The sequence below is a fragment of the Aptenodytes patagonicus genome, chromosome 1 (genome assembly GCF_965638725.1).
Source record: "Aptenodytes patagonicus chromosome 1, bAptPat1.pri.cur, whole genome shotgun sequence".
Taxonomy (NCBI): Eukaryota; Metazoa; Chordata; class Aves; order Sphenisciformes; family Spheniscidae; genus Aptenodytes; species Aptenodytes patagonicus.
In genome coordinates, this window is record NC_134949.1 from 130,533,500 (window position 1) to 130,677,678 (window position 144,179).

Genomic DNA, 144,179 nt, shown 5'->3' on the forward strand with positions numbered 1-144,179 from the left:
GAAATCAGATCCAGCACCCACCCCCTCCTGCCGGCACCCTCAGAGGTCTGGGAATGTCGGTCACACTGCAGCACCCACCTGCCCATGTTGGGACAGGGCCATAGAGGGTGTGTGAGTTTCGTAAGGGCATCACTCACCAGGAATGTCCATGGCAAACCCTTCCTGAAACACAAGGGAAGTCGGTTCCTCGATGCTGGCCTCTTGCTTGAGGTCTGCTGCTTCTTTAATATTGGGAAAATCCATCTCACCTCTGTACTAACACCCTGTAAATGTAACTGCAATTCACAGGAAACCAGTGTGTGCCAGAACAGCTGTGCTGCACGCAGGAGACCTACTACAAGAATGATATTTATTCCCTGGTTCCAGTCACAGGCCAGGGAGCAGGTTTATGAAAGGTTAATACCCCCTTATATGGCTGCTGTCAGTTCTCACTTCTTCCAGCGGCTACGTTTTAGTCTTTCTTCCTCCACCCCCTCCTTTCCTTCCATCTAAGAAATGCAGCTCTAGAAACATGAGAGGGAAGGACTGAGGAAATGATGCCAGTGTCCCCAGCTGATCCAGGCAGTGAAAGTGTGGTAACACCAGCGGCACTAGAAGTGCTCGGGACTGCTCTCACCGAGCCGCGGCTCCTGGCTCATGGTTTGGCCAGGTTTTCTTCTCCATCTAGTCCCAGCAGTGTCCAAGTGGACATTCCAGCTCCAGTTTTCTCCTCTGATCCAGCAGCTTTGTGCTTCTTTAGTGACATAAATTGTTCTCCCCAAGTTTTGAGGGATGCCCACATGGAGCCCCTCCAGCCACCTACCTGCTCAGGTGGTATGGAGCCATCCTAGCAACTTCACACCCTGTTCCTCGGGACCACACTTGTGTATGCGTGGGGGTACATGGCGAGGGAATAAACACTTCTACGAACTTCCTCCCTTAACCCTTACTTTCCTCACCTGTCTCTCTTGGGTGACATTAATAGAATTTGACATTGTGGCATAACCCGTTAGTCATCCTGCCAGACTAGTAATTTGGTCAAATGACAAACTTTCAATCATTTGAACAAATGGCTGTTTCACTAGGGCATTTGATCAAATGATTAAAACTAAAAGGCATTTGGCCACATGACTGAAGATGTGATCATGGCTCTGGACAGGTGCTGGAACAGATTTTTATAAAACAATCAGACTGGAGTGTAATTCTTCATGCGCCGGAGCTTCAATATGAACAGGTCCTGCCTGCTGCTGACGTTACGAAGGAACCTGGGTTTCCCTGCCTTCTCTCCCCGAGCGACCTCTCTTGACCCCACTCAGGGTGCCTGAGTCTGACCCCGAAGGCACAGGAGCACCTCCCGACTCCTTTGGCCATGGGAGACGGGCTGGGGAAGGGGTGGTCAGTGGTGAGGAAGGGCGATGCAGGTGGGAGGGTGGAGAGGAAAGCAGCAGTGGGGCTGGCCACGGTACGGTGCCCCTGAGAGTGATCCACTGGCCACCCCACACAGCCTCTGTTCAAAACACCGGTTTGCTCCAGGAAAGGCCCCTGCCTTTACCAGTAGCCCTGTCTTCCCAGTTTGAGCACTAGGGAGGGTAGGGAAGGGATTTTCCTCCTGACTTGCCTTTGTTTTTAATGGGCATGAAGCTCTCTGTAAAGCCGTGCCTTTGGTGCCAGTGAAGCAGCAGCAGAGGAGCCTGGCAGGACTGCTGTTGCTGCTTATGTGGGACAGGTCAGCCCAGGACAAGTTTTGCCATGCTATAAGGAGTGAGGGCATGCAAACTTCCTGCCACCGTGCCTTCACCTTTGCCTTCACATACGACTGCATTAGGGGTGCCTGGAGGGGCGAGCATCACAGCAACCCAAAGCAAGGGCTGGGGTCCTGCCGCTCTGCATGGGGAGCAAGCGTGGAAGGAGCTGAAACGTGGTTCTCCCTCTCATGTGCAATGGAAAGGCTATGGGGAAATTCGTATTCAGAGGCTTGTCTGGGGTTTGATCTCTCCCCCAGAGATGCTCCTGGGCACCTTACCCATTCCCAGTCTGTCCCGTTTATTTACGACAGCAGGATAAACACTTTCCAGGCAGAGAGGTGACCACAATCTCTCTTCTGCGGAGCTGACAAGCTATGGCTGGAGAGAGAGACAATGTTTACGGTGAAGAGCTTCCTGCAGTTACAGAGAGGTCAACAGGATGCTTACCAAAAATAAGGTTCAGTTCATTGAATTAATGAAGTTCAAGCAGGAAGCATAGAATATACAAGTGAAGAGAGGAATAAAACTTCTGAGCAACAACTACTGTGATGCATTTAGACAGTATTCCCAAATCACGATACTTGATGTTTTTGCCAAAAGGTTAAAAAAAACCCCAAAACAAAACAAGAAAGCAGAAAAAAAAAGACCGTTTCCTGACCAGACTCGTTGCCCAACCACTGGCTCTTTTCAGGTTCTCCTGCACATTCACAAGAAATGCGACCTTTGTATGCTGTTGCTGGGGGTAGGCTTGGCTCCTCAGAGGGATGGGAAAATATGTGATTGCTGGATGAAAGCAAAAAGGAAGCGGCTCAGCCAGCAGCAACCCTGGAGGTGTTTCCAGTGCCTACGGTACTTGGAAGACCCAGCAAAGCCATGTCTTCCCTCCTACAGCTTCTGCAGGCTGTTTCCAGCCTTCCTTTTTAACATAAGAACAGAAAAAATGCCCTGCTGGGTCAGACGAGCAGTCCGTCATGCCCAGTGCTCTGTCTTAAGAGAAGCAATTTAAGGAGAGCACGTGAGTCCAGCCACTCTCTGCGACCCTGTTCCTGTCATCCATCCCCCGACACCCACACTTGTAGGTGTGTTAAGGATTGCTGAAGGGCACATCCCTGTCTGTTCTTTCCCTTTAATATCTGTTTATGGACCTGTCACCCATGACCATGTCTAATCCTTCCTGTAGCTGTTCGTAAGAAAAGGAGAGGAGAGACCTCATCCTCAAGATCCCTTATTTCATATTATGTCCAGTAAGCTTTATTTCAAAACAGCCATTCAAAACATGCAGGCAGGGGGGACAAGGTCCGTGAGTCCTCCAGGCTGAGGACCACCTTCACCCGGTGTCTGCACCGCACAACCTAACAGGATCCCCATCTTGATCAGGAGCTCTCAGGAACATGGGGACGCACCGACAACTACGTCCCTCTCCACCTCTGCGTGTAGTTGTGTCTGCCCCTTTTGGGAAAACCTTTTCTTTTTTTTTTTCCAGTCCTTCCTCTGCAGAATTACATGACAAGAGGCTTTTAACTAAATGCTTGGAAGTCTCTATTTGGCCAGGGGACTGTGAGATTTTCATTTGGGTAAATAAGTGAAACTTTCAGCCACTTGACTGACAGAGTGTTTGGGGAGAAGGAGAGTCTTATCTGCTGGAATGATTTGATGAATTTACCATCAGAATGACTAAGACGTAGATCCGCACATATGGGAACTCCTTTCTGCCTAATAAATAATGCTTGCTCACTTGCCCCACCAGGGCATAGGGAAGACTCATTAATTACTGACTCCGCATAGCCTGGAAGTCAGAAGATGCTACGCAAATACTAATTGTTCTTATCCTGTAAAGCAAAAGGCTGCGTTTGGGTTTGAAATTTTTATTTTGGTGAAGGCACAGCCAGTAGTTCCGCGGTAAGGCTATTCACACAGCTACTTCAGGCAAGTATAAATCATATGGACTGCGCACGGTACAGGAGAAATCTACTCTATGCAAAATTAATGTTGGGCTGGCCCAGCAGAAGCAGCGCACGTAGCAAAGGTGAAGTGCACAGTCTTAGGGGGAAGCTGTGTGTCTGCCCACCTGGTAAATTTATGTCTTTCACCTCTAGAACTTCAATTCATGCACAGTGTGAGGTTGTAAGTGAAATGAATTTATTGGTGTCAGTTCATTCCCTAATGGGTAACAGTTCATGTCACAAAATCAGCACAGCTAATTTGTCATGATTGGAAGTCTCTTCTAAAGAGAGGCTCCAGCATGCAGGGGTATGGAGGAATTAGTTGCTGGCCCTTGGGAGAGACGGCAGAGCTTGGTAGAGAAGCCCACGCTCCAGCAGAGGAAACAGAGGTAATAACTAACCCTCCCTCCCACCTCCTAGCTCCCTTGTGAACTGCGTCAGAGAAAGTTCCTGCGCTGCAAGTTCAATGCTAATGAAAAACAGGCCTCCCTCAGATTATACCTCATCTTAGGATGGGAATGAGATGCAACGGTTATGTTAGATCAACACTAAAGTCAGTGGGAAAACAACGCTAGCGGAGCAAAACAGAGGCAATGGACCATACTTGCAGCTGTGCCAAGAAAGAAACATCACCTAATGACCCCTAAGGGTTTACTGAAAGCGAGATCCCGCTGACATCTCCAGCGGGTCTTGACACCGTTCCAGGACGCTCTGTCTTCCAGCTTAGCCTTGGGAAGCTGGCCTTTCATTCCCCAATTCGGCCTTGCCGCAGGCTTGCTTGTGCCTCTTCTCAACCTGTGCAGAGCCGCGTCGTTGTGGCCACCTGTGCCCTGGAGCCAGGGTGGTCGGGGTGCTCCTCCATGGCACTGCCTGGCAGCAGCAGGGCAGGGCTTTGTGGCACTGGGACGTTGTCGGCCCACTGACTGTTAGATTCCCACCGGCGGTCAAGTGAGTGCCCTTTTGAGGCCAAGTCATTTTAGTGATAACTGAAAAAAAAAAAAAAGAAAAGATCTTTAGGTACCTTACCAACTGATTTTCTGAAAGGTTGGAGGTTACTGGGAAAGAAACAGCAAAATACATGTTCCACCTACCACCATCTTACATCTTTGACTCCAGTCCTTTCTTCCGCTTGACCTGAAGAAGAGAAGCATCACAGGAGGCCAAAAAGTCTCAAAGATGTCCAGTCTCCTCTTACAAAAGGTTATTGCTTAAGGGATGTCTAGAAACTGCTCTTCCTGTGCCTTGGGAAATTCTGAATTAAAAAACCAAGGAAACAACAAGGAAGCAAAATACCCAGCCAAGCAAACAAGCCTCAATCAAATTTGATTCCAAAAGAGAAGGAAAATGTATAAAGATAGGAATCTGTGTTGCTCCTGCACGGCTGAAGTAGAGACTCTCTGAGACTTCACAGAGTAGGCTGGCCACCCCCTTGCTTTCTCCAGCGCAATCCCAGGGCTCAGTCGCCCGCCCGAAAGCCCAGCAGCTGGGAAGCCCTGGGAAGTCCCGCTGCCAGGGAGCCAGGAGACGGGGGCATGGCAGCCTCTATCCCCTGCCTGCTATCTCCCCACCAGCATGCCAGGTGGGCTGCTGGGGAGGGAGGTAGGCAAGCTTTCAAAACTTGCTTGGCAGGAAGGATGCCATCCCACATCTGCCTGGTTTCTGGGAGGATGTAATCAAAATTGACATGTTTCCAGTGTGTTTCAATGCCAGTGTATTAGCTTTTGCTATGCCAGACAAGCATGCCAGAAAATTTCTGACCAGCTGTACTGTGAACACTGAGCGCCAGCAACTATCAGCTTTAGCCCAGTCCATCTTTCCAATGAGCAGCCAGAAAACCCTGGGGAGCAAACCCACCCGCCTCGATAGCAACGTCCCCATGGCATTCAGCACTGACTTCTTCAGACGTGGGCAGTGCAATGCTGCTGCACATGGGAAGCTGGTCACAGTGTCAGAAGGCTGGACTCCAGGCCAAGGTGTGCAGAGGAGGGATGTGGCCTGTCAGCCTTTACTTTATGCCTGCTGTTCTAGATAGGCCCCGGGCTTGACTGTTGACCTGGGTTCATTTCCAAGCCCTCCCCTATCAAACAGCACACATACTGTTCCAGTAATGAATCAAACTGGCTTGTTCTTGGCCTCAATCAATCAAGCCTGTGTACCACACAAACTTTCATCTAGGTTGGAAATAATAGGTAAAAATAGCCCCAAGCACAGCCTATGAAGAGTAACTCCCCATTGCAGCAGTTCTTCAGAAGGCAGAAATCTTTCGATGTGCACAGGTGTGTCACAGACGCTGGTCAACAATTAAAGATGGCAAGGAAAAAGATCTCAACTCAAATATTTTCCCTTAAAAGTGTGTGAAGAGAGACATAATACTATTGGCATACAAAATTCAGAATGCATTAAAAGCTCAAACTCTAGTGTCGCAGTTTAACCTCAGCCGGCAACTGAGTACCACACAGCCGCTTGCTCGCTTCCCCTGCCCCGGTGGGATGGGGGAGAGAATCGGAAGAGTAAAAGTGAGAAAACTCATGGGTTGAGAGAAGAACAGTTTAATAATTGAAATAAGATAAAATAAAATAGTAATAACAACAACAACAACAACAACAACAACAATAATAATAATAGAAGACTATAGAAAGCAAGTGATGGACAATACAATTGCTCACCACCCACCGACCCATGCCCAGCCAGTCCCCAAGCAGCGATCGCTGCCCCTCGGCCAACTCCCCCCAGCTTATATACTGAGCGTGACGTTACATGGTATGGAATATCCCTTGGGCCAGTTTGGGTCAGCTGTCCTGGCTGTGCCCCCTCCCAGCTTCTTGTGCACCTCTTCGCTGGCAGAGTATGGGAATCTGAAAAGTCCTTGACTTTGTATAAACACTGCTTAGCAACAACTAAAACATCGGTGTGTTATCACATTGTTCTCACACTAAATCCAAAACACAGCACTATGCCAGCTACTAGGAAGAAAATGAACTCTATCCCAGCTGAAACCAGGACAGTACCCACCCCTTATTCTACACTATCTACGTCATGCCCAGGTCCCCACACTTTCCAATACATTTTACTTAATCACCACCGCTTTTCTTGTCTTTTAATATATTCACACATTCCCTTAATTTATGGGCCATCCCTTTAAAATGTCTGTTGCATTCATTTAGTCCATGATTTTGACTTCCATTTGTCATAATAGTCTTTCAGGGCAGGAGAGATGGTATGCGGTGTTGGATTGTTGCATGTTGAAGTCAGTTCTGGTTCCATCATCACTGCACTTTGCTCGGTTTCATCAAAGTTCATTCTTCATTAATCTGGGTGATCCTCATTGTAATACCATTGATATGGCATGTAATATTATGTAGCAATTAACATCACATAATTCAGATCATTGGCTATTCTCACCCAAAATCAAATCCCCTCGAGATACACATCGGACTTCCCCACCCTCCCGCATCACCCACCAAGTGCACCCAGGTCCTCAAGCAAAAGCAATCCCACAGATGGGTTTGCCTTTGCCTGAGGCAGGAATAACCCAGACTGTCTTCCCCAACATATTTTTTATGTGCACTACAGGGACTTTATTCCCATCTACAGTACGTAAAATTTTTGATGGGGCAGGGCCAGCTCGATTGGCAGATCCCCTAGTGTTGACTAACCAGGTGGCCTTTGCTAAATGTGTCCCCCAATGTTTGAACGTCCCACCACCCGTTGCTCTCAGTGTAGTCTTTAACAGTCCATTGTATCATTCAATTTTCCCAGAGGCTGGTGCATGATCGGGGATGTGATACACCCACTCAATGCCGTGCTCTTTGGCCCAGGTGTCTATGAGGTTGTTTCGGAAATGAGTCTCGTTGTCTGACTCAACTCTTTCTGGGGTGCCATGTCGCCATAGGACTTGCTTTTCAAGGCCCAGGATAGTGTTCCGGGTGGTGGCATGGGGCACGGGATATGTTTCCAGCCATCCGGTGGTTGCCTCCACCATTGGAAGCACGTGGCGCTTGCCTTGGCGGGTTTGTGGGAGTGTGATATAATCGATCTGCCAGGCCTCCCCATATTTATATTTCAGCCATCGTCCTCCATACCAGAGGGGCTTTAGCCGCTTGGCTTGCTTGATCGCAGTACATGTTTCACATTCATGGATAACCTGTGCTATAGTGTCCGTGGTCAAGTCCACCCCTCGATCACGAGCCCATCTGTATGTTGCATCTCTTCCTTGATGGCCTGAGGTGTCATGGGCCCACCGAGCTAGAAATATTTCACCCTTATGTTGCCAGTCCAGATCCACCTGAGCCACTTCAATCTTAGCAGCCTGATCCACCTGCTGGTTGCTTTGATGTTCTTCAGTGGCCCAACTCTTGGGTACGTGAGCATCTACGTGACGGACTTTTACAACCAGGTTCTCCACCCGGGCAGCAATATCTTGCCACAGTGCGGCAGCCCAGATGGGTTTGCCTCTGCGCTGCCAGTTGCTCCGCTTCCATTGCTGCAACCACCCCCACAGGGCATTTGCCACCATCCATGAGTCAGTACAGAGATAGAGCACTGGCCACTTTTCTCGATCAGCAATGTCTAAAGCCAGCTGGATGGCCTTTACTTCCACAAATTGGCTCGATTCACCTTCTCCTTCAGCAGTTTCTACAACTTGTTGCATGGGACTCCATACAGCAGCTTTCCACCTCTGATGCTTTCCCACAATACGACAGGACCCATCAGTGAACAGAGCATATTGGTTCTCATTTTCTGGTAGTTTATTATACAGTGGGGCCTCCTCAGCATGCGTCACCTCCTCCCCTGCCGGTATTCCAAAATCTTTGCCTTCTGGCCAGTCCATGATCACTTCCAAGATTCCTGGGCGACTGGGGTTTCCTATTTGAGCCCGTTGTGTGAGCAGTGCGACCCACTTACTCCACGTAGCATCAGTTGCATGATGTGTACAGGGGACCCTCCCTCTGAACATCCAGCCCAGCACCAGCAGTCGGAGTGCCAGGAGGAGCTGTGCTTCAGTGCCGATCACTTCTGAAGCAGCTCGAACCCCTTCATATGCTGCCAATATCTCTTTTTCAGTTGGAGTATAGTGGGCCTCGGACCCTCTGCATCCCCGACTCCAAAACCCTAGGGGTCGACCTCGAGTCTCCCCTGGTGCTTTCTGCCAGAGGCTCCAGGTAGGGCCGTTCTCCCCCGCTGCGGTGTGGAGCACATTTTTTACATCTTGCCCTGTCCAGACTGGCCCAAGGACTACTGCATGAACTATCTCCTCTTGAATTTGTTCAAAGGCTTGTCGTTGCTCAGGGCCCCATTTGAAATCGTTCTTCTTCCAGGTCAGTTGATAGAGAGGGTTTACGATCAGACTTGATTTGGAATATGCATTCTCCAAAAATCCACAACACCTAAGAAAGCTTGTGTTTCCTTTTTGCTAGTTGGTGGAGATGTGGCTGCTATTTTGTTGATCACATCCATTGGGATCTGACGACGTCCATCTTACCATTTTATTCCTAAAAACTGGATCTCCTCCGCAGGTCCCTTGACTTTGTTTTACGGCAAAACCAGCTTTCAGAAGGATTTGGACTATTTTCTTCCCTTTTCAAAAACAACTTCTGCTGTGTTGCCCCACACAGTGATGTCATCAATGTATTGCAGATGTTCCAGAGCTTCACCCTGTTCCAGTGCAGTCTGGATCACTCCATGGCAAATGGTAGGGCTGTGTTTCCACCCCTGGGGCAGTCGGTTCCAGGTGTACTGGACGCCCCTCCAAGTGAAAGCAAACTGTGGCCTGCACTCTGCTGCCAAAGGGATTGAGAAAAATGCATTAGCAATGTCAGTGGTGCAATACCACTTGGCTGTATTTGACTCCAGTTCGTATTGAAGTTCTAGCGTGTCCAGCACAGCAGCACTCAGCAGTGGCGAGACTTCGTTCAGGCCACGATAGTCTGCTGTTAGTCTCCACTCTCCATTAGACTTTCGCACTGGCCATATGGGCTGTGAAAGGGTGATTGAGTCTTGCTGATCACTCCTTGGCTTTCCAGTCAATGAATCAGCTTATGGATGGGAATCAGGGAGTCTCGGTTGGTGCGATATTGCTGCCGGTGCACCGTTGTGGTAGTGATCGGCACCTGTTGTTCTTTGACCCTCAGCAACCCCACAACAGAAGGGTCCTTTGAGAGACCAGGCAAGGTGGGCAGCTGTTTAATTTCCTCCGTCTTCAAGGCAGCTATACCAAAAGCCCACCGTATCCTTTTGGGTCCTTAAAATACCCTCTCCTGAGGTAGTCTATGCCAAGGATGCACGGAGCCTCTGGGCCAGTCACAATGGGGTGCTTCTGCCACTCATTCCCAGTCAGGCTCACTTCAGCCTCCAATACAGTTAGCTGTTGGGATCCCCCTGACACTCCAGAAATAGAGATGGGTTCTGCCCCTTTATAGCTTGATGGCATTAGGGTACACTGTGCACTGGTGTCCACTAGAGCCTTATACCCCTGTGGGTCTGATGTGCCAGGCCATCAAATCCACACAGTCCAGTAAACCCGGTTGTTCCTTTCCTCCACCTGGCTGGAGGCAGGGCCCCTCTAGTCCTCGTCATAGTATCCGTTACTCACTTCTTGTAAATGTGAGTCAAAAGTCTCTTCATTAAGATCAGAAGTAAGATCAGCCCTTCTACTCTGTCTGGGGAACTGCCCGCTGGAAGCTGGAGCAGCAATTTTCCTGGAAGAACCCCCTTTTGTGATTGTTTTTCCTTGCAACTCATGTACCTGTGCCTCTAGGGCTGAGGTGGATTTTCCATCCCACTTCCTCATGTCCTCTCCGTGGTCATGCCGGTAAAACCATAGGGTGGCCCGTGGTGTGTACCCACTATGTCCTCCCTCTTGAGCAAAGGAACGCTGACTCCTAATAGCTGAGATACTGGTCCGTACAGGTGCAGAGTTGGGCATATCCTCTTTGAATTGCTTGATCTTCCGGGACAGTTTCTCCACAGCCAAGATGAGGGAGGAAGAGAGACTTTCTTCGTATTGCCGGAGTTGACCAGCCAATTCATCCATCATTTGTCCCTCTCTGTCCTTCCAGGTCATCACTGCCAATGAGTTGGCATATGACGATGGTGCGCTCCACGCAAACTTCCGCCACATGGGTCGTGTGCACTTGACTTCATCTGGATCTTTGGAGAGCTGCTCGTTGCTCAGGTCATCATAAAACACCTCCAGCATGGCTAATTCCCTCAGGTACCAGATACCTCTCTCCATGGTGGTCCACTTGCCTGGGTGACATATAACATCTTCCTTGAAGGGATACCTTTCCTTCACGCTTGACAGGAGTCGCCTCCAGAGGCTGAGGACTTGTGTCCCTTTTCCAATTGCTTTGTCAATGCCCCCTTCCCTAGAAAGGGATCCCAGCTGCTTGGCTTCTTTACCCTCTAATTCCAGGCTACTGGCCCCATTATCCCAGCATCGGAGCAGCCAGGTGACAATATGCTCGCCTGGATGACAGCTGAAATCTTTTCATGTATCTCGCAGCTCACTCAAGGATAGAGATCGGGTGGTTACTGCCTCGTTTATGAGTTCTGCCTCTTCTTCCTCCCCGGGCAGCAACTGGCTCTCCTCCTCCTGTTCTCGTGATTGCCCTACTCCAGGGTAGTCTGCCTCATCCACTTCTTCCTCCGGCTCCCTCTTAGAAGAAGCTTCTTCCTCCCTTACTAAACGAGCCGACTTCTGCTGCCAAGATTTCTTCTTGTGTACAGGGGCGACTGATACCGGCACGGGTTGGTTCTTTGGTTCAGCCGCAGGGCCTGTTGCCGGGGTTGGAGTGGCCGCAGGGCCTGTCATGGGGGTTGGAGTAGCCACAGTACCTGTTGCCAGGGTCGGAGTGGCCACAGGGCCTGTCGTTTTGTCGTCAGATCCAGAGACCTTCTCTTCCCCTTGAGGGTACTGAACAGTGTTGAACAGGGCTCGGTAGGCACGGGCCAGGCCCCAGCACGCTGCAGTGATCTGTGTCCCTCTGGAGCTGCCAGGGTGACAGCATCCTTTTTCCAAATACTTTACTAGTTTTTCAGGACTCTGCACTTGTTCAGGGGTGAAGTTCCAAAACACGGGGGTGCCCACTGGCCTAGGTACTTGCCCGTGCTATCCCACACACCCTCCCACCCATAACTATCCAGCCTTGGGGCAGATCTCTGGATGATATTCTTAAATTGCTTATTAACCTTAGACAAAACCGAAACAATATTCCCAAGAAATACCAATAGAAGTATCTTAACTACCCAAGGATGTTCAAGATACTGAGAAGTTATTGTAATGAAGGAGGAAACATCATAGAAGGTAGCAACGCTGCCATTCTGTCTTTCTTCCATAAAAAACCTCTCGGAGGAAGAACTATAATTGCTAATTGTCTCCACGAAGTGGTACCCGAAGTACAGTCATGGCTTCAGTTCAAAGCTCAAATACCAGATTAAGCTCAAGGCCAATGTTTTAACGACAAACCTCCCAGGCAAAACTTCACTAGTCACTGCAGGCCACAGCAAACTGCAAAACCCAACACTAATCTTCAACATGTACAGCAAAAAAAAGAGCATGATGCAGATCAGATAAACTAATATTGAGAACAGATGAATTGATACTATGACCCGCAACTGTTAACAGATATAAATTCCTTAATATGCTCTGGTTAATCTATTGTTATCTCAAACCCTTCGAGCCCCACATTGGGCACCAAAAAGGACTGTCGTGGTTTAACCTCAGCCGGCAACTGAGCACCACACAGCCGCTTGCTCACTGCCCCTGCCCCGGTGGGATGGGGGAGAGAATTGGAAGAGTAAAAGTGAGAAAACTCATGGTTTGAGATAAGAACAGTTGAATAACTGAAATAAAATAAAGTAAAATAGTAATAATAGTAATAATAGTAATAGTAGTAGTAGTAGTAGTAGTAGTAATAATAATAATAATAATAATAATAATAATAATAGAAGACTATAGAAAGCAAGTGATGGACGATGCAATTGCTCACCACCCACCCACCGATGCCCAGCCAGTCCCCAAGCAGCGATCGCTGCCGCTCAGCCAACTCCCCCCAGCTTATATACTGAACGCGATGTCACATGGTATGGAATATCCCTTGGGCCAGTTTGGGTCCGCTGTCTTGGCTATACTCCCTCCCAGCTTCTTGTGCACCTCTTCGCTGGCAGAGTATGGGAATCTGAAAAGTCCTTGACTTCGTATAAACACTGCTTAGCAACAACTAAAACATCGGTGTGTTATCAACATTATTCTCATGCTAAATCCAAAACACAGCACTATGCCAGCTACTAGGAAGAAAATGAACTCTATCCCAGCTGAAACCAGGACATCTGGGAATTTATACCCATTTACAGAAAAACAGGAATTCCTGTACTCTGCTTTTAAACCTGCTTGAGAAAACCAAGCTATCAGAGTTAACTGGGGCACCTCCAAGCCAATAGCTGGGAATGGGCTGCCCAGCCAACCTGTGTAACTATAAGTTTCTGCTAAGGTCTCATAAATATGTTGGGAAAAAGAGCCATGGAGTCAGAGCAGAGGTGTTCGCTGGCCGTGGAACGTGTCAGCGCGATGAGCCATCATGTAACCTGACAAAGACCGATCTACAAGATACAGCAGAAAATCCTTATTAGGCACCAGCTTGCTTATCAAGCAACTCGACAAGCTCTCCTGAATCACTATATGAAAACTTACCAAAAAATGTGTCTTTGTGAACGTCGCTTCTCTCCCAGCTGTGCTGAGCTGACTATTCAGGATTAAAAAAAAAAAAGCAAGCTGCACCGGACACATGCTTCAGACCCAACCAAACCCATGTTTATCAGCTCCTTCCAGATGTTTCTGCACCTGTATCACCTCACCATCACATTTGATGTGGCACCAAAGCAAATTAAGAGCTACATTGTTGTAGGCCTTGCCGATGCTCTGTGCTGTGTGTACTCCAGCTTGCTTCTCAGCCTATTTTTTACACGCTGGTGTCCTCAATTACTTTTCCAAATGAAAGGGAGTCATGCTACTTTAATTAAACATTTAATTGAAGGGAGAAAAAAAAAAAAAAGAGGGAGGGAGCTGATGTTTGCCAACGAGGAAAGGATAACAGTGAGAGATTGCTGCTTCTAAATGAAACCTCACAATGCTGCTTTCTGCAGCGAGAGGCACCCTGGGCTGGGGCTCATGTATCAAGGTACAGCTCAGCTCCTATTCAATTAATGTGTCTGTTTCGATGGGAAGGTTTTGTAAAGCATTGTTGGAAATGGTTTCTAATTTTCCCTTCAGTTTTTGGCTGGCTTAATTAAACTTAAACCCACCGAACCCTTGTGTCTCTCCAAAGGCAGACTGGATATTGACCTAAGGGATTTTTTAAAATCATTTCTATGTTTCTCTGGCCACCTTCATTGAATTAGCAAATCCAGATTTTCTTTTGGTTTTCTTTTAATTTTTTTTAAGGTTCATACAACACTGAGGTGTTTCTGCTCCCTCCTCCTCAAAAAGCTGGCAGAAATGCTTATCATCTTTCCCTTTCCATGGGAGCCTGAGAACTTAATCAGCTGCAACTCTCCAGGCTGGGGCTTCCCCAAATAAAGAAGTCGTGCAAGCCAGTGCCTCCAAAGCAGAACCGGGACATCTGGGTGCTCCTTGCCCCTTGCCCAGGGGTACGATAACCTGTGAGAACAAATTCGTTCGCATGTATAAAAGCTCATGGGAGGTGGTCCTCATGAACTTAGGGCACACGTTTGTTTTGTGAGGTCTGGTTTGCTCTCAGCTTGTGTCTCAAGAGCGAGCAAAGCCCTGTGGATTTGCTAGTTTCTATAATGGACGGAGTCACACGGTGGCCTTTTCCTCACTGGGGAATTAGTAAGGTTGCCTGGTCTAAAAAGCCTTGGGGGTCTTATTATATTTGGGACATATCTCTCTCTCTCAAATTCAGTAGAAATCCGCTAACGGGCTCAAAAGTTATGGAAAGGCAGAACGAACAAACACTCGATTGTAGAAACCTCCTCTCCTTTGGAAAGCGGGCTAAAAACGAGGTTGAAGCCTGGGTTATGTGTCCAGCTGAGTGAAGGTTCATGCCACCCCCATGTTGTTTACCTGTGGGCCTGATTGTATGAAACAGAGCACCCGTACTTCATCTGATGTTGTCACTGCAGGCAGTAAGTACCTTTGAAATTTAGGCTCTGCCTGCTTGTTAAAGGATGAGAACACTCACAAATGTCAAAATGCCAAAGAAGGCTTACACAAAGAGGACATCCTGCGGCATACGAGCATTGCCGTTGCACGCTCGTTCTCGTTGTCACTAATAAAGCAGAGGGTGAGGGTGGGTAAACTGGTAAACTGGGCCACTCTAACAGGAGTGACGTATGGTGGAAAGAATAACAAGCGTGACATCAGAAAACTGAGAGTAAGTCTTATGAGCAGGGTTGCCTACCTTGTTCTCTTCTCCAAATGCTCTGAAAAAGCAGTGGGATATAAAGTATTTCTTGGGGTACAGCTGACAAAAAATTCAAGAAGAAAACATTCTTATCTGCCCACAAAAGACTATGTAGGCTTGCTCCCATCTAGGGCACAAAACCAGTACCATTCAGACCTGAAACCTTGTTGTCACGCGCTCTGTAGTAGAAAAGCGGTGGAAGTGCATCAACCGGCTGGATTTCCTACCCCCAGCAGGCAGAATAGCTACTCAGCAGGGAGCTAAACATGGTTTCTGCTCAGCATCGTGACTGTGCTATGGATTAGATGCAGATTAACCCAGCGACCTGCCATCCACTCTCATCCATACCTAAGAATATAAACAAAGGGAAGCTGATGATTAGGGAGAAGAACAGGTGAAGTTCAGCTCAAAGTTCAATGTCATTGAAAAAACCATGAATATCAAAACCAGAGCGGGTCTGTTTTTTCTGTCCATAAGCCTATGCTGAGCCCTCAAGCCCTCATTCTGCTGAGGGTTCAGACGAGAGCAATAAAGGAGGGGTCCAGCCTAGGCCAAGGTTCCCGGCACGGGGACTCGTATGCTCTGTTCTTGGTTCTGTCACCAGCCAGCTCAGGGACAAGCCACATCACTTCTTCTTGCCATACTTCATTTCAGCCACTTCTGAAGTGGAGATACTAAAACATCACACGGGGATCTTCTCGGCGTTGTGGGTGTTTGCTCTGAGAGCTTGGGGATTTACAAATGCAAGGTGCAGCAGAGCTGCAAAGTGAATTAGGAACAAGCATCAGCCAAACTCTCCAGCAAAACCACTCCTGAGCTTTATGTAGGAAGAGAAAGAGAAGGATTGGAGACAGACTTGGTTTTATCCAGATAGGAATAAACTTCATTTCTAGGACTGTTTCTAATAAAATAAAGACAATTGTCTCTGGATTATAGCACCTTATTAATCACTGTAGCTGTGATACAGAATCATTCATGCTTTTATTCTGTACTCCTTTTTTAACTTAGGAAAAGCAAGTCTATTCAAGCAACCCTTAGAATGGAAACACATGATATTTGTTGTTGTGTTTTCAGGTAACTAAAATCATATTGGCTTACAAGTTGCACTTTACCCGCACCTGAGGAACACCAAAACCCAAAGCAGGTGGGGAAAGTGTGATGAAGAAAACTTTCCCTGCATGATGTAAGGCAAAGGGGCTGTCTAGCCCACTGCTTTCCATATGAATGTATTTTATCCGGGCACTGCTGTTATTATTAATTATTATTATTATTAATGTTCAGCTAAGCCCCTGTGCAGGCAGGAGCGTGGGAGCCTGGGTGCACCAGAGCTCTGTGTCACTGTGATGGTGTCTCTGTTTGGAAGGGCAGCAGCCAGGTTGTATACCCAAAGCAACCTATATGCTTATTTTACCTTTCTTTTAGGATAGTTGCAGAATATGGCACATTAAAATACATGTTGTGATGTGTTCTCTCACTTGCTTTAAGACACTGTTCAATTAGCAAGCAGTTCTGTGGACGTTGGCACTGAGAGGAGCAAAATGCATGGATTTGCGTTTCAGGCATGGCTGGCTTTGGGCCCTGAGAGATGAGGAGTGTTTCTCCCTTGGTTTAGAAAGGTGCTCTCTCTGGTGTGAGGTCTCCAACGTCTAATAGTGGCTGAGCTCATTCAGCAGCATGGCCTCCTGTCCAGTGACAGGTCTCTTCTCTTCCCAACTGCCTATTTTCACAGACCTCGTAGGAACTGAATTACCTAAGCAAACTCTACCGTGCTTTTGCATTTTGTTGGCTTTGGCCAGAGGGTTTCAAAAGTTATTACAGGATGAATCACACACATGGCATGCTCACATAAGCCTTTAAAAATCCTGCTCCTGCTATGTTGATTACCATGGATAGTCCCCTTACCTGAAAAATGAGTCATAATTGTGGAAAACAGTGCAGAATTTGAACCCAAGCCATTAATGCTAATGTAATATATGGTGAGAAAATACTATTAACATTTGGATGGATGAGTTACAATACTCTGATTACCACACATTTGCATTCCTTAGTTTCTGTGTGATTACAACCTCAGCTTTGAAGTTGTGTTACCACAAAGACCTTTTTTGCTGTTTCGATTTGTTTTCTTGGTGTGTGCATATTTAGAGCCAGAGTTAGTTTGCTAGTATTAATAATATTGATTGCACAATGATTCCTGCAGCGCCCAACCAAGAACTTGGAGAGGGAGGACAGATGATCCTAAGAGGGTGAATTCCCATCCATTTTTCAGGCTGAGCTCTGGAGATTTACGGAGGAGTCACCTCGCTGAATTGTGGCTGTTTAATGGCTTTTTAAAGGCCCAAGTCCAAGCTAGTTGTCCAGGCTTCCAGTGTGTTCAGCAGAGAGAGAGAAAAGCACCTCTAGAGGGCAATTCATTCCATGTATTGCGGCTGCCTCTGGCGCAGGGAGCTCAGGCGCCTGCCTCCCTTCAGGTGCCCGGAGCTGGCTGGAGCCAAGCCTCCCCAAGGTGACTGTCCTGGCTGCAAGCGCTCAGACTGCGCAGAGGATGCTGCATTGCCATCCAGTCAGTCAGCAAAACAGTTTCTGCTGACACACTTAGCAGTGTTTTCCTCCAGGTTTTTCCCTACGAAAAATTCTCTTGTGCCTTTTCTGGTCAGTGTAAGGATCAGGAGGATTCCCTTGGTCTCCCTTGGTGCTGCTGTGCTGCATGCTTTCTCCAAGACAGGGGCTGAGAAAGTCTTGTTCCCTGGCTATCTAAGTCTGAGCAGCAACAGTGTCAGAAGGCAGCAAGACAGACCTACCTCCCAAAATAACCGTAATGCTTCTGGTGCTCTTTGTGTGACAAAAATGTATGAGGAGATCCGATGGACAGTGATGAGGCCAGAGATTATGCCCAAATGTGAAAGGTCTGGCAACCTCTGTGCTATGGGTAGGACCATATTCTAGGATCTATCAGAAAACAGTAAGCTAAGTTACGAACCCTCTGAATAGCTTGAGCTACTCCCTAGCACACGACTTTGATGGAAAGTACCTATTTCCTACATCCTGCACGTGTCTTAGAAGTTTTCCCAATGTTCTTGCAATAACAGCCAGCCTGGAGGGTCAAGTTCTTCTCCCTCTTAAATTGAGAACAATTTCTCCAAGAGGTAGTTCACATCACCCTGGTGCAAGTGGAAAGAGTGCCTGACCAAGAACGCCTCAGGCTGTATCCCTGCCTGGAGGATGTGGGCAGGGTTAACTCTAATTGCCATACTGGGGCTGCAAGGTGGGGCGCTGCTCGCCCTTAGTTTCGGAGAGAAATATAAACATACACATGGTGCTCACAAAGCCCATAAATACAGAGTGGGTGTTTTAAATCTACTTTGTGCTGACACTGCAAAAGTCTTTGTAGTCCCCGTGGAGGGAGAACAGCTGCTGGGATCACCCAGTGTATCCTTCTCTGGACCTCGAGAAGCGTACTGGAAGATGTGTTGACAGACTCAAAACAAAGTCAGAGTATACTCTGGCTTTGCAGAGAAGGGAGCTTTCTATCGGTGCACAACAAAGTGCGTGGGCGTCAAACCTCACCCGGGGAAAGAGGAAGGCAATATCACGATGCCGGTCTGCCCCAGCCTTGGACCTGGCCAGGAGAAAATGCTGACTGCTGGTTAGTATATGGAAGTGTGTGTGTGAGGGGAGGAGGAAGGTGCTGATTTTGTAACCAGCATCTATATTGCAGTTTTAAATTAATGGCAAGTTGTCTTAATCTTGGGACAGGTGTTCTTTTTTATTCTTGTCCCTGTAGCAGAATAAATGAATGAAATAAAAAATGAATAAGAACTTGAGCCTTCACATAATGAATATTGTGGATACAACCTCCTATAAATTACATTCCAGACTCCCAACAGGTAATGTCTCTTATATATTACTGGGATACTTACATGTTTTTTCAAAGGCTCTCTTACAGCAAAACCCTGAAAAGTTAGCACAGCTCCTGCAGGTTAGAGAGAGTCTGATGGAGGAGGAAGAACAGTAGGGTCATTAGGGAACATCGTTAGAGGCTTAAGAGCTAATGATCCAAAGCACATTGACATTAACGTGACTCTTTTCTTTGGACTTCAGGCACCTGGGCAGATGAGTCCTTGCTTGTGATATTTAACACGTCTGTTTTTCATGCATGATTATCTATTTTGGAATGGGAAAGTTTTTTTCTCCTCTGTAAAGTAAAAAGCAAACAAACCCCCTGTGCTGGACAAATCAAGCCCTAGCACTGGAGACAAGTTTTCCTAGAATTGGTCCCATCATTAAATCTGCTGCTTTAATTTTTTTTCTGTGTTTATAAACGCAGTAACTAGTTCTATTGAAAGGGCTCAGGTTTTTAATGAAATTAAAAGTCAGAAATTAATAGTCACTAAAAACCTTCCTACCTGGCTGTTGCAGCTGTCACAAAATACTGTTCCCATTCACTACAGTTAATCCACAGGGACAAAACTAAGCCCTAGCTGTAGCAGATGCATCTGACGAGCTATTCTAGCAACCAGAGCACACCAAGCTGCCGTCCCTGGGCTTAGGCAGAAGAGGGGTAGTTTCAGGGATACAGCACTGGTGCAATTGCTCGGGCATCTGGCTGTCTCAGTAGGAGTACGCTCACTCCACTTAAGCGTCATGGTACCTGTGAAACTCATCTACTGTGTGGGTGGGAGGGCAGGGAGTTGGAAATGTCCGCCGAGACATTTTCTCCCGCAGTGAGCCCTTGCTCCTGCCCCGTGAAGCACACTGTTTCCTCCTTCCCCTGTTCCTCCTGGCAAGGACCGAGTGCCCTCTCCCTTTCCAAAAATCTGTCCCATGCTAGCAGCTAGCAGCAGTGGCCAGCACTGGCCATGGACACTGATGCTCCAGAGGTCTCTGTGCCAAAACTCACTGCCATACAATGAAACCTTGCCTTCCTGGCCAGGGGAAGGAAAAGCCAAGGCCAAGGGCATTAAACTATGCTTTTCCTTCTGCCGCAATAAAGCCACAAAAAACTATTGTCGAGGCCTGGCTGGAAAATCAAAATGTTCTCCTTGGGGGACACTGTTTCACCCCTCAGCGGGGAGAGGGTTCAGGCAACAGCCAGACTCTTGCTGAACGGCGCCATGCAGGCGTTTCTGTGAGGGGCTCTGTGCCTTGTGTAGCTGTATGTGAAGGTTTACCCTCTGCTCGAAGCAACAGTTCCTGCGCATGCATTTTGACCTGATAATGGCTGTGTAACAATCCGGGATCCCACTTATTTACATTGCTCCCTGACAGTTTAAAAATTCATTAATGGCTCAGCAATAAATTCTCAGCAGACTTCCCTGAAGAGATGAAAAACAGGGGACATCAGCTAATGAATTATCACAGAAACACTCTGAAAGGAGAACCTGTTCTCCTCTTCTACCCTGTTCCTGTGGCTGAATGGAAGGGGGCTTGGTTTTTACATTTCATTTTTTATTTCTGTTTTTCTGCAGAATGTGGGAGTAATGGAGATGACCTCCCCATCTGCCACATGCCGTCCATATGGCAGCCATACGCTCTCCTCCCCGCCATTTCGGTGACCTCTGAACTGGAAGGGCAGCCCTGTCTGAAACCCAGCATGAGCACCGAGTCACTTCCAATTCCCGTCCTGTTCTCCCTCCCTCCTGAGCAACTTATTTAACGGCGACAATTTACATACGGTGGTTTTACAGTGTGGACTAGGATGCCCCAGGGACTGATCTGAGACTCGCAAATCCATTTCAGAGTCTTTGCGCTGAGGAGACAGTGGGGCAGATTCAATATTCAGCTATGCTCATCTAAATCCAGAGGCGCTTCAGGGAAACAAAACCCTGCAGATTTACCTTGGTGCAGGAGAGCAAAATAAAGGCACCTGCCTGGACTCACAGCCACCGTACATCGGTGAAAAATACCCTGCATACAAAATTCACAGTACTTTTTAGCTAAAGATATATGGCAAGCATGCCACTATATATGCAAATATTGCAGAAAGCAGGAGGAAAGCAAACAATAAACAGATCTTTTACTGCTAAGTTACCTTTCCCTTCCTTCTCAAAAATGCGAGAGGTTTAGAAAGAACTGAAAGCTGAACTAAATTTTGTCCTTGTCATTTGTATGATGAAGTTACACCAGAAGTCTTTTTCCAAATAATTCTTTTCTATGGATTGCACGGATGAATGACCCCCACGCAAGCCATATTCAATTTTAAATTTGCTAGGGGTAAAGGGGAAACCCAGCTCAGAAACCACTGACTGCAAAACAAAGAATCTGACTGAAGGAAAAGAGTTTTATTAAAGTTATGGAACCCTTTTTAGTCTTAGTTACGTGGAGATGATAGTGAAAATGTGTACCGGGGAAGGGAAGACCTTTCCCAATAGACCTTTACCAGAAGTACTTTGCCAGGGAAGACCTTAAGCACCACGCCATTTGAGGCTGAAACAGCTGAGAGAGGGGAAGAATGAGGAACAGAATTCCTCAGCCTCTGTCACTTTCTAACAGACAATTAATTTTATTTAAACCCTGACAATTAATTTTATTTAAACTCTGATTTCTTTTTACCATATAGGAATATGAAACTGTGTCCTGAAATTAATAATAAATGAAAAAAAAATTGTTGAAATAATCATGACGAACGCATTCTTTTTCATGCATACAATTGGTTCAATTCCAGTCTCAAAATTAACATGAAAATGAGAGAAAATCCAGATGTAGATTGCTTTGTGTAAAAACCAGCTACTTCCCTTAGGACAGCCGTCCAGCTGCATGGTGCCACAGGCTAAAACAGCAGGAGGAGCCATCCATTTTCATGTCAGAGGCTTGTTTTCCATCAAGAGGACCGGAGCCCACAGAGGAAGTCAAGAGAGAGTATTCCTCCTCCACCTACACATTCCCATTAGTCCTTGTGTAAGCAAATGCTGGGCAAGTTGCCACCCCGTGTGAGGCACTGCCAGCCGTGCCACTTACCCGACTGCCAGCAAGCCTGCGGGCTGCTGGTGTCGCAGCTATTGCCTTCCACGCCATCGAGTAACGCTGTAGTGCATCATGGTGACCAGCAGTGTCTCAAAGGGGACACAGTGGTGTCCTGCCTGCCTCCCTCCTGTGGACACAGGTCCACACCCCATACAAATTAATCTCAAGTTATCCCTCTCCAGCCATACTCTCCTATACACCCCAGTGCTGCTGGGGCTGCTGTGGATCTTTCATAGACCATCCGTGCAAGGGAGGGTGTCCACATCTTGAAGGAGAAGCAGCTTGGGAAATTTTCTAAGGTACTAATCATGGAAAAAACCCACCAGCATTGGAAGTGAGCGGCTTCCGACTTCCAGTATGTATAGCAAAACCACCTCAAGGGACTAAATGGCCCAATAAAGACTCGGGAGCTGCCACTACTGATGGTAGTAGCTACACCACCTCTCCTGCTGCTGGCAGTACTGGGGCCAAAAAATGTCACTGACACCCTCTAGGCTAAGTTCAATAGTTTTGCTAGTAATCCTACATGCAGGTGAACAAAACCTGTGCTTCTGACTCTTCTCCCTCACTCATTTGAACGCTGGCCTTGCCACACAGTGTTCAAGAAGCAAATCTGGGCAAGGAGGAGACCCCAGCTGTGACGGAGCAGGCAGTGGGTGGGCTGTAGGGAAAGCACGTTCGGCAAGTGTGAGATTGATGGGTCACTTTCCTTGTTACCAAGCAGTTACTTACAGTCAGGTGTAGGACAGTGTGTTTTCCAAGGAGATTATTTAGTCTTTTATCAGTTAACAAGACACATGAATGTCTTCTTTTGGATGCACGGCAAGAACATTACGTATGTATATGTTCGTGTGTGTGTCTCTGTGTGTATATGTTTAAAAAAAAAAAAAAGTACTCAGAAGCTCACAGTAAAAAGATAAATGAATGGCACTGTTATCCATGAGACTCTGCCCTGGAGCAGGAAGGCCTGAGGCCGTTTCACATGCAGAAGATCACACTGGCTTTTCTCCAGCATCCCTTGTACTCAGACACCCACAATTCTGCCAACGGACTTCAAGATTCAAAGCTGCTCCACGCTCAGATTTGGACCTTTCTGCCAAGCTGCAACCTGGAATCATCCCGAAATTTCAAACCTTCCAGCAAACCCTTCTACAGCCCTAGGCCAAATATCAGACTTCAGTGGGACCAATTGAATTCTCTGAGCTCTCTGGGCTTCTTGGCAAAGTTTCATTCAGCTCATGTGACTCACCGTTCCTCCTGTTGGGATGATGGAAAAGATAAACCTACACTTGGATGTCAAGAGACCACAACCACCAAAACCACAAACAGAAATGATTAAACAGGAAAATATTTTTTTTTAAATATCTCCAGGTCAGATACAAAAAAATCATGAACAGCAAACGCTTTCAGCAGATGTTTTCCAACAAAATTGCATCTGGAGAGTTCTGCCCTGTTCATTTTGCAGACCCATCAGGTGCTGTACACATGTTGAACTAGTCATGCAATTTCAGCCCTCCATCTGAGATTAGCCCAGCCTAGCACTCACAAAAACACGATCCTAATCCCCCTAGAACGGGGCAGCATGGTGTACTCAGTGTGATGAGGCTTGTCCTGGTTTCGGCAGGGATAGAGTTAATTTCTTTTCTAGTAGCTGGTACAGTGTTTTGGATTTAGGATGAGAACAAAGTTGATAACGCACCAATGTTTTAGTTGTTGCTAGGTAATGCTTACACTAGCCAAGGACACTAGCTTCCCATGTTCTACCGACTGAGAAGGCTGGAGGTGCACGAGAAGCTGGGAGGGGGCACAGCCAAACTGGCCCAAGGGACATTCCATACCATGTGACGTCATGCTCAGTACATAAACTGGGGAAAGCTGGCTAGGGGGGCTGCTGCTCGGGGACTGGCTGGGCATTGGTCGGCGGGTGGTGAGCAATTGTACTGTGCATCACTTGCTTTGTATATTATTATTATTATTATCATATTATTATTATTATCATTTTATTTCAATTATTAAACTGTTTTTATCTCAACCCACAAGTTTTTCTAACTTGTGCTCTTCCAATTCTCTCCCCCATCCCACCGGGTGGGGGGGAGTGAGCGAGCGGCTGCGTGGTGCTTAGTTGCCGACTGAAATTAAACCACGACAAGGCTGCAGAGAAAGAGGAAGGCCAGCTGCTCTAGCAGTCCAAACTCAATTAGTTTACATTATTTCTTCCATTGCTGCTACGTGGTAGTCTGATTTAACAAACACAAAATCTCTGAGTCAGTGGAAAACCGAAATGAAAAGCCATTTTCCACAGGTCTGTCAGGTACTTAACAAAGCTATATAACCAGCCATTAGTTTGCTCTTAAACTAGCCATTAATTTCTTTTGTCTAAAAAGGGGTAGAGAGGGGGAGAGATGAATCATCCACGTATACCAAACAGTCTTCCTCCAAGTCTTTGAGCCAGTCAGAATTACATAGAAGCCAAGCTGCCATCAGAAAATTATTTCTACCGATGATTGGCCACAGCCAGTTGTGATTTCCTCCCCGTCTTGCAGAAGTTTTCAAATCATTCAGTTCAGGACTGCTCCTGGTGAGCAGGAGGTGTATGGCTTTGGAAACAAAACCGGTTTTTCCCCCTCTGAATATGCTTTTACTCTGTCTCCTGTGAGAGGACACACGCTACTTGTTACTCAAGAGCCTGGGAACACATTCAAAAAAACCTCAAAACCAGAAACCACCCCCTAGCCTTATAGCTCATTTATCTTGTAAGCTTTTCAGGTCAACACTTGAGGGACCTTGTACTGTGCCTAGCAAAAGGTATCCCGCCTGCCTTCTTTCAACTCTTTAAGAAATAAAATGTGTTTAGTAACAGTCTCGCTGAAGCCATCCAAACAAGAAACCCACCTTATCCATGAAGAAAGCACCAGAACAGGAGCCAGGAGACCTTCTCTCGGTCCCACTTTGCTGTCGATCCAGAAGGGACACAGCCCCACCGGTGGGAACCCCACAGATGGGCATGGTGCGTGGCTTCTCAGCCAGAGCACAACAGTAATGTGGCTCTTGGGCATTCACCACCAAAGCACCCTCTGAAAGCCGGCGGGCTTCTCCTCTCTCACTCCTGTCTTCAAGTAGTCATCTGAGAGAAGCAGGAAAAGAAAAAATGCCGAATGCTGTCCATCACCTTATTACAGTAAAATATTGCTGCCCAGCCTTCATAGCTAGAGGCTCATCCTTCTGCACAGACTCTAGCATGAATGACTTATGTCAATCACAACCCATGCATGTCATGCACACAAGCTACCGGGAAGCTCAGATCTTTGTGAGAAGGTTAGGGTTGACTTACAGTCTGCTCTTGGGAAGTTCTATCTAAATGTCTTGTAGAAATAGTAAGCGAGGATAAGCACATACAGCCTCTGTCTGGAAAAAACAACAACAACAACAAAAACTCTCCAAAGAAGTTGGTTGTCCTTTGCCTTGTCCTCTTTATGGAAATTTGGAAGGAATTTAAACCTCTCTCCTGTTCCCTGATCTTTGGTGTTTCAATATAGTGGGATCTGTATCCAAATGATTGCTGTGCCCGTCCAAACCATGACATACTGATATTTGGAAGACTGAAGTTACTCTGATTTTAGCTTGCTCAGCCTGGGTGTGACTGGAAGGCTCTGCTCAAAGCCAGAGCACTGCTGCTCTGTCGTGCAGTCAGTAATAACACCAACAATAAAAGACACAGAGAAGCGTACCCGGTCCGCTGCGCCGTTCCTCACATGCAGCGCAGGAGGTCTGCAGAGGTTACTCCCCCAGGATGTATCACAGGCAGGCAGCTGAGACTGAAGAGACTCCTGCTAAATTGCAGAGAATTCCTGGTGGTGCCTGAATAATTTTCTGGTCAGAGAGGTTGAGGAAGGGAAGGAGGGAAATATTTCTTTGCAGAACAAAAAGCAGACCTGTCCAGCATTACTAATGTTCCCTATTGGGCTAGGAAGCCCAACACTGACTAGGTGAAGTTGCTGGGGCCTTTGTGCATAGAGCCAATCTCTTGGGCTTCCCCCTCAGCCCCCTTCCTCTGGGAACAGGAAGATTAATTCTCTGGGTCAGCCTTGAACTTAAGAGAGTCATCATCAGGAATTTGTCTCACTGTGAATCATGAGTTTTCTGTCCTGAGTTATTTTCCCTCAGTTTTCCTGGGAATGGGACTGTCCTGTGCAGTTCTCCGAGACTTGACAGAGCCCATCACCAGCATTGCACAGCCTTTGCTGTGCAGTGCAGTCTTGAGAGGACAAGGAGGTTGAAGGCTGAGGTCTCTTAAGCTCCATTCCCTTTCCTCCAAGAGATTTCAAACTATCTTTGGGGGCTTTCTGCTAGCTACATCCCTTCTGTGGCAAAACTGGGAGGGGATGATCTGGCTTCGTGCACTTTTTAAAGAGCTTGAGAACTAAGAGCATTAGCTTCTCCACACTGGCTAAAAAAGGGCTTGCTAAACCCGTTGAAACCAATTGAGGAGCAGAGCAGAGTTAATCCTGGAAAATGCTCACAGTAGCTCAGTGACGCACGGCCATGCAAAGGCAGAACAGTGTTGCTAGTGATCTGCTCAAAAAGGACTAGGAGAAGTTGCAGTTAAATTTTGGGGTGGGGGTCAGCCCTCAGGGTTGCCTGAGTGGAAGCGAGGGCTGCTGCTATGAAGCTTCTCACGCCGCATCTTTAACATTTTGTTCTTCTTCACGTAAGATTTTCTCTATTGGGAATTTTTGACATTTTTCCATCTGCCGTCTGAATTCAGGCTCATGGAAGACAGGCACGAAGTACAGACACAAATGCTTTCTCCTTTGCAAGGGCTGTGAGTTCCAGTCTCTGCTTGGAAAAATATTTTATACTGTATTATCACTATTCGTTATTGTGCAGTGGTACAAATAGCACCTGTGTACCTGAAATGGGACTAAGGCCCCTCTGTCCCAGACACTGTACTTCCAAGGAATAAAAGGTAATCTCCATTTTCAACCTCATAGTTTAAGCATCAGAAAACATATTTAAACTTGCAATGGCATTCTGATTGGATTAAACATATTTGGGTGAAACATCTACCCTTCATTTAAGGTGTGAGAAGCCATAAGCTCTTTTATTAAATTAGCTTGCTGAAGCAATAGCACCCTCCAGCCAAAACATGGGTTCATGTCAAGGCCCAGATGAAAATGTGTGAAGCTTCTAAGGAATCTGAATTGCATGGAAGGATGAGGTTTGCTAGGCATAGTTTTAAGAGAGGGCTCTGTGTCTGTATGTACACAAATGCACAGGAGAAAGAAAAAAATGCAAATGCAGGAAAAAAAAGAAGGAAGCAGAAAGAAACCTCAGAGATGGACACTGGATTGCTGATGGCAGGACCCTGAGAAATATCTGAGAGAATGGATGTTTAGAGTCTGAAAAGGGCTTGGAAGTTTGGCAAAAAAGGGCTACTGACTGTTGTGTTACTCCCTTGGGAACAAGGTCTTGGGGCGGTCCCTCTAAATTAAAGGAACTGCATCCAGGAAGAAACTGTCGTTAATTCTTTTAACTGAATCATCCCAAAGCTTTGCTAGTGGCTTGAGTTAAAAAGAAATTACAAATCTTAGAATAGAAATCTACCACTTTTGCTCATTTTTAACATACTTCAGTTCCAACAGTGAGTTCTCATCAGGCAAACAAAAGTGTGTGCAATGGAAATTATCTTCTAAAAATTACACTGCACCAATAACAAACAGAAATCTTCCATGTGACATCATGTATCCTTATCAAAACTGTGCCATACAACTTGAATTTCAAATTCCAAATAACTTATCACATCTCTATTTGGTTTTGGTTTCTTTCAATTAGTTTCTGTAGCTTTGCTGTAGAAGGATGACAGCCAGTTAAAGCCCACAAGAATCAAGCAAACATTATCCTCCTTATACAAACATCACTGAAATCCTCTGATGCTGTTTGTTCGTTGACATGGTTTCCATAGGGGCCACTCCCTCAAGTCCTTGTTTAATTTTCAAATTTGCCCTGGAACCAAATTATTCAATTATGCTCTGGCCACATGAGATTCTGCAAAGGCAGCTTAAGCGTAGAATTTCCAGACTCCAATGTGGTAAGACACAAGGTGTCCTCTTTAGTGCGTCAGCTACCCATCCCAGCTCTCCATAGGTAATCAGAAGGAGGAGGATAACTCTACAGCTTAGCTAATGGAGCTCTTAAGGATCTCAGTTATCTTACTGGCAAACTAAGAGGTGTCAAGTATTGCTTCATATGTCACTTTGCCATAAATACGATACCCTAAGTAATCACAAGCTGGCATTAACTCCCCACCTCACTGACGGCTATAAAAAGCTGGAGCTCTGGCCAGTGTCTTGGAAGAGACCCGTCTTTTGCTGCTGTTTTCCCTCCATAGTTTGGAGACAAGAGCTGAAAAGGCAGGATAGTCCTGACTCCTTCCACCCGCAGCATCATGAATAGCACAGACTCTGTGTAACATAGGCCCAGGGAAAGTCATCTGGGTATGCATGACACTACCTTCTCAGCTGGCCAGGCAGTTTCTTTTGGCTCATTTCCAGGGAAAATCACACGTAGAAAAGGAAAAGGCAAAATCTAGCGCCGAAATGAGTGTCTGATCAATGGCTGTACTTCCTAGTCAGATGAGGTTTAAACACAATGGCCTCCACTCTTCTCTTCCTTTCCCTGCTGTAAATCAAAACCAACTTCCCTGAAACCATGGAGTGTATGCTGCAAAAAAACATTCTATGAGAGTGGGAAATCACATCTACTCTTTCCCCAAATTAATGGCCGTGTGCCTCCCTTCCCCCTCCATGCCAATGAGCTGATTTGATAGACATCTTCTAACCTGTGTCACTCCCCCTTTGTGTTCTTCACATAGTGAGATTTCTTCTACTTCTTCTCCGTGCTGTGCTGCTCTCTAATATGATAACAAGGGAAAGTGTGGAACTGGGTGAGAAAAAATCCTGAGGCTGTTTTCATTAACATGGAGAAAAGATTCAGAATAGCCTTGTTTCTTGGAAGGTTTGAAAGAAAAAAAAATATAGCAGAGAAACATCAGTAGCGCTTATTCTCTTGTTTTAAATCAGATCTGATCCATCCAGCAAGACCAGCTAAGCTGAGAACTTCAAGTGGCCATAGGGCTGTAGTCCATAGACTCTCTTTGCTGCTGTCCTTGTCACTGAGTTAAAGGGCTCGTTTTCCTGAGGGAGACACGGAGGAAGTTCCCCTAGGAGGCACAGAAGTTTTCCTCTTCTTCCCAAAGGAGGAAATATTCATGAGCAGCATTCGCAGGGCTGATACTGTGACACTAGCACACAACAGTTTTGTTTTTCCCACCTGTGTTGCATGATGCCTCTCATGACTTGAGAGCTCGGATGCAGCCCTGCGGGCTCCTAAGGAGCTCACCTGCCGCGGCTGGCTTGTACTTTAAGGTGTGGGCAGAGTTAGGCTGCAGCTGTCCCCTCCTGCCTGGGAAGACGTACCCCAGACCCCAGCCCTAGCCACGCTCTGCCCTCTTTGCTGAGGCTGCTGGCCTCTGTGGTGAGTGGTTTTTCATCAGCTGCGAGAGGCTTGGAACGGCACAGATTCTACTAGTGTAGGCAGTCAGAGGCTTTTGTTAATTACTCTTACATATTCCCTTGGAAAAGCTGCAGCATACCGGCAAGGTACCTATCGGATTCCCAGGCTAGCCAGAGGCTAGCCAGAGCACACAAGCCCAGGAACCTGACCAGCATGTTTAAAATGAGTAAATTCACTCCAGACTCTGCATACCAATTAGAAGCTGCTTACTAGTAAAGAATAACTTTACTAGAAATAGGACTGGTAGCAGCCCTCTCATTGGATGAATCAGCTGTCATCCAGGCACCATAATAAGCAAGCAGATCTTGGTAAGCACTCTTTGCAAATTGGCAATGAGTTCTTTTGCAAATATGACCCTGATTTAATCACCTAAGCAGGATGAGACTCCTTTGGGAAGCCTGGTTTATGAAAGAAGCCAGTAATCACTGATCACCACCAACTTGGACTGGTTTGAGCAATTTACCAAGAGTTAAGATATATGCACACCTGATCCATTCCGTGTCTGTCTGTCTCTCCTTATCACTATCATTTCACAAATAGCACAGAATATGCACCAGGACAAGATCTTAACCCACTTGTTAGAACATAACACTTCATCATTGTCAGGCAGATAACCAAAAGCCCAATGCTGAGGATATAGTGCACTTTTAAAAGGGCATAAACAATTTAACACAAATGAAAAATAAATCTGGCCTGTCTTAATAAAGACTTCATAAATACACTGATGAATTACAATGAGATATGTGGGGGGGGGGAGATATCATTCTAATACAGACTTTTTCATCAGTGCTGCTTTCCCACTTCAAACAAATAAGGGGGGGGGCAGAATATGCCAGGTTTCAAAAGAGAATGAGAATCAAAATTCTTAGCTGTAAGTCCACTCTTTCAAAATCAAGAAATCTCCTCTTTGATGCTAGTGTAAAGAACATTGTTGAGCATCCTTGGAGATGCATGTAAAAACATATCAAGGAGTAAAGGCTACTCACTGTCCCTCCAAATTTGTGCAGTTTAAAAACAGACATACATATTTACACATAGATAACCCTCTGTGTGTGTGCATGTGCATGTAGCTCCTGAGGTCTGAGAGTTAGTGCTTCCCACAGGGAAAAGCGGTACCATCTATCAGTCTATCAGTAGTTTCTTGCCCCTATATGAGTCTTTACAAGATAGGGAATCACTGCCCTACACAAACAAGATGCCGAGACACTAACTGCCGGGGCCATTTCTTTTTCCTCTCATGCCGCAAAGACAATGGAAGATCGTCCACTTTGGTACTTAGGCATCAACACAATCAAGCAACACAATCACTGCAGGGGGGGTATCTAGGCCTTTTGGAGAGTTAAAATGGGTCTGTATGAAAGAAACCAGGAGAGCGCTGTCCTAGGGAATGCCAGCTCCATTTCTCAAGGACCGAGCTCAGCTCAGTTGCATGCCACCAGTGCCTCATGCCCGTGCAGCGTTTTGTCACTCCATCCAGCAAAGCCATATAGTTTACAAGGAACAGTTTTGCTAAACTCTGCCCTTCAAATCCTAGTTCTTCCTTCGTACAAAACAGATGGCAATGATTTTACATTTTGATCTGCGTTTGCTCACACCACTGAGCCTTTTCTGCTAGAATCTCTGCAGTCAACCCTCCGTCGCAGCAGAAACAAAAACTCCCTTAACAGACGTGAAACCCTCAGGTTTTAATGATCACATAATCTACTCCTGTTCCAAACAGGTCTAGGTGGTGTTTTCAAACGGGAAAAAACATTTTTGTATGGCAAAGTTTTGCAGAGAGCTATTGTACGCAGAGGTAGGAACCTCCCAGTGCCAGAGGAAAAATTAGGTAGTTTACATGCAAGGTCTCCCTGGAGCAATGACAGTGCAGATAAAAAGTGAGAAAGGATAACATTAAAGTTTAAGTTTATTGCATAACACTAAGTATACATTTCCAGACTTTGACCGAGTTTGGTGTTAGGAGGAACAGGTCTTTCCTACAAAATTTACCAAATATTCAGTTTTCTTTCAATTTAACTTGCCAGCTAATCCAAAACTTGATCCAAATGCAATATTGCTATGCTTGCTAAAGAAGCTTATGTTAAGGGTTTTTTGTTTATGACCTCATGACCTATGCCTTGTCTTCCCACATATGTCTGTTGTTGCATCTTGACCTATGTGCAGCTGCAAACATTATGTGCCAAAGATATCATGTGTCCTTTTACAGTGGAGCTAAGTAAGGAAGAGCTCAAACCATGAAATAAAGTTTCTCTTTCATTGCAGCTCTCTTCAATTTGACATGACGAATTTTTGTCTCTTTAGTTTCCATTTGTTCCTCTTACCTGGTCACAGAAAACAAAAATACAGTATCACCACATTTGGTAAGAACATGTGAAAGGAGACTTTACCAGAATTAGCACGTTGGCCTTAGAAACACACAGTCCTCGTGTATCACTTTTTAATGGAGCAGACCCACTGGTGTAGTAGTTCTGGGGAAATAACCAATTTTTTAGCTATTGATGAGAAAGAGAGAGAAAGAGAGAAAGTGAGACAGAGAGAGAGTTCTTTTCCAGCGGGAAATACAAAACTACTTATTTTTCCCTTAAGACTATGCACAGACAATAACAACGTTTCATGAGGAGAATTTTCAAATAAATACATATTGTGAATCAAAAAACCCCCACCTCAAACCAACTCTGAAGACTGAATCTCACAGACAAATTTTGCCTTAGAGATTTCAGTCCAGAAACAAATCCAGGATTTAAAAAGGTCAGAAAACAGTGCTAATTCTGTCACTTCTGAACAAAATTTCTTTTGCTTGTACCAACATGATTGGGTTTGCTTGTTTAGGATGCCTCCTAGATAGCAAAGGATGTGCTTTAAGAAACTTCAATTTCTACCAGCTGTACAAGTTAGCCCACTTTAAGCCCTAGAATTAGCTACAGTCAGCAGGAGCCACCTGCATATCAAAGGAAATAATATGGTCCTTAGCAACTGAGAAAAGGAAAGAGGAACCTTTCAAATGAAAGGGAGAGAAGAGACCAACATCCCTCTCATCCCTCATTAATGAGCAAAATGAACAAGCTTCTTTTAGAAAGGATAGATTTTCATCAAATGAGTGAACTGAAAAAAAAACATCTAAGGAAGACTGGGAAGCTACATGGGCTATATTTCAAGCTGAGAAATATAAAGACAACTACCACCACCACCTAATTCAATTCTCCCTCATTTTTGAGAATACGGTGCAATGTACTTGTTTTTCAGAAATGAAAGAAATCAACAAATTTGTATGTGGTGGCATTGTTGATAGGTATCTGAGGCATTACTTGAGGAAGCACCAGGCAGGACCTAAAATGTCCTATAATGAATAATGTTAGAATCTAATTTTATCTTTACAAACTTACAGATGAAGTAGACAGGATAAACTTCTTTAAAGAAGCCCAGCGAGCAGATAGCCTGGACTTAACTCACACACTGCACCTCTCAGGGTGGCTACTTCAAATTAAATCATTAGCTAAGAAGGAATAATCCTGGTAGGTTCAGAAAACCAGTTTTAAATTTGGCCTGCTAGCAAAATTCTGAATGTACTTACTCTGGATTCCATTTCTCAACCCATATTAAAGCTCCATAACATAATCAATTATGGGCTTATTGCAAAGTACAATAGGATTCAATCTCCAGGAACGCCTCAGGGAATGTCTTAGAAGGACGATAAAACTAATAGTAATGGGTCTACAGCTTCTAAGGCTAATTTCCACAGTTACAAATTTTATAAATAAATAGAAGGAATGTCAACTCTCAGTCACTCAGCTTGAGGTCTCTCATGCTGATAACTCCTCTCTTCTTAGATACTCTTCCGTTTCTCAGATATATTCCTTTTTCTGTTCCGAACCCCCTGGGACTTGTTCAAAGCACTTCCATTCCTACCTTTCACATCACTAAATGGAGCAAAGAACTAAGGCAACCAGGAATATGGAGCAAGTACAGGAGGGGATAGAGCCCTCCCTAGTGTTGAAGCTGCATCTCAAGGAACAATCATATCGCCTGCAACTGTGATTTCATGAGATCTCAAACTAAGCAGCATGAGGCAGGCGCCAGATGGAGGAGAGGCTGCCTTGGAAAATTCAAGGGCTATGGGAAGTGACATTGGTTGTTTTGCAGTAGTTTCTCTTCAGCAGGCTAGACGACACAAGAAAAAACACTCCCAAACTCAGTGGCTGCCTGCTGGAGTTCATAAGATTATTTATTTCGTATCATGTGAAGGAAAAACATGAGGAGCATTCTGCCATTGTGGTTGCTGTTCCACCCTGAAGACTGCCGAGGTCCACTACCAAGTCTCACTAGACTCAGTTAAACTGTGTGGTATCCCACTAGCAGCTGAATTTCAGCAGTGTCCTGGTTTCGGCAGGGATAGAGTTAATTTCCTTCCTAGTAGCTGGTACAGTGCTGTGGTTTGGATTTAGGATGAGAACAAAGTTGATAACACACCCGTGTTTTAGTTGTTGCTAAGTAGTGCTTACACTGGCCAAGGACTTTTTAGTTTTCCATGCTCTACCGACTGAGAAGGCTGGAGGTGCACAAGAAGCCGGGAGGGGGCACAGCCAGGACAGCTGACCCAAACTGGCCCCAGGGACATTCCATACCATGTGACATCATGCTCAGTACATAAACTGGGGGAAAGCTGGCCGGGGGGGCTGCTGCTCGGGGACTGGCTGGGCATCAGTCGGCGGGTGGTGAGCAATTGCATTGTGCATCATTTGCTTTCTGTATTATTATTATTATCGTATTATTATTATTATCATATTATTATTATTATCATTTTATTTCAATTATTAAACTGTTTTTATCTCAACCCACGAGTTTTTCTCACTTGTGCTCTTCCAATTCTCTCCCCCATCCCACTGGGTGGGGGGGAGTGAGCGAGCGGCTGCGTGGTGCTGTTGCCAACTGAGGTTAAACCACGACAAGCACAGAAGGTGTTTGTCCAGCAGTCTGTGCAGCACGCTGTGTAGAAGGGCACGCAGAAGGACGCCAGAAACTCTGCTGGGGACAGTGTTCCTTGCTCAGCAACAGTGGTGCCATGCCACAGGGCACAGTCCCCAGCACCCACTGGAGCAGCTACCCCTGGCACATCAGAGGCGCCAACCAAGACCAAGTTCTTGAGGAGAATGCAGCTCTGCAGGCCTCGGGCTGCAGGGGTGCCTGGGGCCTCCTGCTGAAGGCGGGGGACAGGGGTGATGGTCTTGCTTGCAGAAGGTGTGCATTAGTGGAAGATCTATGCTGCCAAGTAAGAAGCTGCCGGAGAAGGTCCTGTGCAGCTTCGGAGATGACAAAAGGAGAGTGACGGGATCTTCTCTGAGACCCTGCAGGTAAAATAGCCCAAACCCGCAATTGTACCAAAGGAAGCACAGGCTGAATGTGTTCTCAGGGGGCTGGTAGAGTGAAGGCTGGAAGCTGGTGACTTCTAGCACCAGGAGGAAGACTTCTGCTCCACCCACAGACCTGCACCTTCAGAACAGGGTCAGTGCACTGGTAACAGACAAGAGGCTGGAAGTTGTGTACAATGAAGCACCTGAGATGGCTGAGCCCAAGCTACCCAGGAGCACCAGGAAGAAGCTATGGGTGATAGCACTGGGTGACTCCCTGCTGCAGGGAAGAGAGGTTCCCACCTGCCAAACTGATCCATCATCTAGGGAGGTTTGCTGTTTGCTTAGGCCCTGGATACAGGATGTTGTGGAGACAGTCAAGGCTTTTCAGACCCTCCGATTATTACACTTGCTGCTCTTCAGTGTGGGCGCCAGCGTACGGCCAAGGGAGACCTAGGACATATTAAGCTTGGTTTTCTCTTCAGTCCTGCCACTGAGGGGGAAGGGCTTGAGGAGCAATGGATGGATTCTGGGCATCAACATCTGCTTACACAGCTAATGTCAACAGCAGAGATTCAGCTTTTATGATCATGGGGGTCCTCTCTGAGGATCAGGGACTGGTAGGAAGAGTTGGGATCCACCTGATCAAATGGGACAAGGCATCTTTGTCAACAGGCTGGCCAACTTCGTGAAAAGAGCTTTATACTAGGACTGGCACAGGAGAGATGATGACCTGTAATCAAGTGAGAAAGTGGTGGAACAGGATGGCAAGCAAGGGTTGCAGGGTAATGTGAATGAGAGACCTTGTGATCAAAAAACAGGGCTGAAAGATGCCCATCTCAAGTATATGCACACAAATAAGGAAGTGCCTACAAGACAGCACGATGGGGGAAGCTCTCACACTTTTTCTGGGAAATCAGCACAATGGGATGCTTCTCTGAAATGCCTGCACACTAATGAACAAAGCATAGAAAAAAACCCAGGAGGTATTCTAAGTTTGTGTGCAGTTGTAGGGCTACAGTCTCAGTGGGATCACAGAGATGTGGTGGGATAGCTCACATGATTGGAGTGCTGCAGTGGATGGGTACAGGGGTTTTAGGAAGAACAGGCCAGGACAGTGAGGAGTGGTAGTTGCCCTTTATATAAGACAGCAATGGGAATGCATAGCGTGGAGCAGTGGGAATGTGGAGAAACAACCCCATGCACTGGTACAGGCTGGAGGTTGATCAGCAGAGAGCAGCTTTGCTTAAAAAAGACCTGCGGGTCCTGGAGGACAAGCTGAACACAATGTGCCCTTCTGGCAAAGGTGGCCAACAACGTCCTGGGCTGCATTAGGCAGAATGTCTCCAGTAGGTCGAGGGAGGTGATCCTTCCCTTTTACTCAGCCCTGTTGAGACACATCTGGAGTGCTGGGTCCAGTGCATGAGAGACACGGACATACTGGAGTAAGTCCAGCAAAGGGCCATGAACATGACTAAGGGACTGGAGCATCTCTCATACGAGAAAAGGCTGAGGCAGCCGGGACTGTTCAGCCTGGAGAAGAGAAGGCTCAGGAGGATCTTATTAATGTGTATAAGTATCTGATGGAAGGTGTAAAGAAGATGGAGTCAGGCTCTTCTCAGTGGTGCCTAGTGACAAGGCAAGGCAACAGACACAAACTGAAATAGAGGAAATTCCATTTAAACATAAGAAAAAAGCATTTTTACTGTAAGGGTGGTTGAACACTGCAACAGGTTGTCCAGAGTGTTTGTGGAGTCTCCATCCCTGGAGATATTCCAAACCTGACTGGACATGCTCTAGGTGACCCTTCTTTGACCAAGGAGGCTGGGACTAGACAATCTCTAGAGGTGCCTTCCTGCTTCAACTGTTCTGTGATTCTGCCTTTCCCCTCTCTCCACTCCTTCCTGCATCCCTTTCAAAGACATTGTCTCACAGTTTCCCATACCAGTGCACCTCTTCTCAGAGATGCCAACACAGAAAAAGGTGTATGGCACTGCTACTTGATGGTGTGGTTAAAATTCCAGCAACGTTTTGTCTGTTAACATTTCCAGTGTCCTTATTCTGGATGGGATTGCACTGGAAGCAATGAGACTAGAGACAGCAGAGGAAAATATACCACATTACTTCGGAATCCTCCATTAAAATGTAATCTGTTGTACGTTGCTATAATCTTTGACAAGAAATGTCGGCCTTAAAGGATGAGATTAAAAACCATGGGGAAATAACATGCAGTTAAAATGGCCAATAAAAGCATACCAATATCTACGCAGTCTTCAAGATCTAATATGATCTAATAAACAGAAGATCAACCTGGAATCCGAGACTGTCCAAATCCTCGCCTCTGCCGCTCCCTTGGTTGTCTAACCTCACACAAGTCACTTGACCTTTCTTTCCATAATATCATTTACACACACAGTCCTACTTGCTCCTACACCTAGCTGTGAAATGGGGTTTAAAACAACTAACTACCCACACTTCTTATTTGATGCCAGAATTAATTAGTTCCTTTGTGTACAAAGAATTCTAATGCTGCTATTGCCATCAGAGTATTCCTTCTAGACAGTAATTGCATTTTATAAGAATACTAATACTGTTTCTGTGCAGTTACACAATGGATGTCTCATCATCTACAAACAGCATTGTGCTTCGCGCTGGATGTTTACATAGGAGAAGAGGGAACCTTGTGGGAGACACTCCGGAACTCTCCCTCACCAAGAAGCCCTTGGTGAAAGCCATATTTGCTGCCAAATTCCTAAGGGAATTTCATCCAGGTTTATAGTCATTCACATATTTCTCTCCCTGACCAAGTTCAGCAAAACCTATGCCTCTGCACTTTGAGACATCCATACTTTAAAACAGTATGTACACCTTCCACCTGTTGGTACACAATAGTTGTGCACGGCAAAATAGAAAACTGCCTGTTCATTACTTACAGCCTGTTTAAGCCCGGTTTTCAAAAAGAAAGAAAGATCATTTTTTGTTTCTCTTTTTTTAGAGATGAAAATTGTCAGAGAGCATTCTAGCTGTTTCATATGTTTCATATTACAAATGTGGCATCATGTTACAAAGGATTGTGGGGTTGCAAGTCACAGTGAGCACCAAGGCTGATACATGAGTATTTCATGTGGGTTTTCAGTCTATTACCTACTGGATAGCTGTCCTGGTTTCAGCTGGGATAGAGTTAATTTTCTTCTTAGTAGCTGGTACAGTGCTGTGGTTTGGATTTGGGGTGAGAACAATGTTGATAACACACCGATGTTTTAGTTGTTGCTAAGCAGTGCTTACACTAGTCAAGGACTTTTCAGCTTCCCATGCCCTGCCAGCGAGAAGCTGGGAGGGGGCACAGCCAGGACAGCTGACCCAAACTGGCCCCAGGGACATTCCATACCATGTGACGTCATGCTCAGTACATAAACTGGGGGAAAGCTGGCCGGGGGGGGCCGCTGCTCGGGGACTGGCTGGGCATCGGTCGGCGGGTGGTGAGCAATTGCACTGTGCATCACTTGCTTTGTATATTCTATTATTATTATTATTATTATTATTATTATTATTATTATTATTATCATCATATTATTATTATCATTTTATTTCAATTATTAAACTGTCTTTATCTCTACCCACGAGTTTTCTCACTCATGCTCTTCCAATTCTCTCCCCCATCCCACCAGGGAGAGGGGAGTGAGCGAGCGGCTGCGTGGTGCTCAGTTGCCAGCTGAGGTTAAACCACAACAATAGCCTTTTTGGCTTTATTTTTAGCAGAATGCCACAGAACAGGAATTGCTCAGATAAAGAGTCATACCTGCTCCCCATTCAAGCAAACCCAGCTCCCTGCTAGTTCTGGTAGGCCAACAACTGCAGGAAAAGCACCCATTGGCTTTTTCCTCGGCGTAATCCCCCCTGAAATGCCAATGGGAAAATTGTGTGTGGAAGGATGCAGAATGAAGCAAGTTTTCTTCATATCATTAATGCTGTTCCCAGTTCTGGACTCTGTAGTTCCACCTACGCTGCAGAAAGACTGTGTCATTTTTCCAGGATCCCAGTGTTACCCAGGGTAATTAACTTTCAAAGGCTGCAACTGCCCTGCCAGGCTGGCAGGACTGTGAGGTGCAAGGACTGAATCACCAAATTGCCCAGGAATGCAGGCAGGATCGGTTATATATACACGTATGGGGCCACTACGAGAGCGAGATGCAACACAGGACAACATGGTGGTCTCTTGGGTCTTTAATATGTCTATCGTGTGGAGTGTTGTAGAACTGAACAATATAGACCTTTTAATTAGAGGTGGAGACAGATACCTCATGCATCCATACCAGAAATATCCAACCTGCTTGCTTTAAATAGCTTTTCATCCATGGCCGAGCTCTTTAAACTTTCTCCTTTTATTAAAACAGCTCAACTGAGACCATTTTAATGTGCCCCCATCTAGTTATTTTATTGGAAAATATTAAAAGTGTGGACGAGGTGAAATTAAATTCTTTGAAAGTGGAAATCAAGCAGTACTTTCAGTTTTAAAAGCAGCTTCCTCTCCTTGTGCTGATGCACTTAATATTATCCTCTTATTTAAGAGGTATTGTTTGAACTAAAATTGTGAATAACACCGTAATGGGCATGAACAAAGGAAATGATAAGTAAGAAAAATATAGCTCATTAGAGAGAGTGTGATTAAAAGGATAAATGGACTTCCAAAGGCTTGGGACATTTTTCTCTGGTTATTAACCAATCCTCTTAGCATTCCTTCCACAACGTGCCAAGGGTAGATGGGAATAAAGGCAGGAGAAGCCAAAGATAGCATGTCCTCCCCAGCTGCTGAGACCAGCAGGTCACCTCCGGGGAAAGACTGAGAGGGACGCACAGAACAGACCCCTTCCGTCTCGAGCACAGCAGTCGTGTCTCTTTTGTGGAAAAGACCAAGCTGTTACTTTATAGAACTGAACATGCCACTTTCCAGGCTGGCATGTCCTAGCTGAACGCCTAGCACGGATGGTCAAGCCTCGTGCGAGAGTCAAGAGGCAGCTGATGTCCCCACAACCATGTGGGCAGGTTAAAGTCCATAACCAGAAGGACAGCAGTGCCCACATGCCTTTTGCCAAGCCAGCTGGGCAGCCAGCCTTCAAAGTACTTCTAATTTCAGGTGAGAAAGGCTAAGAGAAAAGGGGGTTTTAGGACAGTAGTTGGCAAGAATCTAACTCCTCAAATGCATACACTGAAAGGTTTTTTCATCCGTGATTAAAATATCTCCTCCTGGTTCCCACTGGAGCACTGCTTGTGTTTTAGGTCCCATCTGACACTAAGGTTATTTACAGAGGACAGGAACAAGGCCTTGGATACCGTCATCATAGACGCAGGATTGTCACCGTGATGGTATCAACAGCGCTGGTCCCAGACCTGTGCCAGGCTGTGCACAAGCCCAGGATGGGAATCCAACCACACTCCTTCTCCCCAGTGAAGGCTGGCCCCAATTGGGCTGCCCCTTCTGTCACGAGCAAGCACTGGAAGAGTTGTCCGGACATTCAGACAGTTTTCCTACCCCAAACAGGCATTCTCCTGGCATGACTTTGAAGTAACTTGCATATCAACCAAAGTCTGCCACACCTGATGCAGAACACCCTTTTCTTTGTAACTAGAGGTGTGATACAGTGCTGGCAGTGGGATCCCAGCGCATTTTTGTGGTTCACATTATCCGAAGGCTGAGAAACATTCCTCCAGGCAAAAACACAGTTCAAGAGCTGGCAAAGAGCAACCCCTGGAGCTGCAGGAGGAGAGAGGGGGACTACAGGGTACAGAGTCAGTGAGGCAAAAGGGCATATTCTGGGGTAATCAGGATGTAAAGGCTGACTGTTAAAACGTGCCTATCCCATCTACCCTGGCAGAGCACCAGCGTAAGCTGCACCAGCTCAGCTGGGAGGGAGGTGAGGACTTCCTTACAGGCAGCATGACAAAGACATGACACCAAAGCTGGCCTTCGGTGAACCTGATGTAAGATGCAGCAAATCCATTTTATACAGGTCCCGCTGAAAGGACAGCTGTGTATGTCCATATCACAGCACTCTCACAAAAAAAAGCAAAGGAGAGCTATGGGAACAGAATTTCTCCCAAATTTTGGGTTGTTGCGCTTTTTATTTTTATGAACAAAGTGATAAAGACACAGTAATACAAATAAAAAATGTAAAATACGACTTTGATTTGACCTGAAGAGGATATGGGATATGGACAATAAATAAAACATTTCTGAAACTAACGAATAAATCTAGCTCTGGGAATTCTCAGGGAGGGGAAACAAGCATTCATAAAAATTCACTCCTCTCTGAGCTGCAGCCCTGAACCTCCCATGCACTAGATGGGAGACACTGATAAATCTAGGAGGCCATACGTGCCAACCAGCTCATATGTTTTCAGTGAGCAATGACAGGGAGCCAAATTGCTTTATTCCGATTAGTGAAGGTCCTCTGACTGCAAAATACACTGTGCGAAAAAAATATTGAGTTTTAGTTCGCTGACACATCAATTTAAGAGAATTATTGCTCTCACATAGAGGCCAAAGCATGTATCTCCCTTCATGTATGTGCAGTAAAAACTAATTGTCAACTTTTATGTAGGGGCAAAAGGGGAGGGAGAGATGGGAACGGTACCTCTCCAACCTGCGGCAGCATGTTCTGACTCTCATGTGTTATCTCACACTGCAAAGAGTGGCAAAGTACTGGCATTTTGTTTTATTCCTAAGGACAAAATAAGCTCTCCGTAAACAGCATAAGCATGACTCGCATTTTTTTAGCTGTCTTTTCTCTAAAGAAGTTTCTAGAAAGCTGTTTCGTCCAGCTTCTTATCCATAAAGTCTCCCAGATGGCAAAAGAGACCACTAATGAAATCCACGACTAGACCGTCTCCTGCTGCGGCTTAAATCTCGCTTGCTTTACTCACAGAAGTAATTTGGGGGGGCGGGGGGGAGGCGGGATGCCAAGGTGCTTGTGATATGTGGTCATTTCAGTGCCTCGTCCAGGCGGGTTTTAAGCCCTGTCATGTGCTGGAGCTGATTCAATTATGCTATTTCCTGATTTGCCATGATGCTCCCCTCACTCAGAGGAAGGGGGGCGGCGAGTCCTACGCACGCTAATACCACTCAGACAATAGGCATGCGAAATTGATGTTCATGCAATATCTTTAAGTCTCCAGAGGTTTGTATTTTAGCTATTGTACGAAACGCTTCGCTTTCATTGCCTCTCTCCTTCACCTTTGTTTCCCAGCTCACCGTCTCATCTTCCGCCTTGGCTGGGGCTCCTGACTGCTGCAGGTTTCTTCATTGCATATTCAGGAGATCTGCTGGTGCAAAGCAACTCATTTTCACCACCTGAAATTTGCACCGTGAAGGCAGAAATAATCAAATATTTTGAAAAAAACTGGTGAAGCGAAACACTGCACATTAATTATTGTGATAGTTATAGGATAATAACTAATTATTAATTATGCTTTCCAGCAATGCCTGCCTAGTATTTTATTGAAATCTTCAGCTCGGCACTGAAATTTGTATTAATTCTTCTAATGCAGCATTTTACAATCAAAATATATAGCATGCTCCCATTTCTGCTGGAATGTTTTTCTCTGCGATAAAATAGGAACTGGCCTTTCCTAGGACGAGAAAAGAAGAATTTGCACAGCTTGCTACTCTGGCACTACCTGCGCCAGAACCAGAAAAAGAAAGAGAGAACAAAAATGGGGGTTTCTAATCCCAGCTTCCTCCTATCCCCAGTCATTTTGCCACTTCTCCATTTTCTCACAACAGACTGCCTTTGATTTGCTTTCAAAATGAAGGCCTAGCTGACAGACAACTGTAAGAACAAAGGGGCCCAAACAGGAGAGGGGGCTTTGGGGAGGTGCTGGGCATGGGGGCGGAGAGGGGGTGGCTAGGACTCCGCAGGGGAGACAGGAGGGTTGAGGAGGCTGAGGGAAGGGCAGCGTTGTGCACACGCAACAGGCAAAGGAGAGATAATGGCAGAGAAGAGGGACGGAAATAAAGGGGAAAATGAAAAGCGAGGAAAGGTGGGGGCAGCGTGTGGAGACCCGGGGTGTCTCTTTGCCCAGCCAAAGGGAGGAAACGGAGAGAGGCAGGATGCCCTGCCTGTATGAAGCAACAGCCGGGCCAAGCGGAGCTCCTCCTGTGCCTGCCAAGGTCGATCCCTGATCCACCTTGGTTAGATGTCCCTGCCGAAGGGGAATAAGATCCAGAAGGAAAGTATGAAAATAACTTAAGAAAACATTTTGCGCCTTTCTGCTGTATTTGAAAAGTGCCCAGCTACGTGGGACACACACCCTCGCAGCACTCCGCTCATGGTTGGGAGCGCAGGGGAAGCACGAGGGTTCCTCCAGGCCACCCAGCGATTCTGCCCTTCTGCCCAGGGCTGCCGGGCCAGCGCTTCCTTCTCTGGGGCCCCTCTGAAGACACAGGTCTCAAACTGGGGGCAGGTCACCCAGGAGAGCAGGCACAGAGCTGAGGATGGGGAGAGGAGGGGAGAAGCGCTGGGGGAACACTACCAAGCCTTCACCTCTCCTCTTCTGGCTCTCCCAAGTCCGGCGGCTGTTGGCTTTGTGTTACTGGCAGACAGAGGAGAGCAGGACCACAGGCTGCAACCGGGGTGGAGGTGTACCCTCCCTGAGAGGGCTGGCTCGTCCTCCTCATCTGCTGAAATGAGCTGAGCGGGGACAGGAACGAAGCTATCGCAGGCATGTCTGCATTTCACTTCCCCTGGGGAAAGGCCAGCCCTGCTGGCTAGGACGGGGGTGAGAGGGAGCAGGCCCCCACACCCACTGCAGAGGAACCACGGAAATATGTCAGTGCGATGGGGAGCTGGGGAGGCAAATGGGAGGGGACGAGCAGGCAGTGCGGTAGAGACAGGGTGCGAAAACCTGCCGCTGGAGAGGTTTTGGTGGGCAGCTCTGGACAGGATCAGGGCTGACTTTGCTGGACTTTGGGACGCAGCAATACTTTTGCTGGGCACTAGACAGCATGGGTTGTTCTGTCTAGGGGAGACTGGAAGGAGCTGGAAGCAGGCAGGCAAGTGTTTGGGATAGACCAAAGCATATAAAAAATGCATGCATGGGAGGAGGCCAAAGTACTGCATGATTAAAAAAAAAAAAAAGAAAAAAAATCTAAATAGTTTTAGAGCCACTACCTGACGGAACTAAACGGCGTTCAAGCATTCAGACCTTAACAGCACTAACAGAAAGGGAAATTTCTTAATGACAGCATTTCCTACACAGTCCTTTATCCGTATCAGAGATGCGTAACAGGAGCTGGGCAATCTAATGGAGATTAGCTGCTCAAAAGAAATAAAAAAACACAACACTTCCTCACGGCACTGGCTGCTGCCTCAGCTCCCCATCCCCTGGCAGCTTCCCAAACACACAAGTTCATACCGCTAATGCTGAATTGGAAAAGCTGGAGGGCAGAGCTCCCGTGGAAACCACAGGGGGAGAGCATACATGAAGAAAAAGCTTTCTGCACGACAGGATTTAAACTGGAAGGTACTTCTACTGGGGAAATAGCCCCACATACCAAGACCGAGCCAGGAAAAAATGGCCTCGCTAGCGTGTTGTTGATTAATCCTACCATGATCCAAAGAAGCAGCAATTTGCTACTTAATTGTAGCCAGCCACAAAAAGGAAAGAAAAAGAAAAAAGGAAACAGTAAGAGAGCATTTCCTCACTACATCTAGCTCAGCTTTTTTTAAATTTTTTTTCATGGTGACTTATTCCTCATGCAGCGTGTAGGTATTTATTTAAATAATAGATAAATACCTACCTCCAGGTACAGAATGTGGCATGCTACAAAGTATGTAAACAAATTAAAGCTGGGCTTAGTGCCCAGATAAGAAAGCTCACCAAAACCAAACAAGCCAACCCCAAAAGCTCAGGTCTCAGCAAAAGAAAAGAGTCCCAAAATAATGTACGAGGTATGAGAGTAAAAAGCTGTAATGCACCTGGCTGGAAATGTCTGATTAGTAGTATTACATCAGCCTATGTGTCAGGGCTTCCTTATGATAAGCCCTGTACAACTATATAGTGAGAGGTGGTCCTTGCTGCCTACAAAAAAGAGGCAGTCATGAGAGAGGAATCTGAGATTTAAAGAAGATATGGGATTTGGCCCAAGTTGCATGCAGAGCTAGGATCAGTTACAGACTGCTTTCCTCCCAGTCCGACATTCAGAGATCACATCGCTGCTGAGATTCATGGCTCATCTCCTGAAATCCAGCATGGTATATTAAACGTAAGCCTAACCTTACTTCTCTGACCTCATACTGTGCCTTCAAAGTCAGGGAAAGGAAATTCAGGGTTGAAGTCTGAAGCTGTCAAGGACAGGGTTGGGAGGAGATGAGAAAAAACCCGTGGAAGAGACGTCTGGTTTGAGAAAAATCATCCAGGACAGAAAGCAAGGACAATCCTGTATCTGTCTGTTTGCCTTGGAAGGCCGTGACAAAGCAGCAGTCACTCAACAGCCTCAGGCCTGGATAATTAAAACCTTTATATAATTTCAGGTAGAAGAGTAAACAGTCTTTCCGTGGCATACAGAATTCACCCCCCTCCTTCCGACTTGCAGCTCAGGGTTGTATTTTTTTTTCTTTTTTAGAGCATCTTGAACAGATAATCAGAGCGTGCTGACATTCAGCAGTAATCAATTAGCACCTACTTTAGATTAAATTGAGAATATGTAAATTGGGCTCCTCATCAGGCACCACAGTCAACATTTCAGAGACACTCACCATGCTCTGAACATATCAAACAGATGAAATGCAGAAGTTGTTCCAAATCCTACTCCAAAATGGGAGGCTGGGTGGGCTATACCAACCATTTAAGACTACTTTTATCTGGGCTTTTTTAACCTTATTAGCTGGTGTTAAATTAGCCTCTACAATTCTTTTGCCAACCTGAGTCAAACCTGACCTTTTTTATGGAGTTACTTACATACATATAATATGATAAAACGCACCACTTACAAATTAACACAAGGAGCCTGACCCCTACCGGGTCCATTACAGCATTCCCCCTGATTGTCCTTTGGTCCTTCTTGCAGTGAAAACACAGCCATGACCAGGTGTCAAGAGCTCATGCTGGTCCTGGCAATGTTTGGAATAACTCCACTTTGTTTCATAAAAAGCCGAGGAGGGTAATCCTTGGTGTCATCCCACTCCCAGCGCCACGGCATCCACACCTACCGATTAGCTAAGTTTCTGCTGGACCCAGCCCAGAAGTCCCGCGTCGGTACACGGTCAATAGAAAAGGCTCGCAGGAACCGCTTCTTTCTTCAAACACTGAGGAAGGAGCTTGGCTAGAGCGGTAGAATTATTCTTATCGTTGGGATTTTTTTCCTGTCTTTACAGCAAACTTTCTGTTAGACCCTATCTTGGGTCAGTCTGCCTGACCTCTCACTATAAATTAAAAATGCTGGCTCTTCACCACCTCACTTTCACAGCATCCACCCCCAGCTGATCACATTTGGAGAAAGAAACAATAACTGGAGCCCACCTAAAGTGGATATTGTAGTTGGTGCTCATTAAAAAGAGCATCTAACCCATGTGAGGATGAAGGAAAGCGTGGATGTGTTAAAAATACATATATTTGAGTGTTTTTTTAATATCCTTTTTGCCTCTAGAGATCACCGTCTCATACAGAAGGGCTTTTCTTCTGGCCTCTGAATGCATGTGATTGCCACGACTATAGGGGTTTTGCATTTCATTCTGACTCAACAAAAGCCGTATGCTTCAGCCTCCTCTTCTCCCTCCCCCCCTATTATAGGTGAGATTGTTTCTCTAGAGACCAGTTTGTCATTTTTGCTCGAACGTATCCCATTTACATAACTCATAAGGCATTAGCAAAAATGTACCCCTCAAACCAAGCCCCCCCCACGTATATGTCCGTATAAAGCTGTCATATCGTGCCTACAATAGCGTAACAATGTACAGCAGATAGATTATACTTGTGCCACAGTTTGTTTTTGTGATTAACAGGCACGATGCAGCTCCAGTAGATATTAGCATGTCCGGGAAGCACTCACAATAAATTGCAGAGCTACTAATAATTTAGATATTTTTATGACTGTTCAGCGGTGGCTAATTTCGTCTAATAAAATCCCATTAAGTTGCTGCCTGGTCCTTTTCCTTCCTCCAAGTCCCCGAACGGGACTTATATGCTAATTGCAACCCGTATATGCTAATTAGACCTAATTTCCATTTCTTAAAGAGATAAGCACTGCCTTGTGCCAGCCAATCATTAAAACGTCCCACCTTTGCAGCAACCTTTCCGTCTGGCTCACGCAGAGGCGCGATAAAGCATCGCTTTCCGCTCCGCGCAGCCCCGGAGTGTCAGGGGGGTCCGGGGGGGGGGGCAGGGATGCGCCGCTCCGCCCGGCAGCGCGGCCGGCCGGCGCTCGGCCGGCGGGCGGGCAGGGCTGCCCGGGGCAGGCGGCGCGGCGCGGCGCGGCCCGGCCCGGCCTGGCCGTCCGGTGCTCCGCCGCGCCGTACCGCTCCGTCGGCCGCGGGGGAGGGGGGAAACGCCGCGCTCTCCTGCCCTTGCCGCCTTTTGGGTGGGCGCTGGGGCATTTACGAGGGTCCTGGTACGCGAGTGGAAAAGAAAGCGAGCGCGGGCTGACGGCGGGTTTCGATCCAGCGGCTCCTCTTCCCTCTCCTCCCCCGGAGGAGGAGGAGGAGGAGGAGCAGCCCCCCCTTCACCGCACGCCGCGGCTGCGGGCCGCCCCGGCTCCGGCAGCTCTCCATCACGCCCAGCCCACGCGGGCTCATTAGAGCTTCGGGGAAGCAATCAAGGGTTTATCATGCTTGAAGGGGCGGCGAGTCTCCTTGCGCTGCCTAATGCGATTTCGCGGCACTGCAATGTAGTCAGAATTAGATCCATATTAAAGATCGGTTAGCGGAGAGGGAGCGCAAGAGCAAAAGAGGCAAGCACCGCCCGGTTTTGAAAAGCACAAGGTGCCTTTCCAGCTGCTGGCTGCGGTATCGTACACTTTGCTCTAGGGAGGGCGACCTTCAAATCCCCGGGACGAGATTCGTCAAGGTTTTGAGGCTGAATACGTAGAGGTTTAGGCAAATTCTACGCCGCGTGTTAAGCCGGCAGCCCTGCTTCGCGGTCTCCGGAGCAGAGACTGAGCTCGTCGGCACCGGGGTGGAAGCCCACCAGGGAAGAAATCACTCCACGGCAGCTGGGAGGGCGGCTCCCAAGGTGCACGGGTGTAAATTCAGAGCAGTCCCACCAGCACGCCGCAACTCTACAGGGAGTTTAGGCGAGTGGTTTGTCAGCGCATACTTCTCCCTATAAAAGGCATTTCCTGAAATTACTTAGAAATGACGTTTCCCCTCTGCCCTCCCCAGAAAGCTAACTGTAACATTTTACTGTTTGAAAAAGACAATTGCAAAGTCAAAGGAGCTGGGAACATGAGCGATGCCATTGTTTGAAAAAGAAGCAGCCTTGAAACATCATTTGCAAATCTGTTCACTACTCTGAAACGCTAAATGCAGTACGAGCGGGTTTAGCGTCTGTCTGCTACCTCCCTCCCTTACTAGGACCCGGTGGAAGAAGAAGGACGCGGAGCGGCAGAGCGTTACTTCAGGACAGCCGAGCGCTGCGGAGGTGAAGGGGTCCCAAAACACGCAGAACCCTCCGCCCCCACCCCGGGCAGGGCTCTTCACGTCCTCGCTTTGTGCCGCGCTTGACAAATGAGGGTAGGCTGGCTCCTTATTTTCGCGGGTAAAATGAATCCCCGATGTTGTCTCCGGGAGCTCAGCGATGTTACGCCAGGGATGAATTTGCCCACGTATGCCTCACACTAACGCAATTCTCCCCATAACCAAAATCATTATCCGCCTGATTTCCCCTCCACCTTTCTTATCTCTCCCCTCTGTACGCGCGCACACACACACACACACACACTCTCTCTCTTTTCCACCGGCACGTCAGTCACAGCTATCTATGCAAGAGGACTGAACTTCATCCCTCGGCGCCTCCAGCGAGGTCACAAACGCCAGATGCAAATACATAGCGGGTTGCTGGAGTTCTCTCTCTGGGGCGATAGGACGGGAGGGCAGCATCCCCGCCGGCGGTGGTACCGGGGCAGCCAGCCGCCGAAGGTAACGTTTAATCACACGGGGGTGGGGGGGAGGCAGCGCGGAGGGCTGGCAGCCGTCCAGCGCGAGAGAGCCTGTGGCGCTATCAGCTGCTCGCGGCTGCCGCGGGGGAGCGGCGGCGGCGGCGGCGGCGGCGGCGGCAGCACGGAGGTGCTCGCGTGAGGCGGAAGGGGGAGGGAAGGGGCACGCGGGGCGAAAATCCATCAACCTGTAGAAATTACCGCAAAGGCTACTTTCTTTCAGTAAAATTAAAGGGGCTGGAGGGGGTTCCTGAGGAGCTGATGTTTTTATTGCTCGCGCATCTCTCTTTATACCTCTCCCTTCTGCTATTCCTGATTATTTAACTCTGCAGCTGCACTTTAACTTTAGAAAGAGCTCCGGGATACAGTCGGTTTGAAGGAGGCCACACAAAATAAAATTTTATATTTTATTGCATTGTATTGTTCAGCATTTTAAAGAGGTAAATTAATCACTAAACTGCTGTTCTGTGCTTTAAACTACCAGCTGTTCAGTGCTCTGAATTACAAGATTTATCCTTCAGGATTTTTTTAAATCATTTTTTTCCACCTTTCATATAAAGACTTTATAGGGAAATAAGAGCATGCTGGGGAGCGGAGGAGGGGATTAAGAGACAAAGAATCGCACCGTGCTTTGGTCTTCACCCCACATCAGATGACTTGGTGACAGCCCTTCCCCTGTGGGCTTTACGGCTTAATTACCTGGACTGTGGGCTTTCCCATTTCCACTCCTTCCAATCACCCTTAGACTTTATTAGTATTTAGACCGTCTTGCTTAGTCTGTTGAGTTTTCCCTTTACCCTGGCAGCTGTAGTGTTAAACACACACAAAAGGCCTTTGGTAAGCCCTCATCACTGTGATCTTTGCTTAAATCAAACAACACAAAGTCTGACCACAGCGGGGACCTTTTTTCATTACAGGTAGAAGTGAGGCAATAAAAAGAAATGCGGGGGTGGGCTGGGGGGGGTGTGTGTGTTTGCAAATGCCCTCCAAGGTGTCCACAAACCCCCTCCCTTTGAGAGAATGTGCAGGGCTGATGAGTGGGGGAAAGGGAGGATGGTGGAGTAGTGATTCTGTGCATTCAAATTCTCGTCTTTTCCTTTAGCTCTTCTGAGTCACTTCTCTGCACTTCTCATTGAAACATGGTTTTGAGCCCTGGGTTAAGTGTCACGAGCCATCGGACCCCTCCCCTTTCTGTACACCTGGCTGGTGGCAGCTCACCTGCAGCGCGTGCTCAAAGCATCCGCACCGTGCTCAGGAAGAGCCCAGCTCAGGGTTTCTGCGGGGAAACGATGCCAGCACGCTGAGCTCAATTCCTAACCCATCCAAATGGGGTGTCAAGGCCTGAGCTACTGCACACAGAGTGGGCTGGGCTCTCCGCTCTCCACACAGGATAGACAAACCCAGAATCCTCTTTGCAACTCCAACATCGCTTCTTCAGCCATTCTGCCTCCACCAGTTTCTCTCCCATTTGCTTCTGTGTTATACCGGAGAAGACGACTACTGCAGAGAGTGGGACATGAGAGGGAGGAGACCAGGTCTCTGCCTCTGCACTGCTGCTAACCCGTAGCAAATTACACTGCTGTGCTCCAGTTTGGCCTCTCCTTTATAAAACTGAGTTAGCATTGCCAGCCTATTCTTGTGAAGTGCAAGGTTTAGATGGAGGGTCCTCGTATGAGTTCTAAGACTGGGCTGAATGTTCTGCTATATAACAGGGAGAGCCACACACACGAACACAACCTGGATCCTATATGACAGGTGAGAATGGAAGTTGAATGCTTACAACATGCCTGGTAGCCAGAGCAAATACAGGAGATGGAGTTCTCTTGGTAGGGTCAAGAGACATCACACGGGCTTTCTGACCATGAGTTTGGCAGTAGGTCTAGGTTTATCACTAAGACATTGCCTTCAGGCACCAGTGAAAAGCCCCAACTCTCAGCCACTGCCTTTTGAATCTCCTCTTTCCTACAGCTACAGTCCTCCTCCTCCTTCAGCCAGAGAAAGGTGGTAACTGCTTGAGTCCAGAGCCTGAGTGACCATTGCTGCGAAGACTCAGAGCCTCCTGAGGGCAACACCACCTCCTCCCACCATTCCTCAAAGCATCTTGTGGCCAACAGCTAGGGATGTTCTCTGCTTTTGTAGTATCTACCCAAACATCCTTCCCCATACACATCCCCAGAAAACTTCATGTGCTGGTTTCCTCATGCCTGTGCAGAGCATCCTTCTAGTCATCTTCTCAACCTTTTCTGTAGTTAGATCCAAACCTGCCATTTTCCCCTTTCTGTTGCTCTGAAAGGGCTCACAGGCTTCACTCTTGAATGACACTTAACCATGCAGCTATGTCAGTGCTATTAATTTCATTAAAACATTCTAGTTGAGAATGGGATGCACAGCCTGTCACGAGCAGCATGCTGGGTCAGCAGACAGGCGCAGACACTGGACCCAACAAAATGACTACAGACCAAGCCAGAGGAATGCTTCAGCATTCAGCAAGGGAGTACATCTTTCTCTGAGATAACTGTTCTCCCTGCTCTCACCATTACACACCCAGCCATTTTCAGGAAAAAAAAAAAAGAGCATTTTAGTGCAATGCAGATCATTATTCACATCTACCTGAAACTAAGAGAGAGAAGAAAGGTCATTTTCAGTTCTTTCATGTGTTAGACGTTTATATTAAACACAATCTACTATGTTTAGTTAATGTAATTAAACATAATTTATTCAGGAGGATCTTTATTTGCTTTAGACTGGGTGACCATACAGCCCAGTTTGGCCTGGGAGAACCTGGACCATCCCAAAGAAAATCTTTGGCGTATTCATTTGTCTTGGATATTCATCAAGGCAAAAAAAGCTACCCCTTTTTCAAGAGCACTACAGATAGGGGCTGTGGACCCTTATCCCCAAGCTAGCTCATTTATTAAGAACTGAGCTAAAACGTGTGTTGAGAAGAAGGAGAAAGTACTGCAATGGCCCCTGATTCTCCAGTCCTCTGTTATGTGGGAATTTAGTGCAGCACCCGTGTCTACTACATCCTCTAAAATACCCTGAAACACCTAGCTACATCCCTTAAAATACCCCCAAACACCACGCCACTCACTATCACAAATACCACTAAGACCACAGCCCCGCCCTGGTAGACTCCAGATAAACACACAGTAAGAACCTGTCTTCTTCCCTCAAAATCTTACAATTCAAAGAGAAGTAGACAAAACTCTAACAAACAATAACAGGAGAAGGGGGGGGGGGGGGGGGAAGGAGGTGTTAGCATAGCAAATGATGAACCCAGTGTACTTCACTCTTACCCCACTGTCAGAAGGCTCTTAGGATTCCTACTGTCTCAAAGGGCGCGTATTTCTCTCTTAGACAAGAGAAACCACCCCTTCCCAAATGCTGGAAGAGCATTCGTTAGATGGTGTCTTGTGCGAATCAGGGTGATAAAAGCAGCTCTTGGTGAGAGGTATAGAAAGGGGTGTGAGGGTAGGCAGGAGGAGAGCCTTGGGCATGACTAGAAAGAGCAATTTCAGTGATTCATGAGGACAGTATGTCATGAACTGTGTACTATAATGCAAGTCAGTAGGTTACTTGGTCACTTCAAAACCATTGCAGAAAAGCTAGCTTTCATCATGGAATGCTCTGAATTTTAAGTAATCCCCCTGAAAATTACTTGAAGCCTCTCTAAAATGTTCAGATGCAGAAAGCTTGGTGAACTGAAGTGTGGAGATAATGCAGAGATAACTTATTAATCTTGAAAATGTCTATGCGATGAGCTTGTTATCACTACGCTTTTTAAACCTTTGATAACGTAAATCAAAATATATCAGTTCAAAAAGAGTTTGCCACACTGATAAAAAAATCTCATGACATTTCAGTTTCCAAATCTTTCCCCTTCTCTGTGTTACTAGCAAGTTTGGATCAGTTCCACAGCTGTTTGGAAACATTGGCTACAATTATTAACTTCAACCAAAGGAAGGAAGACAATCAAACTTTAAAGAAAATTTATATCAACTTCCCTAACATTTGGCAAAATCTCCCAAAGATATGAATCTAAACATCCTATGGTTCCTCCTGTAATGTACCTTGGAGAAGGCAGATTTAAAAGAGCAGTAAACAGTTTCATACACTACAACCACACGTGCAGTAGAAAGTTGATTGTGGTACTAAGTCTGGGCTCAACAAGGCATTATATGAAAGATCAAGGGCCCAATTCTCCATTGTTTCCTTCTTGTACAGTCAGTTACAATGCTGCAAATCTCACTACATCATCCTCTGCATTCTTTATAGCTACTCTGCCTAAGAATAAACCAGTCTTTCTTAAATTTCTGTGTGTGCGAGCATGGTGCATTGTGCGGCAGCAGAGCCTATCGTGTCCTGTGAAGGCTAACGTAGCAGGTTGGTGGGCTAAAAAAGTGCTATGCTGCACTGCAATCAGGACAGTTACCACTTCATGGAGCTCTTCAAAGCACCAGGCCTAGTGTAATCCCCAGATCACATAGTTTGACTTCCCTAACCATCACGGGCAGAATTTGGAGGCCACCAATAACCAAATTTCCCAAGGAACAAAGCAGTGGTTTTCCACATGACAGGCCAGCAGTGAAACAGTGAAGCCACCAGTGGACATCCAGACATATTGGAAAACTCAGTCTGGAGCATCTTCTGGCTGTTGCGTAGTTCATATGAAGAAATGATGCGTAGCCAAAGCCTGGCACCAGCTTCCCATTGGATATGTATATTTAGGAAAAAAGTGAGGAAGCAAAAAAAATGTAAAAAGTCTTCCAAAAGAACCTTACCCATGGTGGCGTTGATATAGAGATGTGAGAAGCTATGCAGAGAAGCAAGCAAATGAGCTTTGAGAGTGACTCAAAGCAAACCTGGAGAAGAATTCCTCAAGTGAGCTGTGCTAGTAAACAAGAAAAGGCTGGAGCTCACCAGCAGTGAGAACATTATTCAGAGACACTCAAAGCTTACTACTTTTTCTCTGCTTAACTCAAAGAAAGATCTGGAAATAAAGCACTGGATGTCCATGATATGGTCAAGTCCTCTGTTGCCTGGGGGTGGGCTGGGGGCGGAAGATTTCTGACTTAGGCGGTGGACCCGACTACCTCAACTTGGGATACGGAGAACATATTGCACACACACATGTAAGAGATTTACCATATCCATTCACAGACTGTTCTTCCCTACACAGATGGTGTTTATCACCTGAATTTGCTTCAGAATTTTTTCCTGGGGAATTACTGAATAATCAACTTATCTCTCACATAATCCCTTTCTTATTATCCAAGGCAAAACCCGCTGGATCTAATAGAAGACCTGCACACAAAGGGCAAATAACGTTCACCACAATTGAACAGAAGTAATTCTTTCCTTAAATCTCAGATGCTACACTCCACAATGGCATTTTTTAAATCTAATGCCACACCAAAATCTGATCAGATAAAGAGAAGTGGAATTGGCCCAATATTGAATTTTAGAGAATTAAGAAACCACAACTCCCCTGATCAACCGGATTTCACAAGAAAGAAACCCCACCGGCTTTGCCCATCCCAGATCCCCAAACGAAAACCTGAACATAATGCATATTCATGATAGAGGAAGGAATAATATGGTCTTATTGAACACATGCTGGGAACAGGTATAGAGGAAGAAAATAATAAAACAATATGAAATCTGGATTATATTTAGTTGAAGATTTACATGCAATTTAAAATCAGACTGGATAGCTCTGTGAATGAGATGTGCTAACACATGATAACATCATAATATGCTGCATGGGATATTTTTCTGAAGAGTTTTCTCAAGCCATGAGCGGTGAGGGAGTGAAGGGAAGCTCAGCACAGCTTATCCAGATCAACATCTCTCTTCAAGACTGACAGTGAGATTTTTAACAAAACCATTAGTCATTTGATTGAAGGCAATTTGACCAAAATTGATTCCCCCTGATCTAAAGGACTTAATTTCAAACACTGCAGGGTGATTTCATGTAACATGAAAGGGCTCCTTTTGTGCTGCATGAGATTCAGACCCCACAGATCTGTTCTTCTGCAGCTCCCATCTGTGCATGGAAAATCCTTGACAGTTAGTTGTCCAGGTATTTAATGTTTCAGAGAAATAATTTATTACAGGGCTCTGGCACCTTTTCTATAACCATGTAGCAACAATCACATGCTATTAATTACTCTGCTTTCAGGAAAACATAAGAAGGGGGCTGCAGAAAGAAAGAAAAATATATACGGTCATATTTTTATATATATATGATTTTAATTCTGATGGTACACTGCTTTCTTGTTTGGTTGGTAACTGGAGCATCCTTAAGACATTTGGGGGACTAGAATTCCCTCTGATTTGTACTGTTTTGACTGCATTACCCTGAACCGATGGTATGAAGAAAGAGTCAAGCTCTAGGTCCGGCATCCCAGGCTGTTGAAAGCACATCAGTACAGCTGTCCGTGCCACCTTGGACCAATGCATGACTTGCCACAGAGCAGGGACGTGGTGGGTGACCAACGACAATAACAGCACCAGTTGCCGCAGAAACTGCTGTAAGGGGAACCCGGTGTGTGTGGGGATCCTGGGACTCCCTGTCCCAGCTGCTACAATTTAGGACATGGCACAACTAAGCTTGCTCTCAGAAGCTGACAGCTACGTTAAGGTGTCCTTTTCTGCCCAGATTGGCTTTTAACTTGGTGGTTTGGGTACTGCTGGGGAAGGTGTGGATTTGAGCCACTTTGGCAAAACCTTGTGAGTGAAGGGTAGGCTGTTGAACGAGAAGGCACCTGCCCCTGCCACCTTCCCCTGCCAAGTCTTAAAAGAAAAGTAAGGTTTCCACTCCATTCTGTTTAGATCTTACATGCCAGATGTGTTGTGACAATACTTAGCAGCATAGGTCTCTCTGGGGAAATAAGCACTGAATGCATAGTTGCTGGGTTAAAGATGGGAGAGGTGTCACTCTGCTCAGCTTCCTCAGGACTGAGGTGTTTCTGGGCATGAGCAGATGCACAGCTTCAACCGGTTGAGGAATATTAAAGCAAAAAGTTTATGACATACAAGGTGAGGTGGACACCTTCAGGTATGCAGCTCTGCACTTAGGCACTTATATTTCAGTTACGTGCCACATTATGTGCATAGGTCCTTTTTGGGATCAGCCCTCCATACCTTCTTGGTTTCTTTCACATTCTGTTTTCACAGAGGACGAAGGGTTTGAAGAACATTTCTGATACAACCTGCATAAAGAACTAATTGCCTTTTGAGAATACTTTCATTCTTTCCTTCTGTCCTCATTAAAGATTTTAATTCATAAAGGCAAATCTTTCTTTCCCCCATCAACATGTTATCAACATGGAGAATTCATAGTCACAGGCTATTCTTGGGGTTAAAGAAATTGCAGGAATGTAAAAAACCCCCAACCTTGAACTTTTCGGTAAAAAATAGTTACCAGCATACAAAAGGTGTTCTTAAACCTTTCATTTTAGGATATAAGCCAACAATTAGCTGCTTATTACTAGGAAGAAATCTCTACTAACAGTTTATTTCCCAGCTATGAATTTTCTTTTTCTTTGCTTGATAGTGTCTTTTCTGGTCACTGATGTACACGTGACCCTAGACAAGGAGACCATAGACCAGGGCACTGATACGATTTGGTCATTTCCAGATGAGTACCAGGAACTGCCATATTTTTGCAGAGGCAATGAACAAAGAACAAATCTGCTGTTGTCTGTTAGAAGATGGTGCCTGGTCACAAAATAATCATTTCTGAGAGCCAAACACTCATTTCTGCTCAACTCTGAACCACTGCGAGCTGATCCTTCTGGCAGTCCTTTCAGTCACCAGCACTTAAGGAAGAAGGTCTGGTTCTGCACAGAAAATGTAATAGTCATATATGCCGAGGAGGAAGACACCACGAACAACAGGGATAGACACGGGAACAGATACAACATTTTGCTGGGGTGAACACAAGAGTTTAACCTGAACAGAAGGGCTGAGTATACGCATACCAGATTGCTGTTATGAACAGACTGCTGTACGTCTCATGTAAGCAGTAAGGCCTGAAAGTGCCCTGATGGAGCATGGACGTACAATATAGCAGAACAGCATAGACATCACCTCTGTCCCATCTCAGGAGCAGAAACGACTTTAAAAGGGAAGACACCTCTTGTCCCTCCTTTGTAGGAATATGTGTTTACTAGATCTATAGCTAAGCTGGATAAGTAGAAAGGAAAGGTGAGAAAAAGTACAACCGCACCACTGTCACAACAATAGTAGTGGTTTGTAAGTAAAGTTGCACATTTGGGGATTTCAGCAGTTTTCCAGGCAGCTATTGAAGTTCTGGGATGATATATTATAAACAGCAGTGTTCAAGGCTTCCTAAGTGAACACTCAATATTTTACGAGACTTGAAGTTCAGCTACAGCAGAGCACAAGTAGGAATTTCAGCTGCAAACATCTCCCCAGATTCTGCATCCTCTCTGTTTCCCTATAAATAATTTGCAAAGCAAAAGCGATAACCTTTGGTCACTGGTGGTGTTGCTGGGCCTCTAAGACCCCACCCTCACTACCAAGGGAAATTCTCTTTGTAAGCAATGGGAAAAATGGACAAGACACTTTGGCATTTCTAGAGGAGAATTAATTCAGGTTGTGCAAACCCAGTCAAAGGGAACCCTTTGCAAGCTTTGAGGCCCATGTAGCCTTCATTAGCAATTCAGAAACCCATGAAAGTGATGCGGACAGACAGACTAGGTAGGTAGTGTGAGCTTGTACAGCTCTGGAAAAAAATATCAGACTTTGATACAGAGAAATGCAAAGTATTTTACAGAATATGAAATCCCTTGTGAAGTTTGCTAGAACCAGTGGGCCTTCATTGAATGCAAAAGAGAAATTTGATGCGCAGTAGCAACTCATATCCAAAAAGATTAATTTAGTATTGCAGCTGTTTCCGAAAAGTGGCACAGAAGATGAGAAGAAGCTCAAACATTAACCTGAGAAAAGATCCTTCTTTTGTTATAAATTATGATTGGGAAGGATTTGGGAGCTAAGCGGCTCAGTTTGCCTGCAGGAACTTGTCATTTTAGGACCCAAGATCTTACTCTTGAGGGTATTGCGCCCACCTCAGGATGATTCACCTCTTTTTTTTCCCCACAGAAAGTGGTCCAATGCAACTCTGCAATCTAAATTATATAAAGCTGGTACCAGCTCAGATGGATTTTTCTGCTACTTACCAGAATACTCCAGTGGAGTGTATATTCAAGTTCAAAGGAGAAGGAAAGGGAAGAAGAAGAAGGATGTGGTGAGCAAGGTCTATAGAGATGCTTTGATCCCTTACAGAAAAGCCCTATAGACTATCACAGAAAATAAAAGCCAACAAACAGAATTCTAGCACCATTCCACAGTTTAGAAAAACCATATCCCTGCCCTTTAGAATCCAACTGAACAGGACAACCTGAAGAAAATCACATTAGCCTTGACAGAGCAAAAATTCTGCATCTGAGGTACTTCTACTAGTGTAATATTTCAGTGTCTCACACTTGTAATTATCTAAACTTCATGTCTGTGAGGCACAGCAATCCTCTTACACCCTTTTACAGATGAAAGAATTGAGAGCTAGTGCAGGGTTCTGGCTTAGGGGCAGGATGGGTCTACCTGGGTCAGCAGTAGCACACTACCTGTACTTGCTACAGCTGCTCTCAGGGTTGCAACTTCTCCACTGCAGGAAAGGTTTGTCTGTTCATGTAGCAGCCACCAAATATCTGCTGTTCACTATCCTGGACAACACAGGCCGTGTATCTGCAGCTGCTACACAAACAGCCGAGCTTTCTCTGAACCCCCGTTCAGAGAGGAGCGGAATCAACAAGGTGGGGGAGAATGGCTATGGATGCTCTCAGTGACTCACTGCAGGTCACAAAGAAGTCAGGGCAGGGAAGGAAACCGTGTCTGGATTTTACAAGGCTTCTTTCCTCACTGCCATGCCACCCTGTCTCTCTCAAGATCACATTTCTATTTCATTGAATAGTGTTCATCTTTTCTACCTGTACCAGCATCCTTCATAGCAACGGGTTCAACTGGGGTCTTGATCATCTTAGAATGTAGTACTTACCTTCTTAAAGAAGGATGGTGCAAAACTGCTTATATTGCTGGTGAAACCAAGAAAATGACAAACAGTAGAAGAATTAAATGATGATCTCTGTCCATATACTCCAGACATGAAAATAGTGGCCTTTCTAGTTTTGAGTTTCCTGTTCCTTTGATGAAAGTTTGCTGGACTTCTGTAAGAGATTAGACTAAGACCTTACTCGATACTCTTCAGATCAAGTTCCTATTGACAACTAGCCCTTACCCAAGAAGGGCAACCTCCAGTAGGAAAAGACCCAGTGCACCTTTAATCTCACAGCTCCAGATATGGACCACAGGAAAAAACCAAACCAAACCAAACCTTTGGTCTAAAGTCTTATGCTCCCTTACAATGTTTTCAATTCCCATTAGCTACAAGCTGGACCATGGCAAAGGAGGGTTGCTACACAAAATTCTGTTACACAGTACAATGTAGAGAAAGTCAAATTATACATAGTAGAGTAACACCTGGTACAAAACAATGCAGTACTACTGGTTAGGCTTATGACCTAAGAGGAGCAATGTCCCACTTCCCCCATTACTACCCCAATCAACCATTGCTAAAAAAAAAAAGGCTATCTCCTTTTGGTTCTGGTGCAGCCCCAGCTATAATTCTGATGCACAGGTACACGCTTGACCACGTGTCTTTCATGTAGCCAAAAATCTCCCTGCTAGCTAGCAAAAAAACAAACGCTGGCACATACATATGATGTAACTAAAAGATTCTTAATCAGGATGCCAGAGGCATATAAACATTGGCAGCACTGCCGCTTTTGCAATCCACAGTGGCAAAAGGATTGCAGCTAGTTTACAAAACACAGCAGCTGACGCACTCCTCTTGGTTGTCTGCCAGCATGCTGTCCTGGGACACAATCAAACTGCGGTACAGACCTGTCCCCTGACTGTCCTCAGGTCCCCTGCTCCAGGTAATCAGACTGTCAGTGGTGACAAGTGTGAGGCTGGGGTGGGATGTGAAGGAAGTCATGTGAACCCTGAATCATGAAGGATGATGACAAAGAGGTAGGAGACAGGACAAGTAAGAAAGATGTTTGTTGGGTACCATAGAAAAAGGTTTGTATTTTACGCTGTATTTAAACGTGATCTTAATTAAAACATGGAGGCCAAATCCTTCCCTTGGACATGTATCTGTGAGTAATTCCTAGTAGCTCAGAAAGGGAAGAGTTATCTTGACTCCAAGGTAATTAAAAAACCAACTTTTACAGCATCTGACTAATAGGATTGCAGCCTTCCAGTGAGCCTGAAGGAACTGTGAGCTTATCGGGAACGCCAGCTCTTATGTCATCATTAACTAATGACCAACTATTCATACCCACCTAGAGATGAAAGTAAAAATTTGCACATGTAATATCTGCTGCTTCTTATGTTTCCCTAACAGACTTAGAAAACAGAAACTTGTAGCAGGGCCCGACCCTGCATTCATAGTAAATTCCTGTGAATGCCAGTGTGATATGAGGGCATATAAAGAATACAAGCCTGGGAAACTGGTATGTGAGAATTTCACACTTCAAGTTCTAAAATAAAAAGGTGCATTAAAGTATTAGTGTGTTATAAGTGCAGATGGTCCTGAAGGCTTTTAGAAATACCAAAACACTCAGTCTTCAATCCCATGGTAATCACGTTGTTAGCTGATTGTATCTGTGGATGTGTTTAACCTCTTAATACAGAGCTTTCTATGTAATTTTTACCCTCTTCCTTCATGTTTGTGACACATGAAAACCTCTGAATAGATAACCAAATGTAATTCATTTTTTGAGAAAGTGTATGTTGTAAATATTGTGTAAATAGCCATGCAGACAAGTTGGCAAAAGCATGCAGCTAAAGACGTACATCACCTCCAGGACCGTGTAAAGGGCAGGTGTAAATCCCTATTGTTTGACTTCTGTGCAGGAAGCAGGCAAGGTTTATATAAGCATTTATAAATCTGGACACAAGCTTGAAAACTTCACAGAGCAATAATCAATAACTGAGAGAATCACAACCTAGAATTACACGAGTGCGTGTGAATTCTGCTATGGCATAAGCACCTCGTTTGCCTGTGCAGGTGTATAGAGCTATGCAGCCAAAATAAGGGTGCTGCTACTTTCCTTATCCTTGCAGCCAAGATTTTCTTTATAGCTAAGGCATGGCTAGAAATATAGGCTTCATGTAGCCGGAAAAGCAAGGTAAGGTTTGGTCAATTGTCTCTGACCTTTGAAGAAGTGTACTTAAGTTGTTCAGTGGCCCTTTGCTGTCAGATACTCTGGTTAAATTAGAAAATGTGGTTTAACTATGTGAGTTTTGTTACACGGGTAATGAATTAGACAGTCAGTTTGCAGTACATGTGCATTAAATGGGATTATTTGGAAAAGAACTGCTGATTTATTTAAGAGGGAATTTCTAAGATAATTTTCTCCTGTGGGGAGATTTTGCCCTGAACAGTTCGTCTTCCTCTCCCTTGCCAAACACTGCTGTCTAGCTACTTCCCCATTTGAACTCTCCTAAATTCACTGGATGGCATTTTTTTCCCCCAAGATCAACTGAGGAAAGAACCTCTCTCAGGCTTACTCATTTCTGAATCTGTCCTGCTCTTCATCACTGGTAAAAGTGCTAAATATGAAACCATGCTCACCTATTTATTCCCTGGCAAAACCAGTCTGCAGTATGTCTGCCTCTTGAGTTGTCAGCCCTTCAGGGTGGGGATGGTTTTTATTTGTGTCATCCAGCACTGAACTCCTTGGCAGGACACCAAGCAAGAGAATTAAACAACATTATCACCTCCAAAGGGGCAATCATTTGTTACATCTAAAGAGAGAACATTTATTTTCTATGTTGCTTTTGAGTATCGCTTCCATTTAAAGCATGTGGGGCCAGGGTCTTGGCTGGAATTCAGTCCAATAACATCCTGGTGATCTGCACCAGCTGTGAATCTATCTGCTGGTAGGGATTTGGGGGATCACTAGTCTCCCTTTTTCCCTTTAAACTTCAAGAAAGAAAATAAAGAAGAATCTCCTAGAGTGATACCCTGCACAGCATGCAGCCCAGGTACATGAGATCTGTCCCATCTCTGCTGGCTCCTTCTGCAGATCAGCCCCAGTACCTGCAGCACTCTCCAGGAATCAGGAGCACCAGTAAATCCAGGCCAGAGATGCCCAAGGCAGGGCTGCATGGAGTCAGCCGTGCCTGGGGAAGGTGGTGGCAGCTCCAGGCCAGGGAGGAGCGGTCATGAGAACTGGCCCAACCTGCTTCGAGTTAGGGGTTCCAGCTTCACCACTGGTTCCCAGCCAGTGAGAGTGAGAAAAGCAGAGGCTTTATTCACAGGATTTTTGGAAACCTTTGGTGGAGAAATACTGGCATGCTCTTTAATCCTTTAATGTGAGATAAGATTTGGGATGGGCCACAACACTCAGAATTATGGGAGAGTTTTGCCAGTCACACAGATTGTCCAGTGGGATTTCAGAAGATATGCTGAGAAAGAAAAACATTCTCATTCATCATATTCCCTTGTGCAATTCCACACATTCAGAGACAGGAGCAGACTGTTTTCCCACTGTGAAACCTGACCAAACCTTGTCGAGGTTGTGGACAAGGTCTGAGTGCAGCTGGAATACTCACCGGTTCTGGTGAAATAGCGTGAGGGCTAGGGCTTCCCTATTGCTTTCACGTAGAAACAGAAGGCAACAGTCTGAGAGAAAAGGAAAAAAAGGTTTGTTTTCAGGGGTACAGCTCAGAACAAAAAATTGAGCCTCATGTTGGTCAGTCAATTCCCCCTAATAGCTGACTATCTACAGCACCTGCAAGCCCTAAAAAAAGTACGTGTGAGGGGTGGGAGGGGAGAGGAGGAAGCTGGGTTCTGACCAGGGTGCAGTACTGTTAGAATTAGTATTCTGCAGTGATGACCGTAACAAAGAACTCAGCAATGTTTATTGCCTGCTGCGCAGGCGATGGGAGCAGTCATATAAGGTGAATGCACGAAAAACCAGGCTCATTCAAACTTTGGCCTGATTCTTCTCACTCTTTGCTCAGTTTACACTAGGGTAATAACAATAACGCTAAAGAAGTCTTTTGATAAACACTTGCATCAGTGCAAGGGGAGTCAGTCTCCTCGTTCTTCACACGCTCTTCCTGCCCGCGATCACGTCGGCCCTTTCGGTCTGTGACTGACAGCCACTCTGCAAGCATTTGGGTGCAGTTAGATGCCTTCACTTACCTTCTGCCTAAGCCAGCAGGTAATACACAGGGCTCCTCATGTCACAGATTCTTTTTCTTCAGAAAACCACAGGGAAATGAGCCACCATAGCTCAATTCTGCTCCCGTTCTCTCCAGAGTAAACTCAAGGCACTGCAGTGAACTCAGAGGAGGTAATTCAAAGGGAAACAGGGCAACTGGCAGTGGTTTGGCTGGATAAACTTAAACAAAAGAATACCTGGCTTCTTTTAGATTTAACTGAAATTAATTTGCTTCTCAAAGCTTAGCTCCTAAGCTCAGGTCCTGTTCCCTGTCACCCTATGAAAAGGCACCACTGACAGATCGGCTTCCAGCAGCTGCAATTGAAGGCACATTTATTTGGTGGCAGTGCTGGCTTAGTAGACTTAGTCTCCTCTCTTCACCACCGGTTCCCTCCTCACACCACCCATCTGCTGTGCTGGGACAAACGTTTGCTCTGCTGTATAGGAAGTGGATCAGGGAACTGATGTGGCTGAAGAATAACGCAGCCTCCCCTCATGCTGCCAAGGTTACTCTTCAAGGGGATCAGCTCCCCAAGCTACTGGGAGGGTGCAAAAGGCGGAACAGGGAACCCCAAGGGTCCTCAGGTATACCTAAACACAGCTTAACAAATGTTGGAGAGTGAGGTGCTTACATGAAACCCGATGTAGACACCCCCATTCCCAGCTCTGCGCTGTCAAAATCGATGTGCCAACTTCCATCAGCCACTGGTGGGGACGCAAAGGCTCCTCTGGAACCTCTTTTAAATCCAAGCTGCCACTCTAAAAGAACTTTTAGGCTGGGGTAATATCACTGCCTTGCACATCCACCTCTAGCACTTTATCCAGTTACCATTTCCAGGACGGAAATGACCTCTGCTGCCTGGCCTCAAAGGTACAGCAGCAGTGCACCAGGTTTGTCACCAGAAAGGGTCAATCAAACAACAGAGATTAAAGCAGAACAAAACAGTTCCTTTCAGGTGAAGGTTTCTCCACGCAAGGTCTTTTCCCTTTCCTTTAAATGATACATGCAGGTCAGCACATCAGTGGCTCCTCGGTCTCCTAGCAGCATCTCTCCATGCTGAAAATGCAACTTTTGGGAAGCTGAAGAAGGTCTATAGGTAACCAAAAAGAAAAAAATCTTTTTTTCTTGAGCCACAGACAAGGGACAACCCATGCTTGCTGCTTATGCAAGCGCCCACTGGGCTATGCCACCGCAGCGCTGCTGTAGCCAGAGGACTGGAAATGCTTGCTTTGCCTTCTTGGGGCCGCCCGGCACGTGTTGGTTGTGAATGCAATGTGATCAGTGGTGTTTCGGTGCATCTGCACAAGCCATCAGGAGTGCGGCGCTACACAAACAAATGCTTGCCTCATCACTGCTGTCTGCTCACATGGGCCCAGCTAGCAATACCTGTCGTCAGGCCAAGGATGCTTCACTGCCTGGTTCAGGACAGCCCTCCAGCCTTCACCCTGAGTGAGCATACCTGTAAGGGAGCATGTATGGAAATGGGAGGGGAAAGGAGGCAGCAGCATGTCGAGGGTAGTGCCTTGCTGCGCAGGCTTTCCACAGAAGAGAACGACAGTGGCCTGTGTGACATCCTGCCTAGGTGGCTTTTTTTTACCGTTAGTGGGAAGTCAGGATTGTGACTGATCCCCACTGCTGGCTGGGCTGAGGTGGTTAAGAAAGCCCTGAGGCCATGAGGGGAGAAGGCAGCTCTACGCCTCCTGCATATCACCCTCATCCCTAGTAAAGGGCATGGACAAATTAGTCAACCTTAAGGGTTATTCTAATTTATAGCAGCAAAGAATGGGCCTCTGGGAGCCATTATACTAGGCAAGGGTAATTGGAGAGCTAACACCCTTTAGCTAGATGTCCTTCTCTGAACACTTTGTACGTGGGAACTGCCGAGAAGAAGCCAAATGGCGCCAGTTTGGATAAATTCCCTGTTGGGCAGATCCTCTGCCCCTCATCCACGGTACCATTACCTCTCTTGAACTAAAAGATGCTGGCATTGCAAGACTGATGATAACTTACGCCTCTTCCCTGTTACACAAAGTACTTTCTTGTGAAGAACGAGGGCTTCAGTTCAATTTATATACAACCAGCCTGGCTCCTGCGTTTCCCACAGCCACTCCTGCCCTCAGTGCTTGCAACTGCTGAGTTAGGCTCCCCTGTTCGATCACAAGCACCTCTTCTACTGTTTTGCAATGGTCTCAGCCACACAGAAGATAAACTGACCGGGGCGCATCACCCCATCTACCCACTCTGTTCCCAGGATAACTTTGCAGGAAAAGTGTGCAGAAGATTATATAAGACATGAAGAGCTTTTCCAAGACATTAAGGTGGAAGCTGATCACTGTTTGAATGGTAGATAATTGCTACCTTAGCCACACCTTTGCTTCAGGTACTATTGCAACAATTAGCAGTTTTGCCTCTTCTTGTAAACCTGATGGCTGACTCAGTATCTGCACATAACTATTTTTTTAACTATAGCTAGCTCCACAGCCAGCCAATTGAATGTCTGATGCTCAAAAGTGTGTAGCAGAATACAGTACAGCATACAAAAGTAAATGCTATGATATGAAATCAGCTGGCCTGGATCGTTTTTTACAACTGTAGGCATTTCCATGCATCTGTTTTAAGAACCACAAAGACCATGTTATACTATGAATATGGTAGCTTAAATCTAAAGTAAATTTCACTGGAATTGATTTCCACTGATACCAGACTGAAGGAGATAAGAATTAGGCTCTTATTCCAGATTTACACCAGAAGAACTAACAGCAGAATGTACAATTTTCTTCCAGTAATATCTAATGATTAAATAAAGCAAAAATGAAATTTGACAAGCAGCTGGTTTGATAAAATTTATAGGCACAGAATCAGATTCTCTGCCTCTTGCAATTTACATAGTCATTCAGACCAACACTAAGTGACTTTAACTCACTACTATTGTAGGCCAAGGGTGTCCCCACCCAATATGGTAAAAGTAGAAATGATTGTACAATGCATAAGGCAGCATAGAATCAGGTTCAGTAAAATTACATTGCATCCTTCCTTGTGAAAATTTACATCCGTGCAAGTTCTTACATTGCAGTCGTGACATTGTGTAAAAGAGAAAGCTCTTATGGTTATTCTGGGAAAATGGAGAGCTATTAAGAAGGGGTATTTTGGAAAATCATTTTACCACAATTATTTTTTTGGGTGTAAGGTCGTATCTTCAGCTTCTGTAAACTGACCTTAACCCAAAGAGCACTTGAGAATGCTAAAAAAGCGTGGCAGGAAACAGGACTGGTAACTCACTGCTTTGTCTACCTTAGTGTATTTTTTATGCTACTAAAATAAAGACTAATTTGGCTTCTAATATTTATGATAAGAACCTTGAAGGGAGATTCTGAGAAAGCATGAGCTTATACCACTGCCAAATTCTGGCACAGAAAAAGGAGGTGAGCATGATTCGTGGGATCAGCAGAGCTCTGTGTTCTCATTTCTAGAAAGTGTGCCAGGGGAAGCAAAAGAAGTTAAGAGTGCACTGGCCACTTCAGACCAAGTGGTGCTTAAAAGCACAAAGGATCAAAAAGCTGGCTCAGACACCGTAGCCAGGTGTACATCTGGCAGGGAGACTTCAGTAGGCCTGCACACTAGAGAATTTTGCAATCAGTGTTTACTCTGATTAGACAGGACAGCTAACTTGTCAGGAAGGGGAAAGGATAAGCACTGAGAAGGTTTGCGACAGGCAGCAGGTACACTTCACATAAAGCAGCACAATGCTGCTTTCTCCACTACACCACCTCTGTTTTAACACTGTAACTATCCTAATTTATCCAACAGTCTGATTACAAGCAAAAATATTAACTGAAGTTATACACAAGCTGCTGCAAGACAAGATGGAGCAGGACATACAGGACATTAGCTAGTTTGTGGCTGATCTTGCACACCTTCGCTATCTCCAAGGCAGCTTACTCCACTTTATTGTGGAGAGATACTTTGCGCTTACCATAAAGTTGAAGACCAAATGTAGGCCTAAACACAATCCAGATGAAACACTGCAGATTTACGTATAGCATTCCCATGGAGATAAGCTTTCAAGAGTCCACTGAAATACAAATTTAGCTTTTTTTCCTTATTACTTCTAGGAACTTTTTTGCTTGTAATTGATGAAGGTAACACTCACTCATAATGTGACAAATATATTGCGGTAAATTGCGTTAGCACTTACATCACATATACCTAAAATAAAAAAGGAGCTAAATGAGAAGGTAGAAAATAAACAAGGAAAGTAATTAATTAAAACTAGGAAAGTACAATAATCTTATGATCTTTAATCTGTGGCAGGTACTTCATCCTGAAGTCCCCACCCCCCTGGCATGCCTCTCCTACATTTCTCTTAATATTTAAATTACCTGCTTGTTGACCAACAGCTTTAGGTTACTGCAAGAGGAAATGGCAAGAATGACATAGTGCTCACACTGAAGGGAATGGTTGAAGCCTGGTATCCACACAGCTGTGCAATGAGAGGACGTTGAATTATATACCACCATGAAAATTCAATTTTCTTCGACTTGTACCAAGCACCACCCAGAGGCATGGAGCACAATGTCTTCTTGAGGGCCACTCTCTGATATTAAGGAAAAGAAGGGGAATGCAGGGAAACTCGCGCTGACTGTGGTGTTCAGAGAGAAGACAGAGAGAGAGCACATCCTTCTTTATGTTACGCTTTTCTTGATTCAGAATACAATAGTTCGTCCTTCCCCAGCATCACCTTTGTGATGATGGGAAGTGTGAACGGCTGCCGAAGTGTTCTTCACCCAGTCATGGAATATGCACACGGCGGTGAGCCTTTTGGTGGACAGCTAGAGGCAGCATCACGCTCCTCTTTCCACTTGGAATGGGCTGGGATATGGCAGGTCCTCTTCCTCCCACAGGCACCACTTCAAGTCTGTTAAGAGAAAAAGGAAAAATCCAGTTAAGAAACCCAGTTCCCCTAGGAAACAGCTTGAGATAACAAGCTTCTGGAAAGCTGTTACTCCAGACTATGAGGAACTGCAATCTGAGCAAGAAAACCACTTAAATAGTGGGTCAACTGTCCATGACACAATCATTTCATGTACCTTTGAATTCAAAAGCACAATTTGAACTAGTCATTCCTGAATTAGAGTTTACAATACAAACAGGCTTCACCTTAGAGTTAAGCAGGGGTAACTTCCACAGCAGTGCTCAATTAAAACTCATTTCTGTCAGTGCTAAAGGAAGGAAACTGAGCTGACTGAAACATGCATTTCCCCAGCCACGTGGCAAACACAGCATTCACCTGCTGTCCTGTGTTCAGAGGCATTATGAAGACAAAGTCTACTATGAAAAAAAAAAAACTCTCCTGCCAGTTAGATGAAATACCAAACAGAATAGAAAACAAAACAAAGCCAACACTCTGCCAACTTTTTCTGAAGTTTTCTCTTGCTTCTGCAATAGAGGGCTACCACACTGAGGCAGGCACTAATGCGTGCGACTGCCTGCTGCTGAGCCTGGATTTAAGCCATAAATTGCAGCTTAAATGCTCTGAGTAGTCCTGTGACTGGTGGAGTCTGAGTCTTTCCGTAACAGAACAGAGGTTTTCTGAGTACCTGATCTTGCTGTGCAGTACAGCCTGGAAACAGGACCTAGGAAGCCAGGTGAAGGCAATCGTGCTGCTTAGGTGGGGGCTATATTGAGGGAAAAGGCACAGAGCAGGGCGAGTGCCTCTTCTGCAGTAGACCAAACATTACGCTGGAGTTGCCACAGTGTGCCAGCTCTGGAAGCTGAGGCTAAATCTGTCACCAAGTCTTCTGGATTGTTTTAAATGAGCTATTGGGGAAAGAGACATGGTCACAACTTGAAGAAGTGGCCATTTGGCCCTACTGGTAAGCTGCCCATCAGCTCACACAACCCATGCTCACCGTCACAGAGCATGTGAGCCCATGCTCACGTCAGGAGCCTTGTGACACCCCTCGAGATGGCCCAGCCGGCACCAAGGCAGGCTGATACCTCAGGCCACGTCCCTCAGTCCTGCCCTGCATATTCTGACGAGGCTCTGGATATCCTAGTCAGACATCCCCTTGTCTAAAGTTTGGCAGCAACCGAATCATGAGTATGACACACAGATCAGCAACAGAAAAATAAAACATCAGACAAAGGCTGGGGGGAGGTTTTGTGGGAGTTTATTTAATAAAAGCAGAAGTTGGTTATCACAAGGAATAAAATATCATGTGAATAAAAAGAAGTCATTTCAGCTGTCTGTTTAAACTTTTCTGCGCACCTTTTCCTCTGTAAAAATCTTGAAATACGTCTGCCTCCATTTACAATGTGCCGATGTTGCAGTTTACATCCAGTCCTCTGAGGCACTTGAATGTTACTGAGTATTGCCAGGCAACTAGAGCGCTCAGTGACATAAAAGAAATTGGGGATCTTCTGCAGAAGATAATTAGTATCTAGATGGATGCTCTGAGAACCTGATTCAAAGAGAGATGTGTGACTATTCTCTGCTTACACACCTGTATCCCTTGGAGGAGTGATGCATAGGTGCTTGCTAACTTTCCTGGTAAAAGCACTAACATTTTTTGTGATCAGGCCCTTTCTGACACAAGCTGCAAGTCAAACTGAGAATTTCAAGAGTGAAAGCAAAGCATCCATACAAAGCTCTGTCTTTAGCCTGAAACAGCAATGAGCTCATGCCCTGATAAAAGGCTAAACACTGAGCAGAGAGAGCTAGCAAGATCAGAGGATTTCCTCACAACACAGCCTCAGCCAGCTTCGATATTTTGCTTCATTTCACACTGTAATAAAAACAGCCACTAACCAGGAACGGAACAACCTGCTTCAGTGGCAGGCACCAGCTCACCCTCCCGCCAGCCGGCCGGGAAACTCATGAGGCAGCCAGGGACCTGCCCCGCTTGCGTGTTAGATAGGTCCCCAGCTCCCTGGGAGGACAGAAGGTAAAGTCGAGAAGCATGGCCACTCATCAGGTAGCCAGCTGCAGATACCAGGCACTCCTTTCACTCACACACGTGGAGATGATTTGAGTCACCACCCTCCCAGGCAAGCCAGCCAGAAAAAAGCCACCAAACCCAGATTTTCTGACAAGGCAGGGATGTTCCACACAAACAGTTTCATCATCAGAGCAGCATTTGCCAGAGGAAAAGGGTTTCCCTGGCAATGAGGTGGGGAGGAAGCACAGCAGCACAAGATAAAAGGAGGACAGAAAAGCGCGTTGCCTGAGAAGGCATCCTCTTCCTATTTGTAGCTAGGTCAAGATATCCTTCCCATAAAGGGGTTTTGTGCACCAAGTATGAGCTCTTTTCCTCACGCAAGCGAGCCAGGACAGGTCTGGCATGAGTGGGATGGATGTTTTCGGGGCCACACCTAGCTCACAGAAACTTGTGTTGGAGCCAGCTGTGGCAAGTGCCAATAAAACCTGCAATCAGTGGCAGTTTTCATACTAAATGCGTCTAGGCTGACTTTCCTTTCAACATAATAGAGGATGAAACTGCAAAGTATGTAAGCAGGTTGATTTTTTACAGGACAATTTAGAGCATAGGCCTGTCTTTTGTTGCAGTGGCTGAGATGCTAGACAGTCCAGCACAGGGAGGAACTCCCTGATAGACATGGTGCAGCCCAGGGGACCAAGGAGGTTGGACGACCAAACATGCCCTCCCCACCGAAGAGCAGTGTTTGGAAGTAGGGGTGAGGGGGAGGGTGCACACCCTGCCTTTAGCGCCTCCGTCTCTTTTACTTGCTAATGACAGAAACTAGTGGCACACTCATATCCCTGATACAATCTCGGGACTCTGCTTTAGACTGGAAGTGGCTGTTGCAACAGAGCTGGGTGAAACACCACGGTTCTATTGTTTATTCACTAGGAGCTGCAAGTTTCAGGCTGGCCACCAAAATTACATCTATTATTTACACATATCTTTAGAGAAATTAAACAAAATCCAAACCTGAAAGTCCTCCAAAGCCTGGATTATGAAAATATGCAAAAGCAACATCAATATCCCCAGAGAGATACAACTGTGTAGTCAAAAGAAGAATTTGGCCACATTCTGTGCTTTCACAGTCCCATCAATATTTATTTGTTGTGACTTGCACTCTCATGACTCTAAGCATGGGGAAACTGTTCATTGAACATGTCCAAAATCAATTGACCTTGACTCCAGTCCTGGGTGAGAATTAGGCAAACTACATATTTTTAACTTGCAGATTTCAACAGGATTAAATCGTATGCAAAAGAATCCAAATGTAATTTGATAATATAAAAGTTTGTTTTCTACTTTTTCTTAGAAACTTGATCGATGTGTTTATCTCCAAAGCAACAAAATTTTGCTCCTGAGCAAAGGCCAGGCATTGAAAATTTAATCCAGAGGAATAATTTTTTCAGGAAATTGTAAGCACCAGAAAACAAGCCATTGTAAGACAAGTGCAAGTGTAGCCTTAAATAGAGCTTTCACTGTCAACAAAGGGTTTAGTAAATGCTATGTGAGACTAACGACTTTGATTCTTATTCCAGAGACTTTAAGGTGAATTGCTATTCTACCTGAAAACAATCCCATGTAAACCCAGTTAATAGTAAACAATTTTGAGCTTTCTTATAGGTTGCATGCAGAACAAAATGCCTTGTTTGGGATTCTTCTCCATATTTCCCCTTTGCTATTTGTTCGCCCTCTTCTAATTTTGCAGCAGCCTCCGCTTATGCAGCAGCCAGAAAGCAAGATCCCTTCATTGCACACAATAAAGACTCAATGGCTGTTAATCTGATTTGATGGTTACTGTGCATGCATCCTTTGCTATGCCGAGGAACCGGCACTGAGGGCTTCAGAGAGGTCTATGGGCAAAAGTGCAGGATGCATTCTGCAAAAGCATTTCCTGAACCACATCTGACAGGACAAGTTAGCTTGTGAAAACCCCCACAGGCTTCTCTTGGTCAAAGCACTGCTGCTCCTACGTTTCTACACTGTACCACTTTGCTGGGCAATAGTATTTTTCAAACGCAGCCTAACAGGGAGGCAAAGGCACAGGCTTAGTGTTCGGGGGGGAGCCGAGAGCCCCGCTCTTCTCTGGGCCCCGGGAGAACCGGAGGAGCTGACGGCAGGCGCAGCACGCTGCTGCTGACCCAGCCTGCCTGGATGTTGAACTGCCGCGCCACAGAGAGAATTCTAATTTGTTCTAACAGGATGGGCGTACGCTGGGCCACGTCCCCAGCCGGCGTAAATCACAGCAGCCCTCCTGAAATCAATGCAATTACGCCAATTTTCATAGATTCATAGATTTTCAAGTCAGAAGGGAGCATTGTGATTTACATGTTGGTTATAGCTGTGATCTATGTTGTAAATGAGGATTTATACCAGCCGTGAGGATCTAGCCCTTCGATGCATTTCAGGGAGTCTAATCTTTTAGTCAGATAAATTCTACAGAGTAGCTGCTTTGCTGCAGACAATTTTTAGCCCTGCAGGAGAATAGCAGAGCCCTGCAGATCCACATGGAGTGGGAAGGGTTATTCACACCTTGATGAGAGGCTGAGAGGGGCAAAAACGAAACAACACAAAGTACTGCCTGGAGCGGAGGACTGGGTCAGGGAACAACAGAGGTGGTTTGAGCAAGGAGGGAATGACAGCTAGATGGAAAGCACCAGCTCAGCGTGCCCTCTTCAACATGCTTAGGCAGACCTGAGGCCTCTCCTTTCTCTCTCATCCAACAGCACAGTGTTCCTGCCACGGACCACCTCTGCAGAAAGGCGCCAGCACTCTCCTCAGCCTCTTCTGCCTTCACAGCTTGATACTGCCAGCCTATGGCCATGTTGCAAATGCATGCCTCGCAGCCTCGATAGCGATGCGCCTCTGGTCATCCAAAACACCTGCTGACAGCATCCTCTCTGTCTCCTCAGCCCACTTCACTGTGACCATGAGCTGTCCCATACTCATTGGAGGCTCTGGCCTTGCCACTATGAGTCCCCTGCAGGCTTATGGCACTGGGGAGGAAGCCCCTACACTGTTCTGCTTTTCTGGCTCTGCTGTTCCAGACACCCCCGGCAGCTAATGAGGGCAGGCACAGAAAGCAAGGCAGCAGCTTTTGAGGGACAATACCATGTTTTCCTCCCTCTTGCAGTACCAGCTCAGCAGGGAATCTGTAGGCTGGGTAGGATTTTGAGACCTCTCCCTGCTCCTTGTAATTGCTGGCTGTTTCCCAAGGTGCCTTGCTGCTTCTGCCTGGCCTCCCTCAGCCCCTCAACCAACTGCAGGCAGCCCTGCCTGCGGGAGGAGAGCGCTGTTCCTGTACCTACACTTGCAAGGGACTATGAGTTAGCGGACCCTTCAGTACAGTGTTTGTCTCACGCGAGGATTTGCACTGATCAGTGTTTACATTAATTAATTATAGGTTCATTCCATTTTCCCCGTTTTTTTCCCTCTTTACCCCTCCCTACCAGTAGGAAAATGGAGGCACTTGAAGGTTAACTTAACAGTCACTGGGGGAGTACTGCACCGAGATTTAAGCTGTGTTTTCCAGTGCCTTCTGCTTTCACCATGACAGCTAGGAAAACCTTCCTTTCGCATTGCCAAAGCATCCCTACATGCTGCTTTGTGAGACAACACAAATGTGGGGATAAGGACCTGGCATGCCAGTGAGCTCTGCACAGCAGTCTGACAGCACCTAAGGACTGGCGGTGATATCCCGAAGGACAGGATTAGTATGGGAGGGAAAATGAGGAGGCCTTAAGGAACCTTTTAAAGCTCCCTCCTTCCTCAAAGAAAGAAAAGAATTAAAAGCGATTGGTCCAGCTCAATGCTCCAGGTAACTGGCACAGGTTGGGTTTGGCTTTACTGAGAAAACACATCAAAGCAACGAATCTAGAGCTAGTCAAATAAGCTGTGGTCATTTTGTTTCATCTCAGAGAACAAAATAGGGCTGGCTTGAACAGAGCAGTCCATCTGCACTGCCAGGAAGCTGTTTATGTTGTAAAGTCTTTGTAGGGAAAAAGGGGGTTGGTTCAGTCCGCGTGCAGCCAGCTGAAAGGCATCAGAGGGCTGGCTGACTCTCTTACTGGGCCAATCCCTCTGCTTAATCGTAACTCATCCAACTCAAACCAACGTAAATGAGACAGAAAGCTGCTGTAGGCTTAGGGAGGGCTGGAGAATGAAAGAACATGTATTTATTTCATAGACCAGACTCTGGGCTGATGTAAATAAGCCTGGCTTCAGGGGCACTGATTGATGCTTGATGAGAACTGGCAATTTGTGGGGCCTTCTCAGAAGCATTAAGGCTGCATTTCTGGGGTGTTGCAACTGGATCTGGGGTTTCATGTGCTTTATTTCAATAGCTGTGGTTACCCAAGTAGGCACAGACATTTAACTGAAGCATTCCTAGAAGCTGAGATAAAACAGCTCTTTCCCTTTCTACACAGTAAATAGAGAATGCAGTCTAAAATTTCTCAAGTCATGGAAAATACATTGAACTGCCTTTAAATCTTCCCCACAAATATAGCAGTTGGAGAACAAGGCCCTGTCTCTCCCATATCTCCTAACTCAGTCCTTACTCCAGTCCGGAACATACAAAACAGCTCTGGAACTGCATCAAGAATATGAACCCAGAGTGCCTCTCTTTCCGTGATTAATTCAATTCACAATGCTTAAGGAAGAGTCTATAAACACATACACGCACACGCAGCAGCAGTCTACCAAATTATGCAAAGCGTTTTACTTCATTTTTAGTTTTGCAATCAACCCTCAATTTGATTAGCGGCACACTGACACTCACCTGGGAAATTTTTAAAACTGACTTTTGCTGCTATGAATGCACGTTTCAGTCATCCTCCACCAGTGCAGCACCAACCTCCCAAGGTTCCCAGTGGAGGAGGGAAAACATAAGGCGGTAGCTGGGAAAGGCACTGCTCCTCTTGCCTTTCTGGTTTACATCTGCACTAAATCCCACTTGATTTCTTTGCCAGGTTGGCTTGGACACAAGGAGCAGAGGGGGGACAATTAGCACTCACCCCCTCTGCACACACATACCCTCTTGGGAAAAACATCTCCGTCTCTGGAATCTCTTTTGTTCTTTCCCCAATTGCGGACCGATGCTGAAGGATTTTGAAGCGAGGCACAAGAACTGCTATTCACAACCAGTTATTCCCTAAAACCTGTTGATTTCTGATCGCTGTTTAATTCCTCCCAATATCGCTGTTAAGAATCACATTTTATATGCCAGCCCAAAATACAAGTCAGTGGTGCAGAGAATCCAAAGAAAAGCATTGCAAGCTTAGAAAGTAGGCACGTGCACAGCACACTGCCCTACCTCGGAGGAAGGAAACAGTGCTGAAACGGTAAGAAAGGTAGTTGGAGACTTTCTGGACAGCTGCTCTTTCTGTGGTATACATTTCCACAGGGATTGTGACTTGATTGCATGATGGAAGTGAGAGTGGCACCACCAGGGCATGAGAGGAAGGACTCCTAAAAAAGTATGGAAAGTAGATGAAAGTAATCCAAATCGCTCTAGAAAGCATTAGGAAGACATGTATTATTCAGGGATTAGTTACTACTACTCAGTCACTGTAAGTCCATAGAACCAAAACCTGAGCTCAGAACAGGGACTGATCCAAAACACAACCGCCCCCTTGGCCTCAGAAAGTTTTGCTGTGCACACAAAATTGAGGGCAAAATGAATTCTTCTCATTTAGAAGCGGAGGTGCCACAAAAATCTGCATGTCTGTTCCGGGGGGGGGGGGGGAGGGGGGGGAGAGATCACCATTTTAAAAACAAACTAACTTTTCAAATCAGAACAAAAAAATAAGATAGAAATGTTTCTGCAGAACCAGAAATTCTGTACTTCTGCAACACTGAGGCAATATAAATATGGAATACATAGGTAGAAATATGTAAATACATAGCAAATGTTGCAAAAGTCCAGATCTAAACAAGGAAATCAGAAGGAAACATTTTCACTTGCACAAACGAAACAATTTGACATTATCACAGTGAAATAAGAAAGTCAAAAGATAATTGTTTCTCATTTTCCCATTTTAAATTTTGACACATTTCCACAAAATAATTACATTTTGACAAAAACACTTTTACCAAGAGAAGACCACTCCACTGATTCTTTTTTTTCAATATCTGTTTTACTAAAAAGCTTCCCACAACAATGATGCATGAGGCAAATCTTTGTCTTCTTTTCCTGCACCTGTGCGCTTCCCAGGAACTGTTCCTTCCCTTGAATTTCTAGCCCGCTTCTGTAGCACAAATTGCACTGACTCTTCCTTGCTCATCTGTTTCAGGTCAGGGAAGGACCTCATACAATCGAAGTCATCAGCCTACCCATGGATTATGATAGCTCTCATATTTTCTAATCTAAAAATTCAACTGTGGCAGTTAAAACTAAAACAGGTGATTATTTTTTATTCCTGCATTCCTGCCAGGTCTCTCAGTGAAACACTGGTGCCACACTCAGTTCCCCTGAATGCCTCCATCTTCTGTCTCTTCTGTCGTTAAAAGAGATGTGCTGTTCCCTGCGTCTTTCCTCCAGTGAGTAGCTGTAAGGACTCCTATGACGTGATTTCCACTGCTTGACTATCCACGTCAGTAAGGATGAAAAATCAAAGGAGATCATCTGCAAATAAACAACGGAAGACGCACGATGCTTCAGGCCACAGGCAGACCTGGTACAGCTCAGTGTAAGCCCACACCCCGCCACTTCTCAGGACCACCTGAGAAGTTTTGGGCTTTGTAAAGGCTAGCTTGCAGACTAATACTAAATGGTCAGGGACTGTGAGAAGTATACAGCGGGCAGTGTTCTCCCTTCAGGGTATCAGAAAGGAGTGCTAGTCTCCTTACCGTCTGAAGGAGATACATTTCTAGGGCTCTAGCTGCTGCTGCTGCTGGAAGATACTACAGCATTTTTCACAAAGGGTGCACGTGCCCCAGCCAAGGCCCCAGTGAGTAAATGCTTTCAGTCTACCTAATTCCTTCTTACAACTTCCACAGAACACGACATTTTTCACTGCCTCTCCCCAACAGCTGTGTAGCGTCATTCTGTGCTTCCAAACACCTGACGCGTCATCTCTGTGATGGATGAAAGGGTTCATACAGATTATGCAGCGTCTTGGAGGCTCTAGAGCTAAAGCCTGTCTAACTCTGAAATTTTAAAGCATAGTCTAATTTCCTGGAAATTCATGTAAAAATGAATGCATTCTGAAGCAGAACCATGTTAAAAAGCAAGTGGAGCTTGACTTCTCTGGGTGACTCAAAACCACATTTCTGCTTCTTCTGCCGAACATTATAAAGTTCCTCTGGTTTGAAACATTCAGGCTCTGCTGGCCTACAGTGGTCTTTTATTGCCCTGGCACCTGTCAGTCCACAATACAAAGTGCCATGGGGCAGTTTTGCATAACCTGGACGGAAAATTCCAGCTGCAATGGCAAGAGATAGATAGAACCCCAAATCAGTCATGGGGGGAAGCCCAAGGAAAGTGTTCAGGGACAACTCAGCACCATAAGAACTGCCTGTGAAGAAGAAATTTTTTCCTATCTTCTCCATCCAACTGCCTGGTTGTCCTATGAAGCACAAGACAGTAGGAGCACTAAGCAGGCACTACAGTTGCGCAGCTTCACTGATTGCTGGCACTGATGTGGCTTCTGTCCTTGAAAGCCAGCTACTCCTTTTTGCAATTCTGCTTTTAGGACCAGGCTGGCCCTTACAAAACCTCAAAGTTCCCCAGGATGGGGAAGGGCTAGAGGAAGAAGAAAGAAAAGGAGAAAAAGAACTGACTGTGGGGGACAACAATGAAATAAAGGGAAGGGATGTTAGGCTCACAAGATCAGACATGCATTGAGAGAGAACTGGATGGAGGGGATGTCAAGCAGAGCACCCCCAATAGCACCCATCATGCCTTGATGGCATCTAAGAAGCTGGTGGATGCAACTCACTGATGTTCTGCCCAGTGATGTGAGAGAATGATAGCCCAGGCAGAGCTCCCACAGTTTCTGGGATTTGCCATCAAACTTCCCGCGCTGGGGAGGTGACAAGGAGTTCCCTCGACTTTTTGAGCTCATTAGGATCCCTGAAGCAACACATCCAAGCTTTTGCCTGCAAGCCTTTTACATTAAAGCTGAAGGAAGCACATGAATCCAGAAGTTGGAGCTTTAAGAAGCACCACACATATTGCAAAGCTTGTCATAAAAAATGCACCTGACAACACTAGCAACCTTCCAGGTGCTAGTTAATCTTTGGGCTGCTTGGCATACAGGGTGAGGGAGGCCTACTGGGCAGGAAGGATTGCAAGCTGAAACAGGTCTGGAGATCAGGGTTGCTTTAATAGTAGTTTCCCCACTTTCTCATGGTGGTTTTAGAAAGAAATGCATGTACCACACAATCTAAAAATCTAAATTGAAAGAGCTCTCTGCCCCTCTTCCCATCTTCATTTTCCTTTCTTTCAGGTGCACAATACATGCAGCACTAAATTTTGCATTAATGTTTATCGTGTGAAATTGCTTACTTGAATATACAGTGTAAACAAGTGCAGGATTTGACCGGCAGATAGATTTGTAAAATCTATCATTTTTATGTAAATGGTTGTAAAATTATCTTTGTACAGAGCATTGTATTTTGACATAGTATCCTTTGTCTAGCTCAGAAAACCCCAACAACAAACAATGCAATGCACAGCATATACTTTTTCAAACTATTTCTGGCATGCTCTTTCATTTTGCATAGCATATAGCTTTAGGCTGTATTACATGTTATATAGTAACAGTCAGTAACATTACATTTTTTTCAAATGAATCCATTTTTTATTACACAAACCCGTTAACATAACTGTTTTGTGCATGCACGTGCGTATGTCTGTGGATTTCCCTCAAAAGGAACCAAATTGATCAAATAAAGCCTGACAGCAGTAAGTTTCTGCATTGAGATTCAAGCTTTTGTCAAGTTCTGTCATACTTTTTTCACTTTCAAAACTGTAGGATTGACTTTCCTCTTGTTCATACCATGTTTGTATTATTGCAGGTTTATTACTTCATTGAAGACACTGTCAATGGATACCAGAAAACATGAGATTGAAATCAAGTCCAAAGGCCATGCCATTAAAATACTGACATAACCCACATGGCAGGAGTGAAAACATGCACATGAAGGGGGCCAAAATTTGGGATATGCAGCAGGATTTATAAAGTCATACCAGCTGCCCTTTAGATTTCCACCAGACAAATGAGAAACCAAGTGCTGTAGCGCTAACATTCCTGCAGTGTTAACTCTGAATGAATGGCAAGCAGGAGGAGGACACCATGAGTGGCGTAACTTAACTGTTCAGATCCGCCCAGGGATACACAAACAGCAGACTACAATCCAGATGAATAAATTAAATGAGTCAATAAATTTTGTCCAAGTTTTGGTAAGACCCCAAATATATGATGTTCCCCATATTGCTGAAGGAGATCCTGCATTTCTTGGGGTCTGTTGGAGAGCAGCTGCCACCATTGCCATACAAACAGACAGTAACACAGCACCTGGCTGGTTTAGCAGATCTGGAGCTGCAGTGGAGCAAGTGCACAGATTCCTGCTGAAGTGACCTGCATAAAATTACCCCATAAGCCTGGCAAAAGCTAGTGGACCTCCATGACATTTTTCACCAGACCTTAGCAAAAGGTCTAGAGGTCCCGAGCTCTGGGCTGGCCTCCAATTTTATGAGGACTACACTTTACATTTTTTCTGCTTGTGCGGGGCCCTGTTATAAAAATCTTTCTTTTTCCTCTTTCAAACAAATCATGTCCTGTTTTAAACACTACAAAAGAAATAAAAGAAAATACAGGAAAACATGCAAAGTTCTGCATAATGTGTATAAGAAATGAGTGTTTATCACTGTATGAATACCTAATTAACCAGACGTGTAGCTCAACATCAAAATAGCAAGACTATGGGTTAAAGCATGCAGCATTCCACGGTTAGTACTGCAAAGATACAGACAAGAATGTGTAACGAAAACCCTGTGAAGTAAGAACCATTAAGCAGTCAAGTAAAAAAATCCTGCAGAGATGAAGGCATGCCTTAGCTGGGCAGCCAGTCTAATCTCTTCATTGCAGTCCTTCTTGTTCTCCACCCATTCTCAGTTGTGCATTTATTCCCTGTCCTCATAGGGATGTAGGCCTCCAACCTGAAAAGACATCTGCCTGTCTTTTAATTGAACTGAGTGCGTGGGCATAAGGTGTACTCAAGGCAGACCTCTCGGGATAAATGCTGACCGGGTTTGTTAGCTCAGACCTCACACTAATGTGGTTACACTGCTTCCAGCCCCAGCTGGCTTGTGCTAGCTATTGTGGAGCTTGGGAAGAGAAAACCCCTGAGTGCCAGCACCCGTCCATACACCTAGGAGGACAGGCTGCTCTGCGCAGAGACTGTCTGTCTATGTTTGGTTTCGGACAGAATCTAGAGCAGCACGTGGCAAAACACTCACAAAACCTATTGTTCTCACTGACCATGGGGTAGTATGTGTCTTGTGATGTTCTTCCAAGCAATGAGAACAAGGGCCTCTGTCCAAGTCCAAACATCAGACTAGCCTTAAAAACATTACCTGAGAGAGCATGAGGGTACAGAGAACTCACGGTGTAGTGAAGAGTGCCACTGTGTAAGAAGATGTGTACAACCTTAATACAGCACATACTTTGTACAGCACCCTACTTATAGGAAGACTTCAGCTGGCAAAAGCATCCAAAATATTCTGCCTCTGTGAGGTCCTGTTCCTAATGGTCCCTATTCTGGCTCCATCTCTTTTTTAGCACTCCACCAACAGATAAAAGCCAGTGAGCAAGATTTCGGAAGTGGTCCTATCATCCCTGCCCCATCCTTAACCTTTTCCTCAGCAAATCTTCTTCCCTTCCTACCTGTTGTGTTTTAAGAACCTCGGGTGTCCATTTCTCCTCTCCTGCGCAGGGAAAATGGCAAACCATTCCCCCAGTATCTTCTTGCAATACAGTTCCCTTCTTTCTTGCAAAGACTTTCTCTTTCTTCCACATCCTACTTTCTACTGTTCACTTCCAAACTCAGCTGATCCCTTCCTGAGCTTCTGGAGTATCCCTCATCCCAGATGCCACTGCAGTTTTTCCTCTCTCATACTGCCTGGGGATCTGACTCATCATTTTTGCGATTGCTCCTTTGCATCACAGCCTCATCTAATACTTGGCCTCTCCACATGAAAATGTGGTTAGAAGAGATACTCTAGCAAGCCCTGGAGATAACAAAAAAGGAGATGGGTTAAGGCCATCCATCCACTGCTTTCGCATTTTTTTGGGAGTGACCTGAGATGGTCTGTCCTGAGCAAGAACAGCAGCTCAGAACAGAACCTGCCTCACATTAAGAGGTGCTGCAGTCTGCTCGAGGTTTTTCAGCTGGTGAGGTGCATGCCATGCATTTTCTAATGCAGCCTCGGCAGTGACAGGGACACATGCCTTTTCTCTGCCTTGTGCCATTTTGCAGTTGGCCCCACTTCTGTCTGAAACCACTCCTGAGCAGTGCCCACCTGAAATGTCCCATCGTCGAGACCGCCTAAAGAAAGGAACAAAACCAGGTGTGAGAAAGGCTGGTGGGAGCCAAGCGTGCCGGCCCAGATTCTCAGCTCTTAGCTGATTCACTGGTGATTGTGCTGCATGCATGTCAGTAGGAGATTAGCTGCCTTATTCCACTATCCATTTTTATGCTTCTCAGAGAAGCGTGTTCTCACATTCGCCTCTTTTAAAGACCGAGCTGGGCACATGCTAGATGTGGGTCCCCCCTCCATGTTTAATTCTGCTTTCTGAACTGTGCATTTTGAATGCTTCTACAGTGCACCGCGTGCCATTAGAGACAGTCCCACAGGGCAGAGGTGCAGGCTGCATTCTGAGATACTCCTCTGCTGTAGAAAATAAACAACAGCCTCTGAGACTATTTCCCGGCCAAAATAATTTTAGCATTTCACTGTCACACAGCAGGCGATCTGGGTGGGGAAGGAATACGCTGAGAGGTGCCGCTGCGCCAACCTCAGGAGGCTGGTTATTTTAAAATGCACCAGACAATTAATTAATTTTCCTTTAAAAAATGTTGCAAAAATGTAGTTCGAGGTATTACACTTTCATAACAAAGTCTCTATTATAAATGAGCCTCTCCTTTTCAGACAGGGCTGTAATTAGATTGCCTGTGGTGATGATGAATGGCCAAGGTGAATTCATTTCTGGGGAAGCGCGCAGCAACAACCCATGTCCAAAAGGCAGGGCTACCTGCGGTCGCCACCTCAGGCACCCCGCCACCACGGCAGGGAAAGCAACTGCCTCGCTCGGGGGGCGCAGGGCACCCGCAGGCAGAGGTGCTCGCCACAGGCAGACGGAGGGTGTCACAAACAGCCCCCCAGTACGGAAAAGCCATGGCCGCCCGCTTCCCCTCCTGGCTCGCACCAGCCTTTCGGCAGTGTGGGGCTTGGCGCCACGGGCCCACTGCCAGCGGGCCACAGCCGGGGGGCGCGGAACAAGGCGAGAAGCCATGGGCTGAGGGGCAGGCACCCCGGCGGCCCTGATGGGACCTTCCCACCGCCTCCCCCAACAGCTGCGGCCACCATTAACTAACCACCCGCACCTGGCGGCCGCAGGGAGCACACCCACCGCCCGCCCCACAGGCAGGGCCCGCCGGGCTGCACTCGCCTCCCCCCGCCCAGCCTTCCCTCGGGCAACACCGAGGCCCAGCCGAGCCCGAGAGCCGTTTCAGTGCTGCGGGGTCAGCGCCTGCCGGGAGACGCCAGCGAGGGGCCGAGGGCCGCGGTGCAGCGGGCATGCAGCCCTCCTTGCCTTCATAATGAGCTCCAGCCTGGAGCGTCTCTGGGCGGCTTTATTACTGTGATTAATGTTAGTATGATGAATCTCCCCCCTCCTCATCTTTCTTTGCCTGCTACGCAGTAAATGCCGTTTCAGAGGTAGGGCAGTGGGAGAGCACCATGCGTCCTAATGACCAGGGAATGGTCTTTTTAAGGTCTGGCTTTAAACACATTTGCTGTCAAGAAGGAGAAGCTCTCCGGTATGTCGCAGTGCTCATGGCTGCATTTCAAAGGCAACCTTTTGCAGGATGCAGCAGGTATCTGGAGAGGTGTAGGTCACACTGGGCTCAGTCCTGGCCAGGAATCACCCCGTGTTTGCAGATGTTTGTTCATAAAGGCCATCAGCATTTGGCCTGCCGAGACTAACAGCTTAAGCTTTGGACTGTTTCAGAAGTTTCTGCTTTCTCTAAATAATGACTTTTTTTTCTCTCTCTCTCAACTTTACTGTCGGTCATTATGCAACAGACCATGCCTGGAAATGAAGAGCTCCATCCAGAAGTAAAAGCTGCTATAAAAAGAAGAAACTGTCCCCAGGACAAATCCGTTTCAGTAAATGGTGAGAGTGATGCGAAATGAAAGTTGTGCTGAAATCATTAGCTCTGAGAACATTGAAAAGACTGAAGAGGTATAAGCTGAAACGTAAGAATCATAAGCAGCATTGTCATTTACAGTTACAAAAACTCTTGCATGGACAAAATCATTGGCAGAATGAGGCAGGTGATGGCTGTAGCAGCAGCAGCACGTTTCTGGTCTGTGGACTTTTTCCTGGCATTAGTAAAAATAGTCTACTTGGAGGATGAAACAGCTGCCTGCCAAAGGGCCTCTGGCTCCCCACACGGCACTGTTTGGTGTGGCATGAATGCTAAACCTTAGGAAGGAACACTGGATTTGGAAATTACAGGCTTCACTAATGCACAGTCTGATCCACTTTAAGCACACGTTTTCATGGGCCTCCCATTCCTCCTTTGGTCCTGAACGCTTTCTGAACAACCCTAAAACTCTCAGCATCAATTAATGTAAATGTGACAGGCTTCTCTGATACGTAGGGTAAGGAGTCTTTCAGCCTCATTAGAGAAGGGAAGGGCTTTCCATCCATCTCCCGATTTTGATGGAAATAGTATACAACATGTTTTATCTTCGTGAAACAATAAGAGCGAAGGGGCTGTGAGCCAGGGCCGCCAGCTAAGAGTTGCAGATGAAATTTAATTGGTTAGTAACAAAATTTTAGTGCTGAGACAGCTTGTTTACATCTATTTAATGTCATTGCTTCCTGAATTTGTCTATCAGGGAGTGCTGCCTGACTGCTTCAGCCAGATAACAGACTGGTTCATGCCGCTTCCAGATTTATCTTCTCTTCTGGCGACCAACAGCCTCTTCCCGGTCTTCCAGTCTCTGTCTGGTAGTGTCCTTTCCTATTGAACTGCACTGAGGTGCACTCTGTCCCTGCTTATACCGTGGCCTTTCACCTGCTGGTACTGCTGCTTTAATCACATCCTTTATCTCCGTTCTGGCTCTGTGCCTTTTGTTTGCCATCCCGTAGACCTTTAGCAAACTGCACTTCCGTGTTTCCCAAACCTGGTCCTCTCCTCGCTTACAAACCCTGAAAAGGGCATTTTATTTAAGTGAGACATTTTAGCTCTCATGCTAAATTGTGCAAGGACTTGGGAGCTGGATCTGGGGAACATGGAATTACTGAGTGTGCTCATTACTTTGCGGGACTGGGCCCATAATGCACTCCTATTTTCCTACATTTGCTTTTCTTTGAGCTGTAGCTGCCAGCTCCCTAGCATGCCTTTAAAAGGCAAATGGGATAGGAAAGTGCATTTGTCAGCTTGCTGTGTCTGTTGCACAGTGCTGCACACTGTAGGTAGGGTCGGAGCCCACAGGCAGCAGTCTCTGACTGAGCCCTCTGTAGCTGGTAAGTGGCAGTATTTGCAAACCTGAGAGTTCAAGCACGAGAGGAGAAAGGAATGCAAGTTTAGAGACAAACCACAATATAGCTGAGAGCATAATGCATGTATCTGTGTGCACATGCGCCAGAAAGTACCGATGAATTGTAAAGCACCGTAATTGTGCCCATTGACATTCAGGTGGTGCGCCAAACAAAGAGCAACTTACACATCCAAGAGGGTACACAAAGATTGGCTTCACAGTTCAAGGGGAAAAAATACAAGCCAGTATCAGCAAAGTGCTCCTGTAGGAAAGCCAAAGGCAATGGTCTGCTACTCCGCCTGTCTCTGCTATCTGTTCCATGCGGTGGAAGATTTTGAAACCTTTTTAGGACCATGACAGTATTCTCTACAAATGGCTCTCTGTTACTGTTATATTATAAAAGCAAGGAGGCAGCAGTAAGTTTTTTTTAAAGTGGGAGGCAATTGTTTATGAAAAGATGCTACAGTCAGATGTACCTGAAAAAAACTAGCATAGCATGATTTTCAGATTTTAAAGCTCAACAAAAAGCAATGGAGTGATTTCTTTAATTAGCTTTGTAACTGGGTGAATCCCAAATTTCACTATTTGGGTCTTGTTGGGAGAATTATTTGGCCAATGCAAGCAATTGTGAGCATTTCCAAATTCTTCAGCTAAACGCTGAGAAAATTGAATCAGAACTAGTAAAAGGTCTTGTTACAGAAATAGGTGCTGGCATGGAAAAGGGATTCCAGCCCTCTGACCACTGACATATGCATGTTCATCATGTTCAGAGTGTCTGTTTCGCTTAGACTGAGTCAGAATTATTACATAAGGTTTAACTATTGCTTACATGAACTTCTAATGGTAATCTGCTGCCTCGTTACAAAATAACCAGCCTTGCAGAGGCCCTGAGGCTCAGCTGCTTCTCTGTGATGTCCTCAGGACCAAGCTACAAGAGGAGCAGAGTTTTGGACTGCAATGTATAACACAAATGATAACAGAAACATGTTGTTGGGAGGTATTAGTAGGCTATTAAGGAAATCAAGAAAGTTGTTCCTGGAAACAGCAGAGAAAGAGGATCTCATTAAAATGGATCCCATTGAAAGGAAGCTGTTCGAAAAAGAACATACCTTTTCAGAAGTCGTAAGAATACTTAGGAGAGCCATGCACCTTCCATATCTATCATTAGCTAGTATTTGGGGTTTTGAAGCGGTACAGATGCACCCCTCAGAGCCTTTCACAGTGACAGAGCCTTGGAAGATAACACTGGAGAGGACCTCCTCTTGGGTAGGGGAGGCTAACAGCAATGGTGACATCAAATAATCACTTACTTCTATGGGTGAAGACTAACTGGTGCACAGCTCTGCCACAGAAAATATTTAATACCATTCCTCTGGCACCACATTTTGTTAGGTGGGAACATAGTCCAAATCTGGCATGTGTCAGGTTCCACGCTGCTGTGGGACTCGGCAGAGAGACTGCCGTTACCTACCTGTGACATAACTTTTAAAGATGGCCAGTTTGTTTTGGTTTTAAGTGAATTACAGGATGTTCTTCCCCATCCCCTGGGGCTCTCATACCTATGTGCTACCTTTACAAAATGAGGCCTTTTTCCTTAGGGGAGCAGAAAGGAGAATACCCTTCATACAATTTTACTTTGCCCATAAGGGCATCAACCAGGCATGACGTATTCATGGCAACTAACAAGGTTTGTAAATATACCATGTCTAGGAAGTCACTGGTGGCAGATGTTTTTTCTCCCTCACTGCACACAAGCCTTGTAAGCACAAGCACCCTTTCAGCATAGTAGCTAAGGAAAAATGCAGTGTTGTCTTGCCATGGAGAGACAAAAAGGCATTGTCGAGAGTTGAGCACTCGGGGGGGGGGGGGGGGGCATGGGCTCATTTAGAAAATTAAACATGACCTTTTAAGCAGAAAATGGATGGATGTAGAGCAGAGACCCCATCAGCTGTGTGAGACAAAAATGTTACAATCTGGCTAAAAAGCACCCCATGCTTTTTTTGAACTCTAGATATTATAAAAAGCTGTGGGCAAGTAATTTTCCCCGGTTCCTATGGGTATTAATATATGCAACCATTTGCAACAAGAAAAGAAGCAGTGTCTAATAATAATCACGGTGCCTTCTCAGCACTTAAAGGGGCAAATTTAGCCCTGATGCAATCAATACAGTTGCACAAGAGTCTGACTTCCCTGCTGCCTCCATCCTGCAGGTCCCTACATGCCCTTCTGTTTCACTGGCTACAGCTCAGCCAGCTCTGAACTACCTCCCCGGAGCCCCGGCAGGCTCATCCCCCAGATGAAGAACCGAGGCACCCGCTGCAGTGCATACTTTATCCCTGACTCCCTGCAAGCCTTGTCATCTTCTCAGGCTCAACCTGGTATGTCACAAGAGCATGGCCAGGATGTGCGCCCTCACGCAGGAGCTGAGAAGCACTCTCCATCTCCCCGGGGCCAGTGCAGCCGTGGAAGATGAGCAAGTGCTCAGTGCCTCTTAAGAAGAGATTCTTGTAGGAGATCCAGAACAAGACCTAGGGCTAAAGGAGACCTCAGCGTCTGCGGAGCGCAAGAGCTGCACGGTCATTGATGAATCCACTGAAATACTTGTGCTGAAGAATGAACGGCAGAAGTCTCCTGCTGCATTGCACAAGTCATGTCTGTCCTTTCCAAGGTCTCCATACCACACCACAACCTCTATTGACCCCTCCTTGGATGTGATACGACCTTCCCCCCTCAGGGTAGGGGCAGCTGGTGAGCCAAAGCTGCCACCCACTCTGCGAATTTGGGCTTGTCTACTGCCCTTTAGGCCTGCTGCTGCCTCTGTTTGTTGGGTCCTTTCAGCTGTTGCATCTTGTCACAGCCCCAGCCACATGGCTCTCTGAGTAAGCGGTTGCCTGGAAATGTCAAAAAACCCCACACCTGCCTGCCCTCCTGCCTCTGCTTCGCATCCCAGACAGCTTGTGAAAGAACACAACCTTGTGGCTATGCCTCCAGCACTGTGAGACCGGGGGTTACGGCATGCTGCTGTGACTTCTGTTACAGCAAGCCGCAGCAAGCCTTCGATTTCAGGCTGCCCTCCTTTTTTAATAGCGTGTTTCATTCATCCAAAGTTGCCTGACTGGAGGAGTCCATGCCCACACTGATACTGGTTTGGAGACTTCATTTGTACATTAGGTTTTGTTTTATTGCCACTCATCACCCACTTCAAAGTGGAGCCAAACAATTCAAGGAATGCACAGGCTTGGTGCCTTCCTCTGTACAGCCTGTGTAACACTGGTTTCCACGAAGAAGGTACGGTGGGGAAGGAGGGCAGGAATGCGTCAAAGTGTCAGCCTTTTCAATTCTGTGTTTGCAAATTCAGAAAAAAATGTAAAATAATGTTTAAAGCTCTCTTAAAAATAGCAGGCATGCTCTTTCTGCTGACCTTGCATAAAAATGATAATCAAAGAGCCTTTTTAGTTTACAGCTCCAATAGAATCATGTGGAGAGAAAATCCATGTTGGTCCAGTGAGTGACAGGGAGAGAAGTGTTACTAACAGGCTTCCAATGATGTCATCCCAGGGGAAAAAAGGGAGAAAAAGAACCAGCTGAAAATGAAATACAATAATAGAAACATGTCTTTTCATATCAAAATGTAGATAAATATGGACATTTAGAGCCATATCACTGCTGGATGTAAGTCAGCATAACCCTGCTAACGTCAGGAGTGCTATGCCAGTTCACACTATCCGAAGAGCTTTTTCTTTAACTCTGTTCTGCTTTGAGCCAATGAATTCCCGAGTATAACTTCCAGCCTCCAGCTGGACCAAGTGTGCAGGTTCACAGCAGCGATAATCCGAAGGGCTGGGGACACGGCCAGGAGCCACTGGCTTAGTTTTTCCCACTGTTTGAGAAGACTGTGATCAGCCATGCCTGCTACAGTGGGTCTCAAGAAAATAGTAAAAATATTTGCCATTTCAAGCAGAAATACATTAGCTGTGAGGAGGGTGCACAAACATTATCCTTACCTGGCAAATGGGAAAACTGCATTCCCTCAGCATCAGGTAGCAGGTCTGCGGCAACCACAGTTAGACCTCTGGTCTTCTCTCTCCAAGCCCCAGGCCTGTGACTCCATTTCACAGTGCTGTCACAAAGTGACTCCAAAGAACGAGCACTTTACCTTGAAACAGAGCAGATTGCACCAGACACAAGATATTAAAAAAGGAAAAAAAAAAAAAATCAAGCGGCAGAATGCACTCAGTGCCCCTGCAAGGTCTCCACTTACACACAAACCATTTCAAATCAGCCAAGTTAAACACTGGCCTGCACTATCCCCACACTCGGTACATTTCCCAAGGACACAGTATAAATGCTTCCATCAAGGCACAGCTTAATTTATTTGTTTGCTTCTCTCCTTCCTCACGAGAAAGCATTTTTGTTTAAACGGGGAGAATAAATAGTCTCCTGACCCTTCTCTCTGCAGCACATGCTCCAGCGCTGCCCTGTGTTTATGAGGCTAATGGGGGAGAATGCTGTGGGAGGCCCTTGTTAAAACAGTGGCAGCGCCTTTCCTTTCATAACACAGTGATTCGGGGATGCATTGTGTTTGTAGAAGCAGGAGGAAGAAGAGGCTAATAAAAAAAATATCCATTATTGGAGCTTTCTATGTGTAAGGACAGACGGTCAAAATGCAGTGAAGACAACAAATACCTTGGAATAAAGAGCCCATGATGGAGATAAATAATCATGGGGCTCATTCAACAAGAGCCTGCTGTTCAGAAATCCACTGGAACAGCTGCAGCTTACACGTCATTATACTTCTGATCAGTGAGCATTAGGAGCTTTTTTGTGAGTCCCTTGTTTGTTATATTAATCATTGCAAAAGCAGACTCTACAGACATAAAACCACACAGGAAATGTGGGGACTTCTTCTCACCCCAACTTTGCCAGTCAGTCTCCATTTTAATCTTTTTTACTCCACCCCTTTATTTTTCTTTTCTCCAGTGGTCTTGGGTGAAATGTACATCTTTCTCATCGGTCCTGTATGGCTTTTTGCTTTTTAAATCGTCTGTTAGTAGAGTTGGATAGGATGTCAAGCCTTCTGACTTGGAGACACTCATGGACGTCTGGAGCCATGAAGGCAGGGTCTCAGGTCTTACATATCAAGCTTATTTCTGCACTTATTTCTGGCCCTAGCAGTATCTTGGCATTGTGTCAACATGCTGTGCAGGAAAAGATGTTTTCCCTCCTCTAATTCTTTTGGGAATGCGCTGAAGGAAAATGGCATATCCCGGAGAATCGAGGGGAAAGAAGGCACCTGGCTTTGACTGTGAAAAGAAAGGTGCATCTCTCTTTCACAAACAAGTACAGGAAAGGGATGAAAAAGAGCTCAGACCCCAACTGCTCTCTTCTTGTCACAGATACCTTCTTCAGGTTTTGGATCTAGGGCTGGGTGAAAATCATCTGGGTCCCTAAACAGAGCGTTCCTTAGGCAGATCCATGAGGTGTGCTTCCTCCTCTTTACCTTGTGGTGGTAGCCCATAAGCCACACAGAGCGGTAAGTGACCTGCAGGTCACCTGGTGGAGGTAGCAGTAACCGAGCCTCCCCCAGCAGATATTTTGCTGGACAGGAGAGGGCAATAAAACTATGCCCACTGCCTTCTTCCTGCCCAGCCACTAAAGTTCGTTTGTGAGTTAGTGTCACTGTGGTTCCTTTGCAGGCACAGATCTTGCACTGAATACAAGAATACAATAAATCTCTGAGATGTGTGGGGTCTTCTGTAGGCACAGACGGTTGTCATGGAATGAGTTGTGTTCAGTCTTTTCTGTAAGGTTTTCTGTGGATCCACACTGGCTTGATCGTTTAAGTACAAGCCGATACTGATGTAATTGCAGGAAGCCCCAGTTTCTAAACTGTGTCTGTATTACCAAATTGGTCGGCAGTTCCAGTTGCTAGCTCCAGATTTGCTCCACCACATTCTGACCCCACACCTCCCCGCCACCTCCTCTCCACAGTCCCAGTTTCTGAACACAAGGGAAACCTGGGCGTGCTGGCTGATGGTGAGCAATGACATGGTCTGGGCAGGCACACAGTTTGGACCACTGCAAAGGCAGGAACTTGGGATGTTCTGTGGCATACCCTAGCATGCTCATGTGGATACGGTCTCCATGGACTAATCACATCGCTCCACAACAGAATCTTAATTGCATAATTCAGCTCTCAATATCTTCCTTAAGAACTATTACTTTGTTTCCCACAACCTTTCATTGCACATAGCCTGCTTTGATAAGGCTGTATCCTGAGTTAGGTCTTCATCCTGCCAGGGCAACTACTACCTAAACATATGCCTGAGAGAGAAGATCCCCTGGAGGTACTGAAACTTTTGCCCAGGTGCACATATTAATGTGAAAAGATGCCTAAGCAGCAGGAGGGCTTAACGTATACTGGACTGAACAGTGCCTGTCACAGCGAGGACCGTATTGTGGTGCACAATCTGGAGAATACATCATGTAACACAGCAGGCAAGTTCCAGCCCAGGTAGGGCCAGGAGAAAGCATTTCCCTTCTTGCATCTTTCTTGAGACCACTGCAGCTGCAGTGAAGCACCATGAGGGACACCAAACACCCAAGCTAACTTGGCACTCTGTTGCTTCACTGATGAATGAGAGGATCTCTCTGCTTTTTGTGTTTAACAACTGCTCCACCTTCTCAGGAACAGATGGGAAAAAACAGTTTTGAGCACAACCAGCGTAGCTTTTGTGCACCACCCACAGATCTCACCTGGCCATTCTCCACCTCTGCCTGGTCTGCCCCCATGCAGTGCGGCCCTTCCCGTTCCCCAGGGAGGGGACATCTCTGCGGTGACAGAACTGACTTGTCCTGTCTGTGGATGCAGCCCTTTGTGCTGGCCACTACTCTGCTCATCCTGCGGCATACATGCTGAGATGGAGGGGTTTTCTGACAGCTTTAAGTGCGGGATCCTTTGGATGCTGAACTTATTCTTGCAGGTCTTCTTCAATTTCCTATCTCTTCTAGACTGTTATCTTTCCAACAGTGTAAGGGTGACAACGCAGCCTATCTAAACAGGAACCTAAACACTAAGTCAGCGGTTAGCCATAGCTGAGCAGGCAATCCACATGCAAAAATATAACGTGATGAGTTTCCGAGATGTTTATTTAAGATCCCGTGAGAGAGAAAATAATATTATTTTGAAAAATGATATGATATAATTAAAAAGGCCTCCTCCACCCCCATTGCCTGCTATTGGTTGTTCCCTGCTCTTGTTGGAGCTCCTTGGCAACATACGAGCAAATAAGCAGCATCAATCACTTACATTCAGTTTAGTTTTCTTTTTCACCCTTGTTTTTTAATTTAAAAATGCCCCAAAGTTGTTATTGTGTTCCCCCACTCCTAATAAAGAAAAAAATCATAACAAAGAAAAAAACCAGGAATTAGTCCTGACTTGCTTGTGACCTGCCTGACTAAATATCACAAGTAGCGATGTTCCAGCCGTCACGTCCTCAGCCCCTGACAGCAAAGCTGTTCTCGACAACAGCACCTGAATAACTTCAGCAGGGCGGGTAGCTTCTCCTGAAATCATTCATAAAAATGATTTAATAATTAGGAGGGCAAGTAAGGCCACTGGGATTTGCCACTTTCTGCTCAAGAAAGACACACTACACGCTGTTTATGTTAACCCTCTAGAATACAGTTACGTACATACTCACCACTACCAATGGATCATAATTAGACTTCTCATGTACCCCATTACAAAACTACACCAGTGATTTTTCTAGAGGTGTTTTTTTCCATTGGCTTTTGCCCTAGCCAAATGCAAAAAAAGTCATGATCAAGCAAATGCAGACTTTCTGAAGAAGAGAAATATTCCCAGGTCAGGAATATTTCCTAGCATGGCCAGGAAAAGTGAGGCATATTTATGCAAAAGGAGTTGTCCTCTGGGCAGTGCTGGAATAATTAGGAAACATTAATTCCACAGAAAAAAACCCCTCTTCTGTGCTGGAGAGCTAACATTCAGTCCCACTTTCCAAAGGAACTGTAATTCAGGGTAACAAGGTTAGTCCAAAGTCTCAATAGAAGGGTCTCCACAAAATGTCTCCCTTCAAGCTGCTTTATGCACCGTGAACCCTGAGACAGAAGGACACAGGAATTGGGAAACCTGCTCCTTTGTCTTCCTGTAAATCTCTGTGGCTTCTCCACAGCTAACGAGAGGCTACTGGTGAGGGTGGCACCACTGGCCACTGGCTGTCCTCACTGCTGAAATTGTAGACACCTAAGGAGAATGAAAGGGCCTAATCCAGAGGTGACCCAAATCAACAGATCGATGGCTTCAAGTAAACTTGGACGGGGCCTTAAATAAAAATGCTGGTGTCGTGGTTTAACCCTAGTGGGCAGGTTGGCCCCACACAGCCGCTTGCTCACCCTCACCCCCAAGTGGGATGGGGGAGAGAATCAAAAGGGTAAAAGTGAGAAAACTCGTGGGTTGAGATAAAGACAGTTTAGTAGGTAAAGCAAAAGCCACATGCGCAAGCAAAGCAAAACAAGGAATTCATGCACTACTTCCCATGGGCAGGCAGGTGTTCAGCCATCTCCAGGAAAGCAGGGCTCCATCATGCGTAACGGTGACTTGGGAAGACAAACGCCATCACTCCGAATGTCCCCCCCTTCCTTCTTCTTCCCCCAGCTTTATATGCTGAGCATGACGTCACATGGTGTGGGATATCCCTTTGGTCAGTTGGGGTCAGCTGTCCCAGCCGTGTCCCCTCCCAACTGCTTGTGCACCCCCAGCCTACTGGCTGGTGGGGTGGTGTGAGAAGCAGAAAAGGCCTTGACTCTGTGTCAGCACTGCTCAGCAGTAACTAGAACATCCCTGTGTTATCGACACTGTTTTCAGCACAAACCCAAAACATAGCACGGTATGAAGAAATTTAACTCTATCCCAGCCAAAACCAGTACAGCTGGGAATGACCAAGCTGTGTTCAGACTTCCTACCCAACTGCGACAGCTGTTCTGATGTGTAGTTCGAGACCATGGGGGATTCAGTCCCCTGCTCTTCAGACCTGCCTGTCAGGACAGAGGGAGCCAAGGCATCGAAGTCAAGCACTGGTAGGGTGCAGCCAGCATGCTGTCACTTTTCTGCACTGGGGAGCAAAGGAATCTCCTGCCCTGAGGTTTTTGGCTCCTCTGTTTCATCTTGCAGGCATTTCCCCCTGTCTGCTCCACCCAAGTGGCATTCTTTGGGAAGCATACATGATCCCCCGGGGCTGTCACTGCAGACAAGCTGATTTAGCAGTATTCAGAGAGGGGACAGTGTCTATGAGGAGCGAGGATGTCTCTGCGGGCCTCCTTGCAGCACATCACCAGCGCAGGAAGGGCTTTGCAGGCGGACAGTCCATCCATACCTTGGCCCAGCTTCCATTAGCTATTAATTGCTCTGCAAAAAGACTACCTCGGGGCTTCTCAGCCTTTTCCATGCCGTGACCCCTTGTTTGAACACAAAAGAAGTTTTTTGACCTCTCCTCCCATATCTCCCAGAAAAAAAGGAGGCAGAGGGGGAGTGTTCAATCCCCTGCTGCAGGCTGTAGCCCAGAGGTTAAGGGACTCAGAGCTAGGACAGCTGCATTACTTTATAAACAGCATTTTTAACACTGCAGCACCAGTAGTGGTGAGCAGAGGAGCTTTGCTCTGAAAAATGCTGCCACAGAGCGCAGCCTAGTAGGAGGCATGGTCTCAGCCTCCAAGTAGTAGCAATCCAATATACCTGCAGTAATAGCTGTGACGCTTAATGATCTCCGGGTCAACGCCACTCTGTCTAATCAACGTTTACACAGTGTCCTTGAGGGCCCAGAGCACTTCGGGGAGCAGCAGCATAAACCCGCGTTTCCCGTTGGATCCCAAGGACAATGACTGACTGTGCTCTGCAGAGCCATTTAACACCCCTCCAGCTCCAGAGCCAGCAGGGAGCTGGGGGAGAAAGATAGCAAAACCAGCCTCTCCCACTATCTCTTCTCTCCACAGGTCACAGTGACCAGCAAAGGTGCCCTGCCCCACACACAGTAATAAGCTGATAGCAATGGTCTCCTTGCCTTTTGGATGAAGGATGTGCCAACTGCAGCCTTCTATGTGTGCACAACAAGGCAGCAGTACTGCCAGCACTGTCTCCCCTGCAAGATGGAGGCATCGGTTAGAAAGCTGAGGAAGTAGTCTCTGCCATGCCCAGGCGGTCTGGCAACAGAGCTCTTACTGAGATCTTTTATCCTTGTACTAGGAGCTGGAATTAATCTGAGGATTTTGGAATTATCATTTGTCATCAAGATGGAGCAGGGAAAGTTTCACAGAGCAGAAATGTATGTGAATTCAGTCACTCCCATAACATCATTCACACACGTCCCTGAAAAGCACACTTTTTTCTTCTGTGTTTTATTTCTGTGTATGAGTTAGACCCAGCCACCTCCTTGGCAATGCCTGTGTGCGGGCAAAGACAGAACTCACACTAGGGTGGCCTGATGCTGTGCCTCCCATTTCGGCTTGTCTGGAACTTTGCCAAAGGAGACATATTTGGGTCGCATCTTTTTGGGCAGGTTCAGTTTCAGTTGTATTGGAAAATTACAGAGGCAGAGTGAGGACTTATGAAAGATGTCTTGTTTTGCTTTAGCAAAGTTGTAAGTTATAATTAAAGCGTGTGTGTGTAAGAAATGTACACACACAAAAAGGCCGATTTAAGGATGCATGTGCAATGATAATTTATGTACCTAATTTGTAAGTATTTGACTTCTCAGTCTTCATTTCTACTTTTTGTAAAATGAAGAATGGGCTTCTTGTGTATGTGATACAGCATTTGTTTCTCTGGTCGTCTCCCAGTCCTTCCTGTCTATCCCCAAGTATAAAGTCTGCATGTCAGCATCTCTCACCACTCTGTTAACCTTGCATATGAATGAGCAACATTCAAGATACAAAAGAATTGTGAAAGCCCAGTTACAGTGTGGGTATGTTTACCTGTATGTTTAGCAATACACCATTGAAACTGGACTGATGACAAAGGAATGTCCTTGTAATGGAACTAACTTCTGAAGAAATTAAACAAACCTTGTCAGGAGAAACTAATGCCGTTTGCGTGTTAGGAAGGCAGACACATGGGCTGGAGTCATGTGAATACACCTTAATGTAGGAGCTGTGCAGGGGCCCCAAGCTAGGGCTGGAAATGGAAAGTGATCGGTACAGCTCTACTGATGTGATGCTGTACCCACCATCAAAAGCCCTGCAGATTGCTAAGTAATCACAGCCCTAATCCTTCTGGGCCTGGATGTCTGGGCACGTGCTCGGAGGTGCAGGCAACGTGGTAGTGGCAAAGCCATGCTCTCAGCCATCGCTAACCCATAATGCAGAGCCTGCAGGAAGTCCCAGGTGGCTGAAGGAAATGAACTGCGATCACCAAACACCCCTAATACCCGGTTGTTTCCCTCTGATAAATTGTGTTGCTTTCTGTTTCCTCAGAAGTGTCAGAAACACAAAACTAATGCCCTGTTTACCTAACCAGGACAATTCCCAGAAAAGAGATGGAGGACATTGGCTTTCAGCAGCTCCTGCAGTGCAGTGCAGCTTGGCGGTGGCGCCCACACACACCTACTCAATTGAACTCCTCCTCTGCCCCAATGGCTGTTTGCAAAGGCTGGCTGACTAGTTACAGCAGCTAGTTAGGAATAATGGTGAGGTGAGGGAGGTAGTTATCCTGCTTGGTTTACATGATGTCAGGCTTTCCATTCTGTCCATATAAAAAGGAGGGAGATGGAGGATAGAAAGAGAAGGGGAAATGTCAATGTAGACTATAAAAATGGTGGCAGTTGCAGGTTATACTGCATAATCAAAACAAGTTATATTGTGCTATCTTTGACAAATAATCGAGAGCTATTTAAATAGCTCTGGCTAGGGCCAGCCCAGGATCCCAACAGCCCCAGTGCAGGGTGGCAGAAGGAGAAAGATACTGCCCCTGCTTCTTCAGAGCTGTTTTCCTGACTCAGCTTTTGCGAAGCAGCCACACAATGCATAAGCCCCAGCCCAGCTAGGTAGCTCCCGTTCTTGCTCCTGGTCTTTTCCCTGGAGACAGAGAAATCACTGAGTCCATTAAGGCATCTCCTCTCCTCGTGACAGATTAGCCTCCCCTGCCCAGAGCTGGCTCCCCTCAGCCTGGGTACCTCTGCGATCACGCATAGGGGCTGCGCTGGGTGTGCTACCCGCTCCTCCTGCCTCGTACCTGTCAATACTACTAAGCCTTCCTGCTGGCGTAGCCCATGTGGCTATGAGGGTAGGCCACAGGGCTGTCATGGAGGCATGCAAAACCATGCACCCTGGCACCTGCCTTCTCCTGGGACAGGATGTGTTCCCATCACGCGGCTGACACCTGGGGGTGTCTCTCACAGGACTTCCCTGGCACACTCTCAGTTGACCAGAGGTGCAGATACAGCATGGCCAGATGTGCTTGTGTGCGCCCCCCACCCTCACCCATTTTCACCCATTTTCATGCACCTTTGGAGGGTCGGGATGGTGGGGCAGGGCCGACCCTGTGGTAACTCCCCCTCTGGCACCAGCAGCCAGTTGCCTGGCTCGCAGGAACATTTATTGCAGACATTTCAAATCACAGTCAGAAAACAAGCATCTGTTTCGCTTTGATTTTAAAAGAAGTCAAGTCCCTTTTCCGAATTATTCAGCTCTCAAATTTCAAAGGCAGGGAGGAGACCGTGTGTGCAACAATCCTGCTTTATTCACTCCCTGTAATTTGCAGTGTGGCTTCTGCTCCCGGTGTCAGGGAGTAACTTTTCAAAGAGAATTAAAGAACAGCAAGCACTGAGCGCCTCTGGGTGAACAAGTTGTTTTCTTTACACCTGAAGACATTACAAGAGAACCCCAGCCTCTATTAACACAACTGCCGAGCTTTCATGGTGGCAGAGGAAAGCTTTTGAGTATGAACTCTGACTGCTCAGAAAGCAGAAGTCAAATGAGAAACACGGAGAATGTATCAGTCACAGGAAGCCCATTAGTGCAAGCATGGAGGGATGCAAACGTGATTGAATCCAACAGCAGCCTGTTTGTAAATGTTTGTAAATACTGTCTCATATCACTTGGGTATTGCAAATCCTCTAAATTTTTGCTTTCCCGGAGTTCCTGCTCTCTCCTGAAAACTCCCATTGGTTTCAAGCTGGCATCTCTCAAGGTCACACTGGTCTATTATTCACTATTAAATCCACCTCCCACAGAAAAAACATTAAAAGCATCAGGAATCAGATCGCGAGCCATTTACTGCAGAGTCTGTTTCTCCCACTGTGTTTGCCATGCTCTTAGCTAGCACAAAGGGCTCCCAATCCTGAATGGGGCCTCCGGGCGCGACTATAAATGTTAAACAGTAATTATTTTTGGTTGGTTTTGTTTTAAACAAAACACATGAAAATCAGGGCTTGCAGAACTCCCCAGACAAAAGGCAGCTTGGGTTATCATAAACTGCCCCGGTCTGTGGCAGATCATTTGCATTGCCGCCTCTGGCACATTCTGGCTCTTAAGGAGGTCAAATTCGCCTTGGCTTTCCCTAGAAAAAATGTTGTAATGCTTTGTATGACACTTGTTTTTAAAGTAATTCAAAAAATAAATATGACTATCTCTTCGCACAGTTTATTTTTATGAGTCTCAGAGAATTGTATTAATTGCTTAATTTATATTTCCATCAGGGTCCATCAATTAAGAGGAATCGGTGGTATTATTATCCTTGTAAAATACCACATCAGTCAAAAGTGAAGCAGAGTCAGAGGTCTAACTGTTAATCAGGTCACATTTCACTTCCTGTTGACATTTTTATTTCCCTTGCAGAAAATATTTGACGTTAAGTCTCAGATTATGAGCACTATTCACCCAGTGCAAACACTGCAGAGAAGTAGTCCTGCTGGTGCAGCTGGGAAGCATGCACCGAGTCACTTGTGAGGCACCTCTTTAAGCAGCGCAGGGTGGATCGACAGCTATTCATCTTGATGATGAATGGGAAATCACTCCAAGGTGAAGGTCAGATTTCCATCTGCACCTCAGAAAGCAAGAAACAGGACCAGCAATGGCAGCAGAGGTTGTTCTGTTGTGGCTTTACTGCAAGCTGAGCAATTTGAAGAGTTTGGCCAAGGAGGCAAAAATATCATAATGTGATAAATGCAATCAAGTGTTTACTGGCAACAGGGAAACAGCATGCTTGGCTGATGACATGGCAGAGGAGAGTACAACTGTGGTCAAGGATTAGCTTTAAAACAAGGCATCAAACAGGAAGGACAGTTTTTTAGTTAAGGAAATTGGCTAAGAGATAGGGAGGCTTTCAGTTATTCAGAACTAGATATTCATATGCTTCTTGAGCAACCTTGAACGGGTCATTTAGCTCTGCTGGGGTAAATTGAGCCTAGGAGAGGCGTAAAACATGCCAGCCTGAACAAGCTGATGTCGGGTGGCTGTTGCACCCTGCACCCTGAGCAATACTGGGAAACACAGACCACTGTCTGCCTCATAAGTTTCTTCCTAATGGACTTGTTAATTTACATCCCCATTACGTCAAAGACACATCCCGTGGTACTCTTCTGACTCAACGTTCACTACTACTTGTTCGCAGTCTGTAATAAGGATCTAATAATATTTTCCCTTTTTTCACCATGTCATGAGTAACTTCGCAGAGAAGTCCCCAGTACCGTCTGTGGAATTTGAGCTATGTGCTCTGCTTTTGAGATAGCTGACTTATACTTTGAGAACAACATACGGTCTCTTCCAACAACCATACCCAATGTAGCTAGTTTAATCCCTTTCTTTCCTATTCCCCCTTTGCTAGTGCCCCCTCCTCTCTCTTTACGCATTTTGTCTCACAGTGTATAGAAATAAAGAGATGCTTTACTTGCTATTGTTCCTTTCCGCTGCACCCCCCCCACATTAATGCTTTTTCTGAAAAAGTAATGCAGAATATTGATCAGAGTTGTTTGTTAACAATGATAGCACTGCACTGAAAAAAAAAAGATTTCTTTATTAAAAAATTTTACTTGCACTAGCACCTGCAAAGGAGAATCCACTGTTGACACACGGTGAGAGCTTAGCCAAAACCAGTAACCTTTTAAAACTATGTTTGCATTTTAGCATTTTATTTGTAGTTTTCAAACTTGGAATAATCTAACTACCTCCCCAACTGTCTGAGCTGCAGAGACTAAAAAAGGGGAAGAAACTACACGTATCCTTTTTCTCAATCAAACTTCGTAAAAGTTTCAACTGTCATTAGGAAGCTGAGTTTTCCACCTGAAAGGTCTGTAGAGAGCTGGTAAGATCTGTTTCAGAGAGAACCAAAACCCTCCGTTCCCGTGAGCTGGGGTGGAATTAGATCCATGCTGTGGTGCAAAGTCCATTCCTACGGAGCATAACACACCTGTCTGAGGTATTCTGTTAGCAGCTAAATCTGCAAACCTTGCCTCTCTTTCCTGCCCGCAAAAGGCATGTTTGAGCAGTACTAATTCTCAGATAAGCAGATATTTCCTCTTATACATATTCGCTTTCTGTGGGGCGTGTGGCACCACATTTTCTCTAAAACAGCAGTCTCAAAACTCCCTCTTCTTTGGATCGCTCTCTGAACTCCCAGTTTGACAGCACTGCTTAGGGACCACTGGCTCAGAGTAAGTTTTCTTTTCAGATTCTGCAGTAAATCTTTATTTCACTGAATATTTTATATGTTTGAAGTACATGTGTGAGGAGGGGAGGGAAAGAGAGCTCTCACTTCTGGCTGAGGGGCACGTGTGAAAAAGTGTGGCTTTGCTGAGGCCAGCGAGAGTGCTTGAAATCACTTTGCAGTCCCGTAACACTCAGAAGTTTCCTGAGGTTTCTGGCTGACTCTCAGCCCCTCGACAGAGTCAGCAGATAGGGTCCTCTTCTGTTCATTTAGAGCAGGTCCTTTATGTGTGTGCCCCAGGTGTCAACCTTTTGACACTCCTGTGCTGAGACAAAAAGTAAGCCCAATCCATAGTCCACCTCCTGGATATAAAGACAAAGGTGGGCAATTAAGATCGCCAATGTAAATAAATTTTTTAGTCTTCCCCAGAGGTGTTCCACTTTGAGCAACCAGTTGCTCTTCATTTCACAGCAAGCCCCCCGTTGGCTCCCACCGCTGCCATAGCTCTCCGTGGTTATTTGGGTTGTCTGTCCTTGAGGCCCCCTTTGTCCCAACTTAAGTATTTAAAAGCCATCAGCTTGAAATCTCCTCCTGATACAGGTGAAGCCTTGGGTAATTACTGGCATCTCCCACCATAAACTTCTGTACGAAAAGAAAAGGTTTAGCTCTGCAATCTAATTGTGAAAGAGCTTATAGCTGTCCCTCTGTAATATTGCGTAACTGCAGCTGAGTGTGAAGGGAGAACAATCGCCTAAGTCTGTATTTTCCCTTACGCATTACCTTCAGAGAAAGGACATGATTTCTATTACATCTCTGGCTGCAACAGATGGAGTAAGATGGGTTTTTTCCCTGTGTATGACTATAACTTCTTAAAAGCTGCCTTCCCATGTTGATCAAGCAAGTCATGAAAAATGGTCTGTTTATAAAAATGATGATTCTGACTGAGTTAAAGCACTGTAAGGCAGGCAGTGTTGTCCCTAAAGAGAGAAAAAGAAAGGCTTTATGGAGAAATATCTTGTTTTCCTAATAGCTTGGTTTGGAAACAAGTTTATAAAACACATTAAAATTCCCCAGGGGCTTCAGGACTGCAGTGTTTCTAAACAGTCACATTTACCTTGACCTTACAGTTGTAGGATAAGGAAAGATTGCCTTCTTTTTAGCCCAAGGAATACAATACTTGGCATTTATGTAGCACTTGAAATCTTAATAGCTGTAGAACCACGAACCGAGAATCCTCTCAGCCCAAACAGAGCAGCGGGTTCAGGCACCTTTACCATCCCCTGTATTATGCCCCTTTCCTCGTCTGCCTGAACAGAGAGCCTGCCCTGTGGGGCTCTTGCCTGCCAGTGTCAGAAATTGTCAGCAAGAGTCCAGCAGGCTACTGAGAGACACAGGCCAGTCGAACAAAAACCAGCCTGTTTCGTGTAGGTTGCAATGAACAACTTCGAGTTTGATCATATTCAAAGTACTGTTAAGGGCTGCTGAGCGGAGAGGCAGGATTTTCATTTGTTTGGGTTTTTTTGAGACGTGACAGTCACATTTTGTAATCCTGTTGTCTGCTTTTAAACCTTAGGAAGATCTTGGTTCCCACCTCTCACCAGCTTATTATGCAAAGTACTTGGAAAAAAAACATGGAAAGGAGAGGCAGGGACCCGTAAGTGAACAAGCTGGAGAGACCAGACCCTGTCAGGTTCTAACATGGATCAACTTCTCCCCTGCCTCTTGCTGTCCTCACTAATGCCTTGGGATTTTTATTTTATTATTTTGACTCAGCGAATTAAAGGGAAAGTGGCTGAATGTAAGGCTAGCAAGAGAGATTTTTTTAATGTCAGTTCTGTAAAGTGACAGTGCTTTATTTCCTTGACCACAGCACCAAGGCAGAAAGCTCCTCACTGGCTTCATGATCACTAAAGGCAAACCATACAAGTGAAGACTGCATTTCATTTACCAGAGGGTCAGTCAATGTCCATCCAGTGTTCTCATGCTCACCCAGAACACAACATTCTCATCAAATAGGGTAAAATGTGGACATTGGCGTGTTCCTGAAGCTCTCGCCTCCTTCTCCATCAGACCCATATTAGAGAAACAGCTCACCTTCTCTGCCTGAATGGCAGAGCGTGATGGCAGCAGGCTACCTGGTGCATGAAAAAAACACTGCCTACAAACTTGGAGAGCCCACTGTCTATTGAGAGGGCTTCAGGAAGCTCCGTGGGGTGTTGCCTGCTGCCCAAGCACTCTGTAGGTAAAGACCAGCAGAGGGGAATGAAGTCAAAGGAAAGTGTATTTTAAGAAGAGTTCACTCTGGGAAGATAAAGTAGGAGATAATAATAATAATAATAATAGTAATAATAATAAGCCTTCTAGCATAGCCAGGAAGCATTTTTCTAAACAAATGAGTCCACGGCAATATGGACTGTAAGATATGTCTGTCATTCCACAGTCCTGGTGACTAGACCTTGCACCTCATTTTCACTCCTAGGTATGCCTTTTTAACTGTATACTTTTAACCATTGTTTCAGATTTATAGCAACTTAGAACACTGGGATCTCAAATCATGATGGAAACCCCTCAGATATTAACTCAATATGGATATTAACCTTCAATTATAATGCACTGTTTCACCGAACTGAACCATTACGCTGGATTTTTTAAAACAAAGACTAGCATTGGAAAAAAAAGCTTTTTTTCCATATTAACTCCATTTTCCAGACGTAAGACACCGTTTTTCAAAAGCAATGGGTATAAAAATAAAAAATTGCTAGGTCCTCTTATGCATGATATAGTACTTAACTGAGAAGAATAGGCATCAACTATAGATTTAAAAACTCAGTAGATCCCTGGGAGCTGCTATGTAGTCTTATGAACGCAATTATGATTCAAAGCAAATTTTAAAATCAATGTCTTTATGACTCATCATCAGCAACACATCCCTCAGAAGAGGCTGATGATGAAGTTAACTGATGGATGCCTCTCCTATAATGCTGTTCAGGGCAAATAATTTTACGGCACATTCCAAGGTGCTGAATGGCCCGGAGAGAGGCCAAACCCCTTTGTGATTCCCCTGGGAACCAATCCAGAAAAAGGTGGAACTCACCAGTAAAAAATTTGACTTGCTGAATAAATTGTTACATTTTTCTCAGCTGAATCCTCTATATCCACCAAAATGAGGATGCTGCAGCAATCTTCCGAGATTAAATCAAACGGCAAAAAGAGCTGTGCCACAGAACTAAAAATGTGCGAGTTCATCATGTTTTTACCAAAAGGCAGAGGCTATATTGTGAAAACCTCTGGACTCCATGTATAAACCTAATGGTGGACAGCAGTATAGCTTAATCCTTCAAGGAATTCCTTCAGCCTAGCGAGCTTTGACAGTCTTCCACAGATCTACAGGAAGTTATAGTTTGACTTTTTCCATACATGCCATATGCTTGGTAGTCAAACTTTTTGTGATCATTTCTTTCCACAGCTGTGTCCTTTAGATCATAACAGAGGTTGTAAACTGTCTAACTTGTAACCAGTTTTTCCATGAAATAATTTTGGGTTGCCCTTGTGTCATTCTGAAAGGACTGGATGCAAACACTCTGTGGATGAGGAGGCGGATGCCAACAGGATGTGTTCTTAAGCGGAGCATGTCATCTCAAAGAGGTTAAAACCATCCTGAATGCTCTGCATTCAGAGTCAGAAAGTGGAATTATCCTTTTCGTTACATCCCTCAGTGAAAACACAACCAAATAAGAAGGACCAACAAGGACCTTCCTTCAATATAAAAGAAGTCTGTGGTTCTGGCTGGATGCTTCCCATGATAGTGGTACCTCTTGTTACTAAAATAACGGTGAGCTAATCCCAGTTAATGAAGGACTCAGTTTAGCAACTCCTGTCAATGAGCATATATGGCATACACTATAACAGAGCATGGCACCGAGTTGGAGAAAGTAATGAGTCATTGCTGGGCCCCACAAGGCAGACAACGGATGAGAACAAAATCCTCCTCCCAGAGCTGTTTTTTCTGCCAAGGATTACGAGCAGGGAGCCTGGCAAGGCTGAGGTGGTGTTGGCGGGTCACTCCCCAGGGATTCACAGGGATGACACCCTATTTCTGTACTGATGTGTCCAGATACAGCGGAGGAGGGTCCCCTGAAAGAGAGCCTGCAGAGGGTCCCTAGTGGGAACAGCCTGACAAGTCTGTCCTCTGCCCAAAGCAGCTCACTTCAGCACAAGTCCCGAGACACCTGATGACAGCACCCGAAGTTCAGTTAAATATCTGCAAACAGAAGTCACTTAAATATCAAGAAGGAACCACAAAATAGGGCAAATTGTAGAGAAAAATGGTCTCCAATACTCTGGCATGCTTTATGTAAAGGTATCTCACATGGAGAGGTTAAGCTGGGAAGGCTTACCATGGCTATACAATCTAGAAAGGCTCCATTGGCAGTAATGTCATTGTCATCACTCAAAAATATAGCCTCCCAAATCCGCAAAGAGTTGGGATCCTTTTGAAATAGTGCAAATTCAGAGCCATCTTGAGCATGGGAAACAAGTATCAGATTTGCTGAGCTGGGAGATGGGACATAAAGCGGGAAAGCTCAGAGGTTAATTAGGCACAGGAACACATACACAGGAGTAAAGCAGCTGTTGAACCACTCTGAGATTTACAGGGACATCAGGAAGACGAGACGAGACCCCAGCATGACCTCTCAGAGGTGCCAGAGGAACATAAGACATGACCTAAGACACCGGGCCAAAGCAGACTGGCACGGACCAAGGGCAAGTGCCTGGCAAGCAGGAGATCATAGAATCATAGACTGGCTTGTGTTGGACGGGACCTTTAAAGATCGTCCAACCCCCCCGCCGTGGGCAGGGATATCTTTCACTGGATCAAGTTGCTCAAAGTCCCGTCCAACCTGACCTTGAACACTTTCAGGGATGGGGCATCCACAACTTCTCTGGGAAACCTGCTCCAGTGCCTCACCACCCTCATGACCAGAGGCAGTTCCTTCAGCCTGCCCTCATGTGCTGTGTGCCCTGGCCCATCACCGTCTCAAAGGCCCTGGGCTGGGCCCACACTGCACACATCAGTATCTTTCCTGGACTGGGGAGACCAGGAGGGGACAGAGGAGTCCAGATGCAGTCACCAGAGTACCAAGTAAGAGAGGAGGAAAGCATTTTTACTGTTTTCTTTTTCTTGTTTTCTTGGTTTTTTTTTTTTTTAATTGTTTATTGCCAATCTTGAAAAGAACTCCTAATGAAGCAGCTAGAAGGGACCTTAATGCTGAAGGCCAGCACTTCTTCCTGGCAGAACTGCAGTCTTCTGCTCCTCCAAAGGAACAGCTGTCTCTCTAACTTCTTTGCTTGACCTATTGCTATTCTTCATTCACCACCGCGGAGGGTTTGGCTTCATCTTCAACCACCCATCAGGCAGCCTTCTCATCCTCAGACTGAAGAAACTCCACCTCCAGGCCCCAGGGACCTCAGTGGCCCTCTGAGGGACAACTCCTTTTGCCCAGGGCACAGCAGCCCGGCAGAAGCCAGGTCATCTCATCCCCTGTTCTTGTGGCTCAGAGCAGAGGAGATGGCACCCCTTCAGGAGGGGTGGGGGTGAGGAGGGGGGGATGGGAAAGAAGGGCTCACACCACCCGTGGCAATCAACAAAATAGTTGCTGATTGCTGGGAGATGTAATGGATGAGCCTGCAGGATGGCCAGGCGCAGAGGCTAGGCCTCCCAGGGCGTGGAGACTGGGCTGATGGCAGGGCGCTGGCCGGGTGCTCCTGCAACGCTTGCCATGGCATCATGGAGGTGAGCCCTGGCACAGTGTAGTGGTGCCAGGGGAGTCATTCTGGAGGTGGATCCACTTCCATTGGTTCTTCTTGATCTTCGGGTGGATCCACCTCCATGGGCTCCACACCATCAGCCACATGAACGATGGCCACGGCTACCATGCGGCTGATGGTGCCCCCCCTCTGACACCGCCTCCTCTTCCTCTGCAGCTCCTGCAACCATCTCCCTTCTCTGCCACTCAAAGGTGGGCAGCCACCCACCTTGCTGATCTGGGACCTCTTGCTTCCAAGCATTCTTGGCATGAGAGGGCCTCAAAGCTCAGTGAATTGTGGGCCAGCTGCCAGGGTCACTGTATTTATAGGGCCCAGAACAAATGGCAGTGAGATGGCTCATGACATCGGGAAGCCACTGTGATGGTGATGCATGTGGCCAAAGATGGCTGTTCTGGAAGTTGGGGGGCCTGTGGCCTGAAAGATCCCCTACTGTGGGAGGAGGAGGAGGGTTGGGGAGGCTGAGGGCCCCTTTACTGGGGATTGCTCCCCTGTGCCATTCTGCTGCCCCTTGGGCACAGGGACTGCCCTCCAATTCCTCTCATGTGCCCTGGGCTCCAGCCCCCTCCTCATACCGTGCCTGGGGTCCCCTGGATGAGATGGTGGCAACAATGGGGGTCAGAAGTCCTCGGTGACCCCCCACCAACCCAGCTCCTTGCAAGTGGCACAGCCCCCTGCACTTGACAGCAGCTGCGAAGGGGCAAAGCATCCAGACATCCCGCCAGCGGGAAAGGGAGACCCAGCTGGCCTGCACAAGGTCTCCCTGCACTCCATAAAAGAATTGCCAATTGCCAGGTGTTGCATGGGCCCCTCTTCCCCATCCCCCGCCCCTGCCCCTGGAGCATAGAGAGGTGCTATCTCCTCTGCACGGAGCCCCGAGGGAGAGGGGAGGAGAGGGCCTGGCATCCTTTGGGCTGCTGCACTGGCGCGATGCGAGGAGTCTATCGGCAGGCCACTGAGGTCCCTGGGGCCTGGAGGTGGTGGGGTTTCTTTTCAGTCTGAGGTTCACCCTTGCTCTATTCTCTAGTTTTAAGGACAAACCTTCTCACTGCTTTTTTTTTATTTAATAAGAAGGGGGAGACATATGTCCTGGGAAAGACCTTAATGGTGTGTGCATTCTTAACGCCTTGGCTTGGGAGTTGTTATGAATTTCTAAGTAGATGCAACTACTACCTCCCATTGCTATAAGAGTACAGACTATGGGTCATAACTGCTGTTCACAAAATTTCCTCTGAAACAGGCATGCACTGATGTTTTCAGGAATGGCCTAGTGCATGCCTGCCTTGCATCATCTTCTGCACTGGGCAGTTAACGAACACCTGAGAGAATGCCAAGATGGTTTCCTGGGGCACGTGGAGGGATGCTGACTTATCTTATCTGACTTAGCCTTTTGGGGAGTTTCCCTTGGAGATCTGAGATGGGAACCTACCTGGCCTTAGCAGATAAGTCAGCATCACTATAGGCTTCTTTATAAATAGGTGAAGAACGAGGTAAAGACTATTGGCAACCACGCTTCAGAGCCCATGTGGATGCCTCTGAGCACACAGCAGGCTTAGCAGGACCCCAGCAGCTGGCAGGGGACGGGGTGGCTCTGCCCACCTCCAGAGCTCACCTGGTGTGTCCCCGGTGTGGCAACCACCATAATCAGAGGTAACTTCTCTGTTGTGATGATTGATGCTGCCTGAGGATAGGGGTGACTGGGAGGATTTCTTAACAAGACTACGGTTGGGTTTGTTTTTACCTACAGTAACCTTTATCTCCCCACGTTTCCTTTCTGGCAAACATGTGATGGCAATGTGTAAGAGTGTGAGGAGCAAGCTGAGCCTCCGAAAGCATACTTTGACACACATGTGGGGACATGGGAACCTTGTTTTGCAGTGGAGCCACCTCAGGAACACAGCGCCGCATTTCTTGTTCATTCCCAGCATACGCGCTGCCGAGGCCTCATGCTGGTCTCCGCTTCTTGTTAGCTCTTCAGCAGCTCACCAGGCCCCAGCTGGCAATGGCTAATTGCAATCAGAAGGTGAGAAATGCAGCATCTCAGCAACGGAATTGGCTCCAGCTCTGGGACACATTCTGGGAGATAGGGAGCGCCTGGAAAAAGAACGGGAGATGCCTTAAACCTGAACTTCTGTGAAAAGCATTACTTGAGAAAGACATCAATGCATAGGACAAATCATACTTACTTTTACAGGAAGTTATAATGGAACGATTTAGTGTTAAGAGATGGGAATCTTTCAGCACTCAACTCTGGTGGTTTCTAGTTGCAGTCTAATATCACTTGATGCCTCTGTAACATGACTTTTTTGCAAGGCTGTAAGCATCCTTCTGAAGCCCAAAGGACAGCGAGGGTATAAAGAGTGTCTTGCACTTGGGCCAGCAGTTCGAATATGGCCCAGAGTCTTAGTGTCAGAAAGGTGGCCTACTGACTTTGATGACCAGCCGGTGGCCTCAGGTGGTGGGCAGTTTTCCACTTCACTGTGGGTGTTGTTTGGGAACCTGGGATGCCAAAACAATTTACGGCACAAGTGTGTGGTCTGTGTCTTGTAGCAGTGGCTGCTTTCAGATGATTTTGTCTGAGCTAAAGATATCTCTACCATCTTGTCAGTCAGAGCCTGCAGCAGAGGAAACAGTGATTAAATCTGCAAGGAGAATTTGCTGCTTTCTCGCCCTGAGAAGTAGATCCTTAGAGGTCAAGGTTGAGTCACAAAAGCTGAGAAACTTGCCAGGCAGCAATGTAAGCTTCTCTGTTGATAAATTTGAGAGGACTTCCATTTCCATGGCTAGCAATATAGTATCTTGACAGGTGCTCAGTTATCACAGCAGTAGGTATGTTACGGGACATAGAAAGCCATGGATGGCAGATACATGTTTGAGGAGCTCTACATTTTAACAGGGTATTGTGAACCTAGGATTCCTCTGAGGTAGATGAGTGGGCCATTTCTAGGTGGTTTAATCAATGAGAATGAAGATTTCAGTCCTGCAAAATAAAGATACCACCTTCTCCCAAAAGAAATCCCACATTACCTTCCATGTAGGGATGACCAGTATAGTGGATATGTGATATTAATGTATGTGCTGAGCAGTTCCACATCAGTGATGCTGCATGCAGCTGCTGAAATAAAAAAGCATCGAGCAGCCTGGGAACAATGGGAGAGATACCTGGATTCTTCCAATGTGAGTGGCATGTCTGTGTTTATTTGTTTGCAATTATGCCAATGTTACGGGATTATCAAGGGCAAATTCTGCTAGATATAGATCAGTGCATGGGCAGAAAAAGCAATTAACATTTTATTATCATCCCGTTCATATGCAATTAAAATAGAGCCGTTTCCCTTTCAGATAAAGATGCATAAAGAAGTAGAGACCAGATTTGGGTCCTAAAGTAGGCAAAGGTATGCTGAAAGTCATAAAAGATCACCTGTCAATTCAGTCGCTCAGACTGAGATGCTGCAGGAAGAGGTGACTGAGACAAGCAGAACACATGGGAAATAGCAAGGCAAACGGTGAGATGGGATGCATACAGCTTTTTTTGTTGTTTCAAAAACCCAATTTTAATTGCTGTGGGTTTACAGATTAATGAAACGATACATTTCTTCCAAAGAAACAGCTGTTTGGTGGGTAATTTTAATCACAACCTGGTGATAACCCCCCACGGGAGTTCATCTGAGCTGCCAAATAACTTTTTTAACAAAGAGTAAAGGTGGTTATGAGACTGTAGCTAGAGAACTGAACAAGTGGAAACAATTGTGTGAATTGAAACGCAACTCTGTCCCTTGTATGCATATCTCTGAGTAGAGGAAAAGGCTCGAGAACACAGATCACTTTGTCACGAGAATACAGCTGGTACCAATATAAACACAATCGCTATTACTGACCATCAGCTGGTGCGAAATGGCACAGCACATTTGATGCCAATTGATTGCACCCCAGCATGCCACCCATTAAGCAGTTTATTGAAGCACTCAGTTTGGATATGCTGGTTTGCGGCAGCCTCCACTGCTGAAATTGCTGGCAAATGGCTGGAATCAGGCTCTTCTTGGGTCAAACTAGATATTGGTCACTTAGCCTGACATTAATTGTCCCAGCAACCGCACGCTGTAAAAACAGGCTTCTGCCTGTCTAGGGTAAACAGCACCAGTGACACTCCCTAAAAATCAGACAACCTGTCTGGTGAAAGCTTTTAGAGCCTTTCACAAGCTGCAAAAGAGCACATAAGTGATCGAAGGCGGTAGAGTGGGTGCGTTATTGTTCTCATTAGAGCATCATCTGCCAATTTATTGCAGCAAGAAGCCAGCAAAGGCAAAGCCTTCTCTCTGTGAAAAAACCCACCGTACTCTTTATGTAACATTTAAGATATTCGGGGATTCGGCATGGGGGTGCTGTGGATGTGGCCCTCGCTGAAGCCTGGCTCTCTATTCGTAAGAGCAAAGGGAGGCAGAGCAGAGGGCTGCGAGGTGGCCATAACAGAGCCCAGCACATGGCTGCAGCGAGGGCTCCTGAGGGCACCGCAGGCACCAGCTCAGGGCCTGGACTCTCTGATAATGTAATGCACAGAGGCTCCCCAGGATTTCATTATAACAAAGAAATGCAGACTCTTGCCAGACTGTTAATTTTTATGCATTAAAAAAATACGTCACTGTCTTAGACACACGCTTCCAGCCACGCATTTATGTGATAAGGTGGATTGATTTTTCCCCATCTTCACTTACTTATGGCCTAGATCCTGTTGCCTTTGAAGTATGTACCCTCCAGCCGAGGGTGCTGAGGGAGCTGGCGGAGGAGCTCGCCAAGCCACTCTCCATCATTTATCAGCGGTCCTGGTTAACGGGGGAGGTCCTGGACGACTGGAGGCTTGCCAATGTGACACCCATCTACAAGAAGAGCCGGAAGGAGGATCCAGGGAACTACAGGCCTGTCAGCCTGACCTCGGTGCCGGGGAAGATTATGGAGTGGTTCATCTTGAGGGCGCTCACAAGGCATGAGCGGGACAACCAGGGGATCAGGCCCAGCCAGCACGGGTTCATGAGAGGCAGGTCCTGCTTGACCAGCCTGATCTCCTCCTATGACCAGGTGACCCGCCCAGTGGATGAGGGAAAGGCTGTGGAGGTGGTCTACCTGGACTTCAGTAAGGCCCTTGACACCGTCTCCCACAGCATTCTCCTAGAGAAGCTGGCGGCTCACGGCTTAGACAGGTGGACTCTGCGCTGGGTCAAAAACTGGCTGGACGGCCGGGCCCAGAAAGTTGTGAATGGAGTTCAATCCAGTTGGCGGCCGGTCACGAGCGGTGTTCCCCAGGGCTCAGTTTTGGGGCCGGTCTTGTTCAATATCTTTATCAATGGTCTGGACGAGGGGATTGAGTGCACCCTCAGTAAGTTTGCAGATGACACCAAGTTGGGCGGGAGTGTTGATCTGCTTGAGGGTAGGAAGGCTCTGCAGAGGGACCTGGACAGGCTGGATCGATGGGCCGAGGCCAACTGTATGAGATTCAACAAGGCCAAGTGCCGGGTCCTGCCCTTCGGCCACAACAACCCCATGCAGCGCTACAGGCTTGGGGAAGAGGGGCTGGAAAGCTGCCTGTCAGAAAAGGACCTGGGGGTGCTGGTCGACAGCCGGCTGAATATGAGCCGGCAGTGTGCCCAGGTGGCCAAGAAGGCCAATGGCATCCTGGCCTGTATCAGAAATCGTGTGGCCAGCAGGAGTAGGGAAGTGATCGTCCCCCTGTACTCGGCACTGGTGAGGCCGCACCTCGAATACTGTGTTCAGTTTTGGGCCCCTCACTACAAGAAGGACGTCGAGGTGCTGGAGCGTGTCCAGAGAAGGGCAACGAGGCTGGTGAGGGGTCTGGAGAACAAGTCTGATGAGGAGCGGCTGAGGGAACTGGGGTTGTTTAGCCTGGAGAAAAGGAGGCTGAGGGGAGACCTCATCGCTCTCTACAACTACCTGAAAGGAGGTTGTAGTGAGGTGGGTGTCGTCTCTTTTCGCAAGTAACAAGTGATAGGATGAGAGGAAGATGAAAGGATAGGATGAGAGGCCTCAAGTTGCGCCAGGGGAGGTTTAGATTGGACGTGAGGAAAAATTTATTTACTGAAAGAGTGGTTAAACATTGGAACAGGCTGCCCAGGGAAGTGGTTGAGTCCCCATCCCTGGAGGTATTTAAAAGACGTGTAGATGAGGCGCTTAGGGACATGGTTTAGTGGGCATGGTGGTGTTGGGTTGACGGTTGGACTCGATGATCTTAGAGGTCTCTTCCAACTTTAATGATTCTATGATTCTATGTGGTTTCTGTAGTACAGGATCAGGCATCTTAGCAGCTCTTGAATTAGAAGAATCACACACTGCTCTTCTAACAACTGTCCATCCACATGCAGCCGTCTGTCTCCAGTCCTTCTAATGGACAGGCTAATAGTTTTGCTTAAGATATGCTGGTGGAAGAAATCCTATTACTTGGGGAGCAGGGGCTTGTTGAGCCGTTCATTTACAACAAAACTTGTGGTATAATCAGCAGATCATCCCATGACTGCTAGAGTCCAGGACTTTGATATACCCTGTGCAGCAACAACAGGTAACCCTAGTTTTGTTCCTTACTATACAAGCTAAATAGTGAGGGAGTGCAGGTCATAGTGGTGTGAGCAGCTCTGGGCACCCACTCAATCCCTACTGGCATCAGCTGATTGCAGGAGCATCAGAGGTGTCACTCCCTGGCTGGCGAGAGCAGCTGGAAGACTTGGTGCCTTCACTGACCCCTCTGGGGCTGGGTTTGGCTGCAGGCTGGTGTCTGCACAGCAAGGCCTGGGAAACTCATTGGGAGCTCTGCATGCTACTGTAATATAGATGCAGCGCTTTAAAAAAGCCCTGTGATCCTCCTGAAAGCTGTGTGTGCTACACGAGACTCTTTTCACCTGCTAGGAGGGATGCAGGATTTATATGAGCAGGAGCAGCTATTCCACTTCCAAAAAGAATCTAAAGTTTTGATGTTTAGGGAAGTGGCATACATTTGCCCTACCCTCAGACAGACCTGAGGTGTCTTGAGATGGACCCGAATCCTCTTGCCTCTTTGCTTTCTCAGCTGTACCAGCCCACCTCCTTGGAGGGAAGGAAACCAGGGAGAGCAGAGGAACAGCGGCCAGGCTATCCTGATGAGCTAAGGATCCCCCGCCTCCTGCTTTGCTGCTCTGAGCCCAGCCAAATCTACCCAGTGAAACCTGGCCGCCCGCCAGTTTCTAATGGGCAGTGACACACGGCAGCTCACGCCCTGCTGAGCAACCCAGGGAAAGGGAAATCGCAATACATTTAAATCCTTCCCACCATTACACTTAGAAGCACGAAGCAACGCAGGGGACTGCTCTGTGGTACAGCACTGGCCTAATGGCATCTCATTTCACAGTAGTGCAACTGCGGGCTGATGGGCAGGGGTGGACTACCTGGACCTTTGCAAAAGATAAGGGTGAGAGGGCACTTGTGGGAGGGATCATAAATGCTTTACCAACACTGCAGTCCTGCACCAGGCTTCAGTGCACTGGCACTGGAAAGTGTGCTGAACATCAAAACCTGGAAAGGAGCTCCTGAAGCAGCCTCCATCGCTGCAGAGGGCAGGCCATCCAGCCCTCCTCTAGCAGTGCGTTGTGCCCGGCTTGCAGAGGAAATAGGCTGCTCGGCTGCCTGCAAAAGCATCTCCTCCTGGTGAACGCACTGGATAGCTCTGATTTAACCACCACCTCCTAGGGGAGGCTGGGATCCCAGGCACCTCAGCAAACCCAGGCTTAAATATTTCTAGGTTTTTGAAGTTTTGCCAGCCGCTCCTTTTCCTTTGTGTGTGTAGGTCAGAGAGAGAGAGAGACCAGAGAAAGCAGGTGGTTGGCTAAGCAAAGGTCAGACTCACTGCTCAAGAGGCAGCAGACCAGTGTCATTCTGCAACAAGCAGTGTAACACTGTCAGGTCACACAGCTAGAGAGTCCCCTTGGGAAGGTGAAAGCATTACCCCTCCCATGCAATTCCTACCTTTTATGAAAGCATGCACAAACACACACAAGTTGAGCAATTAGATAATATTCAGATAGCTGGTACCTCCTAAGTGACTCAGATAAGATCAGGCAGTAAAAGCAGTAGAACCCCCTGCTTGAAACATCCTAGGGGCACAAAACCATGCCCCAAACAAGAAAACCTAGTTTTTAACTGTGTACCTGATCCTGTTGCCAAATGAAGAGCAGAGAGTCAGCAAACATACACGAGAGAGAGACACGGGTAGGTAACTAGCACTGGCTACTCCAGCAACCAGACCTACCAGGGCAAAGGAAAGCTAAAACTCATTGCTTGCATCGCATCTGAGACAGAGCTAAGCCAAAACATGAGCAAGCTGCATAATCAGGTCACCCAAAGTTGTCTTTTGCTCCTCATTCTTTAAGAAGAAGGAAGCATTTTTTTCTAACAATGGCTGCAGCCAAACTGTAAAGCTCATGGGGGAACAACTGAAATACCACATTATTTCAGTAGAGCAGACATCACTAATTACTTTCTTACCTTGTAGAATGTCAAATTAGTTGAAAAAATAGATCAAGCTACTCTTAAGTACAGTGATTAAAGTGATCAAAGGCTCATAACAGCACAGAGGGTGCAGCAAGGTTGTAGTTGCGCTCTAAAACCTGCATTTCATGATGGCAGATAACGACAAGAGGCAAGGAGAAATGTAAACATGAGCATTTTGCAAATGCTCACACTGAATTCCAAAAATCAGCCCAAATCTGGACTTTTAATCTCAGGCTTCAGTCTCAGGCTTGTAGGAAGAGGTAATATTCTCTCTTCTGACCTTCAATCATCTTGGCTACAAAATACTGTTATGCCATTATTCTAGAGGCTCGTAAATATTCTGAAACATGAGGAGATCCTGTGCGAGTTTAAAAGACCCAGGCCAACTTCTGTGTCAGCATTCAAACCAACCTTCAGATTTTCTTCTCAAGTCTACCAGTAGCCATCCACTTCTCTATCTGGAATAGAAGAATGGATCTCATTACTTCACTATATTTAATACTTATCTTCACAGTGCTACTGTGTGGACCAAATGCTAATCACATTTGGAACAACCCCATGTAAAGGTCAAAGCCTGGACTTTTCATAGGTCCCTTGAGGCACCTAGCAGAAGTGCCTAAGCTAGTAGACTAAATTTTCTGCATAGTCCATGGAGAAATATGGGCAACACAGGAGGGTAATTTATTCAGGCTCCCAGTTGCCTTCACTGGCCCTCAAGGCAACACAGCTTCCTGATTTAGTCTGTGCGCCTATCATAGGGACTTCCAGTGAGATAGCAAGAATTAGGTGCAATAAACCCTAAGTGACTTATCCAGTGTCATACTGGGAGCCTGTGACAGATCAAAATTTAAACCCATGTTTCTCTGGATCCTAAACTATGCCATTATAATAAAATTATTCTGTTGTTTTGACTCTTGTCTCAGCAAGGTGGTAGATGAGTTCCTCTTGGAAATTTAGGTTTGTCCAAGTTAAAAATCTGCAAGAAACAAACAGATGAAAACTGTGACAAATGACAGTCACAGTGTCCATAAGGATCCTCTTGTATAGCCCACAGAAACAGGAGAAGGTGTTTTAAGTTCAATAGACTTGGAGTTAAACCTATGAACCCCATGTGAAAGATAATTGGCTGATTTCTTAAAGAAATCCCTTAAATGAATATTATTTTGTGTGAGATCACTTATCTAAGCAAACAGAGCCGGATAGACACTCAGTAGATGTAAGCCAGACTTCTCTGAACACCCTTGCATTAGTTTACAGCAGGACTAAATTTGACCCAGTATATCTAATAGGATATTTGATAATCAGGATGTCTTTGAGGGATCTGGAACAATTGCTTCTACTCTTGGCCTTGCGTTTCTTCAGCAGATGAAGGGGGCAATTCTACAAAGTTTTCGCAGAGATTACTAGAAATTCTGGAGAAGATAAGATTAAGACTGAGGAAATACATACAGGTATTGTCTTTGGCATCCTCATAAAGTGTTGCAAGATAGAAACTCATTGTCTCTTTGAAACTGAGCAAAATTGAACCTCAAGGTGCAGTAACATTAAGATTTGCACAGAAAGGGAGACTGCAAACAAATCAGGAATGAGAAATTTTAAATCAGTTTGTTAACCAAAAGACCTGCTTTGCTCATTTGCATTTTCTGTCCTGCAAAATGTAATTTGGGAAGAAAGAACCCTCCTTTCCTTAATTTCTTAGGTAGAAATTCTTTTTCATAAAATGTAGGCAACATTCCTGTCATACCTCTGTTCATCAGTAAATCATCCGGAATTGCTCCTGTTACTCCTAAACATCTCCATCTTTAGGAAGCAGGCAGCAGTGTAGGTGGAGCGCTGCTGAATGTTCACTGTATGCTGGCCAGGGAGCTTCAGGCTCTCCGTGAGACATAAAGGCAGTGGCACTGTCTGAAAACTGCTGAGACCGTGGGGCTCCACAACGGTTAATATTTTGGCTGCAGAGGAGAGGATGGCGGAGGGAGGTGGTTATTAACAGTTCGCTCTCTATCTGATGTACAGCTTGGCAAATAATTCAGAATTAAGAGAATTCAGCCTTTTCCTTGGCCACTGTTGCAGGCATGGACACTTGTAGGCACATGACTGAAGACATACATGTGTGCTGGTTTTGGCTGGGATAGAGTTAATTTTCTTCATAGTAGCTAGTATGGGGCTGTGTGTTGGATTTGTGATGAAAACAGTGTTGATAACACAGGGGTGTTTTAGTTACTGCTGAGCAGTGCTGACACAGTGTCAAGGCCTTTTCTGCTTCTCACACCACCCCACCAGCCAGTGGGCTGGGGGTGCACAAGAAGTTGGGAGGGGACACGGCCGGGACAGCTGACCCAAACTGACCAAAGGCATATTCCATACCGTATGACGTCATGCTCAGCACACAAAGCTGGGGGAAGAAGAAGGAAGGGGAGGACGTTCAGAGTGATGCCGTTTGTCTTCCCAAGTCACCGTTACACATGATGGAGCCCTGCTGTCCTGGAGATGGCTGAACACCTGCCTGCCCATGGGAAGTAGTGCATGAATTCCTTGTTTTGCTTTGCTTGCGTGCGCGGCTTTTGCTTTACCTATTAAACTGTCTTTATCTCAACCCACGAGTTTTCTCACTTTTACTCTTCTGATTCTCTGCCCCATCCCACCAGGGGGGAGAGAGTGAGCGGCTGTGTGATGCTTAGTTGCCGGATGGGGTTAAACTACGACACATGTTTTCAGTGTTTACGGCAAAGTGTCTCCATTGCTGGTTGTTCTGCTACTGCACAAGGGAGGGCAATTTTATCTTTCCTGTATGTGTAGCTAACAATTCCAGGAACCCCAGTTCTCCTCCCACTTCCCTTTTTCCCTTTCCTGGCTCCTTTCCTCTGGGATTTGACAACACCAGCCTGAGGCTCCGGGTTACCGTTAACATCACTTCTCCCCCGTTCCTTCCAAACCTTGTAAAGGAATTAAAAAGTGAAATTTGTGTGGGTTTTTTGCAGAGGAAGACCATTGGGAAGGCCATTGGAAAAACTAAGCTAGCACAGCTTTCCTGGGGTTTCAGCTTTGGGTGCATCTGTGCCACTCAGTGGGGTGCTGGGCAGTGGCATGCAGCATGCCTTCAGCACCCATGCTAGCCCAGGATACCCACTGTGCTGCTTGGGTACAGCCTCCTTTCTAGATTTCTGCCACTTTCCTTAAGGCCTGGCCTCAGTAACCAAAATCTTGAGCTAATTCTAGCCCTAGTTTAATCCTTGCAGCAGTCATCCCACTGGCACAGCCTTATGCCAGTGGCAAAAGTAGGAAAGAGCTTGATCCCACAGGAGACCCAGGAGATACCTGAGGAGGAGTGGCTGTACTTAAGAGGCTCATTCCTCAATACATCTTCCAGGCATTAAAATCTCAGCATGCACAGAGAGGCTCCAAGAAAGATAAACACAAAATCTGGATACCCTTAGAAGTGGAAATGCTGGGGTACGGGGAACGGCTGCCACAAGCTTTCTCGCTGCCTCTGTGTGTGCAGCTGGATTAAATGCTGGACATGCTTTTATACTACAGCACTACATCCATTCTGGAAGGCAGAAAGAGGCAGCACAGCAGTGAGAATGGCAGGATCTCTGGGGAGGATCTGATTTTGCACAGGTGCTTCCTACAGCCCTGGTCCATGTCAGGGAAGAGTTTTCCTTCTGTGTGACTGTGAAGCTGCCACATGCTGGGGCATACCTGTCACGTCAGGTCACTGTAGCCAGGGAGAAGCCGAGTCCCTGCACTGGGGCTACCATATGTGCCACCTACAAGGGCTGCTTTGGGTAAGTGTCCTGACGCGGTGTGAAGCCCAGCTGGAGATCATGTGTCCTGGCCTCACAGGTCACTAATGATCTGCAAGCCACAGCCTGGCATGGCCAACAACATGCTGCTAGACACTGAGCAGCGAGTCTGCTTGGGAAGTGATTTACTTCCAGATTTCTTTCACAAAGAATAGCTTGCATGGTTTGCTGGCGTGGAAGGTCATGATGTGGTATTTCTTAAAACAGGGACTTTAGGAAAGGTTTTAAAGTTCTATTTGAAACATTTTGTTGCAATAAAGTAATGGTGTGGTGTTTTTCTTTCTCTGATCAAGCTTGGAAGCTAGCAAAACCTAATTTCAATGTCTAAATGTGATGCTTTCTGTTTAATGATGTAATAGTGTTGGCTGGAAAGCCCTACAAAGGCAAAAGGCTTTGGCCCATGCTACAAGGAAAGTTTTGGTTGAAGAAGGCAACAGTGAATGTAGTACAGCCATAATAACTCTGTTTTGCCAGGTATGCACTTAGTTCAGTGCCCAACAGGGGACTATTTTACTGTATTTGTCCTGTCCACTACATGTAGGGCTCTTGGACAAAATTAAGTATGATTCTTAAATGATTCCTCTGATCCTGCTTGCCCCTACACGAGCAATAGCCTTTTCTTCCCTCCAGACCCTCGTGCACACAAGCAGTGGCAGCAGCCAGTGCACTGCTATTGTCCCAGTGAAGTTGCACTGGGGTCCCCCCACTCAGGTTATGGCCTTCAGGAACTTACCCCAGAAAACGGGCAAAAGAAGGCGGGACAGCAGGTTTTTTGCAGCTGTCTTTGGTTTGGCTGCATTTTTTCAGTTCAGTTTCACTCTCCGGCTCAGAGGACTTGTTACCCACCTTGCTAGACAGGCTGTTTCAGGTCTGTAGGGTGCAGCTACGGCACGCAGTGATGGCAGCTATTTGCTCAGCTCCCCGGTGCTTGAGGCCAGCGTGGGGTAAGCAGCGCTTTTGCATTCCCGCTGATCCCTGCTGGAACAGCGCCAGCCCTACGTGGCCTTAAAAGTCGGCTTCACTTTCTTTCTTATTTAAAGCTACAAATTAGCAGCCAGGCAAACATCTTGGTGTCAGCCCTTGGCAGTCCTCAATTTCACAGTGAGGGGCAATGGAAAACTGAGAAACAGAGAAAAACACTAGGAAAAAAACCCAACAAAACAAAATGTTATATAAGGTGAGTCCTAGCTCCCTTCCCACTTGCATTGTAAGGTTACTTAGGTTCCCGTAGCTTCTTAGTCCCATGGGTATGACAAAAAGTATGTCAGTGTTATTATCAGTCCAAAAATCATGCACAGAATTTCCAGGTGATACTCAGGCGCACTGTATGCTCTGTGAGAAAGAAAGCACAATCCGCATTTAAGAGGTGCGTAATGATAGCTCTAAGAGACATAGCTAAGAATTCAGGGCACAGAGCTGGTCAGGTAGCCAGTACCACCAAAAAAGGTTTATATAGGTATGACGGGCAAATTCACTGTGAGTAGGGAATAGAAGCCATGTGATATTCAGGAGTACAAGTACTTACAGAAAGATTCAGCATTATGGAAGTTTCTGCAAGCAGGTTTTGTCGAAGCTAGTGTTTAATCCAGATCTCCCACATACCTCCCCAGTGCTTTAAACTGCGAGAATATACTTGTTCCCTAATTGCAAAAAAGCACCAAGGATCTGTAAGTATTTCTGTCAGTGGGATTGCTGAGTGTTGGCATAATCAGAGAAACCCTTGACTGCAGGCTTTCAAGTGTCCAGATCAGCTCTGGAGTTTGGAGAGCAAGAGCATACAAGGAGAAAAAAGGCTGGCGAAAAAACAAGCAGTAGGTCAGAGTGCTTGTTGCCATGCTAAGAGGCATTTTTTGATTCTCTGCACAAATCAGATAACTTAGGGAAGGTGGTCCAGATCCAACTCATGAGTTCCTGAATGCCTTGTACCAGATTTTAACAAGGTGAAATTTCCATTGCCCTCTAGAAAGGCCTTATTTAAGTAAGGTCTGAGTATCACCTTGGAACATACCCTGACCGGGTTATACAACCTTTGCTCACGCAGCTGCCCTCAGTTCAAGTAGCTTCTTTGCAAAAGCCAGTTATTGCACTCCCTGAACCAGCTCTGTGTATAGTTGCACCTTTGATGTAGATGTCCCTTTTGATGTAGTACCTCCCAGCCAGGGATCTCCAAGGCCCATGTAAATATTAGTTATCAAACTCTAATGCAAACCTGTGAAGTGGTTTAGGATTTCTCTTTGTCACATGAAGAGGAGTAAACAGAGGTGCCAAGCTGGTAAGTGCTTTGCCCAAGATAGGAGTTGTTGTTGGAACACAATTGGAGGAATAAGGTATCAATGGAAATACAGGGTCCTGCCTTCAAATCCCTGCCTTTTACTGACAGAGCTGCAGTTTTGAGACTGCATGGTCTTTAAGACACCACCAGAGTTCATTTTGTGTTCGTCGAGCCTTCCGATTCCCAGGCATTTCATTTATTTGCTTTTGAATCCGTGTGATTAAAGGAAACATGAATTTGTTCCCAGACTGACTCTGCACTGCTGATGTCTCAGGACCCTCCTGCAGCAGGAGGAGGTTTACTGGGACAGTGTGCGGCGGGGGGAAGAAGATGCCTGAGGACTGCCTAGTGGATGTGATGGTGGATGGCTGCAGCCACCATCGCTCAGCCCCTGCGCCGTGCAGGCGGGGACTGTGCCCATCGCGGGGTGCAACTACGCGGGTGTGATGATGGCCCATACTTCAGAGCCATAGTGTTGCATATACTATCTAGATTACACTAACTTGTGTTGTTCCTATATGTCAGCGTGCAAATACAGGCAGGGAGGTACCCAGAGACAAAGGGGAAAGGCCTAAAGAAGTCATCGGAGGAGTCCTTTCGTACGGCATGACCACGAACACCCCAGTTATCTACAGGCACGTTAGCTGAGGCTCCTTTACTTCTCACCCCTCCTGATTGTCACCTTGATGGCCAGGTTCCCATGCATCCACGTGGGAAAAAAGGGCTGAAGGTGCCCCCCAGCAGGCAGCTTGCCACAGCTATCGGATGATCTCCCTTGGCAGCGCACCGCCGCCTCTGTAACGCCTTCACCTGTTGTCTGCTTGGCTCTCCCCTCACCACTGATAGCATCGCCACCATGACCTTGAAATCCTTCTCACAAGTGCCACCCTGTCTCTTAGCAGTGGGAAATCAGATTTTCCTTCCCTCAGCACGACTCCCTGCATTTTCATTTCTGAAGAAAGAGCCAGGGAGGGAATGAAGTTTTTCCCTCTGCAGCAGTGACTATTTTCAGCTGTAGCCCAACAGATTGCTTCGCTCTTCAGCCTTATCATCCAATACCACCTTAATGCATGCAGCTACGCAAGGTTACTATTAGTGACTGATACCACTGGCACTGCTGGCTGGAGGTTTTAACCCTAGATGAACCAAAATCTCCTCTATACCATATCCTTAGTACTCCCTGGGATTTCAGATGATACAAGTTATTATTATTTTTAGAGTGTTTTTTTGTAAACCAGAAAATACAGTAAGTTTGTTATGTCAGAGGAAGACAAAGAGAAAAGTCAACCATTCTCTAGGACCAAATCAATCAGTGGTTTACCATGCACGGAGTGACTGACAGCTCTGACTCTCTGGCATCGTAATTTATTCTCCAGTCTCATCTCTTTGTGAGTATTGCATGTCATGCTTTTAAAAATGTATATATAGAACCAGCTAGATGGTTATATTTAGTGCAACCGTAGGTATGGAAGCATTTCTTTTTTTAGCTTCTCTTGGTACAAATATAGAGATAGGAGAGAATTGAACAGCCCCTCTGCACCTCTCTTCTGCGCTCCTGTGAAAGCATCCCCTCCGTTTGGCAGCGTGCCCAGGGGAGGCTGCAGAGTTGCTCCTGAGGAAGGGCTCTGGAAGGAACCAGTTGAGGAACGGTGAGTTTACAGGACATTCCCAAATTTCAGCAACAACCCCAAAAAATCTCATTCCAGTGTGGAACAAAAATGTGGTACAAAACAGAAGTTACAATTTTTTTCCTCCTGGAAGTCCAAACAATTTATTTCGACCTTTTCAAACCTATTTTGAGGCTGTGGAGGTCACTGGAGGTGCACCAGTTGATAAGTGGGAAAACCTAAAGGGCTGAACATCCCTGAGTTAAGCACCCACTCTAATACAAGCATCCTCCAATTCAGGATCCTCCAAATGCACCCTACTTAGCAGGCTGGCCCATGTCCAAGGAAGGGAAGTGCCACCAACTTTGTGAGACCCTCAAGGCTCCCAACCCTTCTGGACCACTTCCATCCTCGTAAACTGGGCGAACTGGGGAAACTGGGCAGCTCCAGAGCGTGGGTCCGAGCACCAGGAGGAAACTGGGGACCAAGGAATCCACTGGAGACCATTGATGTCCCGGCTATATCACCACAGAGCGTGTCTAACCACACAAATCCACATTTTCCATGGAAAAGTTGTTCCAGGCAGCCCTGGTTTCAGACTGGGCATCAGAGAGGCCCTTGGCAGGGAGCTGCTGGCTGCAGGAGTGAGCATTGCGGCAGGGGAGCGCGGGGCACGGCATGCGGGCATCCCCGGGGGTGCGGGGTCCCTCATCAGCTCCCAGCTGTTCCTGACAGCTGCATCCCGTGTCCTGACAGCAACTGTAACCACTGAAAGTCACGGAAACGAGACAAGTTTAATGGATACATGGATTTTTTGTCGGATCTGAACAGAAACCTCTGCTCCGGCCTGAGGAAGGGTTTGCGTGTCCCAATATACCTGTTTTTTCAGGTTGTTATCAGCTGGTCTGATAAAACATGTTACTTCTCCTTGCAGATCTCACTTTGCTTTTGCACTAGCCCACCAGGGATACAGACATACGAATAGCCTCTTATAAATGCACCATAAAAACAAACACTTGCATTTTTTAAAATGCTGTTGTCCATTTGTATTGCAGTTTTCCATTTTTTGTCTGTTTGGTATCTACTGGTCTGTCCACACATGAGCATGCCCATTTGTACGTGCACAAATCAATTCGCACACGCTTTTTCCTGTGCAAATATGCTTGTTCCTCAGGCAGTTGCATATCACAGACCAGTGACTCCTCCACAGCTTATTTTAGAAGCTGGAGGCAGGTTTTTCACACATTGACCTCAAACCTAAACACACACAAAAGTTCTTTGCTCTTAAATTCTCAGACCTTGTTTTTCACACTTCCCAGCAAGAGAGAAGGATAAAGCACACACAGACCTAAGAGTGTATTTTATAACCATCAAGAAAGTAATAAAATCTTCTGCTTCAAAGCAGAGATACATAATCCATGTGCACCTGCCCAGAGCTGGTCTGAGCAGATCTCCCACAGGGCTGAGGCCAGGGTGATGGATGCGATGTCACAGGCTGTTTGGAGACGGCGGTGTTGGTATCCTGGGTATTGGTAAGGGCTCGCAAGTTATTACATCCCTCGCTCAATGGGTGAGAGAGATAAGGAGCACTTTCAGCAGAGTCTAAACACACGGGGCAGTGATAAATGCAAATCCCTCATGCTCTGCACAACACGGGTAATGGGTCTTCAGCAGCTTCTCCTTGGCAGGAAGAAGGCACAGTCTGGCTGACCTCATCCAGGAGGACAAAAGACAAAAATACGAAAACCTGTAGGAAGCAGCAGCTGTGACAGAGAGAGGGAGAGGCATTTTGGGGTTTGAGATCTCAGAGGCGTGGGGCTGCCCTGGCCACAGTCTCCACGGGAGGGACAAGCCGCTGCCTGGCAGCAATTTGGCCAAAAGCACGCAAGTGGCAGAGCGCGCATTTATCTTGGTTGAAATCAAGCATTTTTTTGGGTTCAGCTGAAGCTAACCAAGTGTCAGCACTCACCCTGGTGTGGGCATCTCCAAAACAGAAGTAAACCCCAGGGCATGCCTCACGGCAGCCCTGGCGTGTTAAACTGCATGCAGGCGAATCCAGCCGTAGCGGCAGCCTCTCATCGGGGAGCAGAGAGGAGGAGCTGCCCCAACCAGCTCCCGGGGCTGCAATTGCTAAAGCCACAGCCAGCAAACATGCTGAAGTCACCGGGACTGGGGACAAATGCCCTTGGGACACAATGAGACGCTGACAGTTCAGGAATTGACAGCCCTGGGACTAGGCCTGCCCTGGGATCCCTCTTCCCAGAGGTCTGGATGCCTGCGGTGCACTGGTTAACGAAATATGTCTTTTCCCTGCCATTTTTCAACCTCGAAGGACACATAATCACCACTATTTGATGAAGCTGCTTGTTAATTATGCTTACTGAAAGGTATTTCCCCCTGTGTCTTCCTGAAAGACATGAAGCTGTCCCACAACACACAGCGCAGCTCTAAACTGCGCAGAAAGTTAAGGCAAAAATACCACCTTTTCCAAGGTGTTAAATGACTAGCATGGACTTGCATACTTAGTACAGTGTACTCTGTTCCCCTCTCTGCCACAATCAATACCACTCTGATTTCTTTATCATGGATGATGGGGGATGGAGATGAGTGATCCCATTCATACCTCAGCTTTGGCGTTTTGATTCCCAAACAGCCCATTCACTAGTAGCATAAAAATAATGTAAAAACAAATACATCAAGTAAATGTAGCTTGAAGACATCTCTATTACAACCCTGCTCTGTATTCTATAAGCAAAATATGTACTGTGCATACAAACACCGGGGGAATGAAGGGATGCAGGTATTAACACTGACATATCAAGCGGTTCCTTCATGAGACCATATTATCTATGCAATCACCTACAAGTATTTACATTTCATGAACGAGGTTTTCCAAACAGCACCTCCAGCCGTACCGCCTCATGCTGTTCTTGGATGAAGTTCAGGTGAAGAACGAGGCCAAACTGACACTTACAGAGGGTGTTTTACGAAAGACCCGGCTGCAGGGGGAAGCGGTTGGTGCTGGTGACTCGGGGGGTTTCTCCCCTGTGGGGTGGCCCTGAGCCAGGGTGACTCTGCAGCAGTGAGAGCCCCGTGCTGCTGGAGGTAAAGCACTGTGTTTCTGGAAGACATCGTTCGACACCCAAGACAGGCAAGTCCCCAGGCAGAAAAAGGGTGGGCAAATCGTTAGCCGGATTCAGCCTCGTTCTTTGGCCACAACGTTGGGTGGCTTTTTTTTCCATGTTTTGGTATTGCTTCCTTTGAACACGGTTTAGCGTAGGCAGGCCTTGCAAACTATTTACTAGGACTCCTCTTTGGAGCAGTTGCGTCTAATTTGCCACTCGCGGGGTGCAGTTGGTGGCTGAACTCACATGGCATTTTTACAGCCTTTGTCGGATGAAAAATGTGTTAACGAGGAAGAAGGTTTAAAAAAGCCACCCATGCTGCAAATAGCCTCCTTCCGTAGATATGCTGACCGAAAAAAACAGTGCTGGCAGTTGAGAAAGTTTGAAAAACACCATAATCAATTAATGGATTTTTTTCAATATTGACCCACTCCTAAATCCTGACCACTAGTTCAGATAGGGCAGTTTATGACACTAATAAAACAAATAGTTGTGTAAATTGTCCCAGCATCAGTTCAGCAAGTTGCCTCCAAGTACCAGACTGACACCAGGTCTTTGCCGTGTCCGGACTCCAGCACAAGTTATCCATTTTACTTACTTAAATTCCCTTTGCATTTCCAATGAGACGTGCTACTTCTCTACTTCTTCTCCTACGTTGTTGTGATTACATTTGCTCTGAAAACATACCTGTTTCCTTGGATATACTTTATGGGGTAAAACAAAAAACCCCCAACCAACCCCTCCTCCCCCCCTTCTTTTTAAGAAGTGAAGCATTTGGGAATGAAAGGTGCCAGTACCGTAAAAATCATTAACCTATGCCCCTCCTACTCGAAGCAGGAATCCACATTTTGGGCAAGGATAATTTATATGACACTCTATGAAAATGTGGCTTGCATTTTTATAAACATAATCTTTTTTTTACATACCGATGAGCAGAGCAGGAGGTGGGTGAGACATCTATGCAGGATGTGGGAGATTAGGGCTAAACTCCCACTCTGCCCAAGGGAACGTGATCCACTCCTCCCACCTTTTACTAGGAAAGTCTCTTTATCCTCTGTCTTCCAGCCACCCTGGGCTGTGGGCGCTCCCAGCCAGCTGTTGCAAAACACACGATTATTTCTTGGCAATGGGAGAAGAAAACAAGTGAGTGCCCATGTGAGGCTAGAGAGACATACATTTATGCTTGGTAAATAGATAGGCATAGTCCAAGCGGAGAAATAAATGAATTTAGCATTTAGCTGTATGTCCTTTCAAGCACATCCCAACTGCTGGAGTAATTGTGCTGCAGCCAAGGGAGCAGGTCCATGGAGAAGGATTTTCCCTTCACCTGCAAAAAAACCCTGTGGCCTCTCTGAGATCACTTTTCCAATGCTTCATCTCCAATGATGGGTACAACCACTGGTCAGAGGGATATAGCTGCTGGCTGAGAGTAACGGGAGGGTTCATGCCTCTCTGACCTTCCTCAGTCCTTTTCTGTGATGCTTAGGGCAGAGCCACACTTTATAGACACCATGTGAGCATTGGAGTCCCACGTGAACCTCTGCCAGTGGTATCCAGCTTACTCATAGGCAACAGTCTTAGAGTAAATTGGGTTGCAGAGCCTTTCCCAATTGCCAGCTGTCTGGGCATTATCCAAAGCTTGGTGAGTCTCTCCATTGCATTTTGGTGGCTTTTGAACGAGAGCCTTCCTGAAGTTTATCATCAGAGCACCACTATGAGATTTCCATTTACAGCTCAACCTTAAAGTGCCCGTAAACCAGGATAAAAAAAGCTCAGCTTAGAAGGAAGTCCTTGCTACAAAAAAAAAAAAAAAAAGAACCTGTGAGTACATACACCAGGCTGCCACGTAACGGGCTCATTTACAACCCCACCTCCTATTTTGAGGATTCTCCAAATATCACAGTTCCTGGAAGAGAAGAGAAGAGCTAAGTCCATCTCCCTGTCATATTTAAGACACACATAGCTTAATGTTAATCAGATAATTATTAATCTGAAAGGAAAAGATCTGTAAATAAACACCAGCCCATTATAGGACACGGTTCTGCTGGCATTAGTCATTGGTACTTCCACAACAGGTGCCACTAAGTATTTCTCAATTATTAACAAGCCTGAAGCCAGGTGAATGGGTATAGTTATGTCACAAGGGACACCATTATATTAGAAAAACTGAGTTAAACAAGATCACCTCGTAGTAAGTTGGAAGTCTTTCCTGTTTGCGAGGTGAGAATTTGCACCAGCCCAGGTAAATAGCAGGGTTGAGCCATGGTGGAGTTGATCAGCTGGCAGTGCAGAGTCTGATCCAGACCCCATTCATGCATCAGGAAATTTTCCTCACCTTCCACAGGCACAAAAGGAACCCAGAGGATGGGAATTAGCATTATGTCAGTCGGTGCCAAGATCTCTCGTGGAAATCTCAAAAAAATCTCATCCAAAAGCCCTGCTACCAAGACAGATAATGAAGATGATGAGAGCCCGCTAATTTTACATTCCTCTGGGCTCTCTCTCTTTACCCACCTCAGGTCTGTGTGCCCTTCTGATCTAGACTGTTGTTTTCCATTTTGACTATCAGGCTAGCATGGAAAAACTTCTCATGGCACAGCCGTATGACAGCCCTCTCTATAGATCTGCTGCTCCCACCGTCCTCCTGTCTAAATTGGGCCATAACTTCTGGAGAAAGGCTTGGCAGGGTGAGTTTTACCCACTGCTTGTAGTTTGTGGAGAGCCACTACATGTAGCCTGCAATTCATGCCTCCTTCACACAGCCAGAGTGTGTGAAGGGGTCTGAGCAGAAATGAAAATCATCCTCCTGGGTGCCACTGCAGAGAGGCAAAGTTAACACACTCCCACTGACACCCTTGGGATGTAGGCACCTATACAGAAAATGGATGCCTCAATTACTTAGCGGAGCCTGTCCGCAGTATTTACGGAAAACTGATACCTATTAGCATTTACGGAATTGCATGAACGGGGGAAAATGAATGATATATTGCTGTGCAGGCAGTCACCCTGTGGGACCCAGACAGTCAGCCTTCTGTATCATGATAATAGTATTTTGTTAGTAGTCTTATCATCGCTACCGCCACAAGTGTTCATCACCCCTTGGTGAACCACAGGGTCATTTCCAGTCCCTGGCAGCATGCTCACTGCCTTAAAATGAACAGGGGGAGTGATTGCATGTGGGAAAATAGTGCCCTGAAAGGACAACTGGGGGAAACCCACACCACTAGCTTTCTCTGGAAGAGCTGGAAAATAGCTGTTTCCTGAGCCCTGGGGTAGATGGATCAGGCAAAGGAGCAGAGGTCCGAGAGCGCTGACTGCCCTGGGCCCACCGAAGATGGAGGGCTGAGCTTTGACCTGCTATCTTTGGTAGTGATGCTAATGAAATGCGCATTATGCACCGAGGAGCCATGTGTTGAATATGAGACAGAACTGGGCAGGCTCTTTACATCTACCTGTTATATGGGAGCTAAAAAGTCACGCAATCGCTTCCTCAAACAGATTTGCGGTCAGACTGTGTTCATGTCAGTTGAAGGCAGATCACGGCCTCCCAAAGGACTTCAAAGATAAGATAACAAGCGCACACACAAAAAATGCAGCCTGCCTTGAATTCCTCTGGAGGGTCACTAAGGCACTGCAAAGCCAGCTCTGGGTTGAATGTGCTGGCTTGCCTATAGGCCCTCCAGTAAAATATGGTTTTCTGCCTGCAAACCTCAGTCCTCAGAAAAGGAGAGATGTTTATAACAGTCTTGTCTCCGGAGCAGGGGTGCAAACAGCATCTCTGGATGGACACGTTTGTGCACGTGATCTGCTGTGCCCGGGGACCACAGGGCTTGACGTGCACCTTATTGCAGCGCAGAAGACGAGAGTGGTGTACAGGGTCAGACCAAGGTTTCTGGATCAGCCTGGTAGTGTATCCCCGAAAGCAGCCAGGGGTAGATGAGGAGGGAAGGAGTAAGAGAAACATGGCAAGCAGAAGATGACGCATCTCATTGCCACCTTCTCAGCTTCTGGCAGGTGTGAAACTTAAAGGACTGTCCGGGCTGGAGCTTGTAGCTGTAGCTTGTAGCTTGGTGCCTTGCAGCACCAGTTAGTCCATCTTGCCAAGTCCAAGTCCTGTTGAAACCTGTTTATACTTTGGGGTGGCTCTGGTGGCCGTGAGTTCCCCAGTTCAACTACGTATGGTATGGAAAAGCATTCCTTTGCATTTATTTCAAATCGGCTGCCTGGTAATTTCAAAGGAGTTCCCATTCTGTCCTATCTAATTTGGAGAATGTGTGCCCAGTGGCAAGACCACAGGACTGGATCTCTGAATTAATTCTATTTTCATCTCTGTCATTCTTCTAAAAAAGCAGGTATTATTATTCATTGGAGTGAGTTTCACCTTCAGCCAGCTCAATTAAAATTACCCCAAGCAAATAGTGATCTGGAATTTGGACTTAAATGACATAGTTGAGACTAATGTTCCCTGTGTACCTGCAGAGAACAGGTAGAAACTAAACTAAGCAATAAAGGCAAAAATTCTATTTTAAATTTCTAATGCCTGGATCGATTTGTGCAATTGAAACTGCTGCCGACATGTTACGAAATAACTTGTCATACAGTGGTAGACCCTATTATGTAGCAGAATCCCTGTAGTTACAGAAAAAAAAGATGAGATCCCACATGAAAGGGAAAAATGTGTAATTTCTAAAACAAGCAATTTACGTACTGACCTAAGAACCATCTATCTATTGAGCTGTTGTAATTGTGCAGTTTGCTGTTTCTGTTGACGTGTCATCATGCCAGTGAAACAGCACAAAAATCTTGAAAAAATTCAACTAGACCAAAGAGTGCTTACCAACCTGCATTAGCGGGTGAGTAACCAAACATCTGACAGAGGTTCACAGATATAAAGGTGCTGCTCAAAATGAGAAGTGGTAAGTGTCCGCGTTAATTACAGTCTTGGGCACGTGCTGGTACCACGCTCACAGCCCAGCGTTAATGGGATTTTTTTCCTTCTTTCAGAGGCAAAAAGCCACAAGGAAAGCCAGGCAGCCTTTCTGGAAGGGGCCGTTTGCATCCAGGACGTGTACAAATCTCTTTATATTTATTTAGAAACTAAGGCAATTAAAACACCCCAGGACCCTCCTGTTAACTCAGAAACATCATTATGAAGATGCTTATGCCACAGCGGCTTACTACGCTCGGTTTACTGGAAAACTGGAAAGCTGCATTTTCAGCCATTTGATCAACAGTTTCCTGAGGTTGCTAATGACTTGCAAAAATCTGCCCAACAGTAACAACCTCAGGGAGACTCCGTTGTCTCCTCTGAGAGCCCTTATTTGTTTTCAGAATGAGAAATTTAATTAGGCGAGTATTTTTGGCAGAGGAGTTCATGCCTTGCGCCCTCGACAAGCAAGCCCTGTGTGACTGCCCAGCACCACCCAGGAGCCCGAGCCTTGGCAGAGCCGAGGAGCAACCAGGGCAAAGGAAATTAATCTGATTTTAAACTGGTTCCCGCTGCGTCTTCCCCCTTCTCGTGCAAACTGAGCAGCTGTGCTCGCCCCCCACCTTTTGGAGTTTACCCCTGTGCCCATGCATGGGCTCGTGCATGGGTTTCATGGCCGGGAGGAGGGCCGGGGGTGAGGCGGGGGCTGTCAGGAGGTCTACCATAGCTGCTCCGAGGCTGGCCAGGAATGCCACCACACGCAGCCGGGCGGCATTCCCCCAGCTGGGCGATGGCTGGGAAGGGTGCGCACAAACAAACCCGTCCCAGCAGGCGCAGAGATAAGGGAGAGCCGCCTCGGCAGGTGCCACCAGCATTCACGAGGGGTTTCTCAACTTCCACCACCCTAAAACAACCACGCTCAGGAGGCACGCTTAGGAATCCCCAAAGACTCTCTATTAAGCCACTAATTGCTGCTAATTATTGTGAGGATGATTTGTGAGCACCGGTAAGGTGCTTGGTGCTAAGGAGGCTGCAGCACAGTGCCAGTCCCCAGCCGGCGGCACTGGTGACTGCCAGAGAAGCAAACATCACATCCGGAGCCATCCCAGGGGCGCTGAGCAGGATACAGCCCCCCTGGCGACCATAGGGTGGGGTGGGACATGGGACCGCTAAGACCACCTCGTGATGGGTGAAATCAGACCAGGGAGAGGGGAAACGGGTGTTCAGGTCACCCAGGCGTCCCCTCACCGGCGCTGGAAAGGGTTGTGCTCTGGCTCTTGGAAAAGCCGCGTTCTCCACCACCGCAGGGTGTTTTTCTTGGCAGAAGCAGAAGAATTATCTGTCATGAGTATCTGAACAATATTAACAGCCTCTCCTCCACGTGTGGTCTCATCACAGGAGACCCAAGCACACAGACAAGTGTAAGATTTGTATGATGCGTGGGCTGTGCAGTTTTTTTTTTTTGCATTTGCATTTTATTCCACCTGAAGGTCTTTGCTTCATTTTGCTCCCTGTAGAAAACAACAGTCTTTGCCATGACTGGCTGCACTGCACTCTTCCCTTTCCCTCCAAGATGTGCTTGTAGGCACACTCCCCAAGTTATTTTAAAGATGGGCTGATACTGCAGGGCGCTCTGGGTCTAAGGAGAGGAAGAAGATAAAGACAGATACTTGCTTTCTTCTGGCAGGGGAGAGTAGGCCACTGGAAAAGTTCCCCTTCATAAGATAAAATAGATTCTTCCTCTTCCTCTTTGGGTGGTAGAGTAGCACACGTAGCTCCATACCCTGCAAAGGGAAACCAACTGCCTGTAAGTAAGTGCCCCCAAACTTAGGTACTCTTCAGTCAGCAACTGCCTACCAGCCTCCACCTCCCCATCCGCTGTTCTTTGGAGAATTATTTCTCTTAAAGCAAGTGTTCCCCCTCTCCTCCTCGGCTAAACAAAACGGGCTAAACCAGTGATGGCATCTCCTACAGAGCCCCTTATTTAGTTTGCTGTCAAAATCATTGTATGTATAAATTTTGCACAAATTTATTTCACAGCGTAAAATTAATAGAGAATGAGAGGGGGCTTAAAAAATCAGTTGCAAACAGCATGTTGTGATGTAAATGAACACTCTGCAGCATTTGCAAATCTGCAGTAGGGCCTTGTGCATCAGACTGCAAAGGAAAACTAACTGGGTGCCAGGCTACAGAGGGAAGCCTAGGTTTTTCTCTTTCTTTTTTTTTTTTACAGTTCAAACTGAAAGGGGGAAAAAAGGCTAATAACATGCAGCTGAAAGCTAAATTAGATATTTAAAATTCACTCTGTTAAGTTAGGAAAGGAATTGCTCAACACTCCAGAAAGAATATGCTTAAGGTCCACAGTTCTGAACCACACCACGGGATGTTTCCCTGCATCAGGCCTCCCTGAGGAAGCTCTGTGTTGGGCTCTGCCCTATCTCCATCTCCTGTGCAAAAGGAGTGCAAACCAGAGACGGGCATTTCCCACTCAGCTTGTGCGGCCGTCAGCAACTGATTAGCAAAACGGAAACTGGCCAAGATTATTTTTAGCCTAACAACATCCCTTTAAAGTTCCTAACTCCACAACGTGTTGATCTACAATAAATGCATACCTGAACAAAGTCCGATACACAATTCCTTTTAAAAGTTGTGTAGAAGTGAATGCAAACGTATATGGGAGTTGGAAGCCCGGCCTCCAGGCTGCTGCCTGTCTGTCAGGGCAGCCCTCTGTGCCATACAGATTGATCGCTCCCTATCAGAAGTCATTCAGAAGGAAAGCTGTGCCTTGCTAGACAACCCCTAATTTTCATATCTGTTATCTGGGCATCACAGCAACGGCCAGAGTGAGATTAGGCAGATACATAGACGGATGCTTTACGTTGCCTTCTAATGACACAAAAAGGGCCCTGGAGAGAACGTGCCGCTTGCCCCAAGGGAGGACATGAAGGGTGACACATGAACTCACCCCCCATGAGTAACTCAGCTGGTAGCTTCTGCTTGCCCACTTTGACTCTGCACTTGCGGAAACTTTGCTCTAAATAGCAAAATATTACAAGCCACGAGGCTCCCCAGTCAAAATGCTCTGTTTATACATTAAAGTTTTCACTGAACTGTCTTAATAACTCAATAACAGATGCTGTAAAGCAGCTTGTTGAGGTATCTCCTAAGCTTCCTATTGAAAGCCCATCAGACACATCATGGACAGAAAAATGGGGGATTGCAGATGACCTGGTGGGGCTTTTTCCTACCTCTGCCCATGTGGTGGGTTGGCTCTGCCTTTTCTCAGGTGCAATGAGCTGTTCAGGAGGGAAGCAGAGAAGCTTTGCCTTGAACCCTGCAGGACAATTTGTTGCCTGAAACGATTCACCAAGATACAACAAGCTTTGTTTAGAAACGGATATATCCAGCCAGGAGCCCTCGGAGACAATAAAGCGTCTGTTTGACTTCCTCAACGGGTTAGCTGTGTGTAAATCATTTGTCCCTGCTCCTGCTCCCCCTCCTCAGATTTCACTATTTGTATTTTCTTGCTAAAAAAACGTTGCCTGCCTTTCCGTTGGCGAGCAGCTTGGGACACATTTCCTGGAGTCTGACCTCAAAGTAGGGTGGGATTTGAATCCGAAATCCACTCGGTTTGATCTCACAAGAACCGCCACACTGCACAGCTTGTACGTCTTTAGTAAAAAGGCATGCCTTCAAATCCATCCTTTTCAGGGCCTGTCTCCGTTGTCAGCTGCCAACTTTCAAGAGAAAGATCTAAAATTAGAGAAAAGCTGCCCTCCACTGCTGGAGAATACTGCTGCTGTGACATATGAAAGCAGAAAAAAGCTTCAAATAAAGGTCTTCTGCTTAGGCTCATGTAACAAGCAAGAAAGGCTTTGGGTCTCTCCTGTCCAGACTGGCATTTATGGAGATCTGATTTAAATAGGCAGCCACAGCACCAATGCTTATCTTTGTCTGCCTAAGTGTTTATACTTTGCTTGTCATCATAGGCACCATTATTTTGATGGAAACTTACAGATCCGAGGGTTTTTCTTTTAATACCTTTTCTAGAAATCCTAAGGGATGCCAGGAGACCCTACTCTTTTCAATAAATCAGTGAAGAAAGAAATCCTCCGAGTGGTAACAGCGGCTCGAGCCTCTTTGTACGTGATGGTTGTGATGAGGTGTGGACACCGTGCAGGGACCGAGCTGTGGCTGCAGCCCTGGAGACCTCGGGTTCAAATCCATGGACTTCAGCTGGGCCCAGGCTGTCCCTAGGAGCCCCAGAAACCTACTGCCAGTGGTAACATCTGGGGATCAGGGGTCTGGGGCTGCCTTCCCCTGCGCCTCTGGTAAACCCTGCCACGTCCCTACTGACCCTGCTGCTGCTCTTGCCACCGTGGTCTCTGCGCACCACTGCATCCCTCGCATTAAATAGTGTTTTCCTGCCCCGGAGGGATTAGTTGGGCTAACAGGGTTAGAGCTGCTCTAATGTATCATGCCACAACAGCCCAGGCACGGTGCCTGGAGGCGGGGAGCCCTGGGGAGACCCCCTCCTGGTGCCAGAGGGGAGAGGAGCCAGCAGCACACCAGGCAGGAGAATTAAGATGAGAAATGAGTGCAAGCCTCCTGCTGCCTGGAGGCAATGAAGATGGTACGAGAGAGCAGGATTTGGTGGGGAGCAAGGCAGTGTGATGGTTTACCTTTTAATCTGCATGTTTTACCGTGTCCCAAAAACAGGGACTGCTCTAACCCAGCAAGGCCAGCACCGCCTTCTTCCTTCTTTCTCTTTTCTTCCCCCCTCCTCCGCCACTGGCATCCAAATGACCCACTCGCCTGCTGTGTCATCCCTCATGCCTGCGCCGCGCTGGTGATGTCATGCTGCAAACTACCCACCTACAGGCAGCTGGCTCCAGCAAGAGTCCAACGGGTTTCCCACAGCCCAGGCTGGCAGCACTCAGATCCGTCCGGCAGCACTGGCATGCTGCGTGGAGAGGGAACAAGCGGCTTGTTGTAAAAGAGGCATCCCTGCATTTGGGGGAGGAAAAACAGGAGGTTACTTAGTAAGAATAACTGCCTCAGCAGTCACCTGGTTGAACAAGAGGTTGTTCAGAAGTTGACTTGAAAAATCACTAGCCAAAGGTGAGCAGACTGAGGCTAAGCTCTCACCTACCAGAGTGCACGGGGAAGGAGTGGATATCGGCACCAGGAGAGCGGGAGGATGACAGGACCAAGGGCAAGGTGCAGAAACTGCACGTGTGGGAAGACTTTGCTTTGGCAGGGTTACAACAGCTACCTGCAAAACCATCGCAAGCATCAGGTGCCTTCAGAAGCCCCTTTTCCACATTGCGAATGGAGGAGAGACTGCTCCCGGCCTCCATCCTCCGGGCTCTTCCTACAGCAGGACCCCAGCAGTGCCAGCCCTGTGCACCGGCACCGCAGGCTGCCCGTGGGAGAGGCTCTTCCTCGGATCCTCTTCACCACAATGACACAAGACGGCTGACTTTGTTGTGTGCCACACTGAGGCCTGGCAAAAACGGAGGCTTCAGAGCGCTGCAAATGGCCTGCCACTGGCAACTGAAGCGCCAGCGTGTTTTCCAGGCCCTTTCAGATCCCCGCAGCTCGTGAGACAGTGCGATGGCAGGGGAAAAAGCAAAATTAATAGCTGGGCTGCAAGTGCAGGTGATGCAGGCACTCTCAGTACCCCACAGGGCACAGACCATGGAAGGTAAGATCCCATGGGAGAAAGCACCTGGCAGCTTAAGGGGGAGCGTGATTTGGTTGCTGGAGTTAAAAGGGACACATTTTTCTTAGGCAGGAGCAGTAGAAGTTTGTATTCTTGAACCATTGAAGTATAACTAGGCTGGCTCATTGTCACCTGGCATCACCCTGATCCTGGTATTACTGCTGGTTCCACAAAGGGATCAGATCAAGTTATTAAAGGGTATGGCTAATTGCGTGCAGCCAAAAGTGTATATACGTTTAGCATCAGCAACATTTTAGGCCCAATTTGAAAGCCAATGAAACCACTTGGAAAAAAATCCATTTACTCCCTTCAGTTTTTTCCTCCCGGACTGGCCTTAGGGGAACAGTCCCACAGGAACCCAAGCTGTCAGCAAAACATGGCTACTTGCACACTACGTAGATGGAAAACCAGGACACATTGCTTAAACTGAGAAACACGAGTATTAGTGAGTCTGTGTTGCTCGGTATGGTATTACTGCCATGCATGACTGTGTGGAGGATTTGCTCCAGAGCCTTGCCTCATCCCTCTCCTACTTCTCCTCTCCTATGTTCGTGGAGGTCTGTCTGTCACAAGCAAAACCTGAATCAAAATGGGTTATTTATTTTAAGCCAAGATACTCGGATCAAGTTCTTAGGATGTCCACCGACTAAAATACCTGATCCCTAATCTCTGCTTAGCCCCTGACTTTGCACTTGACTTAGAAGGGTGTGATCCTGTGCTGCAGGGATGACTGCGGATGCAGCCCCAGATCCCGAGGCCACGAACCAGAAGGTCAACAGAGCAGGAACGAGGAGGGAAATGGGCAGCTGCCTGAAGCCCATGGGGACAAGGCACGATGTTTGCAGGCAGGACCCAGCCTCTGCGGGGGCAGTGGGTATTCGCCTCGCGTGCCAGGCAGCATGTGGGCTTACGGGTACTGGTGGGAGCTGCTGTAGCTGCTGGCAAACACAGCCGGCTCTGTACACGGTTACATCGCCATTTCCAGGCTATCCTCCAATTTATGAGTAGAGAAACAGATGTTTCAGTGTGGCTCTTTGGGCAGATTTTGGCCACCCTCAAAGTGCTGTGGAAAGCTCACTTCCAGGACACCTGCCTTCTGCTCATACCCAAGCCATGCGGATAGCGATGCATCCCAGTGGCTGGGTGTCTGTGTCCTGATGGGCCCTTTCACGGCAGCTTGTTTGGTTTGGACACTGCACTGTACATCCTTTCCCACATCCCTTAACTTGCCCTGGCTTCCCAGAGTGCTTTCCAGCCTGCGCAGGGGGGTGAGCTCCAGCACATGCCTTGGGTGAAGGAGACGAGCGACCGAGCAGGGATTCCTCTTCTGCCCCATATGCGTGGTTGCTCCCAAGCCATCCCGAAGCCTACCCTGCCAAGGTACTGATGGGAAAAAGGGAGGCAGAGCTGGCACTACCCTAAAAACCTGCTTCCACTGCTCTACAGCCCCACTCGGGGGGTGGCTCCCTGCCCGGCTCTTCATGCCCAGCTGCCAGCCCATCAGCAGGCTGCCCAGCTCGGGGGCAGCTGAGCCAGGCTCTGTGCCCCTGTGGGGTGGGCGAAGCATTGTTGCGTCCAGGGGCTTGGTTCTCCCAGCAACCCGGCATCTTGAAAGGCAGGACCCTCTGCTGTGCAGCTCCCGGGGGGAAAGCAGGGAAGCTGTCAGTCCAGAGCCAAGTGTGTTTTTAAGCTGCTAAAATGCTCCTCTTCTACTTGCATGGGAGTAAATGGAAACAGGAAAGTCAAACTCCTCCTCACCTGGGGACAACGGGGCTCTTGGTGCTCGTGAGCGCCAGGATCAGCAGAAATGAGGTGCCTTTGCTGCAAGGCTGCAGCGCAGGAGCGGTGCCGTGACGGGGTTGGAAGCTCCGGGCATTCAAACAAAAGAAGAAGTGGACACAGTTAAAAGGATTTTCTGATGTTTGTTTAGCTTGGCTGCTACACTTTACTGAAGAAAAGGAAGGTTTTTGCTAAAGTTGAAACAAACAGTAGACCAGAACATTAAATAAAGGGTTAGCAAACCTGCCAGTAGTGCTAAGTCAGGTATGCTGATGGGGTCAAAATTTAATTCCACACTGAAATTGGAAATTTCAAGTACAAGTGTTCACAGCAAGCCAAATTATATTACTTACCAAACCTCTGGGTACTCTGAACAGTCTCTTTCATTGTCATTTGTCCGATCAGTATTTGCAATACTAAAATCCACCATGGAAACAGAGACAGGAGGAGAGCAACTTTTTAGTCTATAGAGGGCAGACACAGCGGGGAAAGCTGGAAACTGTCCACCCAGCCTGCTGTGGGGCCTCTTGTAGGCTGACAAGATCGGCAGTACCATCTAAGCATCTCCCTCTGGTCTTCCCCCCATTCCTGTCCATTCCCTCAGCTCCTCCATTAAATTATACTAAGTATAGGAGTTATTTAAAGGCGCTAGTTCAGTGGGGTCAAGAGGAGCAGAGGGTTGGGAAGATAAGGAGGGTGCATCTAGGAGGATTCTGGCTCATGGAGGCATGTTCAGCAGGTAGGTTGAGAGGGGCGCTGGCAGGGAGATGCACAAAGCTCCCAGCGCTCTGGTATCAAGCCTTCACTGGGTGCAACACATTAGCCCAGGCCAAAAAAATAAGCAACGTAATGAAGTAATGTGGCTTCCGCTCCTATAGCATCCTTCCACCTGAGGAACTCCTGAGTATTTGGTGAAAACAGGGGCGTTCATCTTCTCATTACTCCTGTGGCAAAATGAGCCGCATGAGTAACTCCTTGCAGGGGTGAGTAAGAGATTCACAGCTCGGGTTGTGTGCCCCTTGCTCAACATCACACTGCCCATCTGCAGCAAAGCCAGGAACAGATCTGGTGATGCACAACATCCGAGTTTGTGACTTATGAGTAGTAATTATTGTAATTAAACAGTGGTCCCGAAATACTCCCTGGGTTACGAATGCTTCTTCGCTCAAGTAAACTCCCATTTACCTAACTGAGTAAGGGCACAGCAATTTTGCCCCAGAAGACTTTATATAGCTTATTAAATTTGTATCCTCAAATTACACATCTATTTAAAACACTCTTATAAGTCATTTTCCTAACTGTTCGCAGTATAAGCATATTACCAAGTTAAAATTAAAAGAGCAATTAGCATATAGTATAATATAATATAAAATTCTCTCCTTATAATACAATCTAAAATTCACCAAATAGCACAGTAATGCTATGTAACTAAGCAAACAGGATAGGTGTGAAATTAAACAGGATATAGATGCATTGTGCGAGAGAGGTTTGGTGGTGGAAATGAGTCACCTCTTTGTCAACAGCATCGCTACCAGCTACGGTGTGCTGTGTAGAGGGGAAGCAAGACATCCAGGACAAGAGTGGCTGTACAAAAATAACACCAGAGCCGTCCCAGCCTGCACTCAGGACTCTTTAACAGCGAGAAGTGCCACAAGCAAAGCTCAGAAATGTCCAGGCTGGAGAGCTGTGCAGGGTGGGCGTCCCCATCCCGGCTCCGTCAGCCAGCGCAGCTCCCATCCGCTGCCCCGGGAGCTGCCTCCACCTGTCTGCAAACAGGGATGGAGCCTCATGGAGAACAGGAGACTGGAAGCTTATGGGCAATAATGACTCCGTTCAACGTCTCTGATAAATAAAGGCAGACAGTGCTATGTTAGCGCCCGGCTGAATTCACCCCCGCAGTGAATAAATGAGCTCTCTTTGATGACCTTGTTTCAGCATGCCCGAGAAGGGAGCGGTACCCTGAAACCCCAGGGCAGCAGTACGGTGTCCCATGCAGCCAGCCTCAGGCTTCACTCTCAGCTGTCAGCACAGTCCGAGGGTCTAATCCTGCTTTCAGGTGCACTAGCACAAATCCGGGACTGGGTCGTGGGCCCAAATTCATCCCAGGGGTGCCCTGCTTCCAGCCCCTCTCGCTAGTGGCCCCGCAGGGAGGAGAGGCTGCAAGGGGCTGACGTGTTGATGGTGCCCTTCTCCGAAGGACAACACCGCTGAGAGCGCTGGGCCGGCAGACCAGGCTGCCTGACTCCGTCCAGACATCACGTGGACCACAGCTCCTTTCATGTGTGGTCCCGCGCCAGGCTGCCATGGGGACATCCCATTCCCTAGGGGACAGGGATCGGGCCTCCTGATTTAAGCAGCGGGAGAGGTGACTTTGCGCTATTTTGCACAATTAATTGTTACATAAATGCATTCAAATATTTGTAAGGTTGACTGAAAATGTTGCTAAATCAGACTGCTCAGATTTAACCACCAGAAATTAAATCAGATAATAAACAATCAGCATTTCATTCCTACAAAAGGATGATAATTTTGTAGGACGTTGGGTTTATATTGTCTATGCACCTGCATGTGGAATGCTAGCGATAAAGTGAGATTTGATAGCAAATTGGACTGGCAGACAGTTTTTGAACATAATTACTCAGAAGAAACCACCCGGAATCAATTTAATCATAGTGCAACTGATTTTTAATTTCCAATGGTACAAAAAAGTACCATTCACATTAGGCTTTTACTGACTTTGGTTTGTAATCATGGAATGTCTGTATTGTAGCCAAGCTAATTAAATAAATGCTAAGTATTTCTCGCTTTGTAATACAGAAGGAAAAAAAAAAATTAAAGGTGTGTCCTAAACAGCAAAATGAACAAAAGCTAATGGCTCGGCAGCCCACTGAATCTTCATTTATACACAGTCTGTACTTGTTTAGCAGTTGTGGGGCTATTATCAGCAATTTCTGTGGTGGATGTCCGGACAATGAGCAGTTGCGCTAACAGGCGGCTGGGACACAAAGCCTAACCACCAGAAAGGAAGCGTTGCTGCAAAATGCCATCTGAAATGCGGTGTGCGATGCTGATCTCTGTCCTGCGGAAAAAGGTACTGCCCTGGCAAAGAGGGGGGTGGTCAGGGGCCAGGACCGCAGCCTGCCGTCTCTGCTCTTGTCTTTTAAGACAGGAAAAGAGCTGTGCAGCCATCAAAAGGAGCACAACAGAAGTGCCAGGGCCCCTTTCGGCTCCCCTGGTTGTGGAGGCACTCGCCGCGGGCGCCGGCAGAGGAAGCAGCCGCTCACAGCTGCCGGTGCATCAGAGGGGAAGGCAGCCGTCAGGGCATGCGGTGACTGGGGAACGAGTCCAAAAAACACATCGCGTGTATTAGGAAGAGCAAAACAAACTGCCCCGTGGCAACCTGGTCCTGAGAGGAAAGGGCTGACGCAATTACACTAATGTCATCTGGGATGGGAAGTCATCCCCAACCTGCTTTTATTCTCTAAATGATCCTTTTTAACCAATTTTGGTGTTTGTTCTGGATGTCATTCTCTTCGCTGGAAGCTACTGAGGCACAATGGTCTTAAAGCCCTGTATCCTCCTGAGGCAGAGATCTGAGATGAGACAAAACGGGATTCTCGCCTTCTCATCCTGCTTTTGATTTAGGGAGGGAGGAATTAGATCCTACGTTTTCATGGGGGGAAACATTAAAAATAATTTCTTCCTGAGCCTGTTGAGCATCGTGAACAAAAGAGCATAGACCCCGTGCATCCACCGAAAAGTGAGGTGCTTCCCCTCCCCTCTGCGACTGCAGCATCCCCCTCCACTAGCAACTTGCCTGGCAGAAGGCGTGGGTATTTCTGATGAAGTAGCCAAAGAGCAAAATATGCCTTTCTGCTTTTATGCTGCCTTTGTGAGGGCTGCGGGAGGACAGACAATACCTGAGCTGACAGGACGCCTGGCAGCCCACAGCCTTCAAACAGCTCCCGGCGACGCTGAACTGGCAGACTGAGTTCCCAGTGAATCAGGGCTTTGCAGGACACGGCACCACCAGGCTCTGCGTACCGCGTAATGCTGCGGCAATTTGAGCTGAGGCTCAGAGCCGAAAAGCATCGCTGAATCACAGCCCATCTCCTGCGCACCCGGTCACCGGAGGGGAATAGAGAAGCCCGTGCTGGGTACCAGGGGATCCCACGCGACACAGGCAGGTGCCTTGGCAGCACAGCTGAAAACCCAGGGATGCTCAGGGAGCTCACAGGGTAGGTGCAAGCTCCTGAGGGCTGCCGGCCCGAGTGAGGGGAACCTGGGAATACCCTTGAAACTGATAAAACAAACTGCAACAGCTCCCGAGCCCCCCCTTCTAATCAGCATAACGATGTATTTAGGGTCATATGCTGCTTTTTGTCTATGTGTGCAACGCATCTCAGCATTGCTGGGAGAAGTGTTTGTGGTGAAGGGGCAGCATTTAGGCCAGAAAGCTTGCCCCTGCCCCAGACACACGGGCACAAAAGAATGGGTGTTTATACAAGGCACATAGCAGTGCAACACCTCGCTCATCCTTCAGGCCTTAGGCAAAACAAGCCTGTTCCACTATATATATTTAAGATTGATAATTCCTGTCACAAGAAGGCCCCAAGCAGTTGGCCTGGCTTTAATAAAACACAAGTCACTGGTGCCTTCTCTCTTTCGCTCAAGGGTGAACTAAAAGTTGTGTTCGTCCTTCGCAGAGCTGGGAAAGGACACGCATCAGAGCATTTCAGGTGCAAAACCCAAACACTTGAGATTAGGCTACCCCCACAAGAGGTTTTTCCCATCCTACAGGACTCGGCTCCGGCACAGGTTAAACAGCTGACCCTAGTGTTTAGGCACCGGAGACCAGTAGCGTGGAGAGCTGCAATGGCCCCCACTTTTCTGGGTACTTGTGGTTAAAGCAGCCCACTGGCTCCCTGGGGTTAAGATGCTCTGGGGCTCAGTCACTTCACTTTTGCTTCACAAAGCAAGAAAACTAGAACAAAAAACCCCACTGCAATATGCTCAAAGCATCCAGAGGCTAGAAGACAACCTACACCAAGGAAAGTCAGCTTTCATTCTGAATGTATGTATTCCTCACTCACATAGCCTGTGTGCCATATTATTGGAGATGACAGACCCTTTCTTTACCATACCTGTCCCACAAAACCCCAGGCAGCCTTCGTAACTCCATGCAGAATTAAAAATGAACTATACTTAGAAATGACATCCAACATAGTCTAATAAGAAGCAAACATTTAAAAAGGCCTGTTTTGTTTCGTTTTTTTTTTTCTTTTGAAGAACCCATTTGAGAGTGGCAACATCCCCAAACAAGCCTGTAGTATTCCCAGACAATGATACACCTCTGCAGGATGGTTAAAAATAAACTTGTTGAAAGGCTCTCCCTCTCTCTTACACTCTGCGGGAATTTCCCGTGACTGCTACCTTCAGGGTATGCTTAGCAGTGACACGCAGGGAAATGCTGGCACGCTTCATCCCTCTTGCCCCACCCCGTCACCAGGGAGTGGATCTGCTGGGCAAGGGCTTTGCTGATTCACCGGGTGGGATTTGGGTGCCTAAATATAGGTGTCTAGTGCCATTCGAGATGCCCTAGGGTATCCCACTTGACTCCCAGCTGCCGCTCCAGGAAGGCAGGGATTTCTGGCAGGTCCTCTGCCGAATCTGCCCGCCTCAGATATCCTCAGGTCTCTAAAAGGGCACAAGGTGCCTAGATATACCGGGCCACCAA